At 39.2% G+C, this 111,458-nt stretch overlaps 8 protein-coding genes, 1 long non-coding RNA gene, 1 other non-coding gene and 1 pseudogene across 15 annotated transcripts; 6 read left to right on the top strand and 5 right to left on the bottom strand.

The window, feature by feature from the left end:
* Positions 1-2,999: 2,999 nt before the first annotated feature.
* LOC135608705 (indole-3-pyruvate monooxygenase YUCCA8-like) lies at positions 3,000-5,068 on the bottom strand. The gene is made up of 5 exons (XM_065101731.1): positions 4,622-5,068; positions 4,268-4,510; positions 3,874-4,122; positions 3,429-3,551; positions 3,000-3,220 (listed from the first exon to the last, which is right to left on the bottom strand). Exons 1-5 carry the CDS (start codon positions 5,066-5,068, stop codon positions 3,035-3,037), a joined length of 1,248 nt encoding a protein of 415 aa, XP_064957803.1. The 3' UTR covers positions 3,000-3,034.
* Positions 5,069-45,561: 40,493 nt separating this feature from the next.
* On the bottom strand, positions 45,562-56,480 carry LOC108952628 (uncharacterized). Of its 6 annotated transcripts, XR_010486010.1 has the most exons (7): positions 56,339-56,469; positions 55,030-55,987; positions 52,719-52,960; positions 52,463-52,532; positions 47,897-47,961; positions 46,707-46,817; positions 45,562-45,828 (listed from the first exon to the last, which is right to left on the bottom strand). It is a non-coding gene; the product is annotated as an uncharacterized LOC108952628 (long non-coding RNA). The 6 variants fall into 6 exon arrangements; XR_010486008.1 differs by lacking the exon at positions 47,897-47,961; XR_010486009.1 differs by lacking the exons at positions 46,707-46,817; positions 47,897-47,961 and having other exon boundaries at positions 56,381-56,480.
* Positions 56,481-56,891: 411 nt separating this feature from the next.
* On the top strand, positions 56,892-58,132 carry LOC103981724 (late embryogenesis abundant protein D-34). Its single transcript, XM_009398463.3, has 3 exons — positions 56,892-57,276; positions 57,357-57,689; positions 57,807-58,132. Exons 1-3 carry the CDS (start codon positions 56,929-56,931, stop codon positions 57,963-57,965), a joined length of 840 nt encoding a protein of 279 aa, XP_009396738.2. The 5' UTR covers positions 56,892-56,928; the 3' UTR covers positions 57,966-58,132.
* Positions 58,021-59,773, top strand: LOC135587051 (uncharacterized). The gene is made up of 4 exons (XM_065103921.1): positions 58,021-58,160; positions 58,700-58,776; positions 58,872-59,023; positions 59,123-59,773. Exons 1-4 carry the CDS (start codon positions 58,143-58,145, stop codon positions 59,260-59,262), a joined length of 387 nt encoding a protein of 128 aa, XP_064959993.1. The 5' UTR covers positions 58,021-58,142; the 3' UTR covers positions 59,263-59,773.
* On the top strand, positions 59,655-60,989 carry LOC135608704 (YTH domain-containing protein ECT3-like; annotated as a pseudogene).
* Positions 60,990-61,049: 60 nt separating this feature from the next.
* LOC135610018 (protein NDH-DEPENDENT CYCLIC ELECTRON FLOW 5-like) lies at positions 61,050-62,735 on the bottom strand. Its single transcript, XM_065103920.1, has 3 exons — positions 62,173-62,735; positions 61,614-62,102; positions 61,050-61,511 (listed from the first exon to the last, which is right to left on the bottom strand). Exons 1-3 carry the CDS (start codon positions 62,674-62,676, stop codon positions 61,317-61,319), a joined length of 1,188 nt encoding a protein of 395 aa, XP_064959992.1. The 5' UTR covers positions 62,677-62,735; the 3' UTR covers positions 61,050-61,316.
* A 272-nt stretch (positions 62,736-63,007) lies between these two features.
* LOC135610017 (BTB/POZ and MATH domain-containing protein 4-like) lies at positions 63,008-67,700 on the bottom strand. Its single transcript, XM_065103919.1, has 4 exons — positions 67,113-67,700; positions 65,799-66,144; positions 65,398-65,674; positions 63,008-63,482 (listed from the first exon to the last, which is right to left on the bottom strand). The coding sequence occupies exons 1-4, from the start codon at positions 67,493-67,495 to the stop codon at positions 63,289-63,291; spliced, it is 1,200 nt and encodes a 399-aa protein (XP_064959991.1). The 5' UTR covers positions 67,496-67,700; the 3' UTR covers positions 63,008-63,288.
* Positions 67,701-70,953: 3,253 nt separating this feature from the next.
* LOC135610016 (phosphoserine aminotransferase 1, chloroplastic-like) lies at positions 70,954-72,487 on the bottom strand. Its single transcript, XM_065103918.1, has one exon. The coding sequence runs from the start codon at positions 72,330-72,332 to the stop codon at positions 71,076-71,078; it is 1,257 nt and encodes a 418-aa protein (XP_064959990.1). The 5' UTR covers positions 72,333-72,487; the 3' UTR covers positions 70,954-71,075.
* A 7,099-nt stretch (positions 72,488-79,586) lies between these two features.
* On the top strand, positions 79,587-88,496 carry LOC135610015 (uncharacterized). The gene is made up of 10 exons (XM_065103917.1): positions 79,587-79,716; positions 80,816-81,077; positions 81,152-81,356; positions 84,288-84,378; positions 84,508-84,653; positions 84,790-85,033; positions 85,147-85,251; positions 85,779-85,961; positions 86,075-86,276; positions 86,525-88,496. The coding sequence occupies exons 2-10, from the start codon at positions 80,858-80,860 to the stop codon at positions 87,010-87,012; spliced, it is 1,884 nt and encodes a 627-aa protein (XP_064959989.1). The 5' UTR covers positions 79,587-79,716; positions 80,816-80,857; the 3' UTR covers positions 87,013-88,496.
* LOC103981459 (uncharacterized) lies at positions 87,752-88,240 on the top strand. The gene has a single exon (XM_009398197.3). It carries the CDS (start codon positions 87,752-87,754, stop codon positions 88,238-88,240), a length of 489 nt encoding a protein of 162 aa, XP_009396472.2.
* A 1,254-nt stretch (positions 88,497-89,750) lies between the features above and the next one.
* On the top strand, positions 89,751-89,906 carry LOC135611464 (U4 spliceosomal RNA). The gene has a single exon (XR_010486595.1). It is a non-coding gene; the product is annotated as a U4 spliceosomal RNA (small nuclear RNA).
* Positions 89,907-111,458: the final 21,552 nt, after the last annotated feature.

Genomic DNA, 111,458 nt, shown 5'->3' with positions numbered 1-111,458 from the left:
ATGAATATGAGAAGCAGCCTTGCGGTTTAGATCTTTGTTTATTGCAAGTGCAGGAAGGACAAGAAGGCCATTTTCTTCTCCCTCTGGGCGTAGTAGTAGGTGGGTGGCAATCATGTGGCAGATGGAATCAGATACGGCCTTTGTTTTCTGCTGCCCTTCGGTGTGGGAATTGATTGCCTGCACCGATGGGATGGAACAGCTCCACTCTCTCTCTTTCTCTCTCCAGTGCCTGTTCACGGGGACTGGCCCAGTGGTCAAAGAGTCCATTTGCGTGGTCTCTCTCTCTCTCTCACACACACACACAACACGGGGTCAGAGAAGCACGACGTTGACCCGTCGCTCTCGGCGTGCCTCAGCCTGCGGCGAATGACGACGCTTCGGAAGATAAAAGAAAGGGAAAAAGACACGGCGAAAGGGCCGCTGCGATCAAGTCACGCGCGCAGTGGGACCACCGTGGACGGCTCCGGAAACTGACACGGCAGCGCGAGCCCCACGAGCTTGGGCGTGACGTCATGGCCTCGCTGCCGCCGTCAGTCGGTCCGCCATCTCTCTCTCGCGGCCAAAAAGTGGGTTCGCATGCTTACGTCTCGTCCTAAGCCATCACGTATATACTCCGTTCGGGTGAGGAGGCTCCTCATTTTCCTCGCCGTCTCATGCACAAACTAATAGATCGAATCATGAGGTGTTGCATTCGTTTTCCTCACGCACAACATTCCTCTCACGGAGTTGCTGGGTTTATGCAACAAGAAGAAAAGACTCGGCACACACGCATGGTGAGATGACAGAGGGGAAGATGGGATATACGTACCTTGATCCAAGAGAGCGATGGACAGGACCACAGACGTGAAGGCTGTGATGATGAAGATATGATGGGAGCGAGCGTGCATGAAAAGGGGTGCGAGGGGCACGAATCTCAGCAGAGAGGAAGAAGGGGTGGCGTGCCCGCGGAAGCTACACCCTTGACCATACAGCAGCCTCCCGCAAACTCCAAAACCCTGCCGGGCGAGGGCTCCGGCCACTGGGTCATGCGGCAGGGCGTCACATGCCATTTGAGTACCATGCAAAAGAGTTCCACAGGGAAGATATGGAGAAAGGTAGAAGGAAGGAATGGTTCTGTCATTCCTCACATCGAGACCTGCCCTCTTACTTACGTCTTCTCCATTCTCACGTGAATCTCTCTCAGTGCTCTCTCTCTCTCTCCTTCTCTTCTCACATGAAGCGAAGCAAAGCAAAGGATCTAGCTGGCTAGAGATGGTACTGTGGGTTTGTCGATTATGACTGCACACTGTGCAACATATGAATAATGACAAATCTACTGTGTCCTTTTTCTCATGGAAACTCCATATTTCTGAAGCTTGGATATGTTAGATTCTAAGGTCCCGATAGGAAATGGTGCCCAGAGATTCTGGCAGTGTACAACCGAGGAGAAGCGTGACAATTCGTAAGGATTTAGGGTTTCTTTGCTGCATACTTCAACCCATCCGCATAAAAATGTGTGTCGAGAATGGCGTAACAGTCATTTGCCTCTCTACTCTCCAATGGCGTTGCGTACTAAGATTCTATTAGGATGACAACAAGGAGGAACTTTTAGTGTCGTCGTCGTGTGTGAATTGCCAAGAAAACAACGTCTTTGCTTAAACTAATGCTCCTTCGCCTATTTACATTGCACTCTATGGCCCATTTACATTGGAACTCTGCCCTTAAATAGTTTTGATCGTAACAAATGAGCTATGTTATGAGCATCATACTACAATGGATTGACACTGTAAACTTCCGCAATCGTAAGGAGCTGCCTTAATTTTTCTAGTGTGGAAAGTAAAAAACTAGAACAAGTTGGACGTAAGAAAATCAAAAGTACTTTTGGTTTTAGTTTTGACTAATGGTTTTGGAGAACGGTAATAGATTGAAATAGGAATGAACTACTCTAATCGTAAACGTAGGATTTGATGAGCGTATTATTATTAATTTGAGTTTAGATATTCTAAATCAAAGGTTTGTGGAGACAAAGAATTCCGCAACTATCAGGCCCAACCAAACCAAGCACGTCCATTTCTGCTTCGGATCAGATCTAAGAATGAATCTACAACTACAGATTCCAGCCGCAAGACAAATCTAGTCTCATCTTCCAGATAAAGAAAACGAGTGCTAGGCATAGACATTGGATCTGAAGCAGACTCATAATGAAGCTTGTCCGAGATCTATCCCTCTCCTCAATGACAACCTTGTCCGAGACGCATAATGAAGCTTAAGAAGATGCATCAGAACCTCAGCTTGTATGAGGCTTTGTTTTCCTTTTCAATGCCTGTCACCAATGCATGTCGAGACAGACAGCATCTCCGAGACGTGACTTGGCTTTCTTATCAACACTGTTGCTATTTCTTTGGTTCCCGTCATCATCCAAAAAAATGCCATGTTCCACCCAATCATTTACTCGTCACTGTGGCAATCATGTGATCATCATCGAGGGTCTATTGGTTTGGTCAGTGGGAGGGCCCCTCCGGACTACGCAACCGTGTACCAGAGGAACAGGGGTTAGGGAGCGGGTGGGGGCCCAGTACACTGTAGTAGCTGAGGGAGTCGAGACAAGGAAGACTCCTCAGAGGCAGCAGTGAGAGCCTCCTCCTCAGGGGGAAAACAATGCCGGAAAGCATTCCCAACGCAAACTGGGATTTCAGGAATTCTCTCTCTCTCTCTCTCTCTCTCTTTCTCTCTCCCCCAAGGTCAAGAAGAGAAAAAGACAGCACAAAATGCTAACAGAGAAGGGCCACCACGAGGAGACAGACGAGGGCAGCATTGACATCGACATGGAGGATAACTACTGCTCTCTTGTATCCTTCTCCAAGCGAGACAAAGAAGATCCTATGCAGAATTTGTCATGTACAGAGAGTCGGACAGCAGGTTTTAAGCTCTCATCTCTCTCTCTCTCTCTCTCTCTCTCTAGGGAGCCACAGCACCAAAACACCATGAAGGGCAGCCACCATGTGGCTTCCTTGCTCACGTGCAGTCGCATTGGTATCATCAGCAAGTGGTGGGCTTAGAGACCAACATCTTTGCTCTCTGAGAGGCGTGTCCATCTTGCAGATACATCGAGAGCAGTCTTGATGGCATCGACGCTGGCGCCAAGAAGACCTTTCCCTGAAAAGCCTACAAAGTAGATGCCCTTCTCTCCATTAGGGAACGAGTGCTCCGGCTTGCCTTCCGCTGTGAGAACACCAGCCTCCTACAAGGCGAAACAAACATTCGCATGAGACAGCAACACCATTTTTTCTCTGGGGAAAAGGCTACATTTAGATGACTTGTTCCGTGACAGTACAGTTCTTGTGCTCTTTCAAGTACGTCCATGGGAAAGATGTCCTTGGCTTCTTAAAGCACGACCAAAAAGATGAATCGAGTCGGGGTGGGGGGAGGGAGTGGAAAGAGGAGATTGCCTTGAGCCAGAGTGGGGCATTGCTCTTGTACCCCGTTGCGAACACCACCGCGTGGAACGCCATCTCTCCCCCGTCCACGAACTTGGCTCCGTTGCTTGTTAGTGACTCCACCTCTGATACTATCTGCCATTGTCAGCGAGAAGAGCAGCGATGTGCTATTAGAAATCACAGATGCGGCTACAGAAACACTTTACAGCGCGCGCACCGCACACACAGCGAGAGCTGTCTATAATTGCTATGTCAAAAACCAAATGAAATGATGACGCATTCCGATCCAAGGAGTAAGCGAGCTTCATCAAACGATGAACCACATGAAACGATGTGTGGTGAGATCGATGGCGAGCATTCGTGACGCTCGAACGATCCACGGGGGGAAGAAGAAAACGATAAGAAGAACAAGGAATTCCAAGAAGCGTCGATGTGGGTTTTTGGTGCATTCAAGTACCTTGATACGTTCGTCTTTGATGCGCGATAGGGCTCCCACATCCAGAACGGGGGTTTTGCCGGTTGTGTTCTTGAGCTCCAGAGGGCCAACCTTTGGCCTCTTCAGACCATACTTCTCAGTGTCTCCGATCATCATCTTGGCCATGATTAACAGGAACCTATCCACCACTTTGGTTGGCAACCATCTGAGCAGCTTCATCGCCACGCCAAACGTGGAGGTCCCCAACATCTCCCTCGGCAAAATGTGCACCTGCTTTCACAAGAAACACGTCAAATGTTGTTGAATCTCGATTCATCAGATGAACATGCATCGGAGACCACCGAAACAATCGAAGCAGTCGAATACAAATCCATCGCTCGCGGTTGCTCAAGAAACAGAGGAAAAACAAACGTACCCCACTTCGCACTGACATGAAGGGCATTGCTCCGTGCTCGCACAGGTCCACACATATCTCCATCCCGGAATTCCCACACCCCACGACCAATACCCTCTTCCCCTCATATTCCACCCCGCTCTTGTACTCGCTCGAGTGCAACAGGCTCCCCTCGAACCCCTCCGCTCCCTTGATCTCCGGCACCACCGGCTCTGCATTCTCCCCCGTCGCCACCACCAGCCATGGCGAAAGGAACTCCACCACCTCCGGCTCCCTCGGCTCTGTCAAGGTCTCGCTCGAGACCGACGACGTCGACCGGCTCGACTCCGAGAGCGAGTCGCTGGATCGAGACGGTGACAGGGCTTGCATGGGGACGTCGGAGAGGTCGCGGCGGATCGCCGTCACTCGCCAGAGGGAGACGGCTGGATCGAACCGGGCGTCCATCACGGTGCAACCGAAGAGCGGGCGGAGGGAGAAGTGGTGGGCGTAGGCGTGCAAGTATCCGAGGAAGTGGTCTTTGGAGGGGTAGGACGGGAAGTAGGCGGGGAAGGGGAGATGCGGGAGCTGGCAGAAGGGCTTGGGGAGGTGGAGGGTGAGGCGGTCGTACATGCGGTGGCTCCACAGGTCGGCGATACCGTCGGACCGCTCGAGTATAACCGAGGGCACGCAGAGGCGGCGGAGGGAAGCGGCGACGGCGAGGCCGGAGGGTCCGGCGCCGACGATAACAGGACCATGCACTATGGAGATCCTTGGCGTGGGGCTGCTCGGTGGATCCGTTGCGGGCAGAGGCGGCGGTTGCGGGGGGAGTGTCTCGGCGCTCATGACGACTCGACTCAGCTCACTGTTGCTCGTCACTTTTCGCTGCACTGTTTGCAGTGGAGAAAAGCCTTACCTTCCTTTCTTCCTTCCAACGTTATGAAACCAAAAGAGAACAAAACCCAGCACACTTTGACCTCGATGTTTACCTCCGCCTCCGTCGCCCTCTAAATTTAAGAACACTAAGCGTTGGAATTAAACCTGTTAAGTGTCATAAAAGATTAATTCCATCGAAAAGAAAGGTTTATTGAAAAAAATAAGAGATTAAAAAAATAGATTAAATGTTTATGAAAAGATAAATCAAATTGGTTATTGATTCTTGAAAGAATTTTTAAAAAGAATAATTCATTTTAAATATAATTAATTTAATATATCTTTGGGGATTATATAAACCCCATATATTGGGTCATGAAACAGATAGAGTTTCTAAAATTGTAAAAAGTTTTCTTTAGAGAAATATAGAAGATTGAAGTTTGTCCTACTCCTCCTTTATTTGGTAACTCTATCCCTTCTTCCTATCAAGATCAATATTTGGTATCAGAACATAAGTTAAGTTATAACATCTTCCTCAAGTACCAACCAACTCCAGATCCCCATATTGACAAAAAAGAATTATGATATATGGTGCATCCAAATGAAGGTTCTTTTAGGCTCCCAAGATGTATGAGTGTTTGTAGAAGATGAATTTATTAAACCAAGTCTAGTAGAAGAAGGAGCAATGAATGAAGAAGGAAGAAAACAACTCAAAGAAAGAAGAAAGAAGAAAGAAGAAAAAAAAAAGGCTCTGTTTATGATTTACCAAGGGTTTGATGATACAATGTTTGAGATCATCGCTCCAGCAAATACTTCAAAGGAGGCTTGGGAAATAATTCAAAAAAGCATTATGTGATGTTGATAAGGTAAAGAAACTTCATCTACAAGTTTTATGAGCCGAGTTTGAAAAATTATAACAAGGTACTTCTGAAACTATTTCTGATTACTTCTTAAAAATCATTTCTATTGTTCATCAAATGATATGAAATAGTGAACAAATAAGTGATCAAAGAGTAATAGAAAAAAAAATAGAGATCTCTAGATCTAAAATTTGATTTTATTGTTGTTACGATTGAAGAATCTAAAGATTTAGAAAAAATATCTTTAGAAAAACTTATGGGTTCCTTTAAGTTCATCAACAAAGGATTATAAAAAGAAGAAGAGGACGTGGACAAAAAGGAAGAGGAGGCAAAAATCAAACCAATCAAGAATCTCCAAATAATGAAGATGATGGAGAAAAGTCTAATAAAAAAAGTCGAGATTATGGTCGAGGACGTGGCCGAGGCGGTGGGCGTGATAGAAACTCTAAAAGGTCTAAAATATAATATTATATTTGTAAAAATATGGATATTACTCTTATGAATATTATTGTAATCATAACAATCAAGGTGATAAGACAAATTTTGTTAAGGAAAAAAAGAATAAAAATCAAGTTTTACTAATGAGTTATGATAATTTGAAAGATGATCGGTCTATGACATGATATTTAGATACAGGAGCCCCAAATCACATGTGTGGCATCAAAAAGCTATTTTCAGAAATGATACAAGTTATTCCGGGAACATTACATTTGGTGATTTGTCTCAAAGACCAGTAAGAGGCAACGATAAAATTCTCTTTGAACTTAATAATGGCAAAGAATTATGCATTTCATATGTTTATTATGTTTTTGATATTAAAAATAATATTCTAAGCTCGGGACAATTACTTGAAAAGTGTTATGATATTGAAATGAAAGATATGGCTCTCTCAATTCGTGATAAGAATAAAACATTGATATCACATGTGAAAATGACAAAGAATAAAATGTTTCCTCTATATTTAAATATTTTTTATTAATCAAATTATTTTAAAATTGATATTAAGGATATTTCTACACTATGACATCTTAGATATGCTCACTTAAATTTCGAGACTTTGAAACTTCTAAAGAAGTATAATATAATGATAGGAATACCAAAAATTGATTGTCTATCAAAATTATGTGAAGTATGTGTCATGAGTAAGCAAGAAAGAAAGCCTTTCAAAGTTAGAAGAACAAAAAGAGCATGACATCTACTTGATCTGGTGCACTCAGATGTTTATGACCCTATCAATCCAATATCATTTGGAGGAAACATGTATTTTCTTATATTCACTAATGATCATAGTGGCGAAACTTGGGTTTACATATTAAAAGAAAAAAAAGAAGTTTTAAGCATATTCAAAGAATTTAAGGATTTGGTTAAAAGACAAAGTTATTGTAAGAATAAATGTTTAAGAACAGATAGGGGTGGTGAATATATATCAAATGAATTTAAAAGTTTTTATAGAAATAATAGAATTCTACATCAATTCACCATGCCATACACACCTCAAAAAAATGATGTATCAGAAAGAAAAAAATAAGACTATCCTTAATATGGTCCGATGCATGTTAAAGAAATAAAAAATTCTTAAAGAATTTTGGGGAGATGCTGTTGCTTGTGCAGTTTATTTGCTTAACAGGTTAACAACAAAGTGAATTAGTAATATTACATCAAAAGAAGCATGGAGCTTACAAAAACTAAGAGTTGAACATTTGAGAATTTTTGGAAGTATTATTGCATTTACCAAGATACTAGAAGAAAAGAGAACAAAATTAGAAGGTAAAAGTCAGAAGTGCATTTTGCTAGATTATCCAGAGAATTCCAATGGTTATAAACTCTACAATCCTATCATAAATAAAGTTGTGATGTTAAGAGATGTTGAGTTTGATGAACAACAGATTTGAAACTGGAAAACTGATAAGCAGCATAAGAAAGCTATAGCTTCAAAAGAAGATATAATATAAGCAAGCACCGAAGTGGCTTTGCCAGAATCACCACCTAGATCAGCTAGGTCACATGATTCAAGAAGTCCAATTATAAGAAGGACAAGATCGATTCAGGAGCTATATGATGTGACTCGAAGGATTGATATTAACAATGATAAACTTTTTTTATTTTGTCTTTTTGCATGATATGATCCATTAACCTTCGAAGAAGCTTATAGATATGAAAAATGATGACAAGCTATGAATGAAGAGATTCATGTCATTAACAAAAATAATACATGGGAGCTTACTACACTTTTAGAAGACCACCAAGCTATTGGTGTTAAGTGGATCTTCAAAACAAAAATAAATACAAAAGGAGAGGTGGAGAAATAAAAAGCCAGATTGGTTGCAAAGGGATACAAACAATAATATACGATTAACTATGAAGAAGTATTTGCACCAATTACTCAACTGAAGATAGTAAGATTATTTATCTCTCTAGCAGTTCAAATAAAATGAAAAATTTCACAAATAGATGTCAAATCAGTATTTCTTAATAAAATTCTTGAAGAAGAGGTATATATTCAACAACCCCCTGGTTTTATTATTCAAGAAGACTAAGTATAAAAGTTAAAGGGAGCTCTTTATGGGCTTAAACTATTAAATCTCATATTTTGATAATGAAATATATTAATAGTATTTATCTGATCTACGTTTTGAGCGATGCAGGAAGCTTCGATCAAGAAGAGACAATTAAGGCAGGAAGAATCAAGTTGGACCGGAGTGGAACATGTAAGAAGATTGAACGTCTAGCTGGAGGATCGGTCGACGTATTGGCAGAAGGCTTTAGGCCATGGGTTTGGGCATTGGGCCAAGAAGAGCGAAAATTACGCTAAGGAAATCTGAGTTGCGGAGGTCAACTGATCGATTGGGTAATAAGCCACAAGAGAGGACGAGGCGTCGATGAACCAATGACATGTGAGACAACATTTGATTTAGCTTTGTAATAATTATCTAGATCGAAGTAAGTTTTAGGCGTTATTGGGTTGGAATTGGGCCAACTTAATTAGGGGTCAATTGGACTCAAGTTTGGGCTATGTTGGGCCAAGTGAAAAGCCCAAATAACGACCCAACAAGTGAAACCATCGATCGCACAGTCTCCGAGACTATGTTAAGTGGTGGTACTGCCAAACTGGGCAGTGGTACCGCCCAGACTCAATCTCTAAGACTGTTAGGTGGTGTTACCGCTAGACTGGGCGATGATACCGCCCAGTGTTAGTGCTGCAGGCGATAGTACCGCCCAGTGTTAGTGCTGCAGGCGGTGGTATCGCCCAGCATAAGCGGTGATATCGCCAATACCCCGAAAATTGAGGAGACACTTTTAGGCTCCAAGTTTGAATCCACTTGAGGCCTATAAATATCCCTCTCATCCTTAGTTAACATACACAAGCACAAAGAACTTAAAAGTGGGAAAACACTGTAGCAATTACTTGAGAGATCCCCTCCTCTAGTTCTAAAAGTTTAGAATTATGTTTCTGGAGGAGTGAGTGCTTGTAAAAAGTTGTCTCCTAAACCTGTGAAAATGATAAGAGGGGTGTAAAAGGGTAGTTGATCTTCGCTTGTTGAAAGAAGATCGTTAGTGGATGCCAATAGTCTCGACGGAAAAAGAATCGGGAGTGGATGTAGGTCACGATGACTGAATCACTATAAAACTCGGTTTGTATTTACTTTTTGTAATTTACCTTTACTGTAAATCGCCTTACTTGTTTTACTTTCTCATTACACTCTTCCATACGTTTTTAAGTTAAACTCACATTTTCGATATGAGCTTTTATCGAACAAAAGATTTTTGAACCGATGTCGTTTTTATCCGCTGCACTAATTCACCCTCTTAGTGCCGACTCGATCCTAATACTTGAAATCGGAGCCACATTTTTCTCATTTAGTTTAACACTCAAGAGAAATAGCTATTTTCGATTTTCAAGAGGGTTACTCTATCATTCGTCCTCCTATGTTCAATGGGATGGACTACACATATTGAAAAACTCGAATGAGAGTGTTTTTGATTTTTTTAGATTTCAATATATGAAATATCATTGAAAATGGTTTTCAAAAGTCTTCTAATCCAATAGATGAATGGAATGATTTGGAGAAGAAAACTTTTTTTTTAAATGCTAGGGCTATGAATGCTCTATTTTGTGCCTTAGACAAAAGTGAATTTAATCTTGTTTCTATTTGCGAAACCGTTTTTGATATTTAGCACACTCTTGAAACCATACACGAAGGCACTAATAGAGTAAAAGATTCTAAGATAAATCTTTTGATGCGTGATTTTGAATTATTTTATATAAAACCAAGTGAAACTATTGGAGACATGTACACCCATTTTACGGATGTCGTCAATGGTTTAAAAGCACTTAGTAAAAGTTTTTCAAATCTTAAACTTGTTAATAAAGTTTTACAATCTCTTTCTAAAAATTGGGATTCAAAAGTAATGGTAATATAAGAATCAAATGACTTGAACCATTTTCCGATTGAAGAACTTATCGGGTTTTTGGTGACCTATGAAATGATTTGTATTGAATATGAGAACTACCTTCCAAAGAACAAGAAGGATTAGGCTTAAAAAAACTTAAAAAATTTTTAAAACAAGAATTAAAGAACAAAAATGAGGTAACCAAAACCCCTTAACGACTTGGGACAAATCAAGGTGGCTTGGGACGAATCAAGTTCATTCGAAGATGAAGAACAAACTAACAAAGGCGAGGTGGCAAACTACGCCTTAACAACTTTCGACGATGAGGTAACCAAAACCCCTTTGCTTTATTTTGAAATTACTTGATGCATTTTATGAGTTATTTTTAAATTAGGTTAGAAAAATTATATATAAATTGTTAAAAAAATTGGAATCATGCAAATCCTTCTAGTAATTTTGAAAATAATCATGAAAATTATTTGTTTTATGATAAAGGAACAAAATATTAGAATTAAATCTAATGCTTAAGATAAATCCTATATATATTTTTAAGAATAAATAATGTGTGTCTTGATGATTTAATGATGCATAGTGATTTGAAATCATGCTTAATGAGTTTATATTTTCAAAATTATGCATGATAATTTTTGTAATCTTTGTCGTAATGAATGTTCTTTTTTGGTGTTAAACGTTGATGCATGTTTTTATTTGGCATAAAAAACTTGGGCATACATTTATTTTTCATATGAATTGAAATAAGTAAAAAAGAAATACATTTTAAAAATTTCTCTATTTATATCTTATCATTTTTTTTTCAACAAGAAAATGATAAATCTATGTATGTCATTTTGAATATCATGAAAGTAATTTTGATGATTTAATGATTTGATTGAGTTTTATCCATATCATGATCGATCTTAAATTCTTAGAATCAAAACTTAATAGTTTCTTTATATGAATTAAAATCCCTCACTTTTTATTCTCGAATGATTTCTTGTATTTTATTAAAGAGAATATTTTGAATCATGTCTTTTGGTATTCATATGATCTTATCTTTCATGATATGATTTTTACTATGCAAGTATATCTCATCACCAAACTTTTCTTATTAACCTTTATGTGATGATTTGAAAATTGATGTAAAGGGAAATGAATAATTGCTAGTGTATTGTTATTCCCCTCTTTTTGCCAATGACAAAGGGGGAGAAAAAATTGCTAGTGTGCACATCTCAAAAAAGAACCTAAATTTGCTAGCTAGCACAATTTAAGAAGAAGCAAATCATGCTAGCGTGCACCTCGCAAAAAGAAGCAAACTTGTTAGCTTGCTCATCTCAAAAGAGAAGCAAGAGGTACTATCTTGCAAAGAGAAGCAATGTTTGCTAAGTTACACATTTCAAAAAGATGCAAAAATATGTTATCTTGTACATTTCAAAAATTACTAGCTCAAGATACAAAATTTGGAAACTTGCACATTGCAAAAAGGAAGAAAAACTTGCTAACTTGTACACTTCAAAAAAATGCAAAAACAAGCTATCTTACACTTCTCAAAAGAGAAGAAAGAAACTCACTAGGTTGAATATTCTAAAGTGACGAAAAATTTGCTAAATAGCTAAGCTTTTATATCTCTAAAATTTGATAGTTATACTTTTTCTTTTTGTTGATGACAAAGGAGAAGAAGATATGATGACACGAGAATCATACATAGTAGGATGTAATATATTTTGATATTTTGATACCATGATGATTTAAAATATTTATGATGATGTATGTAAAACTTATGATAATAATACATGCAATGCAATGATATACATACAATGTGTTGCAAATATTCACGATTAAATTTGCTTTTGACTTGAATTCAATTTGAATTCAAGGTTTTATCAATATGACATATTGATAGGGGGAGTTAAGGTTAACTCCGTCATCAATTGGTTGTCATCATCAAAAAGAGGAAGATTGTTGAATCTCAAATTTTGATGATGAAACTAATTGATAGTGTTTATCTAATCTGCGTTTTGAGTGACATAGGAAGCTTCGATCGGGGAGAGACAATTAAGCAGGAAGAAATCATGTTGGGCCGGAGTGGAATATGTCAGAAGATTGGACGTCGAGCCGGAGAATCGATCGACATATCGACAACAGGCTTTGGGCCATAGGTTCGAGTATCGGGCCAAGAAGAGAAAAAATTATGTTAAGGAAATCGGAGTTACGGAGGTCAACTGATCGATTGGGCAATAGGCCGCAAGAGAGGACGATACGCCGAAGAATCAGATGAGGCATCGATGAACCAATGACATACCGAACAATATTTGATTTAGCTTTGTAATAATTATCTAGATCAAAGTAAGTTTTAGGCATACTTGGATTGGGATTAATCCAACTCAATTATGGGCCAATTGGGCTCAAGTTTGGTCTGTGTTGGGCCAAGTGAAAGGCTCAAATAGTGACCCAACAGGTGAAACTATCGGTGGTATAATCTCCGAGACTGTGTGAGGCGGTGGTACCGCCCAGACTCAATCTCCGAAACTGTCAGACGGTGGTACCGTCTAGTAGTAGGGTGTCAGGCGGTGGTACCGCCCAGTGTTAGTGCTGTTGGCGGTGGTACCGCTAGTACCCCGAAAATAAGGGATGAGACACTTTAAGGCTCCAAGTTTGAATCCACTTGAGGCTTATAAAAACCCCTCTCATCCCTAGTTAACATACATAAGCACAAAGAACTTAAAAGTGAGAAAACGTTGTAGCAATCACTTGGGAGATCCCCTCCTCTAGTTCTAAAAGTTTAGAATTCTATTTAGGGAGGAGTGAGTGCTTGTAAAAGGTTGTCTCCTAAACTTGTGAAAATGAGAAGAGAGGTGTAAAAGGATAGTTGATTTTTGCCTGTTGAAAGAAGATCGTCAGTGTATGTCGGTGGCCTCGACGAAAGAGAAATCGGGAGTGGATGTAAGTCACGATGACTGAACCACTATAAAACTCAGTTTGTATTTACTTCTTGCAATTTACCTTTACTGCAAACTGCCTTACTTGCTTTACTTTCTTATTACATTCTTTCGTACGTTTTCAAGTTAAACTCACATTTTCGATACAAGTTTTTATGGAACGAAAGATTTTTGAACCGATGTCATTTTTATCTACTGCATTAATTCACCCCCCCTCTCTTAGTGCCGACTCGATCCTAACATAAACAAGCCTCACGAGCATGGAATTCTCAAATATATGCTTATTTTATTAAAAATAATTTTTCTAAATGTCCATATGAACATGCTCTCTATACAAAATCTAACTCTAATAGAGATATCTTGTTTGTATGCCTGTACGTAGATGATTTAATATTTACGGCCAATAGTAGCACCATGATTAAAGACTTTAAGCACTCTATGAAAAAAGAATTTGAGATGACCGACTTGAGCTTAATGACTTATTTTTTCTGTATTTAAGTTATACAAGATAATGGAAAAAAATTTATCTCATAAGAAAATTATGCAAATGAGATTTTAAAGAAGTTTTCTATGGAAGATTGTCACCCTACAGATACACTTGTTGAATATGGCACCAAGTTGACCAAGAAAGGTGAATGTAAATATATTAAGCCAACTTACTATAAAAGTCTAATTGGATGTTTAAGGTATTTCATATACACTCGACCTGATATACTATTTGTAGTTGGTTTAATAAGTAGATATATGGAAGTTTCTAAGACATCTCATTTAAATATCGCCGATATACTTAAAAACCTCCCAAATTTAAAATATTTCAACAACTTCGAAAGAAACTTGACATGTTAGATGAAACAAGTTTATGAGGGAAGAATGTTAGAATTAAACATATTTAAGTGTTATAAAGAGATTAATTTCATCAAAAGAAAGATTCATTACATTAAGACGGAGATTAAAAAAAAAATAGATTAAATGTCTATAGAAAGATAAGTCAAATTGATTATTGATTCTTGAAAAGATTTCGAATCATATTTTGAATAAAATTAATGTAATATATCTTTGGTAGCTATATAAACCTCATATGTTGGGCCATGAAACAAATAAAATTTTTAAAATTATAAAATTTTTTATTATGAGAAATATAGAAGATTGAAGTTTGTCCTACTCTTTATTTGTTTGATAACTCTATCCCTTCTTCTTATCGTAACCAACACTTAACAGCAGCACAATCGAGAGAAGGCAACCATCAGCTAGAGACACAACACAATAGGTCGCCCTTGGACTCTTCCATTTCCATCGAAGAAGAAGCCAAACCAGGATTTTGTAGGCTAGCCTTCACCGAAGAAACCCAGACTCGGTCTCTTCGTGATCTTTCCCCTTCTTTTTTTTTTCTCCACCCTCGGTTTTGGTCAGTACTCGGTAGAGGGGGAGGCTTCATCACCTACGACTGTTATACTTGCTTCTCTCCTCCCTCTCCTCTCTCGCTCTCCCTCTCTGTCTTTTGAGCAGCTACGACGAGTAACCCTAGAAGAGAAAACAAAAAGCATATGGGGGAGGATACTATTCTGCTTTTGGTGGTGGAGGCCCAGAGGGGGACCCTTGCAAGATGTAGGCAGCGAGGAGAAAGGACGATGCACGTTGTACATAACTGTTTATACATGACCACGGCAGTCAGAGACCATTGATGTATATACAGTCTGCAACTTTTAGACATCTCAGGCTTTTTTTGTGTTTTTTTTTTTCTTTTGGGCCCTCCTCCCTTAAGATGAAAGGTCCCCCATGCTGTCAAATCTGAGGACGGGATGTTCCACATCCATTTTGGTATGCGGAATACTACACATGCTGGCTCTGAGGATTGTGATGTCATGCATGATGAACATTGTTTTCTGTGTTCATCTTTGCATGGGAACTGCACCGGAGGCGTCTGGTCGTCCGGTGTGTTTCCACCATACCACACCATATCTTTCCAAGCTTCCGCCCTCGGATCATTCTTGCATCACTCATATTTCCATCATGATTAGCTACGAAAGTATCTAATGCAATCGACCAAGTCATACCTTTAGTAAATGGTGCAATTGATTGCTCACACCCCTTTCCGGCAATATCCATAGCATCAGAAAAATTGCTGTGGATGAGCTTGTGAGTACATTGATAATTGCATGTATTATGGCCATAGGGAAAGTGTTTTGGGTGATCATGCCTCACAACATGCAAGCAAGCATTAAATTAGAAATGCATATATCTCGTAATCTATCTATCTATCTTTTCTGGTAGCCATATGCACCTACCCCAACTTAAAAGAGTAATCTATCTTGTTTTCTAATTTGGCTAGCACAGCAGTATCACAGCTACCTTCAACTAAAAGAGTCATAGATCTATCATGAATCATTCTGATTGCCCTTCTCTACTTTAAACAGTCCACATTAACTTTATACTTTGCTGGATCTATCATACCTTTTTCATTTCTCCTCTTCTTTTTATAAGCTGATAGGAATCCATGAACCTTGTTTTCACCTTCTTGTTGAATAATTTATACAACATCGTGAAAAATTCTGCTTTGAGGAACTTCATGCTAATGATTTTACCTACTAGTAGAATCTTATTTTTGCACTACCAACAATTTGATTAAAATAGATGGGCAGAAAATTTGAAAAAAAAAAATAACATAGCATAACAAATAGTCATTTGTTGTAAGTTCTTTGCCACTCGGTACAGGTTCAAGTAACCTCTCCAACACACCTAGAATTTTCCTTCTATTACAATAATAGCTAGTAAATGCCTATCTGTATATCTCTGGATAAAGGCAGCAGCTTAAGCTTGTCAATCTTGGAGGGAAAAAATATATATAGTTGGTAAATACATATATGTCAAAAAAACATGGATCAAAAAGGTAATCTATTATCTTCTTCATATGTGACCAAAGAAGGAAAAGACAGCCATGCAAACTTATCAAAGAAATTAAAAGTTCCTCATTCTATCTACTCATTTATAATTTGTATGAAAAAAGAGGATAGCAAACCACCACAAACCTTGAGCCACTGTGAGATTACTGAACTAAATGATGCAGAATACAAAAGTCGTGCACATCAGATCACTAGTTAGGAGCACATATGAGCAGATGTTTCTATGCAGTGTTAGAATGTGACTCTAAGTGTGCAGCATGGTGACAATGGCATGGCCACAAGACCTCAAATTCTAATCTCAGGTCCTTTTTATTGTGGTAATTCAGTGCCACCATCACTAGAAGATAAAAGAAAAGCTGATGGAGGTGGAGAAGAAAATGAAGCTAACGCAGCAATACTTACAGCCCCAATGAAGGTAGAGTGTGATGAGCCATCAAACAGAATAAAAGCAGACTTCCCGCAGATAACCCTTACAAGTTGGTTTGCAGGGAAAACAATGATTGCTTCATTGGCAGTCTTCCCCAATCCATATTGTTGCCTCAAAGAAGTTATATTCTCGACAGGGCCTTGGAACAAGTAAAACACATCATCCACAACAGCAAATAATCTGCAGACAGGGAAGAACAATGATCAACTAATGTTGTTGGTGACACCAAACAACACAAACAATATAAAGTCTAGCTCAGGCAAGGTTGTCAAAGATCTTGTTCCTCAAGTGTCAATTAGAAGCAGAAGAAATATTCCTTAACATCAGAGATTTAATATAGCTCAGGAAGTCAAAATATACAGAATACAGAGAATTCAATTTAACTGATGAATGAATGACTCTCATTTTTTCCCTTTAAAAAGAATTTTTTTTTCTGAAAAGGTCTTCATTCTAAAAAGCTAAGCAATAACTACATCTTTAGACAGAAGCTCCCTCAACTCCTGAGAGAGAGAGAGAGAGAGAGAGATAGAGAGAGAGAGAGAGACCTCATGGTCACCTTATTCACAGTAAATTTGCTTGTTTTGTCATTCAATGAAACAGTAACTCGAGACTCTCCCCAGACATGCTCGAGTCTCCAATGAACCTGATGTCTTCTGCCAACAAATTAAAGTCAGTGATGAATCTACCTATTTCAGGTACCTTCTGAACCACATTTGGACAGTCAGATCGAAACTCCGGATCATCTATCTCAGTATCTGAAGCAAAATTGAAGGCCCATCTGAGACCTATATCTTCAACTTCCTCTTCAATGTAGCATCCCCCAGTCCTTTTCTAAATGCTGAATAACGTAATGATCCCAATCCACACCTTTCTATTAGGAAATGCTACGGCATTTACATTGACTCTGTAATTTCCCTCTTCCAGTTTCATCCAATTCTCCATTCACCATTTATCTTCGTATATTCGTATAGAGTCTTTAACATAGGACATTATTCCATCTTCCGAGGATGCCCGGAAGAAATTGCGGTGACAGGGCAAATCTTGCTTTTTGCGTTTAATCCAATTCTCCATCAAACTAAAGGTTCCTTCATCTAATTTTAAAGAAAGGGACGAACAATCCACAACAAATAGATCAAAAGATCAACAAAGAAGAAGAAGAAGAAGAAGAAGAAGAAGAAGAAGAAGTAATATGTCGATGGAAGGTTTCAATCTTGATCTCTCATACCTTGGAAAAAGAGGGTCCTGCCTCTCGGACGTCTAGGCCATGGCCTTCCGCGCGGCCGCGAAGTGACCCATCAACCGGCCACCGCCCTCAACCACAAGCGACGGCCGGTCCCATCGGACCCTTGGCAACCGTCCGATCGAACACTGCCAACATCTTGGCCGTCAACCAGACCCAATCACGATCTTGATGAGCGTCGCCGGTCACTCTCGCTTTTATGCTTCTCCGTCGCGAGGAGCGCTTAAAAAAAGAACTGATGTTCCAGATTTGCACTCGCCCATAATGTATAATTACCACCATCAGTTCGGCAGAAAAGTTTGTCCTCTTCGAGGGTGCGGGGTATTTTAGTTATTTTAACGTAATAACGAAGTCAGTTCTTATGATACCGGACCCACGTCAGTTCTTATGGTACTCGAGAAGGCCTAGAAAATATCATGGCCGGGTCTGTCAATGGGCCAAACGGGCCGTCTATCGAAACAGGCATATTGGATACGCATAACCTATTTCCTCGGAAATTATCATGGGCTATATATATATATATATATAGTTATTCTTTTTCTGTAGAAAATAGTGGATATAATGATCTTAATATTCAACTTGATCAAGGAAGGCATCCAACATGTTTCCTTCTCATGTCCCACCAACACCCATTTCTCCACGGCTTGGTACGGAAGCAGACACATAAGGTGGCAAGCAGTCGCTTATGCTGCAAGAGGTTGACACCACCACACACATCAAAGAATGCATGCATGACCGGTCCACGCGACTGACTGATGTGCATCCCTGTTTCAAGATGTTGAGTGTGGTAAGACCACAAAACTGGCAGGAGGAGGGAGAGGGAGTGGTTGGGTACTGGACTCCGTGCATTTATTATCAGAGTACTGAGACAGCGCTTTGGAAGCCAGCAAACATGTAGCTGCATGCCTTTGCACCATTTGGTAGGATCTGTACAACCTTTACGATAGGCCATGCCAGATGAGGTGACCCTTTACGTAGCCCTCAATAAGCTTACTATTGGGTGGCAGAATATGAACCCTGCTCGACCTTTTCTCATGTATAGAGTGGCCCGTGTAGTCGTCTTCCTACGCAAGCCATCTCTCTAATCTATAGAATTCCCTACTTCGAAGCACGTACGTAAGAAGATCATTGAACTCCAAGATGCTGATTAAAAGGAAGCACGAATCCCACGGTGAGCAGGAGGAAGACGATGAGTTGGAGCTGCTGCGCGCCGTACAATAGCAGATGCGAACTCTTTGATATGGTTCGGCAGCACGGTGCGAGGCTCGGTATCCGTCGCAATCCTTGTGGATTTGCCGGTGCCTCTTCTCTGCACAGAGAGAGAGAGAGAGAGAGAGAGAGACCCCTCGTGGGGCTTAATAACTCGTAGAGAGAGAGAGAGAGCCCCCTCGTGGGGCGCAATAATTCGTTTACCCTTCTTTTCTTCTCTGTGTGTGCGCCATGTGACAGGTGGAGGTCCTGCGAGGAAGGGAGGACGCTCCACACGGGTGAAAGTTACAGCTCCTCCTTTCTTTCCTTCTTTCTTCTCTCTGTTCCTCGACGAGACGCCGTCCTCTTCCTCTCGCCCCTGCCACTTCCGCTGCTATGAAAAGTCTCAATGCTTGGACTGCACCGAAACATCATCGGATTCAACCCAGCTCGACACATCTCAAAAGAGTGTTTCAAGGCAGGCGCATGCGATCAGAAGACAAATGCGAGGATTTTGCGGGAAAAGCTTAATTCTATGGGAGCTGGGACACGATGATCCAATATCCATCACCTTGTCAAAGTCCAATCAAACAACTTAAAGACAAAATTATGCACATATTAATATACAAGATAAACAAATGAATTTAAAAGGTCGTGCGTGATGATGGCCAATTACTTTTCCTCTGGATTTTAAAGAGGATAGATATGATTTGGATCTTTCTTTTTGGGGCCTAATCGGCGTAGACAAGGCTTGACCTGAAAAGACCTTTTCCCAGCAGATTTGGTCCCACAACAACACGGTCACTGTCGTTTGGGAACGACCCCATCATGACCACTTAGAGATCAAATCCTCCTCCTTCCAACACCACTGGTTGCAGCTCCGAGAGCCAGCAAGACCATGGCATGTCATTAGATTATCCCATATTAAACCCCATGCAAGCAACAAAGCAAGCAAAGAAGCAGAGACAAGGGGCGGGGCAGTACAGCGTCAGTAACAGGAAAGCGCAGCAACAGAGGGTGTTATTTAGTAATCTCACCCCCCCCCCATTCCCCAAAGCTCTGTGCCTCTGCAGGTCCTCTCCCCAGATTGGAAAAGAACACCATCTCTGCCACCACCCTCCCCAACCCCTTGACATCCTCTCTCTCTCTCTCTCTCCTTCTCTGTCTCTGTCGCTGTCCCTGTGCTGCTGCGACGCAGAGCTCGGCAATGGGCGTTCTGCGCCACCTCCGGCTGTCTGCTTTCTTAGCCGTCTTCATCTTCGCGGCTGTTCTTGGTGAGAGTGCCGAGTGCTGACCCGTGCTAACCTTTCTAAATCGTAGCGTTGCTGTGAGGAGCTGCTTTTTACTCCGCTTAGCGATGGCTTCAGCATGGAAATGCCACCGTTTGGCATGCGTGATCGTACGCAAGATCTCTCCTTTCTTTCTTCCTTCCACCTAGGAGTCAATCCACTTACTTTTTGGCTGTGTTCAGCGACCAGCTCTTCTGATCTCCTTGTGGTCCAAGGTTTTCCATAAAAGAATCAGCCACTGACTGCTCCTTTTCTTCTTATTGCTTCCCAAAACGAAGAACAAATCACCAAAGCTAGCAACCATTCTTGCCCTTTTTCCTGCACAATCCCTCTTTTTATGCTCTCACCGCTCGTGTTATTTTTAGCTCCGCTAATCTGTCGGTGTCCTTCTGATGTCGATGTACAGGGAGCGCATTGGTGGGAATCGCGCAGGAAATGGGAGACGCAAGGCTTCGACCTCGGGAACGGGAGCGAGTGGTGGCTCGGAGGCTCCTCCTCGGCCTCGGGTCGTCGCCGCCGACATGCCGGGCTCGTTGCGGCCGCTGCTTCCCCTGTCGGCCGGTCCACGTGGCCATCCATCCTGGCCGGAACCTCCCGCTCGAGTACTACCCGGAGGCATGGCGATGCAAATGCGGCAACAACCTCTTCATGCCCTGAGACCAACGACAGAATCCCAGAAGGAGAAATGGAGAATGACAAAAAGCCATTGGCTTCCACCATTGATGAGTTCTCTGTAACATTTTGTGGACATCTAAGCGTACGCGATTCGAATCTGCCATGCTCGGCCTTCTTTGCGGCAATATATAGTTTTTTAGACGTTATAATGTTCCTTCGCCTATACTTAATATATATGTTACAGGTAAAAACGCTACGTTTTACGATGGACTGATTACGAGTCAGGTTTCTTCTCTCTCCACCGCACTGTCTCAAGACCTGGACATGAATCTCTTCCCTCGTAGTTCGGAGGTGGGTCGGGCTTAAGTCCCGATGATACCAAACTAAGAGGAGGTCTCTTTGTTTAACGAAGCCATGGCTGGTTGTGTTCAGTCTTTCATTTAAATATTATTTTTTCGAAAGAAAATAATAGGATATCAATGCATTTAGATTCGTGATGGAATAGATGCTTTGACGTGCGCCAAAGAATACGAGGGTGATGGGACCATGTGTTTCCCATCAGGTGATCCACCCCGCAGGTGGCGAGTGCAGCGCCTGCATGCGGTGCCGTGATATCCTCATTCCATGTTCTCATGCCTTGGACGTGGATGCTTATATACAGCAGTAGTCCTTATTCTGTACAATGATGACATTGGTAATCGATAAGAATCACATTGCATATATATATATATATATATATATATATATATATATATATATATATATATATATATATATATATATATATATATATATATATATATGGTATTTTTTATATTGTGCAGCGAGTGTTGGGCAAAATTCCACGGCTGTGTCGGTTGTCGACGTGCATCGCATTGGATTGCAGAGATTTCAGCACACGAATCGCAGTATCGGGTCAGATCGGATTCAATTATTGCACATCATGTCATGTTGGCCTCGTCCGCGTCTGCAGCACAGTGTCGGTAGGCGAGTACGGACGTGTCGCCGGACGGACAACCCTCACTGACGTGGGATCGTTTATGACACGCACCTTAATTGCTTCCTTCACTTTGACAATGCAGTCCGGTAGAAACAGTACACCGGCATTAGTGATCTCGACCTTCTTTCAATGCATATGCATCAGGCTAATGATCAATGAGCAAATAACATGATGTTATTAAGTGGTGTTTTCTGTTTACACAAAATCGACTGCTCAAAATAAAAGAAGAAGAAGAAGAAGACGACTAATAATGACACACTCTCGGCGGACAATAAAAGAAGAAGAAGAAGAAGAAGAAGAAGAAGAAGAAGAAGACAACTAATAATGACACTCTCGGCGGACAGATCCTTTCACCGTACGGAGCAGCTCCTGGAGATGCCTACGGTGGACCCCCAACGCCGCCTGCAGAACACCGAGATGTAGTCTAGTCAAGAAGATTGCATACGGTGGGTTTTATATACTAGCATTAATAAGATGAATAATTCATACTTAGTGCAGCTAATTTCTCTGTTACGCTTAATTTTCTTTATTTGTGTTATGATTTAATGGTGACAATTTAAATGGGCAGCTAACTTATATTTTTAGATCATGTTCCACCCGTGTATCTGTTAGACATAAAATACGAAGAAGATTATTTTTAAATTTGATACGAGGCTCTCTATTTATACACATTAGGAGGAAGGATTTTCATCAATCCTCATGTAGTTGAGAAAATTTTGGTTATTATCAAGGCTGTTATTAAGAAAAATCTTAACTACTATCATGCCCCCACAAGACGGTGCTCCTGTCAAGAATACCGATCTTGGACTGATATGAGAAAAATATTTTACGAGCGAGAGGTTTCGTGAGTAAGTACGCTAGTTGATCAGCTGTATGTACATGAGAAACACGTATTTGATGTCTTACAACTTATTCTCGTACAAAGTAAAAGTCGATGATTATGTGTTTAATGCATAAGTGAAATACTAGATTGGCGCATAGGTAAGTGGCTCCGACATTGTCACAATAGATTGTAGAAATAGAGGTGAAATAGATGTCAAGTTCGTTGAGTGGATTTGTAATCCAATTGAGTTCTGCATCAGCGGTTGCAATGGTACGGTATTCCGTTTCAGTTATAGATCGTGCAACTGTCTTTTGCTTCTTAGAACTCCAACTGATCGGATTAGCTTTAAGGGGAGTTATAACCGCTTTTGCATCCTGCATGTTTGTCTTTGATAATAGATCTTGAATATATCTTCTTTGTGATAGGAAAAGTCCCGAAGACATGTATGTTGCTTCCACTCCCAAAAAGTAGCTTAAGGGTCCTAGATCTTTGAGGGAGAAACGATATGCCAAATGCCTAAGGAATATCTTGATTTCTAGAGGATTGTTACCCATGACAATAATATCATTCACATATACCATAAGATATTTTGTATTACTACCATGGTGATGAAGAAATAGCGAGGTAGCTGACTTAGAGTTAATGAAGTCATTTGATAAAAAAAACGAGCCAAGTTCGGTATACCAGGCTCTTAGAGCTTGACGAAGTCCATAAATAGCTTTTTGTAGTTTACAAACATGCTTTGGATACTGAGAGTGGATGAAGCTAGGAGGTTGCTATATTAAGACATCTTCAGTTAGAATCCCCTGTAAAAATGCATTGTTAACATCAAGTTGTCGTAAATGCCAACCTTTTGAGATGGCCAAACTCAGAATAATTCGGATTGTTGTATGTTTAACAATGAGACTAAATGTTTCTGTGAAGTCAATACCAGGACGTTGATGAAACCCTTTGGCTACTAGACGCGCTTTATATCTGGCAACGTATCTATCTGGGTTTTGCTTAATTCAAAAGGTCCACTTACACCTGATGATATTTTGTATGGGATGTGAAGGTATAAGGGTCCATGCAGAATTATAGAGGAGAGCATCATATTCTTCACACATAGCTTTACGCCTAGTATGAAGATTTTTGAGTTTGAGTAATTGTGGTAGGTTTCCGATGAAGATTTTGTAATAGCATGTAGGTCATGGACTTGTCATGGTTTAAAGATACCACTTTTAGAGCATGTTGTCATTAGATATATAGGTTATGTTGTAAGTATGGGTGGTAGAGATGTATTGACAAAGATTGTAGGTACTTCAGTGTCACTGGTCCTAGAAGATAATAAAGGTAATGGTTGTGTTTCCAAGGACATTACTTCATCAACAGTAGGAGAGCCTTGTGAAGGAAGAAGGGCAATGAAGGAGGTGAGGAGCTACTGAACCAGGGGAAGAAGAGAGTGTGGATCTTGAGGAGAAGGATAGGAAAGTGTTGTGGGAGACTCTTGTGACCGGATTGGCAGTGTACTCCAATGATATGTGTAAATGGTGGCGTAGGGCACACAACAGGAGACTCCGGGTTTTGAAATGAAAAGGTAGACTCCACAAAAATAACAAGACGTGATATAAAGACTTTTTGAATTTAGGGTTCGTAGCATCGAAAGACATTATGTTCAAGAGAGTATCTGATAAAAATGCAAGGCTTAGATCTGGATGTTATCTTATGCAAGACATAAAGATGTAGCCATGAATAATATAAATAGCCAAACACTTTAAGTTTTTGAAGGTTTGAGGATTTATGAAATAGTTTTTCAAATGGTGATTCGTACTAGAGGATTGGAGTGAGTATATGATTAATGAGGTAGATGGCAGCTTGAAAGGCTGCAGTCCAAAATGTTGTTGGCATGTAGGCTTGATGTAGGAGTATTAGACCAGTTTCAACTATATGTTGATGTTTGTGTTTAGCAGAGCCAACAAGTTGAGGAGTATGTGGGGGTGACTTAAGGTGTTGTATATTACAAGTAGAGTGGTAGGATGTGAGGGCTTTATATTCACCGCCACCATCGGAGTAAACTGTTTTAATTGTATACTTAAAGAAGTTCTCGACCAACCTTCAAAGTTAAGATTATTGAAACTTCAGATTTATGGTGGAGAGGGTATAACCATGTGTACTTGGCGAAATAGTCTACGAAAATAACATAAAATCAGAACTTGTCAAAAGAAGTGATTGAGACAAGGCCCTAAACATCGGTATAAATAACTTCAAAAGGTTTAGAGCAAGATATGGAAGATATTCCAAAGGGGAATCTATGACTTTTATTACTTAAACAAGCATTATAATGAGTTATAATGCTACTGGTTTGAAGCATAGGAAGAAAATAACGAGAAAGTAATTTCTGTTGGATAGAGGATGAGAGATGATCAAGACGATGATGCCATACATCAGTTGGAGCTACGATCGAAGAGTAGGCAGTGGGTTGGGTGATTTGTGGAACTGATAGTCACTCGTAAATGTTGTCATTACTCTGGCCTCGGACCAAGGATACCCCCATGCTCAAATCCTTGACAAGAAAGAAGTTAGAAAAGAATTCAATTGAGGTATGATTCTATTTGTAGAATTGAAAAACAGAAATGATGTTTCATTTGATGTGGGGTGCACACAAAATATTATCGAGCGTAAACATAGTGCTATATGAATTAAGCATTGTGGAACCAGTATGAGTAATGGGGAGTCCGTTACCATCACTGACGATAATATCTCCGTTTCCGTCATATAGTTATTATGGAAGGATAAGTTTTGTAGATCAGAGGTGATGTGATAAGATGCGCCAGAGTCTACAATCTAATTTTGATGACCAGTAATCAGAGTCATTGTAAGATTTGCGTGAGGCTAATGTGACAAAACTGTCAATTCCCGGAATTCCGGGATCAAGCGGTTGTACCTCCTGACTGGGGCGGTTGCACCGCTTGGCAGAGCTCGAAGACTGAGCCTCTGGGCGGTGCCACCTCTGTCAGGGGCGGTTGCACCTCTCTGCCAGAGCTCGAAGACCGAGCTCAGGCGGTTGCACCTCCTGACTGGGGCGGTTGCACCGCTTGGCAGAGCTCGAAACTTGAGCTCAGGCAGTGCCACCTCTTGTCAGGAGAGGTTGCACCGCCCAGTCTCGCTCGGAGACTGAGCCCAGGCGGTTGCACCTCCTGGCTGGGGCGGTTGCACCGCCCAGTCTCCCTGGGAGACTTAGCCCAAGCGGTGCTACCTCCTGGCTTGGGCGGTTGCACCTCCCACAGCAACTAGGGTCCGAATGGGTTGATCCATTCGGCCCAATTTGGGGTTTTTCAGGGGCCCAATTGCCCCAAGATTAAGCTAATGGGATCACCTCCCATTTTTAACTTAATCATTAGTGCTAACTACGATAAATCCTAAGACAATTTCTGTAGCTTGCTCCGGTGCGTCAATCGCTTCTTCCGGCGAGTTTCCGGCGAACTTCCGTCGATCATCCGATGAACCCTCGGTGATGCTCCTGCGGACTTCCGGCAAACTCCTGGACTTGCGACGATCCACTTGGCGAGTTCCGACGAGCTTCTTTGGCAAGCTTCTGGACTTCTCGGATTTGTTCCCGCAGAACCTTCGACGACTGTCCGAACTTCCGTCGAGCTCTCGAACTCCCAACGTGATCATTGTCATGACTCCGGCGCAACTCCTACTGCATGTCTTACTTTCATCGTAGTTAATCCTGCACACTTATCTCAACACATAGATTAGACAACAAATGACAATTGACTTCATCATCAAAATCCGAGATTCAACAATCTCCCCCTTTTTGATGATGTCAATCAATTGATAATGGAGTTAACCTTAACTCCCCCTGTCTATATGCTATACTTGAGATAAGTCATTCTTGAATTTAAAACCTTATAAATTCAAGAGTCATATTGATAAGTTAAAATCATTTGAACTTATCAATATTCCCATCATGATTCCTATCATGATGTATCTCTTTGAAGATGATGTCAAGGCTTGACATTCATTTTCAAATTTTACATTACAAGTTTGAATGATGGTAAGAGTAGCAATTCATGTCTTTGTAAGATATCAACATGTAAAGCTGTGAAGTAAGATCATTACATGATGCACACATTTCTTATATTTTAGCAAGTGTTGCATTTCTATATATGGCATCTTTTCATATATCTCTTGATGATGCAGGCTTGGCATAATCATAGCATCAGTGTTTATAGCATCAATTTATATATTTCTCCCCCTTTGTCATCAACAAAAAGCATGGTAGAGGTGATACCAGGAGAACAATATAAGCAAGTTATCAAGCATATAAAGGAAGGCATGATAAGTATAATGCTTTGAATACTTCTTCTCCTTGTATGTTATAATTCTTTGTGCATGAAGGAGGAAAGTTATTTTATCAAATCCATTTCGAAAAAATATTTTTCATAAGAGTGTGTTTGATTTTTGTCATTCCAGCTGTTAAGCGAGTCCGAAAATGAGATGAATTCTTTTATGCATTCGGACAAGATTATGCTATAGTTTTTCAAAAATCAAAATATTTCAACACATGGCAATCAAGTGATTTGATCATTCAATAAAGTCCGAAAAGTAATTTTAACTAGTTTAAGTATTCGGACATATCAACATTCCTAATTCTCTTCTTATAAAATCAATTTATTCTTCACTTAGAGGTTTTGCAAAAATATCGGCTAGTTGATGTTTAGTATCAATGACAGTGACTTATCAACTGCATTGGTATATCACTTTTTCAAACTGTATTTATCATGGAAATCAAAGCACAAGGTTTTCAAAACTTTTAGTTTCAGTATAAAATCCGAGAAAACCATTTAGTTTATATTTACCACAGGGCATATATTTACCATGATAGATGTTTGCAACTCAAAATATATCAGGTAACGTTATCAAGGATCAAGTCAAAGCTCATCATGGTGAGTAACATAAAGGGTTTACAATAACAACAGATGATTGTGTTCATACAAGCTCATTCATGAGGTGGAAAATTAAAGTGCCTAAACAAGGAGTCAAATTGACGATGTATTTGCTACAGCTCAGATAGGATTTGATCTTGTCGTTGTTCAACCCGTTCTTGTCTTTGTTCGAATCGGTCCATCCGAATCCCAATATATTCGACAGGTGATGTATGAGTTTGCTCAAATGGATGTGTTTCCTCAAAGGGACAGATCGGAGGAGATTGGGTACCCCTAAATACTAGTGTTTCCGGTTCTGGCTCAGGTTGAGGGGGATCAGTTCTTCTTGGCATTCTAACCCAGTTACCGTTTCTATAAAAACATCTTAATCGGCGAAGTAGATTTTTATTAATTATGCTGAATCTATCTACTTTTATTACTTCTTCTTCCGGTGGTATTAGAATATCGTAGGCTTTCATTATTCTTGTTATTATACCACTATATGGGAGCATCATGTCTTTCTTAGATAGTTCTAACATGTTTTGTTGGATAAGATAACCAAGACAGATGTCATGTCCTTTCATGATCAAATACATAGTTCCTAATTCTAATTGGCTTACTTCATCATGATGGTATTGTTTAGGGAGAATGATGCTAGTTAGGATATGATGAAGTACCTTAGTGTTTAGAGGCAGTAAATGTTCACAACTTTTAGGAACAAATGCTAAGTTGGGATTGGCAAAAATTGTTCCTAGGGCTTCAACGTATGTTATTCCAACAGTTTCATCATCCCATGATCCTCTAAAGTAAAGTCCTCTACTTTTCATGGGAATGCCTATCATGTCGCAAATGAATCTATCCGTAATTGAGATGTGTTGTCCTAAGAGATAGGTGGACATTCTTTCTTCTTCATCTACTTGTATGTTGTTGTAAAATAATCTAACAAGTCTTGGATAGATGGGTTCGTTAATTTGCAAAATTGGAAGTAGATCTAAGTTTGCAAACCATTGGATTGTCTCTAAGTCTCTTAGTTCACTTAAATCTATGTATTTTCCCTTATTGACACTCCTAAGTTCAAAAGAGGAAAATTTTTCAGCATGGTATTTTGAATCGAAAAGGGTGGGATCAAAGTCTTCTATTAATCTCCTCTTTCCTTTGTCCTTTGAGGATCTTCTAGATCCCATAACTACTGCTGTTTAGAATAATAGTGATGAGCAAGGGTAAATGAATCAAAAAACAGAGTTTAAGGGCTTCTTAGAGAGTACCTTAGTGAGATCTTCAAGAGAGGGAAGGATTGTTGATGTTTTGCTTCGAAGAGGGGTATTTGGGATGCTAAGATGGGAGAAATGGGGATGGAGGAGGCTTGGAAGAGTAGAGGAGGGAAGGGAGTGAGTTGGGGTCGGTTTCACCGCCGGCCCTAGCTTGGGTTAAAAAGGGGCAGAGTTGCGGGCGGTTGCACCTCTGGCTGGAGCGGTGCAACCGCTTGCAACACGTGACAGCTGGAGGTGCTACCTCCAGCTGGGGCGGTGCCACCGCCTGCAGGCGGTGAGCACTTGTTCTGATCTGAGAGTTTTTCTTTCTTGAGGAGAATTTTCATTCAGAGCAATCAACTTTACGTACGTAAGAATTTTCATTTTAAGACAAGGACTTTTGCACGATCAAGATAGATTTTTAACGTGCATACTTTCAATGTCGTACGCATGTTTGTGATAGTTTCTTCAAGTTGGTAAGTCTTGCAAGTTCATGACAGACTTAGTCACTTCATGATACAGAGTTAGATTCGAAGGTTATGAAATTGATGGGTTCGAAAATCCAAGGGATATGTGAATTTGGGAATCATACGTTTCTAAAAGTCAAGTAAGGTTGTATCTAAGTTGCATTTGTGATTTTATAATCTCCGTCTGTAATTTAGGCTAGAGAGCATTGCGAGTTCCCTTTTGGGTTATGAATATCGAGAATTAAGGAGCAGAATATTATTTCTTGCTCCAGCCTAATAATTTTTATGTTTTTAATATTTTTACAGGAAGGGATAATTTTTAGGTACCCATTTGCTTTTGAGTGCCTCAAAGATAGATCTACATTGTTTATCATGTTGCATAGAGTTTATCATGGTTCCTTTAGGAACCCAAATCAATTTGTTTGGACTAATTTTCTTGAATGGACAATAATGCGTCTTGTGTCCAAATTTGCAACAAAAGTTGCATTTGTTTTGGTGTTGAACATGTAAGATGGGGTCTTTTATGAAGGTGGTTGGATTTTGGTGAGAACTTCTCACAAATCCAATTCCACTACTTTTTGGAACGTGACCCTTGTTTGCAAGGATCATGTTTAATGACTTGCTACCAACCTCGAATTTCTTCAAGGTGTCTTTAAGTAGCAAGTTTTCTTTTTGGAGAGTTTCTAGATCATGGCATTTGATGCATGGATCTAAACTATCATGATATTCAGTTTTTAACTTATCAAAATCACAAGTAAGGCTATCATGCTCCTTTTTTAGCAATTTATATTTTCTATTGATAATCTTGCATTCATCAAATAAGTCATGGAAGGCATTTAATAATTCATCGAAAGATAAATCTGCATCTAATAAATTTGTTACCTCCTCTCCGATGGCCATTAAGGCGTAATGAGCAACTTGCTCGGTGTTGGACTCCTTTTCTTCGGACGCGCTCGAATCATCCCATGTTGCTTTGAGCGCCTTCTTCTTTGTTGTTCTCTTTTTGACTTGGGGACAATCACTCTTGTAGTGTCCCGGCTTTTTGCACTCATAGCAAATAACTTGGTCCTTCTTGGGTTCAAGTTTATTTTTAGTGTCATTCTTAAACTTGTTTCTTTTAATGAATTTTTTAAATTTTCTTGTTAGAAGTGCCAAGTCATCGTCATAGTCCTCATCACTTGAGTTTTCTTTCAAGTGGTCTTCCAAAGTTCTAAGTGCCATATCCTTCCTGTTCTTTAGAAGGATGTCTTCTTGCTCTTTATGAGCTTTGCAAGTCATCTCGTAGGTCATTAATGACCCAATTAGTTCTTCAAGAGGGAAGTTGTTTAGATCTTTCGCCTCTTGAATAGTAGTGACTTTAGGATCCCAACTCTTAGGAAGGGATCTTAGAATCTTATTTACCAGCTCAAAATCCGAAAAACTTTTTCCGAGTCCTTTTAGACCGTTGACGACATCCGTGAAACGGGTAAACATGTCGCCAATAGTCTCACTCGGTTTCATCCGGAAAAGTTCGAAAGAGTGTAACAGAAGATTGATTTTTGACTCTTTCACTCTACTTGTGCCTTTATGAGTCACTTCGAGTGTGTGCCAAATATCAAATGCGGTTTCACAAATCGAAACACGATTAAACTCGTTTCTATCAAGTGCACAAAATAAGGCATTCATAGCCTTTGCATTTAGAGCGAAAGCTTTCTTCTCTAAATCATTCCAATCGATCATTGGAAGAGAAGACTTCGAAAAACCATTCTCGACAAGATTCCAAAGTTCAAAATCTATAGAAATAAGAAAGATCCTCATTCGGGTCTTCCAATAGGTGTAGTCTATCCCATTGAACATGGGTGGACGTGTAATAGAATGGCCCTCTTGGTTTCCGGCGTAAGCCATCTCTCTTGGGTTTTAATCCGTTTGAGAGTAACCCGGGCTCTGATACCAATTGTTAGGATCAAGAGCACTAAGAGGGGGGGGGGGGGGGGGTGAATTAGTGCAGCGGAAATTTTTCAGTGATTAAAACGAAAGTTGCGTTCGTTCGATAAAAATGATTTCGATGTGAAAGCCGATTCTAAGATTACTTTAACTTGAGATTAAGCGAGATGACGTTAAAGTAGATCTACGAAGGCAGTTTGCAGTTTATGATGGAAAGTAGAATACAAGCGCAAACTGAAATACGACGTTCATACGATAAAAGCCGATTTACGTCTAAACGCAGATTTGGAAAGTTCTGAACTTAGAAACTTGTTCGTAAGATCGCAGAAGGCAGTAAACAGTTATGATTGAAATCAAAACATAAACGTAAACTGAAATATGATGATCGTACGAAAAAGCCGATTTACGTCTAAACGTAGATTCGGAAAGTTCTGAACTTAGAAACTCATTCGTAAAATCGCAGAAGGCAGTAAGCTATTGAGAAGTTTGTAAAATGCTCAAAGGAAATGCAAACTGAGATTTAGAGTGGTTCGGTCAATCTTGACCTACTCCACTTTTGGCTTCCTCCACCGACGAGGTCACCGACGTCAACTAGAGGCCTTCCTTCAATAGGCGAAGGCCAACCACCCTTTTACAGATTCACTCCTTTTGACGGGCTTAGGAGACAACCCTTACAGAAGTTTTCTCTCCTCTCTTTACAACTCAAACTTTGAAGAACAGAAGGAGGAGAACTTTTGGCTTTTACAACAGTTTTGAGCTCTAAGAATCACAGAAAGATATCAAGATTTCGGGTGTAAGTTGCTTCCTTTCAGTGCTGAATGGGTGGGGTATTTATAGGCCCCAACCCAGTTCAAATTTGGAGCTCAAAACTGTCAATTCCCGGAATTCCGGGATCAGGCGGTTGCACCTCCTGACTGGGGCGGTTGCACCGCCTGGCAGAGCTCGAAGACTGAGCCTCTGGGCGGTGCCACCTCTGTCAGGGGCGGTTGCACCTCTCTGCCAGAGCTCGAAGATCGAGCTCAAGCGATTGCACCTCCTGACTGGGGCAGTTGCACCGCTTGGCAGAGCTCGAAACTTGAGCTCAAGCGGTGCCTGCCACCTCTTGTCAGGAGAGGTTGCACCGCCCAGTCTCGCTCGGAGACTGAGCCCAGGCGGTTGCACCTCCTGGCTGGGGCGGTTGCACCGCCCAGTCTCCCTGGGAGACTTAGCCCAAGCGGTGCTACCTCCTGGCTTGGGCGGTTGCACCTCCCACAGCAACCAGGGTCCGAATGGGTTAATCCATTCGGCCCAATTTGGGTTTTTCAGGAGCCCAATTGCCCCAAGATTAAGCTAATGGGATCACCTCCCATTTTTAACTTAATCATTAGTACTAACTACGATAAATCCTAAGACAATTTCTGCAGCTTGCTCCGGTGCGTCGATCGCTTCTTCCGGCGAGTTTCCGGCGAACTTCCGTCGATCATCCGATGAACCCTCGGTGATGCTCCTGCGGACTTCCGGCAAACTCCTGGACTTGCGACGATCCACTTGGCGAGTTCCGACGAGCTTCTTTGGCAAGCTTCTGGACTTCTCGGATTTGTTCCCGTAGAACCTCCGACGACTGTCCGAACTTCCGTCGAGCTCTCGAACTCCCAACGTAATCATTGTCATGACTCCGGCGCAACTCCTGCTGCATGTCTTACTTTCATCGTAGTTAATCCTGCGCACTTATCCCAACACATAGATTAGACAACAAATGACAATTGACTTCATCATCAAAATCCGAGATTCAACAAAGTTATCGATGATAGCTTTTATATTTTATAAATAATCGATAATAGTACTTCTCTCTTGTTTTATTTTCATGAGGCTAGCTTGGAGACTCAACATGCTGAGTATGTGAATGATTTGTTAAGATGGTTTGCAATTTGCACCGGGCTTCGACAATAGTGTTACATGAAGATATAAGTGGGGCAAGGGATCCAGCAACTGATGCTTGAATTGCTTGAAGGATTAGACAATCTTGACGCAACCATAGTTTGTCGTTTGAATTTGGTATTGGACTGTGTTCTTGGGATGTTGAGCATCGCTGGTGGACAACGAAGAGAGCGATCGACATATCCTAATATATCATAGCCAAATAGAATATTAGAAAATTGAGCACCCCATGATGTGTAATTGTCACCTTTGGATAACTTGGAGGGGATGAGAGTTACAGCATTGATAGAAATAAGGCCTTAGAGGAAAAAGTACTATGGATTCCAACGAAAATAATAACGGGAGCATTGACGAGGACATGTTGAGGATATATACAAATCCAAGGAAGAGTGGGGGTCTGCAACAATTAGGTGGGTTGCTGGCAGACGATTTCTTTGTTTGTTGGATGTGTTTAGCTCTTCGCAGGAGCTGAGGATCGATGGCGAAGAGCTGTTCTATACTGCTAAGAGTTGTGCTTGTGGCAGTGAACAACGAGGCATCGGTTCGCAATAGGTGACGAGAGCTGCGATCCGTGCAAATCACAACTCGATGAAGATGACAACTTTGGTGTTGTTCACAGGTTGGTTAATGTTGATGCAGATCACAAACAATGTTTAATGTCAATGCAGATCGACGCAGAATATAGGGGAAGGCTTCTTGATGAAGAACTGAGAAGGGGCACAGCGGCACAATGCCCTTTTGCTTCTTCTTACTGATCAAGATCAATAGCATCAAGATGTGTCCGATGGCCAACTGCAGAGTCAGGGGAAGAAGAGCGCTCGGAGCAGTGAGGAAGAAGGGGAAGAAGAGGAAGCTGTGGTGACGCAAGAAGAGGAAGCAGAGTTACCCTATCTGGGAAGCAGTGGCAGTGGTGGAGAAGGGGAACCCGTGGTGAAAGTGTCGCTACGGTGGAAGGAGATAGCGTGGCCGTCGTCTTTGTTGCCGAGGCGGTACACCGGGAACCCATGGTAGGAGACAGCGAAGGGGAGGGCGGACTACTTCTCCGATCGTTCTTTGCAGTCTGGAGGAGGCTGTCGAGTCTTAGGTCCTAAACGAAGACGACACGGACGATGCTCGCGAAGTCCGGCGTCGTGACCAGCGAGTTGCCTTGCTGCGACAGCTGCGACGGCGATGAACTTGATAGCAAGTAAGATTTTCTATGATAACAGTTAAGATTTTTCGAAAATCCTCCTCCTTATGTGTATAAATAGAGAGCACCATATCAAACATAGATATCATTTTTGTTTCATTCCTATTCTTAACACGGTATCAGTGCGTCTCTCTCGCAACCATCGTTGCCGATCCGATCTCCAGATCTGATTCTGCCAGACTTCCCCTGTTTCGCTGGTCTGCTCGGCGGCCTATTCTTTTCGCCGTCAACCAAATCGAAGCTTCATTCACTGCTGCCAGTATTCTCCTACCTAAGCCGGCTGCGTTCTTTGCGGCCGCCTGCTTTGTCAGATCTCCCATACCCTTCGTTCTTCCTTTTTCCCGAACCCACACTGACGAACTGGGGGGCAGGCAAAGAATGCAACGAACGCTTCTTTCCTACTTCCTCCTGTCTTCCCTCTTCTTCCTACTCCCAAATCACTGCAAAATCCCTTAATAGTGAATTCAACTGAGGAAGCATAGCCCATTCCTAAATTGCTGCAAAATCCTCACTCCCTTCCCCTTCCATTTCTCCCGTTCTCGTCGTTTCCTCTGCCTCTCTGAAGCAACATCAATTTAAAGCAACGAAGGCTACTCTGTTGTAGTCGCTTTCTTCCCTGCGTCTGCAGCACTTCCTCAACGACCAGTGGCCGTTTTCCTCCGCTGCAGTTCTGTGTCAGTCCACTCGCTGTAGCCCGCAGCAGCACTTGCTGCTGTCTACACGCTCTCTACCCAAGCGGGACGTCCTCACCGACCATGGAACGCATTCTTCCTCCGTTCCACACTCTCCTTGGTTCCTGCAGATCGTCGGCACGACGACCCCTTCTTCACGGCCATCCTCACTCTAGTGGTCACCTCCCGCCGCAGCTTTGTGATTGCTTCCCTGCCAGAGTCCATTGCCTCCCCTTGGGTTGCAGCCACAGCTTTATCTCAACAATCGCCACCTACCAGCCTTGTCAACGCCGCCTTCCCCCTGCCCTACATCCTCAACCGCAGCATCTCACAAACCTGCAAGCTACAGCCTTTCACAGAACTGCAAGCCGTAGCCTCTCTCACAGAACTGCAAACTGCAGCCTCTCACCGGGCTGCAATCTGCAACACGTTAAGCGATGATGGTGCCGCTACCGCTGCAGTCTAGCATGGATCTCATTGCTTGCTTACCATTAATGCCCAAGTAAAGACTTATCAAGATGCAGCATCACACGGCAAATACAAAAAGATCCTTTTTCTTGGAAAGTTCGCCAGTGATCAGTACAGGAGGCCTCCTCGCAGCAGAATAGAACTGCTTTTCCTGAAACCCACCTCAGTCAATTATAATCTGCGTAGACACTTTTCTTAATGACTGCCGTTGCTATAATAATAGTTCCTCCAAAGAAGAAGTATAACCCCCCCGCACTTAATCGTAGCAGTTTTCTCACTCATATAATCATTGCACACTACCATGTTGCCCCTTAGATTGATACATATGCTCAACATGTTCTGACGCTCTAGTTACTGCTCCCGCAGAAAATCACAGCACCTTTTCCTCTATAAGCCTTATTTTCATCAATGCTATAACTCTCATCTCTTTCAAGTTATTCAAATGTGGCAACTACGTATCCTGGCGTGCTCAATTTTCTAATATCTTATTTGATTATGATCTATTAGGCTACGTCGATGGATCTCTCCGTTGTCCACCAGCAATGCTCAACATTCCATTAGCACCTAATCCAGTATCAAATCCAGACCACAAACTATGGCTACGCCAAGATCACCTTATCCTTCAAGCAATTCAAGCTTCAATCGCTGGATCCCTTGCCCCACTCATATCTTCATATGACACTGTTATCAAAGCATGGTGCAAACTGCAAACCACCATGGCAAATCGTTCGCACACTTACCTGCTTAGTCTCCTATCTAGTCTCATGCAAGCAAAACAAGAGGGAAGTACTATTACTGACTATCTACAAAATATAAAAGTTATTATCGATAACTTGGCCTGATAGATCATAATATTAGTAATGAAGGATTCATTATCCACACACTTAACGACCTCAGGGATGAGTATAAGGAACCGACAGTAGCAATACGGGCATACGACTCACTAATGTCATTTAAAGAACTCTATAACAAGTTGACTAATTAAGAGATATATCTCAAACATGAGGACAAGTTGTCAGGACCATCCATCATAGCTCAAGTCAGTTAAAAATTCAAGAAGAAGAGCAATTAGTATAACAAAACCATCAACAAAGGTTTGACTAGCATAGCTCCTGAATACAACCATTAAGGCGGCTACTTTAATTATCCTCAACCTTGGCATCCTGATCACACAAATTAACAAAGAGTTGTTTGCCAATTGTGTAACAAAGTTGGCCACTCTACAAAAGTCTGTAGAACTCGACCAAGACTTTCTCCTCAATCGCATTGGCCTCACGCAAATCTTACAACTACTCCGACTACTGGTATTTAAAATTGGATTGTGGAGTCTGGCGCATTTCATCACATCACCTCTAATCTACAGAACTTGTTCATCCACAACAACTATGGCGGAAACAAAGATATCATTATCGGTGATGGTAATGGACTCCCCATTACTCATACTGGTTCCACAATACTTAATTCACATAGCACTATGTTTACGCTCGATAATGTTTTATGTGCACCCCACATCAAACGAAACCTCATTTTTGTTTCTCAATTCTACAATCAGAATCATACCTCAATTAAATTCTTTCCTAACTCCTTTCTTGTCAAGGATTTGAGCACGAGGGCATCCTTTGTCCGAGGCCAGAGTAAGGATAACATTTACGAGTGGCCGTCAATTCCATAAATCACCCAGCCCACTGCCTACTCTTCGGTCGTAGCTTCAACTGCTGTGTGGTATCGTCGTCTTGGTCATCCCTCATCCTCTATCCAACAAAAATTATTTTCTCGTTATTCTCTTCCTACGCTTCAAACTAGTAGTATTATAACTCAATGTGATGCTTGTTTAAGTAATAAAAGTCATCGACTCCCTTTTGGACTATCCTTCATTTCTTGCTCTAAACCTTTTGAAGTATTTATACTGATATTCGGGGCCCTACCCCAATCACTTCTTTTGACAAGTTCTGATTTTATGTTATTTTCGTAGACTATTTTACCAAGTACACATGGTTATACTCTCTCCACCATAAATCTGAAGTTTCAACAATCTTTACCAACTTTGGAAGGTTGGTCGAGAAATTCTTTTAGTCTACAATTAAAACAGTTTACTCCGATGGTGGTGGCGAATATTAAACTCTCACATCGTATCTCTCTGCTTGTGGTATACAACACCTTAAGTCACCTCCACATACTCCTCAACCTATTGGCTCTAATGAAAGCAAACATCGACATATAAGTTGAAACTGGTCTAACACTCATACATCAAGCCTCCATGCCAATAACATTTTGGACTGCAGCCTTTCAAGCTGTCATCTACCACATTAATCGTATGCTCACTCCAGTCCTCCAATACGAGTCACCATTTGAAAAACTATTTCATAAATCCCCAAACCTTTAAAAACTTAAAGTGTTTGATTGTTTATGTTATCCATGGCTCCGTCCCTATGCCTCACATAATTTAACATCAAAATCTAAGTCTTGTATTTTCATTGGGTATTCTATTAAATATAATGTCTTTTGATGAACCTCAAACTCAAAAAGTATTTACATCCCGTCATGTTATTTTTATAGAGACTACCTTTCTATTTCACAATCCTGAGTCTCCCACTGTGCGACCTACTCCAGCAAATATACATCACTGGAGTATACCTCCGATCCTGTCAACCGAGTCTCCCATAACACCATCCAGTCCTTCTCCTCGGGATTCACACTCTCTTCTTCTCCCGGTTCAACAGCTTCTCACCCCCTCCATTACTCCTCTCCCCTCTTCACAAGGTCTACTACCGAAGTAATGCTCTCAGAAATCCAACCACTACCTTTTTCCTCTCCTGGGACTAATGACATTGATGTACCTCAACCTGCCCCAACCCATGTCAGTGCCTCTCCACCGCCCATACCTACATCACACCCTATATGTCACGCTCCACAATAATCCATTACAAGATCCAATAACACATTTGAGGATACTAAGAAAATATTCAAGTCATTCACAACTATAATTCCATAATTCATAAAACCTATGTTGTTTAAATTCATATACCACATCACTCGTTGAATCATAAAAATCTGAAACCAACTCACTAAGACAAGAACCATCTCATAAATCCACAAGTATATGATTCTATACAATCACAAAAACCAATATTTACCACATGTTCATATCATTACAAAATTAACTAAATACTCTAAAATCCTAACATGAGAGATCCTTTAAACTTTTACAAAACTCATAAGTTTATATTTACCATCAACATTCCAATAGACACTAAGTGTACTTATACAATAAAAACATATCATCTACTAAAGGTTTGCCCAAAGTCTTCTAACTTTCCATAGCCTCAACCCAATTTAAACATTTTAGTGAGCGACAAGCTATCCTGAAAAATTTATATGGCAACGGGGTGAGGATATAGAGCTTAGCAAGTGACTAACATATCCATGATGAAAGAGGACAGTTTCAAACAAATAAGGTACCAAATACAAGGTAGGGATACAATAGTTCATAGATAGCCACTTATCGAATGCAGAATTACTATATCATTTCGTTCGAAGTATGTTTTGTTCATAATAATTGAGTAGAGATTAATTGGAGCAACTCACTGACATAAGGAGTATTTCGAGGCATAGTGTTTGAAATGTTATAGAACATATCAATTGCATATGAAGCATTTTGGAGCATATCAAGGGCGTATAAATGTTTCAGAATATATCAATGACATATGAAATATTTCGGAGTATATCAATGGCAGATGAAACATTTCGAAGCATATCAATGGTGGATGAAATATTTTGGAACATATCAATGACTTATGAAATGTTTCGGAGCATATCAATAACAAACGAAACATTTCAGAGTATATCAATAGCATAGGAAGCATTTCGGAGTATATCAATGGCATGGGAAGCATTTCAGAGCATATAAATAGTGTATGAAAAGTTTCAGATGCATAATAAAATATTTCGGTATATATCAAAGAACAAATACGAAACAGAAGCTCAAACGCCACATATGATGTTTCTCATATTTCATTCTTATCCAGAGCACATATAGAAGCACATAACGAAATCTCTGGACATCATGTCAAACAAATAGATGGTGAAGTAGGATCATAACATAATATGGTCCATCCATTTCTGAATAACCACCAAACATAATCTAGAGGATCATGGGCTCTAAGCACATACCCTTTACTATTTCTGGCAACATTTCATATTATCCCACAAATACTAGAGTACAAAAGGGTATTGTGAATAATAAATTGGGACATATCGGAAACACATGCGGAATAACGGACTGCATGTGCCTATATAAAACATTACGATACAAACATTAACTTTACATAAGATATTGGCTGAAATTAATTTCCAAAGAGATGAAATAAGAATAGATCGATTTTGATAGAATTTGAGAGGCACATTGCATGAATTATTTAAATAACCAATTATGCTCCAATTTATACAAATTAGATGTCATTCGAAAGTTGTATTAATCTACATTTAGATAAATCTAGTTTTGTATGAATTGAAATTCCAACATTGAGTTATCAACAGTTTAGTAACCAAAGGTCAGAGAACATTATCTCTATTTTGTAGAATTCATAGAGTTACTTTAAATAGATAATTTAATAGGTATTTATACTTTAAATCATTCAAATCAAATATTCACAAAAAGAAAGACCTATGAATCTATTTTCTGATAAATCATATTTTGTATAGATCAGAGTTTTAAATAGAGAGTTATAAGTACAAGAGTACTGAAAGGTCAAAAGCGATAGTCTTTGTCTTATAGATTTTATAGAGTCAATTGAAATAATAGTTTGGATAGGCAAATAGACTCCAAATTTATAATTCTAGGTGTCAAAAGAAAGAAGTATGACCCTATTTTTGGATAAATTTAGTTTTGCCTAAATCCAAAATCGATGCAAAAATTTATGGGTAGAATAATATAAAAAGGTCAAATCTTCAAAAAAATTTAGATTCACAGTTTTGTTCCCAAACGAAAGAAATATCATGTATGAAGCCAAAATCTTCTAAAATTTTTAGGATTAAGATGAAATCTAAGATCAAGAGTTCTGTAGAAAGGGGTTAGAATACTTGTTTTAAACAAATTTGAGTCCTAAAGGTGTGGAATTAATGCAAAATCTCAAGCCGAAGGCAAAGATTTTTCTTCCTCTACTTAAATTCATCTTCCTTCTCTTCTCAAACTTAGCATCTTAAGTTTACATTTAGTTTCTCCTTTAAAATATTTGATTTGGCTAATATAAGGATTTTAAGGTGACAAGCATGCATGAAAAAGCCTATATGTCATTTTTAGAATAAACATAGGTGGCACATTTCTTAGGTTAGCTAGTGACATATGTCCTACACTTTTTTTATTAAAATTTAATATGAATCTTTTACAAATCATATCTAATTTTTAATATCTATATTTAGATCCCTATAATACAAATAAGACCTTACAAAATTTTAAAAAATGAGGGGTGTTACATTCTCCCCTCCTTGAAAGAAAATTTTAGTCCTCTAAATTTGTCATACCTCCTTCGACGAAAAGATGAGATCAAGATTGCACCTGGATAGAGGCTATCAATGTCATTGAGTCTTGCTCTTTCTAAATAACATTCAAATTAAAATTTTCTTCTAATAACTTCCATTATTCTGCTAGCATTGGATCAGGCTCACTACATTTTCGCTACGCCACTCTGATTTGATATCCCTGATCAACCTTTTCATCTCACTTAATTAATCAAAAGTATATGAAGTAGGAGGACCAAAGGTCTTCATCATCATAGATTCCTAAAATGCATCAACGAAAATCTCCATCGATCACTATAGTTCACTATACCTCAATATATTTTACAAATCAAATATATCAAATATCTCAGAGATACTCAAACCATGCTCTGATATCACTTTGACATGCCACAATAATAATTCATTCCTAGATCCAATAACACATTTGAGGATACTAAGAAAACATTAAAGTCATTCACAACCATAACTCCATAATTTATAAAACCTGTGCAATTTAAATTCATATACCACATCATTCGATGAATTATAAAATCTGAAACCAACTCACCAAGGCAAGAACCATCTCATAAATCTACAAGTATGAGATTCTATACAATCACAAAAACTAATATTTATCAAATGTTCATATAATTACAAAATTAACTTAACACTCCAAAATCCTGATATGAGAAGTCCTTTAAACTTTTAAAACTCATAAGTTAATATTTACTATGAACATTCCATTAGACACTAAGTATACTTATACAATAAAAACATATCATCCATTAAAGGTTTGGCTAAAGTCTTCTAACTTTCCATAGCCTCAGCCAAATTTAAACATTTTAGTGAGCGACAGGTTATTCTGAAAAATTTATATAGCAACTGGGTGAGCATATAGAGCTCAGCAAGCGACTAACATATTCATGACGAAAGATGACAGTTTTAAACAAATAAGGTACCAAATACAAGGCAAGGATACAACAGTTCATAGATAGCCACTTATCGAATACAGAATTACGATGTCATTTCGTTCGAAGCATGTTTTGTTCATAACAATTGAGTAAAGATTAGTTGAAGCAAATCATTGATATAAGGAGCATTTTGAGACATATAAATGGCGTATGAAATGTTTCGGAACATATCAATTGCATATGAAGCATTTCAGAGCATATCAAAGGTGTATAAAATGTTTCAGAATATATCAATAGTATATGAAACATTTTGTAGTATATTAATGGGGAATGAAATATTTTCAAGCATATCAATGGCGGATGAAATATTTCCGAATATATCAATGGCACATTTCATTCTTATCCAGAGCACATATAGAAGCACATAACCAAATCTCTGGACATCATGTCAAACATATAGATGGTGATATGAGATCTTAACATAATATGGTCCATCCATTTTTGAATGACCACCAAACATAATCTAGAGGATCGTGGGCTCTAAGCACAAAATCTTTACCATTTCTGGCAAAAGTCCAAATAATCCCTTTACTATTTCTGGTAATATTTTATATTATCCCACAAACACTATAGTACAAAAGGGCATTGTGAATAATAAATTAGGATATATCGAAAACACATGCGGAAAAATGGACTGCATGTGCCTATATGAAACATTACGATACAAACATTAACTTTACATAATAGATTCAAGTGTAAAAATAATTGAAGGACAAGAGTATACAGGGATCCAAAACAATAATGTAAAGCTCAAATGATGTAAGTATGTTGGCTAAAATCAATTTCCAAATAAATGAAACAAGAATAGGCGGAATCGATCAAAGCTCAATTCTGATAGAATTTGAGAGGCACATTTCATGAATTATTTAGATAATCAATTATGCTCCAATTTATACAAACTAGATGTCATTCAAAATTTTTATCAATCTAAATTTAGATAAATCAAGTTTTGTAAGAATTGGAGATTCTAATATTTAGTTATCAACAGTTTAATAACTAAAGGTCAAAGAATATTTTCTCTATTTTATATAATTTATATAGTTGATTTGAACAGATGTTTCAATAGGCATTTACCAAATCATTCAAATCGGATATGCCTAGAAAGATCTCTAGTTTAGTTTATGATAAATCATATTTTGTATATATCAGAGTTTTAAATGGAGAGTTATAATCAACAGAGTATTGAAAGGTCAAAACCAATAGTCTTTATCTTATAGATTTCATAGGGTTAATTGAAATAACAGTTTAGATAGGCAAATAGACTCCAAATTTACCATTCTATTGTTAAAAGAAAGAAATATAAGTCTATTTTCAGATAAATTTAACTTTGCCTAAATCCAAAATCGGTGCAGAAAGTTATGGGTAAAACAATACAGAAAGGTCAAATCTTCAAAAAAAATTAGATTCACAATTTTATTCCCAAACGAAAGAAATATCATGTATAAAGCTAAAATCTTTCAAAATTTTCAGGATTAAGATGAAAGAGATCAAGAGTTCTGTAAGAAGGGGTAGAATACTTGTCTTAAACAAATTTGAGTCCCAAAGTTGTGGAATTGATGTAAAATCTCAAGCCAAGGCAAAGCTTTTTCTTCATCTACTTCAATTCATCTTCCTTCTCTTCTCAAACTTAAGCAGCAGCATCTTAAGTTTATATTTAGTTTCTCATTTAAAGCATTTAATTTTACTAATATAAGGATTCAAGGTGGCAAGCATACATGAAAGAAGTCTATGTGTCATTCTTAGAACAAACATAGGTGGCACCCTTCTTAAGTTAGCTAGTGACATGTGACTTACAATATTTTTTTGTTAAAATTTAATTTGAATCTTTTACAAATCATATCTAATTTTTAATATTTTATTTAGGTCCTTGTATTACAAATAAGATATTACAAAATTTTTAAAAATGAGGAGTGTTACACTCTCCCCTCCTTGAAAGAAAATTTTAGTTCTCTATATTTGTCATACCTCCTTCGATGAAAAGATAAGATCAAGATTGCACCTGGATAGAAGCTATCAATGTCATTGAGTCTTGCTCTTTCCAAATAACATTCAAATTAAAATTTTCTTCTAATAACTTCCATTATTCTACTAGTATTGTATCAGGCTCACTACGCTTTTGTTGTGCCACTCTGATTTGATATCCTCGATCAACCTTTTCATCTCACTTAATTAATCAAAAGTATATGAAGTCGGAAGACCAAAGGTCCTCGTCATCATAGATTCTTAAAATACATCAAAGAAAATTTTCATCAATCACTATAGTTCACTATACCTCAATATATTTTGCACATCAAACATATCAAATATCTTAGAGATCCTCAAACCATGCTCTGATACTACTCTATCATGCCACAAAAATAATCCATTCTAGGATCCAATCACACATTTGAGGATATTGAGAAAACATTTAAATCATTCACAACCATAATTTCATAATTCATAAACCCTGCGCAGTTTAAATTTATAAACCACATCACTCGATGAATTATAAAATCTGAAACCAACTCACTAAGATAAGAACCACCTCATAAATCCACAAGTATGAGATTCTATACAATCACAAAAACTAATATTACCACATGTTCATATCATTACAAAATTAACTTAACACTCTAAAATTCTAAAATGAGAGGTCCTTTAAACTTTTCCAAAACCTATAAGTTCATATTAACCATCAAAATTTCATTAGATAATAAGTGTACTTATACAACAAAAACATATCTACTACTAAAGGTTTGCCCAAAGTCTTCTAACTTTCCATAGCCTTAGCCCAAGTTAAATATTTTAATAAGCGACAAGTTATTCTGAAAATTTTATATAGCAATGAGATGAGCATATAGAGTTCAGTAAGCAACTAATATATCAATGACGAAAGAGAATAATTTTAAACAAATAAGGTATCAAATACAAGGCAGGGATATAATAGTTCATAGATAGCCACTTATCGAATGCAGAATTACGATGTCATTTCGTTCGAAGTATGTTTTATTCATAACAATTGAGTAAAAATTAGTTGGAGCAAATCATTGACGTAAGGAAAATTTTGAGGCATATAAATGGCGTACGAAATGTTACGGAGCATATCAATTGCATATAAAGCATTTCGAAGCATATCAAGGGCATATAAAATATTTCGGAACATATCAATGACATATGAAACATTTCAAAGTATATCAATTGCAGATGAAACATTTCAAAACATATCAATGGCGGATAAAATATTTCAGAATATATCAATGATGTCTGAAATATTTCATAGCATATCAATAACAAATAAAATATTTCGAAGTATATCAAATGATATAGAAAGCATTTCGGAGTATATCAATGGCATATGAAGCATTTCGGAGTATATCAATGGCATATGAAGCATTTCGGAGTATATCAATGGCATATGAAATGTTTCAGAAGCATAAGAAATATTTCAGTAAATATATAAACAAAAAAAAGAAACAGAAGCTCAACCGTCGCATATGACGTTGCACACATTTCATTCTTATCTATAGCACATATAGAAGCACATAACAAAATCTCTAGACATCACGTTAAACATATAGATGGTGAAGTGAGACCATAACATAATATGGTTCATCCATTTTTGAATGACCACTAAACATAATCTAGAGCATCGCGGGCTCCAAGCACATACCTTTTACCATTTCTGACAAAAGTCTAAATAATCCCTTTATCATTTCTGGCAATGTTTCATATTATCCCACAAACATTAGAGTACAAAAGAGCATTGTGAACAATAAATTGGGAGATATCAGAAACACATGTGGAACAGCAGACTGCATGTGCCTATACGAAACATTGTGATACAAACATAAACTTTACAGAATAGATTCAAGTATACAAATAATTGAAAGACAAGAGTATACAAAAATTTAAAATAATAATGTGAAGCTTAACTGAAGTAACGATGTTGGCTGAAATCAATTTCCAAATATATGAAACAAGAATAGGTGGAATCGATCAAAGCTTGATTCTGATAGAATTTGAGAGGCACATTGCATGAATTATTTGAATAATCAATTACACTCCAATTTATACAAAAGATGTCATTAAAAAGTTGTATCAATCTAAATTTAGATAAATCTAATTTTGTATGAATTGAAGATTCGAGTTATCAACAGTTTAGTACCCAAAGATCAGAGAACATTATCTCTATTTTACAGAATTCATAAAATTGATTTAAATAGATGTTTTAATAGGCATTTATGCTTCAAATCATTCAAATCAGATATGCATAAAAAGATCTATAAGTCTAATTTTTTATAAATCATATTTTGTATAGACCATAAGTCTAAATAGAGAGTTATAAGCATAAGAGTACTAAAAGGTCAAAACCGATAGTCTCTTTCTTATAGATTTTATAGGGTCAATTGAAATAATAGTTTAAATAGGCAAATAGACTCCAAATTTATAATTCTATATGTTAAAAGAAAGAAGTATGAGTCTATTTTCGGATAAATTTAGTTTTGTATAAATCAAAAATCGATGCAGAAAGTTATGGGTAGAATAATATAGAAAGGTCAAATCTTCAAAAAAATTTAGATTCACAGTTTTGTTCCCAAATGAAAGAAATATCATGTATGAAGTCAAAATCTTTCAAAATTTTCAAGATTAAGATGAAATTAGAGATCAAGAGTTCTGTAGAAAGGGGTTAGAATACTTGCCTTAAACAAATTTGAGTCTTAAAGGTGTGGAATTGATGCAAAATCTCAAGCCAAGGCAAAGCTTTTTCTTCCTCTACTTCAATTCATCTTCCTTCTCTTCTCAAACTTACACTGCAACATCTTAAGTTTACATTTAGTTTCTCCTTTAAAACATTTGATTTGGCTAATATAAGAATTTTAAGGTGGCAAACATGCATGAAAAAGCCTGTGTCATTCTTAGAACAAACATAGGTGACACCCTTCTTAGGTTAACTAGTGACATTTGTCCTACATTTTTTTATTAAAACTTAATATGAATATTTTATAAATCATATCTAATTTTTAATATTTATATTTCGATTCCTATATTACAAATAAGACCTTACCAAATTATCAAAAATGAGGGGTGTTACACTCTCCCCTCTTTGAAAAAAAATTTTAATCATCTAAATTTGTCATACCTCCTTCGACGAAAAAATGATATCAAGATTGCACCTGGATAGAGGCTATCAATGTCATTGAGTCTTGCTATTCCCAAATAACATTCAAATTAAAATTTTCTTCTAATAACTTCCATTGTTCTGCTAGTATTGAACTAGTCTTACTATGCTTCAATTATACCACTCTAATTTGATATCCCCGATCAACCCTTTCATCTCACTTAATTAATCAAAGGTCCTCATCATTATAAATTCCTGAAATGCATCGAAGAAAATTTCTATTGATATCTATAGTTCACTATACCTCAATATATTTTGCACATCAAACATATCAAATATCTCAGAGATCCTCAAACCATGCGTTGATACCACTCTGTCATGTCACAACAATAATCAATTCCAGGAGCCAATCATACATTTGAGGATACTGAGAAAACGTTCAAGTCATTCATAACCATGATTCTATAATTTATAAAACCTATGCAATTTAAATTCATATATCACATCACTCGATGAATCATAAAATTTAAAACCAACTCACCAAGACAAGAACCACCTCATAAATCCACAAGTATGAGATTTTATACAATCACAAAAACCAATATTTACCACATGTTTATATCATTATAAAATTAACTTAACACTCCAAAATACTAACATTAGAGATCCTTTAAACTTTTAAAAACTCATAAGTTTATATTTACCATCAACATTCCATTAGACACTAAGTGTACTTATACAACAAAAACATATCATCCACTAAAGGATTACCCAAAGTCTTCTAACTTTCCACAGCCTCAGCCCAATTTAAACATTTTAGTGAGCGACAAACTATCCTGAAAAATTTATATAGCAATGGGGTGAGCATATAGAGTTCAGCAAGCGACTAACATATCTATGATGAAAGATGATAGTTTCAAACAAGTAAGGTACCAAATACAAGGTAAGGATATAAGAGTTTATAGATAGCCATCTATCAATTGCATAATTATGATGTCATTTCATTTGAAGCATGTTTTATTCATAACTATTGAGTAGAGATTAGTTAGAGCAAATCATTGATGTAAGGAGCACTTCGAGGCATATCAATGACGTACGAAATATTACGAAGCATATCAATTGCATATGAAGCATTTCGAAGCATATCAAGGGCATTTAAAATGTTTTAAAATATATCAATGACATATAAAATATTTCAGAACATATCAATGACAGATGAAACATTTCGAAGCATATCAATGACGGATAAAATATTTCGGAACATATTAATGGCTTATGAAATATTTCGGAGCATATCAATAACAAATGAAACATTTCGAAGTATATCAATAATATAGGAAGCATTTCGGAGCATATTAATAGCATGAGAAGCATTTCAAAGCATATTAATAGTGTATGAAATGTTTTAGAAGAATAAGAAACATTTCGGTATATATCAAAGAACAAATACGAAACAGAAGCTCAAACGTCGCATATGATGTTGCACACATTTCATTCTTATCCAGAGCACATAACCAAATATCTAGACATCATGTCAAACACATAGATGGTGAAGTGGAATCATAACATTATATGATTCATTCATTTCTAAATGACCACCAAACATAATCTAGAGCATCACGGGCTCTAAGCACATACTCTTTATCATTTCTAGCAAAGGTCTAAATAATCATTTTACCATTTCTGGCAAAGTATCATATTATCCCACAAATACTAAAGTATAAAAGGATATTGTGAATAATTAATTGGGACATATCGGAAACACATGCAAAATAATAAACTGCATGTGCTTATACGAAACATTACGATACAAACATTAACTTTACATAATAGATTCAGATGTAAAAATAATTAAAAGACAATAGTATACATGGATCCAAAACAGTAATGTAAAGCTCAACTAATGTAAGGATGTTGGCTGAAATCAATTTCCAAAGAGAAAACAAGAATATATGGAATCCATCAAAGCTCGATTCTGATAAAATTTGAGAGGCACATTGCATGAATTATTTGGATTACCAATTATGCTTCAATTTATACAAATTTGATATCATTCGAAAGTTGTATTAATCTAGATTTAGATAAATTAAGTTTTGTATGAATTGAAGATTCTAACATTGAGTTATCAACAGTTTAGTAACCAAAGGTCAGAGAATATTATCTTTGTTTTATACAATTGATAGAGTTTGTTTGAATAGATGTTTCAATAGACATTTATGCTCTAAATCATTTAAATTAGATATATACAGAAAGATCTATTCAGATATACACATAAAGATATGAGTCTAGTTTATGATAAATCATATTTTGCATATATCAGAGTTTTTAACAATGTTATAATTAACAGAGTACTGAAAGGTCAAAACTGATAGTCTCTATCTTACAAATTTCATAGGGTTAATTAAAACAATAGTTTGGATAGGAAAATAGACTCCAAATTTACCATTTTAGATGTCAAAAAATTAGTTTTGCTTGAATCCAAAATCGATGCATAAAGTTATGGCTAGAACAATATAGAAAAGTCAAATCTTTGAAAAATTCCAGATTCACAGTTTTGTTCCTAAACAAAATAAATATCTTATATAAAGCTAATATCTTCCAAAATTTTCAAGATTAAGATGAAATCAGAGATCAAGAATTCTATAAGAAGGGGTTAGAATACTTATCTTAAACAAATTTAAGCCTCAGAAGTGTGGAATTGATACAAAATCTAAAGCCATGGCAAAATTTTTTCTTCCTCTACTTCAATTCCTCTTCCTTCTCTTCTTAAACTTACGCTGTAGCATCTTAAGTTTATATTTAGTTTCTCCTTTAAAGCATTTGATTTGGCTAATATAAGGATTTCAATATGGCAAGCATGTATGAAAGAAGCCTATGTGTCATTCTTAAAATAAACATAGGTGACAGCCTTCTTGGGTTAGCTAGTGACACATGTTCTACATTTTTTTTTTGTTAAAACTTAATATGAATCTTTTATAAATCATATCTAATTTTTAATATTTATATTTAGGTCTCGACATTACAAATAAGACTTTACAAAATTTTCAAAAATGAAGGGTGTTACACTATAGCCCCTGGACATCCAATGACAACACGCTCCAAAAATGGTATCGTTAAACTACGATAAATCTTTGACTTACATGTTATCACAAAATGCTCGTTAGAGAATAATGAATCTACCATAATTAATCAAGCCCAAAAATCTCCATACTAGCGTAAAACCATGTGTGAAGATATGATGCCCACCTCCATAATTCTACATGGACCCTTGTACCCTCTCATCTCACACAAAATATCATCGGGTGTAAGTGGGTCTTTCGAATTAAGCGAAACCCAAATAGATCTATTGCCAGATATAAAGCATATCTAGTGACTAAAGGGTTTCATCAATGTTCTGGTATTGACTTTACGGAGACATTTAGTCCCGTTGTTAAACCCACAACTATCTGACTTATTTTGAGTTTGGCCATCTCAAAATGCTGGCATTTACGACAACTCGATATTAACAATGTCTTTTTACATAAGACGCTAACTGATGATGTCTTCGTGCAGCAACCTCTTGGCTTCATCCACCCTCAGTATTCAATGCATGTTTGTAAACTACAAAAAGCTATTTGTGGACTTCGTCAAACTCCAAGAGCTTGGTACACTAAACTTGGCTCATTTTTTATATCAATTGGCTTCATCAACTCCAAGTTTGATACCTCACTATTTCTCCGTTATCAAAGTGGTAATACAATTTATCTCCTGGTATATGTGGATGCTATTATTATCATGGGCAATAATCCTATGGAAATCAAGGCATTCCTCAAGCATTTATCATATTGATTCTCTCTTAAAGATCTAGGAACCTTGAACTACTTTTTGGGAGTGAAAGCAACATACATATCTTCAGGACTCTTCCTATCATAAAGAAAGTATATTTAAGATCTATTATCAATTATGAACATGCAAGATGTAAAAGCAATTACAACCCCTCTGTCTACTGGCGAGTCACTCAAACTATGTAATGAAAGCCCTGCTACAGACCCAACTCAATACCGCCAAGTACTTGGCTTCTTACAGTAGTTATCTCTCACCCACCCGGATATCTTATTTGTAGTTAATAAATTATCACAATTCATGCATCGGTCGTCGCATTGGTCTGCAATTAAACGAATCTTACGATATCTTCATGGGACCCTCAATCATGGTCTCTTTTTTCACAAACACTCCCCCCTTCATCTCCATGCCTTTGTTGATGCTGATTGGATAGGAAACTTTGATGATAGAATATCCACATCGGGGTATATTATCTTTTTTGGAGCTAATATAATCAGTTGGAGTTCTAAGAAGTAAAAGATAATTGCACGATCTACAATTAAAGCTGAATACCGTGCTATTGCAACTGCTACTACAAAACTCAATTGGGTTATAAATCTACTCAAAGAACTTGACATCAACTCCACCTCTACTCCTATAATATATTGTGATAATGTTAGCGCCACGTACCTATGCGCCAATCCAGTATTACACTCACACATGAAACATATAACTATCGACTTTCACTTCGTACGAGAACAAGTTGTCAGATATCAACTACGTGTTTCTCACGTACATACAGTTGATCAACTATCAAACTCACTCACGAAGCCTCTGACCCGCAAACTATTTTCATCGCATCGGTCTAAGATCGACATCCTTGACAGGAGCACTATCTTACGGGAGCATGATAACAACTAAGATTTTCAAAGATAACAGTTGAGATTTCTCCAACTATATGAGGAAATATTGCTACTCTGTTGAGGAAAATCCTACTCTTTATGTATATAAATAGAGAGCACCATATCAAACACATATCATTTTTGTTTTATTCATATTCTTAATAGAATTGCCCTATGTTGAGCCGGTGTGGGCGGTGTTGGTGGACACATCAATGAAGGTGTTGACTTGATGGAATAGAAGGGGTGCCATAGCAGAGGAGGGAAGATTAGAGATGCTTTAGTCGAGGAGAAAGTGGCTATAGCTATGATACCATGTTAGACATAAAATACGAAGAAGATTGTTTTCAAGTTTGATACGAGGCTCCCTATTTATACACATTAGGAGGGAAGATTTTTCTCAACAGAACTCCGATATTTCCTCATGTAGTTAAGAAAATATTGACTATTATCAAGGCTATTATGAAGAAAAATCTTAACTGCTATGGCCAATATCTTTGAGTGTACATCAATCAAATATTGCATGTAGGAATGAGAAAATGTCTAAATCAATGTACATGCACCTTAATTAAGTAGCAACCAACGGATGAAGGACAGTTAGGGCTGTGAAATTAGATGTAATGCCAACTTGTGTTACCTGTTGGTGTCTCACTTTGGCCATTCGAATTAATCGTCTATGCTTCCATCTCGGCAGTCGGGACACACAGCTGTTGAAGAAATCAGAAAACCGGAAGCAATAAGTTTCTTCTTTGATGTATTTTACCTTTTTAAGTGAAGTGAAAATGAAAATTCACAATATTTCTGCGGATGAGAATGCTTAAAACAAAGCCTCTGCAGAGGTAGCTAATGGCATTTGTAGATCACTTTAAAGGGCATGCAATAAAAGGTAGTACCTGTGGCGGCCGTCTTATCCACCTGAAGAGTAGGGCGGAGGCTCGCTAGATCTGCGGAAGTAGGTTCATTCGTTATATTGTTTCCTCCCAAACCAATAAATGCCAGTTGTGGCGATAGATCGGTTATGGGGATCGGCAGTTCCCCCTCCAGCTTGTTGTGTGACAGGTCCAAGGTGTGAAGGTGTTTGCAGTTGGCTAAGGAAGCGAAGAACTCCCAGTCCTCCTTTGTCTTGGCTTCCAACCTGTTATCTCGTACGCTCAGGGATTGCAGATGCACTAGGTTGCCTATATCCCCAGGCACAGGTCCACTAAATTTGTTGTGTGCCAAAACAATCTCTCTAAGCATGCCAGCATGCGGAAGCGAGGCGGGAAGATGACCCTCAAAATTGTTGTTGTTTGCTTGAAGGACTTGGAGATGGACAAGCGTGTCGCCCATATCGGAAGGGAATGAACCCGAGAATTGGTTATGCCCCAGGTACAAGTGAGTGAGGGTCGAGAGGTGGAAGATGGAGGTCGGGATTGCACCTGTAAGGTTGTTGCGTGTCACGGACAAGTGCTGAAGGGCAGGGAGACTTGCTAGGCTGGAGGGCAGGGTGAACGTCAGTCGATTTTTACCAAGATCCAAGTGCGTGAGCGACGAGAGATTGCCCAGGGAAGGAGGGATTCTCCCGGCGAGATTGTTGTCATGGAGACTAAGGATCACGAGCTTGTGGAGTGCACCCATCTCCGCCGGGATTTCCCCAGTCAGCCTGTTCGAACCTAGACGGAGCGACTCGAGGTAGAGCAGATTACCGAGCTCCGGGGGGAGTTGGCCTTGCAGGTGGTTGTGGGAGAGGTTGAGGAACTGGAGGTAGGTCAGGTTGCCGATGGCAGGAGATATGGAGCCTGAGAGGCCAAGCTCGGATAGGTCAAGGACGGTCACCCTCCGGGGACCGTCGCACGATACGCCCCCCCACTGGCAGTAGTCATCATCGCCGCTCCACGAGGACAGGACATTGAAAGGATCCAAACGATCGCTGACGGAGAGGAGAACGGCGCGGTCGGTCGTTGCACCGGTGGCGCGAGCAGCTAGCCCCGAGAAAAGGTTTGCGAGGACGAGGAGCAGAAACGCAGTGCGAATTTGGCGCAAGGAGAACATCGGAATGGTGAAGAAAGAAGATCACGCCTCTTTGGGGTTTTCAAAGGAGATAAAAAGTCCTTTTAAAAGGCGGAAGAGAAGACGGTGCTCAAGGGGCACGGTCGTGATTGGATCGATCTTGTCAGCTACAATTCGATTCCATCTCATTCGGATAAGCATACAGATAACTGAACGATCTTACCCAAAATCTTAATAAAATTGTCAGTTTAATCAGATCATATTAACTTAAACCTATTAGAAATCATTCCATACGCTCAGTTCATCCATCTCCAACACAAGCATCCACTATGTCTTATGCATCCTTACTCTAATGGGTATTGACCATTCGACCATTTTAAAAAGTGTTTGCCACCCATTTAAAGTTTTGGGATTACTGAAAATCCAATAAAAAATCATTATTATAATTTCAAAACACGTCTCTGTTAGCCTAATGCTTAATCAATCTTTATGCCATACATATTCTTCTCTTTATATTTAGCTTTTAGCATATTATGACTACGTGATATGGCCAGGTTTTTTGGTCGAAGAAGCTTTTACAGCCCTCATCGAGATTTAGAAAGTGGCTACCAAACCGATGAATAGAATGGTTGAGGAGTGAAGAGAGAAGGATGTGCAAAGACCAACTTAATGTTGACCTACAATTCATGGGATATGTGATGTGCCATGAAGTCACGACGACGCCTTAGCTATTTGAACTACCATGCTAGACGTTCGAGTGCAAGAAATAAGAAACACTTGTATTCTCGTTGTTATACGAAGGACGGCTTAGGATCGAAAGAGAGTGATCCGTCTTCCGAAAATATTTTTGAGTTTGAGATGAAGAAAGATCGAGAGGGAATAATCCTATGTCGTTGAGGATTGAAAAACTTAAATTATACATGTTAAGTTTCGAGTTAAATTAATGCTCGACCTGATATATATTAATTCTAACCAATTTAGAGATTTGATTTAAATGAATGAGTAAAAAAACAAAATCGAATCAATCAAGTTATGATTTGACTGAATGAAGATGAACAACATTAACGAGACAGATACAAAATGAGTGAAGACTTGTAAGTAGTGACACGATCCCCGATGAGCGAGTATATTACTAATACAACGTAAAAACATATCATGATGTCTTTTTTCCATGCCATATATTTCAGAATGCTAAAAGCTCGTTCAAGATAGTACCTGTGAGGGCCGTTTAATTCAAGTGCCCTGGGGTTGTCGCCGGCGAACGAGGACGAGGGTGCAGATGAGGCCGGATGGAGAGGAGAGCGGGCGGGTCGTTGGTGCCTTGCACTCGCCTCCCGCCTTCATATGATGTAGAAGAAGATGGAATCCGTCGAAATGGTCTTGCGACGACTCCATCAAGAACAAAGAATGATCAACCACCCATGACTTTGAACATCGATGACAGTGATGAACTAACTATTTGGATAAAATAACAAGTATAAATAATGAAGAAAATTAGCATATATTTGGAATTCGAAGGCAGATTAATTTATGTACATCTATAGTTCTTCTCAAACACCATAATATTCATGTTTAATTTATTTTTTGTTTTTTATTTAATCCTATTCAAACACCTTAGTCCAAATAATCTTCTCTCTCTCTCTCTCTCTCTCTCTCTTTCGTGCCTGCGTAGCAGATCCAAGTCTCCCTACGACCCTCTTGCCATAAGATATAGCGGTTGACGAAGAGGCACCGTTTCTTACACGATAGGCAAACATAACGTGACATGCATATCCATGTCGTTGCTGATCGGTGTACTAGTTTTGGAAGAAACATACAACTATGATAGAACATTATAGAAAGGAGAAGTCTTTAGTCTTTCGACGTAACTTATGGACTTGTTTTTTGTGCTTCTTCATGACAACTCTAGCAAGATACACCCACTCGACCTTGTCAACACCACACACACAGAGAGAGAGAGAGAGAGAGAGAGAGAGAGAGAGAGAGAGAGAGAGAGAGAGAGAGAGAGAGAGAGTAGAAACAAGAGATATCCTTCGTTATTATTTCCAAGCAGCTCACAGAGATGGCTGGAGATGATGCTGTAGGATCCTAGAGAGCTCATCCTTTTCGGCGACAATCATCCATCGTTAATTTCTCCATCTTAATATCACCCGTTGAGAGATCTCAGATGCCACTGCACTACCCCCACATATACTGTTAGTCCAAGATATTACTAGCTATGAAGAAAGAGAAGGATAAAATGTCAGTACAATCATTTCTCCAATAGTAATAATAAGATATTATTAATCCAAGATCAAATCAATACAAGAAAACAAAAATCAAGATGAAAGTAAAAAGAAAAAACTATATTGAACTTATAGGTGTACTTAGACTTGAATTGATCTAGATGATATCTATTTGATCAAGACACTCTTATGTCAAAAAATCTATTTGATCAATTTATTTAAAAGATAAAAACAAAAGAATAATGATAAAAAATCTTTCAAAAATATACTTTTTAAATCTTAATCGGAGTATGGGCTACCTGCAAGTGAGATATCGCTTGAGAAGAAGAGGATGGACGCACCTCCATTGAGTCTACGGGGAGATGGAAGAGGACACAGATCCGCCATGCTTCTCTTGTTCTCGTCGCGCCTCTCTCTCTCTCTCCGTCTCTTTCGTTGATTAGATAGATGCTCGATGTGTGTCCTCCAGCAGTTGTAATATTACAGCCCGTTTATGTGGTGGAGCCCACGTTTCCTCCAATTAGGAAGATGAGTTGGCCGCAGCGAGCCTTGGTCATGACCAGAACCGACAAGCATCGATCGGACTGCTATCTCCGCTGCTGTAAATGTCGTGCTCGGTCTGATTCATCATCGATCGAGTTGCACGAAGAAAAATTCATCCCCCGAGAAGTCGTCGTCGCGCGAGCCCAACCTCACGCGACACGTGTATCTCCAACGTCGGACTTCCATGTCCGAGCCTCGCCACGTCTTCTGTTCGAGCGAAGCTGTCCCGTCTCCGTGAGCAACGCGTGACAACCCACGTGCCCACCTCCCCTTGTCCTACGCCCTCCTTATAAGCCCTGTAGAGAGCGACGAAACCTTCGTCGAGCTCGTAGGACCGACCTGCAACATGAGCCAGGAACAACCGAGGAGGACCGACCAAGGTTGGGGAGCAGGGTGTGACCAGCCCATAAAGTATGGCGACGTCTTTCCCGTGGCCGGGGACCTGGCCGGGCAGACCATCGCCCCCAGGGACGCGGCCATGATGCATGCGGCCGAGAACAGGGCCTTGGGACTCACCCCTAAGGGCGGCCCCGCTTCCGTCATGAAGTCCGCTGCCACGCGCAACGAGCAGCGCGGTCTCGTAGGCCACGACCAGTTCAGCCCCATCCCGGCCAACCAGGGCGTGTCCATCACCCAGACTGAGATCCCTGGCCTTCCCGGCCAGCGTCTCGTTACCGAGTTTGTCGCCGGCCAGGTACGTGCGAGCCGCCAAATCTAGCGGAAGGACTTTCTGATCAAGTTGGATTTCTTAATTGTTATTACTATGGACCGTAGGCTGTTGGCCAGTACGTGGTTGACGCCGAAAGTGGAGATGGTGGTGCCCCAGGCGGCAGGCGAGGCGTGGAACGGGGCCAGAGTCTCGGTGGAGTGTCTTCATGGACCGACAAGATGACGATCGGGGAGGCGCTAGAGGCGGCCGGAAGAGCAGCGGGGGACGAACCGATCGAGATGAGCGACGCGGCTGCGGTTGAGGCGGCAGAGTCAGCGGCAACAGGGCTCAACACTGTCTTGCGAGGCGGCATCGCGGCTGCCGCGCAGAGTGCTGCCACCCTCAACGCACGAATTACCCGTGACGAGGACAAGACCAAGCTGGGCGACGTCCTTCAGGTAACATCGATCATACTAGTACAAATCCGTCTTCTTTCTTTTTCGCAGAAGCAGCTAGCTGAGTTGCGGGGAACCATCGTCGTTGGCTTGAAGTCGTACTCCGGTTATGGTTGTCAGGACGCGGCCATGAGGCTGCCGGATGACAGAGAAGCGACGAGGGTGGACGCGGAGCGGGTGGTGAGGGCGGAGATGCGGAACAGTCCTGACGTCTGCGTTCGCCCCGGTGGTGTGGCAGATTCCATGGTATCGGCTGCGCGATTCAACCAAGAACCTTGATGCCTTCCCTTCTGCTCCATCTCGGCCTTTTGCTCCTCTGTTACCCGTGGAATAAGTTTTATGCGCCTTGTACCGAAATAAGCTTGTAGGACTCGTGTAATATCTACTATCGACTCGTAGACGAGACTTAAATAGCAGCTGTATGTGCTCTTTGCGGCCCTTTGTTCCGTCGTGGTAATGCCCCTGCAGCTGACCGTATCCTTCCGCCCCGGGGTTCGGGTTCTTTGGCGTTGCTTTCCTGAATGGTTCTTGACGTTGTTCTTGTCGGACCTCTTCGTTCTTGAGCCCCGATGCGATCAAATGAGTCATTTTCTTTATGTTGCTGTTGGTTTCGAGGGCGCTTGCGAGGGTTTATGCGGGCATTGCAGAACTCGAATGTGTGATCGATTTGGTTTTCGGATTCCGCTGTTCTTTAATCGGTTTGATGGTTACCCGGTCGAGGTTTTCGTGCTACCATTGTTTCCCTGCGTTAGTTGGTACCCGATGTGTTATACTGATGCTTCTTTTGATCCAATTTTTTGGTTTGCGAATGGGCTCATTAAAGTACAAATCTATAGTTCCTGTGTTTTCTTTCGTATTCCTCCGCCTTTGTGGAGAAGGATATATGGCTTGATCGGTCTTCCTTCGTGTCTTTTTCTTTGACTGCTCTGAGGTTTTGGTCTCGTCGATGTAATTATTGTAGAAATGTCGTCTTTTCTCGGATGGATACTGTCCTTAACTCGATTAAATGGCAGAAGCTTCAGCACTATTGCAGAAGCTATCTTTGGACTCTCCGCCGAAGACCCATGACGCTGTTGAGGCTACCGCACCGGTGATTTATCTTTTCTCTTACATTTGGTATCGTTTTTGTTCGTTTAACTGGGAGAGTAGTCAGTGTTAATCTTTTCTCGGTCTCTGATACAATAGCTTCTCGCCCAACAAGGATCAAGCAATCGAGAATCATCAAACATGGAGACCCCCTCAAACCGTTCACCGACACCACTTTGTGTCTGAGTTTGCGGATCCCAACATGTTTTACGTAGCCAGCGGTTATGCATCCCCAGCTTACTTGTATGGAGGTAGCAAATTTTATCGGGTGCTATTATCATGAGAGTTCCACAGTGCGCTAGTTTTCTCTTAGTATCAGCATTAGAAGTCTTATTGGAGTATGATTGTAGGTTACGATGGTTCTGTCAATGAGTGGGATCTGTACCAAGGATATGCATACACTCCTTATGGTACTTATCCTTTTAATGGATCATCAATTCCGGCCATGGCACATGATGGTCAACTCTATGGAGCACAGCAGGATCAGTAACCGGTTCCATTTTTCCAGCCAAATGCACCAACTCGTGCAACTCAGACACCAAGGCCACCTACTTGTCGAGGAGAAGTTTCTACCCCTGTTGCTGCTGATCAGCCTCCAGTTCCGGTGGATAGAGCCGAGAGAAACACCAATGGAATTTCTAACGGTGATGTAAACGAGAATGATGGACGAGGTACTCTGAGGTCGTCGGGTCACCAAAATCCATCACTTGTTCTCGATGCTTCGTATGGGAAGGGAGGGTTGCTGGGTGGGCTTCATTCTACTGGTTATCAAGACCCTCGATTCGGTCCCGGTCCTGATGGATCCAGGCCCTTATTCTCGAATGAGCAACACAGACCGCCTACAACTTTCTCTCTTTCGGCCGCAACAACGTGTGATTCCAAAACTTGTTCGGTGAGAAATCAGAATCAACAACACCTCGATTCTTTGAAAAGTTTGCTGTTTTTAATGACTGCTTTCCGTTGATCACCGACGTGTGTGCGCCTAGAATTTCTTGGGGATTTGGTGGTTCTAGTGACGATGACTATGCAGATGCAAAGTTGTTCGTCATTAAAGCCTACAGCGAGGATGATATTCACAAAAGCATCAAATATAATGTATGGGCCAGCACCGGATATGGAAACAAGAAGCTGGATGCTGGATATCAGGAAGCTCAGGGAAAAGCCGGCGGTTGTCCTGTCTTGTTGTTTTTCTCTGTGAGTATTGGTGCCGAGTCGTACGTTCGGTTAAAGAAAGTAGCGGTACCGAGTCTTGCTCTTAAATTTAGGTAAACACCAGTGGGCAATTTGTTGGTGTTGCCGAAATGGTCGGTCCGGTTGACTTCAACAAGACGGTGGAGTATTGGCAGCAGGACGACAAGTGGATCGATCGGCTGCTTCCCTGTCGAGTGGCACATTATTAAGGACGTTCCAAACAGCAGCATTCTGAAGCACATCACGCTGGAGAACAATGATAACAAACCAGTGACCAACAGTCGAGACGCTCAGGAGGTGAGAGCATTTGTATTGTGGGTGTGGTCGGGTACATCAAATACTTGGTTGTTTTCATCTTTTCTTTTTTGCTGTCTGTGTTGGCGATGCATGCAGGTGATGCTAGAGCAGGGCCTCCGAATGCTCAAGATTTTTAAGGAACACATGAACAACATGTGTGTTCTTGATGATTTCGACTTTTACGAGAAGCGTCAGAATTTAATGCAGGAGGAGACAAGGACTAAACAGCAGCTTCTTCGGAAACAGGCAAGTCTCTTGTTTTTGAAGAGATTTGACACCCAGCCTACCAGGCAGGCCTAGTGTAATTTACCGATGGTTCGGTCTCTCAGGTGTGGTGGAGTGAAAGAACTTGTCGTCGTGCCCATGCGGGGGATGAAAAGGGAGGTACCGATGGAAATCCCATGTTGCAGTCGGTTTCTGTTTCGCCGGATGAACCTGGAAATGGTGTTGCCAATGGCGTCGCAATCGTTTCTCGAGTCTGGCAGTGGTTACAGGTGAAGTGAAAGGTTTGGAAAGGCTGCAGGACCACATTTTGGGTAGGCATGGGGGCTTTAGATTAACAACTGTACCGCTAAGCGTTCCCTTCCGTAGCTAAAATTGGGAGTTGGATTTGGACCTCTGTCTGTCTATTTTTGGGTTCCCTGCGTCATTCTTACCTCTGAATTGGAAGCATGAGTGAGTTGCTACGATGGGCTAGATAGATTAACGACGGTTCACTGTGGTTCCATCTCAATCTTGTTGAATTGCTTCTACTGGTGAACATTGAAATATGGTTGTAAAGCATATATCTACAAGTCAAAGCTAGCGTAAGCATTTATAAAAGAAATAAGATGAGATTTTTGAGCCTTGAAGACAAGTTAAAAAAAAGCTCATCTTTACAGGTGAATAACCCCTTTCTTTCGGTGCTACATAGATGTGAACTCCACCCACTATCACCGACGTCGTTCACATTCGAAACCTGTAGGATCCCGAGTTCTCTTTTCCTTCCCTCCTGTCCTCTCCTTGCTTGACATGGAGGACAAATTTAACTTTAGATCCGTCGTTTCTTGTAGGGTTTTAGAGGTTTGGATTGTGCAAGTACTGTGCCCCTCGCCATGTGTCTCCGGGACCCAACACCAGAGGTGTCAGCTGGGCAGCTGGACCTATGCAGACGTATGCATATTTTCCGTACCATTCATGTTCTGATCCTGGACTCGACATGTACAACTCTTCAAATCCGCTCCTCCGTATCACAACCGAGTTCCGTCTTCCCTGAATCGTCACACACACACACACACATACGCAAATATAAAGATCAAGCTGCATCGAACTAAAATCTAACTGCACACTGTGGAGGAGGAGGTGATTACCCACCCTATCGATGATCGTGAACTGCCTTGGCGCACTGGTATAAATCCTGCTCATTTTCTCTGTCATGCGAGCGTAGTCATCTTCTTCTTCTCCCTCTGATTCTTCTGCGTCGCCACCTTCGTTTAGCTCTTTCTCCTCCTCCTCCTCCTCCTCCTCGCCTGTGTCTCCCCATCGGGGCAGCAGCCGTCGAAGCACATTCTGGGTCCATGGCTTCTTGGAGGTCGAGGGACTCCTCCTGCCCAAGTCTGGAGGATCCATGCTGAACCGCGACGATAATGGCTGCCTGCTTTGGTAGTTGGAGCCTTGTAACCCGACCGCGTATGCCGCGTCCGGCGTACTCACTTTCAAATGGCTGACGAAGGAGCCCGTCAACTGGAGAGGTGAGGACTTGGTGTTAGAGATGAGCAGCTCTGAACCAAGAAGGTCCTGATGGAGAGTGACCAGGCATCTGACTTCAGCCATGTCCACCGGAGAAACCGATACCAGCTCCACCTGAAGTTGCACATCTTTAGATGCATACCGTCGAATCCAACGACGACACCACGAATACCCGAATTCGTACCTGAATGGACTTCTCAGGACTTCCTCGAACGCTCTCAAGAGACCAAGAACTCGGGGACCATGGAATCGAGCCGTCGCCTCCGATCTCGAAATCCATGGACACTCCTCCTCGCACGACTGCAGCTCCATCGGCTCCCTCGGAGACCGTCGTATGCAGCACCTCGAACGTGGCACCGTGCCACATGTAGGGCTTGTACGAAGTGATCAGACCACAGGGCAGCATCAAGCTGGCCACGCTGCCGTTCACCAGCCCCATCTTGACGACGCAACTGTCGCCGATGGCTTCGAAGGTCACCCCATGCCCGCTGAACTCCGTCTCCAAGTAGTCCAAATTGATCGGTACGGAGATGCTCGAAGCCAAGGCGGCTGTCACGGAGATCTGTCTCTTGTGTCTGCGCCGAAGAGAAGCGAAGGGGAGATGCTGATGCAAGGTCCCGAGACGCTTCGGTGGACGCGCATGGAGGAGAGGAGACGAGCCAGGAAGGATGGCAGCGGCGCTTGCCATCGCAGGAGAGTGAGAGTGAGCCTCATCCACAAGTTTCACATCCTATATGGTGTCGAAGACCATTCGAGGTGGATAGCATGATTTGTGTCCTTTGTGGGTAGCAGCTGAATGCTCGCACAAATATCTATGTTTTGGGGCTTTACGGTTTTACGTACGTATCTTCAATCGTTGTATCGATTATATATGACAAACCAAATAGGAAATAATTCAAAGTGAAGCATAAACGCTGGGAAATAGCAGTAAAAGATCAAACACCCATTTTTGTGTGCAGTTCATATTTGTACAAAACGACTGGAGTGAAAAAATAAAAAAATAAAAATAAAAAACAATCTACTCCGAAAGATTTCTCTCTGCAAGAAGAGAAAGCATATGAAGAACAGAGGATTTAATACATCATACATAGCATTCACCACGCTGGGCTTGTATGCTAAAAAAAGTTTCTTGGATATGTTGCATCTTGTCAGACGATAAGCATGTTTTGCAAGTTTCATGCCTACAACAAACCTAGAATTCATGCCACTAATACTAATTACCAATGAACATCTAGTTAAGATACACCTGCTGGTTTCTCTGGTTTTGTTTCCTAGACATACACTACTGTCATTGCACGAATCAGTAATTGGTGTCCGTATCAGTCCGAGGCCTTATCCTACGGCCGCTAGAATCTTCGCCATCCGAAAGCTGACCCCAGTCACTCCGGCTTTTCTTGTATTCCTCCTCACAACCAGCAATTGTTGTTAGAAGTTCTGACTGCAGTGCTGGAGAATTGTCCTTGAGCTGCTCAAATCCACTTGAGCGCATCACAGCTGCATGTAAGGACAATAGTTAGTGAATAAAGGAGGCATTGATATGCAATTGAAAAATTCTTGGGAAGTAAATAAAAAAATATTATCTAAAACAGGGAGAAATAATTCAGAGGTTTGGATGATTTACTGAACACTTCCTAGCCATTCATTCAAATAACAATAATGTGCAGGAACATCTCGTACCAATCTACAAGAAAAAAAAAAATATTCTAATGAATGACCATGAAACAAGCAATTTACATCCCAAGATCACTTTCACCACTAACTTTTTACATCCCAAGATCACTTCACCACTAACTTGGTTCATACGTAAACATAGATCCCAACAGTGGCTAATCTTAGAGAGAGAGACTTGAATATATCACGATCATCAAACAAATTCCCAGAAATTTTGAGGCATCTAAAATCACACTCCAGTACTACCATAGACCATAACAAACAAACATTAGTTTGAACAGATCATCATGCAACAAATTCCTAGACATTTCAAGTATTCTCTTAGAAAATTCGAATGTGTTGCAACTAACATTAGTTTGAACAGATCATCATGCAACAAATTCCTAGACATTTCAAGTATTCTCTTAGAAAATTCGAATGTGTTGCAACTAGGTCCGACGAGAAAACTAGCTCATTAATTTGATGAAAAACTCCAATGTGGGATTAAATTTGCGTGCACAATATTTGTGCCTAATGTATTTTGTACAACAGTTTTATGGCTAAAAAAAACGTATCAGAAAACTTCCATTGAGATGCCAATACTCCTTTAAAAGTTTTAATTGCATCAAATTAAGAATCAAGGTTCATTTATTACTTAAAGTGAATACAAAACACTATTAGTTATAGTTAACCAAAATGACTTGAAAGTTCATCCAAAAAACAATATCAACTTTCAAATGAAGTAAATTTACTTGATGATCAGAGTAACTAAAGAGATATCTCTAATCATGAGCCTAAAAGAATATCAACTTTTAGAACAATATGATGCCATTAGAATGTGTCCAAAGCAAAGCAAGTATGGACCTAAAAGGCATATCGATGAAAAGGTGTAATACCTTGATTAGTCCCAGATCGAAGGTGAACTAAGATTAAGATTAACTTATAAGGGTTTGATGGGTATACTACTATTAACTTTAGCTTAGGTATTTTGACCTGTGTTTAGGCTCAACGAAATTGACAGACCAATTATCTAATCAAGCCGGATCGACATGGAGCCACCACCGAGCTAACTTTACAAAATTGCATAAAGGATAGATATCTAAAAGGAGGACTCTCAACAATCTAGATAATAATAAACAAGTGCAAAACTTGTGACAATTACCTTGTCCCAGGATGCATCAATATGAAAAGAATCACTTTGCTCTCAAAATCTAGTTGCACTAGACTTCTAAAAAAAAAAAACTCGAGAGATGCATTCACTCAGCAGAACCAAGAGACTAAAAAAAAATGTGCCCATCAAAAAGAAAATTATTTGGTCCTGGACAGGTATCATTCAGTTATGTCACGTCTGCTACCTAGAATATACAATTGTAGGTCACCTGGCAGAAAAAAAATCTAAAATTAAAATGTTGTGAATCTAAAATCCAAGAGGAATTACTAATCACTGGGACACATTTTGCAGAGGCAATATAATTAAATGTATCAAGTATTTATAGCCTTCACATTACATCGAAGAATCTGACTTACAAATCTCTTTAATTATTCAGCTTTCTGTAATTATAACATCACATGTATCATGATTCTACCCAAAATAATTATAATAATACTACACATTTCCATAATGAAATGGGCACAAGCTCACCTACAGAAAAATCTTAGTGAAGCATTCATAGGCAAGAAGAATGGAATTATTCAAGTCTCAAAAACCTCTTAGTTCAGCAGCAGTATATGGAAGACCAGGGAAGTAGAAGTTATATACCTGCAAGATTTTCTGCAGCAAATTTAAGACAAGAAGCTTTAAGTTCCATGGCATGATATTGATCAGCCAACGCAAGTGTGCTGGCAACCGAATTCACAGATATTTCCCTGCACAGATGAGCCTCACACAGAAGTCGAAGCCTTTCCAAGCAATACTTGTCAGCTGCAGCTAACAATTTTGCTACCAGTGTGTCCGACACAGAAGATTCAGGAAGGTAGGAAGTAACAAGTATGTCATCTTCTACAAGAGTGTCTCTGTAGATAAAATGCAGCATTGCCTATTTGGGAGGATATAAACAAGTCATAAGTGAACATAGATAGAAGGATTCAAATAAAACCATAGCTGTAGTCACGCACAAAATAACAGGAGAAAAGGGGTAGTAAAATAGTAAAAGTCCACACCTTGAAAACCTTCGGTACCATATCCGTAACAGCAATCTCATTCCTTTCATCATCTAATCCATCAAAAAACAAAGAATGAAATATTGGGGATCGAGCAGCCAGCACCAGCTTATGAGCATGAATTTTTTCTCCAGAAACATCAAAAACAACATCTGAACCTTCTTGTTTATCCAGAAGTGAACCAAAATGCATTCCGATATCAGATTCTGGAACATGTACAGAGTGCAGTCCAGGTGAATCCATCACAGACACAACAACTCCGACGGTACAATTGATCTTCAAGCAGTCATCCTTGAGGTAATCTGATGTTTCAAGTGCAGATCGTCTAAAGAAGCGTTTATAACCCCTGAAGATTGAATGACACAGAACAGAACTATCACATGGTTGTGTTTATCAGGATGAAAATATAAATAAGAGAATCTCAGGATAAGATAACATCAAGCCACAATGAAACTAATTTATCAGATAGAACTGTCTCCGCAACCTAACTAACTGAAAATAATAAAAAAATGCTGAATCTTAATTGCAGCAATCCATATTGTTCTTATTAAATAACATTGAAGAAATCAAAATCCAAATAACAAGGCTTAAAGAAAATGGAAAATCCTTCTTTGACTATAGCAAGATGCCAGAAGATAAGAAGCAAAGTAACTCTCTCTTCTCTCCACAGCAAGGACTTAATGCTTGTTAACCTATCCTTACGGGCCAAGACTTTGTCTCATTCATGTATCTATTTATATAACTGCATCTATATGGCATCATTGGTTCATCTAACTAGAGTTCATTCTGAATTCTGATCCAAAGCATAGGGTGGCACAATGCAATTGGGTTTTCGATTGCAAAGTAAAAAAGGGTCATAATGAGATGCAATGCAGTGTGAGCCAAAATTACATGTAAGAAGTCCGACCATAATGATCATGTCAAGCAAGTTATCGGTTCAATTACAACTGTTATAGGAGGAACACATCGGTAATATCCCTCATAATATATCCTGGTAAAAAGCATTATATAAAGCTATTTTTACTAAATCAGAAGGTACAACAGTAAATTAAAATGAAGAAGATGGAACGTTGTTAATAGCTTCGCATCGGCAAAAATGTTTAGCAAAGTTCAAACGATAAGACTTGGGACAGAATTCGACCGCACCCAAACCAAGAAGACAGCTATGGTAAGTATATAGTTCACAGAATCTACTCATTAATTACTACACATTCCAGGGACAGAAACAGCATCCAAGATATCAATAATATTTGGAAAGACAACTAATTGTAATGAAGAAGACAAAGAAAGGCGAAGACTTGGTACGATTGCTACCACATGCTCCCGCGGTACTTGAGGGTGTACGGCCCGCTCTCGAGCGACCGGTCGAAGTGGCTGTGGATCTTGTGTTTCCCCTTGCCGCTCTGATCCACGAGCGTCAGCTCGAAGAGCGCCCTCACGTCGGTCCCGTCGCTGGCGAGGGCGATGAACACGGACACGTAGGTGGAGTTGTCCTCGACGTTCTTCCCGTCGGGGTAGAAGTAGATCGCCCACTGGTACCCTCCGATGGTGAAGGTGTCGCTGGCGATGTGCTTGCCGACCCCCATGCCCTTGGCGAGCGAGTACCCCTGGATCACGAACTTGTGGGATCCGTTCACGGTCTCCGTCACCGACCGAGAGCTCGTCGGCGAAGCCGTCATCTCCTTCTCCGGCGTCATCGACCGGGGGCGGGGGGGCCTCCCGCTCGTTCAACGGCCGATAGCGAGGGACCTAGGGTTCCGCAGCGGCGACTGGCGGAGCACCGGGAGGAACCGATCGGGATTCGGGGATAAGGGGAGATCTCCGGCGACAGGGGTCGACTCGTCGGAGGGAGGAATTGGAAGGGGGGGGGTTAGGGTTACTGGCGCTCTCGAATTCTTGAGGTGGGAGCGGATATATAGCATCATTTTTATATTGTCGGAGAGACGGAAATATCAAAGAACACGAGATTAAAAAATAAACAGTTTTTTTTTTGTTTATTTTTAATAGAAACAGTTGTGAGTGCAAAATTAAAATAATTGGATAAAACGCGTTCAGATTGCTGTCAAAAGCTGTAATATTATTAAACCGGAAATGCTATTTTTTTTTCCTACACGTTTTTAGTTCGCTGTCCATTATAACTTAAAAATCAAAACTGCATAATGACAATAAAAAAAATAGGCTTTACAAAAAGAATTATATATCTTTGTTTTTTTTTTTTTTTTGGCATTCATCATAGTATATTTATTTATACACACGTCCTCTGGAATTTAAAAACTTATACATGTAGACATTGATTATTACTTAAAATTTAACTTATATCAATGCACTTTAAATTTTATAGTGATGATAAAAATATAAAACATATTTATATTTTGTATGTATTTTAAATTAAATAAATTATATTTAATGTCACTCTGTTACACAAATAACGTCTCAAAATTAGAGTGAAATAATAAAAATTATTTTAATTTTTTAAAAATAATCAACTTGCTAGAGGAATATTATACTTATATTTTTGGTGTATAATTTAATATTATACTTATAAAAAAATAGAAGTAATTATCAAAAGTAGTGAGTATTTTAAAACTAGTAAAGATAGTAGCATCCTTAGAAGATAAAGAAAAATACTTTGAATGTTCTTTTTTTTTTTTTAATGGATTCAAAGAATATGAGAGAAACTCTTTAAACGTACTCAATGATACTTATAACTTGATCTAATAGAGCGAAAAATTTAATTTCTTTCATGGATATTATTGATTTAAAATAATTTACTTTTAACATGCATGAATGAATGAATGAATACGAAGCAACAGGTAGAAATATAACGCTGGTTTAATCATCCCACTTACAATTCTCCACTATGTCAAAAAAAAGAAAGAATTTTACCATTCGATAAAGACAATAATTTCAACATATCACTGCATTTATTGGGTAACCACTAATTCTCCGTTGACTACATTTTCTTGCTGCCATCCTGTAAGTTCAGATACAAAAAGATTAATGCCTTTGAGTCACTCATATTATTGGACTTGGAAAGAACACAAGGGGAGAACCTCACCTGAATAGAATCGCCAGTGTGATTGATATCTTGGAACATAATATGAAACTTCAGTGCAGAAAGTAGGGTACCATTCACTGGACTGAATCTGATCATGTCTGATACTGTGCCAAGCTCTAAAGTTGGGTCTTTGTTCACAGCCAGCTGCATAAATATTTACATGAAATTTGTGGCAGCTAAACAAATAATCTAAAATTTTGATGGTCTACCGGAAACCAATCACAATGTCTAGATAGCTTTCATGGAGAAAGAAGGTCGACAAAATGGACCGATACATGTGACTTCAGCTAATGAATTGAAAATGCTGAGAATCCTAACTGAACATTGTTTATAAAAAAACATCACTGTTCATTGTGGAGAGTTGGAACCTACTGTCATATGTATGATACAAACATACAACATATCGTGTGATAACAAATATACAAGCAGTATTGGTTTCGGTCTGATCTAGTTTGTCGGATGAATCTGACCCAATTCAAGTCACATTACTGGTTACTTACTGGTTTTTAAACTTAAATCTGAATAACTTGAATTGGATCAGGTTACTTGCAGCTTAGTACAGAGGGATGTTAAGGACCAGAGGAAGACACTAAGCATAGGAATTGATTCCATGTCTAACAGACTATATCGTCCAATGCAGATACATATTTTCCAATAAAAAGGCCCACCGTAGCTAATTTAAGCAAGAGTCTAATATCTTAAGGCATGACAACATGCTTTAAAGAAAGAAAATATGAACAAAGCAATTATGGATTTTCTCTTTAAAGCATCCAGATAGGTAGAAGTTATATGTCAGCAATCCAACAAATCCAAAATAATAAGCAAACACATCTGATTTGATCAAACAAGAATCAAGAACATTCATGCCTCATAAACAAGATTCCTATGTTTGAGATATAAGATCCTTATTGACAAGAAGCTTTCTAGCAGAACAAGAGACAAATAGAAGCAAAAGCAAACACTTACAAGAAAGTTAGCAATTTTTCGCCAGAGTTCCTTCCCTTTTCGGTCATGACATCTACAAGGAATTATATAAGTGCACCAGTTAGACGAAATCAGTCAATTAGGATTGGTAATGTGAAGAGATATACAGGAATACCTAAGAAAACATTATCAGAGGTAACAAATTGCGTGACTGCTTTTAGTTTGGTAAGTTATGACTAGCTGGAAAAGATCCACATAGCCAAACCAAAATAATAGATGAAGCATTCTGGCATGTTGTTGCTGTCGTGTAGGGAATAAAAGTGCTGTTAATAAGGTAGAAGGCTGCCTAGTATCACTGAAATACTCAGTTAAAGAAGCTTTTTCTGTATCTTCATTGTGAAGATTGCGATGAACAGAAACACAGCTAGGATAGTATGCTGTTGTTTTCAGAAATTATCACAGTATGAAAAACTAAACCTTTATTGTACTCTATGCCGCATTCACCAGGTTAGGTTTATCGAATAACCCAAGGTTGGAATAGATGAAATAACATGACCTTATGGAAAACATATGAATATAATTTTGATAAAGATATGACAATTATTGCATCAGATTGGAAACAAGAAATGAATAAAAAATGCAATTATTTAGCGAAACTCGACAACAGCTGAATGGAAAGATAACGATTTGCAAATGTGATATTGCAAAGCCTCCGAACTAACAATATAATAAATAGACTGAAAGTTCAATACCGACAAGTACAGGTAGAAGGAAACATAACCGAGTCTCTTACAATCAAAATCCAAACAACATATATGCAAGGTCATGCCACGCACCTTGAGGTACTTTACAAATAAATATTATAAACAGCAAGAAACTCATTAGTTGAGAGCAGAAGCAATCTTTCTTAAGAAATGGTATGACGCAAAATTCTCCCATGAGAAAGACAATGGCATTGCCTATAATTTATCTTCCAATCTAGACAGGAAGAGACTAAGCAGACAGAAAGATCACCTGATTTGACAAACTGCAATGCCTTAAGCAATAATTTAGCAACGACAGAACTGAATAGCCGAATCATGACCTACACCTGCCTAAGCAATAATTTTGATCCAATTTCACAACTGATGTAATTATGTTGTTTCTGGAATTCAATCCATAGAAAAAAAAAAGTATGGAAGCAAACTAAGATTTGAATTTGATGCATCCGAAATTAGCCAACATTAAGACATTATGAACCATTCCTGGAAGACAAGAGCCTCTCTCATGACAAGCAAGACACTACGACATCTAATTCAAGGGTGTCTGGCTTGGAAATCCTTCATGAAAGCAACAAGCTTCCCCACTCCTGCCAATGGCATCGCATTGTAAATGGAAGCCCGAACGCCACCCACCGACCGATGTCCCTTAAGCTGAACCATTCCTTCCTTCGCAGCCTCCTCGATGAATTTCTTCTCGAGATCAGACTTCTGCAGCGTGAAAGGCACGTTCATCAACGACCGAACTGATTTCTCGACAGGGCACACGTAGAACCCGTCACTCCCATCAATAGAATCATAGAGAATTCCAGCCTTCTTGGTGTTATTCTTCTCCACCTCCACCAACCCACCCTGCTCCAGCAGATCCTCGAATACCAGACCACATATATAGATCGCAAAGCACGGTGGAGTGTTGTAGAGGGAAGCGCTGTCTGCATGGATCTTATAGTCCAGCATCACGGGCGTAATCGGCTGGGCGTTGCCGATAAGATCTTTCCGAACGATCACGATCGTGACGCCAGAGGGACCAACATTCTTCTGCGCCCCAGCATAGATGACACCGAATTTTGACACATCGACAGGTTTCGAGCAGAAGTTAGAAGACATATCAGCGACCAAGACCGCATCTTTGTTGCTCGGGGTGGGGTAATTCTTGAACTCCACCCCATGGATCGTCTCGTTGGCGCAGATGTGCAAATACTTTGCGTTGGGATTCTGCTCAAGCCCTTCGAAAGATGGGATCTTGGTATACTTATCAGATTTGCCCGACCAAATGAGATTAGCCTTGCAGAACTTCTGGGCCTCCTTGAAGGCCTTGTCGCCCCAAGACCCGGTGACGACGTAGTCCACGGCGTCCCCCGGTGCACAGAGGTTGAGTGGAACAGCGGCGAACTGGGTGGTGGCGCCGCCCTGGAGGAAGAGAACAGCATAGTCGTCGTCGGGGATGGCAAGCAAACGGCGGAGGTCAGACTCAGCCTTCTTGATGACGGCATCGAACTCCTTGCCGCGGTGACTCATCTCCATGATACTCATGCCCGAGCCACGGTAGTTGTAAAGCTCAGCCTGCGCCTTGAGGATAACGGACTCCGGCAGGGTGGCCGGCCCGGCGGCGAAGTTGAAGATCCGGTCGTTTGCGACGGAGATCGAGACGGGGGGAAGCCGGACGGCGGTGCAGGAGACGGTGGAGGGCTTTGGGCGGAGGGGCTGCTTGTGGGGGAGGAAGGACGGGGTTTTCGGGGACGGATGGAGGGGGTGTTGGAGGAGGAAAGACTGAGGGGAGGAGAGAGCAGCCATCGGAAGGAGCAAGAAGTGGGAAGGGGAGCAGGAAAAGAGAGGCCTTTACGGTGTCTAACAGTGGGGGTGGCGTTGGATTAAATAGGGGAACAAGGTGGCGGCGGCGGCGGTGGTGGTGGCAGAGGGAACGGATCTGGGCTGCATCCGTTGAACGCAATGACCAAAATGCCCTTCTGGTTGTTTATATTGTGCAATACACCCACGAGCCGAGTCAAAATTGGCTGTGGGGGGAGAAAATGGAGGAAAATTCCAAGCAAAGATGAAATTTTGCTTCTTTGATTGCTTCCGTCGACGGCGGCATTGACATTTATAGATTTAAACGAACGTGGATTCTTGATCTATCATCGTAAATCCATCACCATCATCTTCTTCTTCTTTTCAACCATATTTTACCGGAAAATATTCCGAATGCAACCGAGTTTCGTGGAGTGCAAACAAAGGGAGGAGAAAAAGAAGACAGGAAAATGAAGGAAATTGCGCATCCACCCACAGATTCTTAGTCTCCCTCCGAGGAACGTTTCACGAGAAGAAAAAGGTCACCCGACGTCTCCACTACGGCTTATCAGATATCAGAGACGTCTGCGGGAACAGTAAGATCGAAGCAATGGTGAGGGGATACCCAACCATCAACTGCCCAAAAACGAGAGAAATTAATTCTTGAATCCGATGTTAAAATATATCGAGAATCATCCCCTGACAAAGAGTACTGTGTTCTGCTCACAGCCAAGTCAGATGCACAAGGTTGCCAAAATCTTGCCTTGTTGAGATAAAGAGAGATGATTATGAAGAGCATCAGAACAAGTGTAATGGAACTGGACAATATATAAGCGTAGAATCTCACCCAGAACAGAGCAGAGTGTGATTCATTCCTCTGTAGGTTTTTAATATCCCACAAGCACACAAACACAAATAGCAGTGGGTTTTTGTTTCCCTTGTTAACATCCACATACAGCTTTTCCCTTATCGAAAGATCATGATGATTACTGACGGCAATGCTGCAACAGCTGCTTTCCTCGAGTAAATACACAAAAGGAAGGAGCAGTTGGCAAAGACTTCAAATTTCCTCGAACACGATTGAGTAGGAAAGAAAGTCTAGATCACATCATGCCACCCACAAACGAAGTGTCGAGCTATATCACACTTGTTTTCCTTGAAGCAAAAGGCTACTTGTATCACTGTAGACAAAGACGATGTCAAAGATCAATCTGATCATGATACAAAAAAACTACACAGCGATCTACAAGCCACACTAATCATTGTCCAGAAAAAGAATGAGATCTGACAGCAAGGTGATCGAGTTTATGGATAAATTTCTCCATAGAGACTGTTTCTTGTACAAGAGACAATTTATGAAATTGAAGGATGTGGAGTGAGATTTTGGATATCCTTTTTGCAAATCAATGAAATAGTTTGATTTTTGGAGTAAAAAAGGGATGAGATATGATGAAGCAAAAATCCCAGTGGGAAAGGACACAAGTTAGTGGTCTGTCATTCCTGCTTCAGAAAACAAATTTAATTCATCTTTCATACTTAGTGACACCAATTCTGTCCAGGAAAGCTGCTCACCGTTCGAACAGGAACGACAGGTATCAACTCCCACCATTCCTTCAGCCTTCCGTTTCCCTGTTCGTTGGACTTGTGCTTCGCAATCCCTGAGTTAGCTATAAAGCAGTACAGCAGTACCCCCATTAGTACAAACTTGACCGGGACTACCATCAGCAGAACTGCAACTCCAGTCATCACCCACATCACGGCATTGGCTTGCTGTCAATCATGTTAATTACTTAGACTGTGGTTAATGATATTACATGCAGCAAGTCAAATGATGAGGAAATCATAGTTTTGAAATTAGTACCTTCGGAGCCTTTCCAATTAGCAATGACCATATTCTCAATATGGTGATGTTCATCGTCTTAACGAGCGCGTGTAACTTATTCATACTTTGCTGAGCTGAAACAATGTTTCCATAGTTGTTTTGTCTGAAGAGCTGTGCAAAACAATTTCTTTGCACCTTTCCCCAATTCTGTTTCTTCTGGCCCAAAACATCATTCCAACTGTCAACATCAAGACCATGGCAATTGCATATCCAATCCACTCTCTGGTGGCAGAACCAAGAAAGATGATTATTGTGCAGATAGGGTAGCAATCAATCAGCAGAATCACTTTAAGAGAACTGAACATATAGCGAAACACAAACACATTTCATGACGATCTAAGAAACAAAATGTGTTAATCAGAATACTGAGAAACATAGGCTTACTTGTTTGTGAAGGCTAAAACCAGCACAAGTGCAGAGAGTGGAACGGTTGGTCTTTCCCATGACAGAACAACTTTTAACCAAGGCAGGACGTTTTTGAGTGTAACTCACCAGCTCCTGCGGAAAAGCCAACATAGTAATATTAACACCTCTGGAGCTCGGGTGTCAAACTCCGACTGATGAGAGCAGAAAACGACAGCTATTCATGTACAAATTTCCTCAGAAGGCGCACACCTAAGATGAGTATATATTTCAGCAAACGAAATTGTGAAGCAGCTTACAACTAGAATGAGAAGACTTTCACTTAATCCTTCCCCCACCACCTCTTCCACGGTAGCTGTTGCCATACTAACCTCCTTGGCTTCTTCCCTTACTTGACCAATAGTTTGTCTCCGGTGATGTTAAAGTGTCTGAATGATTACTTGTTTCTTCTTCAAATTGTTTTATGTTCTCAACAGTAGAGGCAATAGGAGAGGAAATGTTCAGACTCTTTAGCATGGAAGCTGCATTACATGGGCTTAAACTAGTTGTCTGCTTCATGGTATTCGCTAACTCTGCCAATACATAGTCCCCCCTAGGAAGGTCCTCATACAATGAGAAAATCAACAAATTAGCAGGAGCTGGCGGTGATATTCTTAGCAATTCTCTGGTTGCATGAACCCTTAAGATCCCCAAAATAGTTCTTGCAAGAAGCTCCCAAGCCTGCACAGGGGCTTTTATATCGAATTTTGATATAAAGCGGTGGAGCAAGATTACCTCCTTTATTAGAGTAAGCCAGTGATCACGTCTTGTAGAACTAGTCATCTCGGGTAACTCTAGCACCAGGGGCTCTGACCTGGAAAATTATAGTTGAAAGTATTTCAAGATTCTTATGGAAAAAAATCTCACTCGTTGTACTTTAAATCTGAGAGAGATGATTTTTTTTGTCTTATTATATGCACAATAATTTACAGTTCAGACTTACAACTCTGTAGACTCATATGTTATAGCTTTGTCAAACAAGGGAACACCCCATGGCCCAGTTGATGCTGCTTTGACTTGCTGAACTATATCAGCTCTTGAAAGATCAACTTTTAAGGCAGTCTCATATGACATTACTCCAGATGCCTCGAAGTAGAGGGACTGATTTGTAAGGGTGAGTCTACCTAGCAAAGAATAATAACCACCACTATAAATCAGGAATTCTAAAATAGTTCAACAATTTTGATACATCAAAATTTATCCAAAGAGGGTCGATGTATGCCATTGGATAGGTCCGCAAATCATTAGATTATATGAGAAACTATTAGAAGTCAACCTGGCCAACTTGTTGTCCCAATATGTCGCACCACTCTTTGTGTTCTAGCAGGACCCTCAACATGCAAAATGAACTCATCCTCAGAGAATTCAATGCCAGTTGGTGTCTCCTGTTTTTCCAAGTATTTGATGCACCTAAACAATCAAGAAAAAACTAAACATTTAAAAGATTAGTCTGCAGTTTTACACCTTGCAAAATAATAGACCATGAAGGTTATATTCCATGAAAGGTTCCTAAAATTTTTGATAAAAAATAAATTTGACAATATCACAAATTTGCATGCAGGTTAAATTCGGAGAAGACAAGATGAATGTTATTTAACTGCAGTCGATTTATTCTTAAAATGGCAATGTGCATTGCTGATGCAAACCATATGACCTTGATCACAATTAAGCCAGCAAAGGCCGAGAATGAAGTGAAGGAAATAAAACTCCACTTGACGACTCATCCTAGTTACAATACTGAAAAAACTACACTGCAGGCTTGATAGGAACCCTGAATGAGTGCAATTGAGAAAAATAGTGGTCACTCAGATGCATGGAATTGCAGCAATCTTCTTCTTTATTGAGCTCTTCATGGGCTATACTGGCTAGATAGGAACCCTGAATCAATGCAATTAAGGAAAATAGTGATCACTCAGATGCACAGAATCTGCAGAAAATCCTCTGTTTTGAGCTCTTCATAAACTTAAAACTCCTCTTCTAGATTATCCATCTGTACCTTGCTCATTGGACTAAACTAAACTCATTATCTGATCTCAATACAAAAGAATCCCCGGTCATGCGATCACTTTGAATAACAGAAATTAATCCTTTATTACCACACAAGAACTATGAACAAAAGCAGAACACCCTAGCTCAAAGTTAGTTGTGAACAACATCAGTGGAAGGAAGATTAAGTGTTTTTTTGAGGGAAGAGAACTATGACATTATATATGCATAAAACTCTGACCAGTATCTCTTATATATATGTCAATTCAAAAAACCGATAGATGATGGTCACAGCTACAATAACTAAATCAAGTTTTGAAATTAGCTCAAAAGAAATAATGACAAAAGATCTTTCTGGCCTAGCTAAAAATGTGTTTGACCAATACACTAGCTTTTGGAATTGCAATACCAATCTTGTTATAAACTGAGGCACGAATTCAACAAGTGCACTCTTTGTAGGAATTAGTCTAACTAAATCCTTAAGAATAATTTCCTTTGCATGTGCAAGTCTTTTTCTATGAATATAATCAACAAAAGCAGGTAAACCCTCATTGCATTCACCCACATGATTCCCAAATTCAAGAACCCAAAATGATCCTAAGGAGCATAAATATATACTTGTGAAAAAGTAAAAACACATGAGATAATACAACAAAGAGTACTCCAATAACTAACTATCATTTGTAAACAAGAAGCTTCAGACGTCAATAAAATTAACCGAGATGGATGAGATGAATTCCTACTTGTCCATTTTCTTGAGAAATGTATCATAAGCAGGAAAATGGAGCCGACTAGCAGTAGGTGCTGTAAGAGTTTCAAAAGTGAACCGTGCATTGACAACATCAGCAACCAAGGGAATTGAGGATGCCAACCATACAAACGCATCTTCCCCAACACTTGATTCTTCATTAACCTGTTATAAGACAAAAAAAAAAAAACCGGATTTTTGAGATGGTCCAGAGTACTCGAGGGCACATGCAAGTTCATGACTATTGAAGCAGTAACAGGCATGACAAATAAGCATCATATCTGAATAAAATAGGGGAATATCATCATGCATCTGCCCTGCGTTTCCTTTATGAGGTTTCCTTTTGTCCTCCTTTTCCTTTGCAATGCTCTCCTGGATGGGGAAGAGACAACATATTAACCCACTGGGGGCTCTAATGTTGAAACTAGAAACAAAGATCTTAATTTTTCATGCCCTATTAATTTGGTAACCACAGAGACTGTCAAGTTGATAAAATGTTATATTAAGGTAGTCAGGAATGAGTTTCAAACCGAAGAAAGCTCTGATTGGTTGAGCTGGGGCTCTCCCATGCTAGCATCATGTCGTAAGTGAATTGGCTAAAAGATCCATCCTTTATCCTATCCCCTACGTTAGGACAAATAGTTTCAATCGCCTTTGTGCAGCAGAACTCTACTAACCTCCTTGAGTAGTTATCTAACACTGGCTTCAAGCCTCTCTCAAAATCCTCCACCAGAGAATCAAGTGAAGTGTCCAATGTCCTGAAAGGTTCAGGTCATTCCTATCAGCCAAAGAGAATAATACGACATATTCATGTTTTAAGATATACAGACTGCCAGAAAAGACAGAGACAAAGAAAGAGATCTTGAACAACAACCAAATAGGAATCACTAATTGGAAATTCTTTCACAGAAAATGAGGACAATGATGTTCCCTGAAGAATGTCTGATACTTTTCTTTCAAATGTTAGAATTAGGAAACCATGCTGGAACCTTTTTTCTAATGTCATTTGAACTTCAAGTGACCATGCATAGGGCTTGCAGTCATGAAGAACAGATTTAAGATGTTTTTGTCTTTGATGTGTTACTCTACCACTGATCTCTATTACTCGTTTGTTCTAAATGTATGTGTCTGCTTTAAGATCTTCCATGCTCATGCAGGTAAAGCCTGATCCGTGCAAATACATCCAATTTGAATAGCTCAAGCCACCTAATTTTTCATCCTAATGCAACATGAAAGATCATAGACACAGCACCAGACCATTTACTTGATGCTAAGAGTAAAGAGGAGGGGAATTACTCTGCACATCTACAGAGCAGATCGTTGGCGATAGGAGACAGGTGCTTCCTCATCTCTCCCTTGCTCGGAAGCCCTATGGAGGGTCTTTCGGATCCCTGAGAACAGGCCGTTCCTCCCATTTGAGCTCCCATACTCATGACGTGGCTTACACAGGCGGATGCCACGTCTCCGGTCGTTTGGATCCAAATCCGCCGCATGGGTGGCTTTTACTGTCCTAATTGGATAGTGATCCGATGTTTGGCCCAAATAGGCTGTCTGTGCAAACGTCGGGTTTGCTTGCTGCGAAATGCGGGATCCACATTAATCGTGTATTTTATGTCAAACAAGGTCTGGCCACGTCATGTAACCAACGGTTTGATCCCGGCAGCGTTTTTGCAAAGATGCAACAAACGGGACCCACATGAGGATCTCCGCCTCGTCCAATCAATAGGCAGGTACACGGTGGGGTTAATGTTGACGAGCCTGCCAATAAATTTCTAAGTAAATTCAAAATTGCATCTAATAAGTCAGGTAATCAAATTAATTATATTCCGATGATTGAGCATACAGCAGTGCACGTATCATATATATATATATATATAACCGTGCACTTGACACCGCGGTGGAAGACAACGTCCTTAGGAGACATGGACAACCGCGCGAAGATCAACCAAACGGCCATATTTGCTGGCCTTAAATCTCGCCCTATCAGGCCCCTACCCCATCTCTGTCCACCGTTGCCCAAGAAGTCCCATTTAGATCTAACGGCTGGGAGTGATAAACTCGCGAGACCAAATCGATGAGTTGTAGGGGTAATTTTGGCATCACAAATGATTCGAACCCTAGCCACCACCCAAATCGCATCACCACGTCCAAATCTCAAGTACTTAAATTAGACAGTTCTTATCCATTAAAGTTGCTAAACTATACCATTTTTATTATGCATTAACGTAATAACCTCGCTTTTCTTACTCGTAATTCGTCTCAGGCGCGTCTATAATTGAAGCTTGGTGCTCTGAGTGGTCAGCTTTTGCGTGTCTCCTTTCCCTCTCCCTTTTTGTCTCTAAATGAGCTCCCGCTCCCTGTGACCCTTTGAGGTGACGATCTCATTCTTTCCTTATTACTTGTGATAAAGTATTTCTACTTCGCACTCGTTTGGTGTTTCTATCTTCATTCATTGCGTTCAAAGTTTGGTACGTCGGTGTCGGTGCTTTGGTTCCCGCATCGCTCTGGCATTGTTAATTTTTCTATCTTATAGAGGTGAAAGTTCGTGTTTTTAGGGTTTTTATGGGATCCGGATCGCGCCCTAGGTATCTAAATTGCGTTGTTCCGAGGAAAGATTGCCTTTTCACGTTTGCCTGGCCATTTCTTGTTATTTACCTGAAAGCTACTTGGAACATTTTTTTTTAATCTTGTATCATCTATTTCTTCGATTTAATTGTGTATTTTTGTTCTAAGAGAGCTTAAACGTCCACAAACAGAAGTCTCTGCTACAAGGATACTTGTGAAACTTAATCTGAGACACATCACCACTTTCCTCCTTGAACTACCTGCTTTCTCCCAAAAGATCTCCTTCGTTTTCTTATCGTTAACTAGAGTAATACGTTAGATCTCAAAGCACTTGAATAAGTATTGGTATGTGGTTTTTGTGAGTCTAGGTGTTGCCCTACGCCCCTGTTCTGTTTTCAAGGAAAGAATTTAGGATTTGTGCTTTTTCATTCAACAGAGAAAGGTGTGGAGAGGTATAACTTTTTTTGGATAGTTCATAATCCTTTTATCTTGTAACACTTTACCCACCTATCCTAATTTCTGTTGAATGATTGGCATCCGCTGTTATCTCTTGTACAAAGTGAAAATGCACCTTCATCTTTTGACCTGCTTGATTTAGCTGTCATCTTCGTTATCATTGTCCTACAGCATTGTCTACCTAATCTTTTAATGGGTTAAATACCATTTCTTGGTTTTAGTTTCAGTAAAATTTGCAAACGCAGCATTGCAGTAATCAGTATCAGAGATTAATGATTGATATCCATGTATACACATCCATTTCTGTGGTTAACTTTTGTTCTCTGCAATTCCTGGTTTTCTTTTGCTGAACTGAGTGTAGTACTCTTTCAAGTTAGTCTGAATTCCTTGCATCCTCTTGTTGTATCTTTTGCTTTGTCTTTATGTTCATTTCATGAATTATGATATCAGGTTTGTCGAAAGGACCTGAGAAGCTCATTGCTTTGTTTGAAGATGGCAACTATGCAGACACCAATGCTTGGGATTCTATTACTGTTGTGCTGGGCAGTAACCATACAAGCAAAGCATACAAAATACAAAGATCCCAACCAGCCAGTGGATGTTCGAGTCAGAGATCTAATGAAGCACATGACTCTCGCTGAAAAGATTGGTCAGATGACACAAATTGAGCGACAAATTGCCTCAGCTCAAGTCTTGAAAGACTACTTCATCGGTGATGTTTGTAATGTTATGGGAAGAGTATAAGAGATGTAGGCAGGATACATCTAAATTATATTTGTGTTGCAGGTAGCATTCTTAGTGGTGGGGGAAGTGTTCCTGCTCGTCACGCCTCTGCTAAGGTTTGGGTGAATATGATAAAAAAACTTCAGAAGGCATGTCTGTCGACACGCTTGGGAATTCCTATGATTTATGGGATTGATGCCATTCATGGTCACAATACTGCCTACAATGCAACTATATTTCCTCACAACATTGGTCTTGGAGCCACAAGGCAAGTATATAGTGACCTCTATTTGTGTAGTGATGTAAGTTTAAATTTCTTTGAAATATCGGTATTTTGTTTACTAGAAACTCAACTCTATGGACCTGGTGCATAAACTACTACTTGCTTTCTTAATTAACTGTTGGTTTGCCAAACAACAATATTGTCAATTAATTTGAGTTATTCATATCTTCCTATACTTTAATACTGTTAGGATCCCCTGAATTCTCTGAGTCCTAAACTAATGTAAAGAACATATTCTCTTGAGTTTTGTAGTTCTAGTAGAAGTCGGCTAAGGGTCTAGTTGAGATTTATTATTTTGATTATGAGTCCAAGTCCTAGTGGACTAAGGGGTGGAACTTTATATATAGGGATGTATCTGCTTCTTTTCGCTATCAAGGAAATACTTTTCAGCCTTTGGCAAACCCTAGGAGGTCGATCCCCTCGAAGTGATCTTATCCCTTTCTTCCCCTTCTTCTAAGGTAAAACCCTAAGAGTCTTACTATCTGGTATCAGAGTTAGCCATTGTACATGCAGTCACGAAGTAGAGACCCTACTTAATTGATCGGGGGTTTCAAATACGAACTGAACACAAAAGCCTAAAATATTTCCTGGAGCAAAAGATTTATTCTTTAGAGTAGCAGAAATAGGTCACCAAGCTACTGGGATTCAATTATGAGATTACTTATAAAAAGGGGAGTGAGAATTTAGTTGCAGATGTAATCACATGCCTTCCAGAACAAGCTGAATTAATAGCTATCTCTATTCCTATTTGCGAGACTTTAGAAATTATCAGGAGGGAATGGTCAGATGATCCTGAGATCCAGGATATTATTAGAAGACTAGAAGAAGCTTTGGGTTCTGTTCCAAGTTATAGCTGGGATTCGGTGGACTGACGGTATAAAGGCTGAATAGTTGTAGCACCACATTCTTCTTGCCAGGCGATAATACTGAAGGAGTTCCATTCATCACCAATTGCTAGTCATTTCGAATTTCTTCACACTTACAGATGAGTTCGATAACTTTTTTACTGGAAGGGAATAAAAAATTTATCAAGAAATTTGTTGCTGAATGTGATATTTGCTAGCGCTACAAAAGTGAGACAATAGCCTCCCTATTCTTGATGTTACTTGGACTGACATATCGATGGACTTCATTGACGGACTCCCACAATCATAAGGAAAAAGCACTATATTTGTAGTTGTGGATCGGTTTATGAAGTATGCTCATTTTTGTGCTTTACAACATCCTTATACTGTCGCAAGTGTTGCTCGTATTTTTGTTGAGAACATAGCTAAATTGCATGGGATTCCTCGTTCTATCGTTACTTTGTTAGTGACAGAGATAGGGTTTTTGTTAGCACCTTTTGGTCGGAGCTTTTTCGTTTACAGGATACTCAGCTAAATATGAGTATTGCTTATCATCCACAAACAGATGAGCAAACTGAAGTGGTAAACAGGTGCCTAGAAAATTATCTCAGATGCTTTACTAATGACAAGCCGAAAGAATGGACTAAATGGCTTTCCTGGACAAAATAGTGGTATAATACTTCCTACCATTTTTCTATTAAAATGACTCCATTTGAAGCAGTTTATAGTCGAACCCCACCTGCAATTACAAAATATGTACTCAGCTCCTCTAAAGTTGATCAAGTGGACAAGGAATTGCTTGATAGAGATAAGATTATTCAACTTTTAAGGGATAACCTCGCAGCCGCACAAGCAAGAATAAAATGGCAAGCTGATAAACACCTAAGTGAATGAGAATTTGTCATGGGTGATTGGGTTTTCCTTCGTCTTCAGCCCTACAAGCAAACTCCCATAAAGGTTCGGTATTCTATGAAACTGTCTCCTCAATTTTTTGGGCCTTATAAAGTATTTGAACGCATTGGACCAATTACCTACCATCTGGATTTGTCGGCTAGCTCCAAGATACACCCAGTTTTTCATGTTTCCTGCCTTAAAAAGAAGTAAGGTGAAGATGAGATAGTGTAACACCATTTGCCGGACATCTTTGCTGTTGGTGAAGTTTAAGTTCAATCGCAAGCCATACTTGATCGACGAGTTGTGATGCGTCGCAAACATCCTGTGACCGAAATGCTGGTGCAATAGGCCAACTTACTAAAGGAATATGTCGCTTGGGAGTCCTACAAGATGCTGAAAGAGAAGTTCTCAGAGTTTGATGCTGCTTAGCCTTGAGGACAAGACTGAATTGAAGGGGGGAGGAATGTTAGGATCCCCTTAATTCTCTGAGTCCTAAACTAATATAAAGAACAGATTCTCTTGAGTTTTGTAGTTCCAGTAAGAGTCAACTAGGCCTTCTAGTCGGCTAAGAGTCTAGTTGAGATTTGTTATTTTGATTAAGAGTCCAAGTCCTAGTGGATTAAGGGATGAAACTCTATAAATAGGGACATATCTGTTTCTTTTCGCTATCAAGGAAATACTTTTCAGCCTTTGGCAAACACTACGAGGTCGATCCCCGCGAAGTGATCTTATCCCTTTCTTCCCCTTCTTCTAAGGTAAAACCCTAAGGGTCTTACCAAGTACCAAGTACCAAAATCCTTCTTATAATTACTATTGGAATATATTGGAGTTATAAGTATTTCCCTTTTTTCAGAAGTTTAAGAAGGATTTAGGTTATACTGCTTTGCTGTATAGCATTCAGTGGCGTCAGTCAAGAGAAAGTATCACTCTAGCTTTTTCCAATCTTTCTCCATTCTCTTTTATTAGGTCTCCATTTTGTTGAGACTTGGTCCTGTCAGTCTCTTATTCTCCTCACCCTACATTGGATGACTGCCTTATGGTGCCTGTTAAGAGTCTCACTTTTTAATATTGTCTTCTACTGGTTTATGAGTGTCTTTTATGTAAAATCCATAGCAATTAGTCATACTGATCTCAGATTCCTGATCCTGGCATCATGCTCGCAAATTATTATCTGTAGGGATCCTGATCTTGTAAAGAGGATTGGTGCCGCAACAGCCCTTGAAGTCAGAGCAACAGGCATTCCTTACACTTTTGCGCCCTGTGTTGCAGTAAGCGACTCAACACCATAGGAACATTAGATTTGTGCATTTCTGGTGCTTCAGAATCCAAAGTTATAAGTTGGAACTGTAGAAGCATATCTTTTCCTGTCGTTTTGATATTCGTTGTTCCTAATTCAGGTCTGTAGAGATCCAAGGTGGGGCAGGTGCTACGAGAGCTATAGCGAGGATCACAAGGTTGTGCAGGAAATGACACAAATTATCCTTGGCTTACAGGGAGATGTCCCTGCGAACTACACAAAGGGCTTTCCTTATGTTGCCGGAAAGTAAGGTTCAAAATCCAACCAACAATAATATGTGTTAAGTCATGATAATACTAATATATCAAACCCACAAGTAACCTTATGTTCTCTAATGTTTTCCGTACATTCTTGTATGAATTATTTATAACATCTGTATCAGGAAAAATATAGCAGCTTGCGCCAAGCACTTTGTTGGTGATGGTGGAACACAAAAAGGAATTAACTCGAACAATACTATCATCAATCTCCATGGACTCCTTGGCATCCATATGCCTCCTTACTATAATTCCATTGCCAAGGGTGTGTCCTCGGTCATGGTTTCTTATTCAAGCTTGAATGGAATCAAAATGCATGCCAACCGTCATCTAATCACTGGCTTCCTCAAAAAGAAGCTTGGTTTTAAGGTTGAGTCTGAAAAGAGCTCACTAAAGTGGTTTTCTGTGCTTTTTATTTTCTACTTCACAATCTGTCACAACTCATTCTACCAGTTTTTATTTAATGTCCTTGTATTTTTCAGGGATTCGTGATTTCAGACTATCAAGGCATTGATTTTATCACCACTCCACCTGATGCAAATTACACATATTCTGTTCAAACATCAATAAATGCTGGAATCGATATGGTGAGCAGTCAATTGCCAAACTGTCATCACTAATTAATTGTCACTGATATATCTCGTTTTGAGTATCTAGTTTATAGTTTGTCATTTGGAAACATCAAAAGGACTGCGTAGTGCAGTGGCACTTCTGAATCATGTTCAACTAAATGCATGAGAATACAACGTCCAAATCTAGCATAGCAATAGCTGCAAAACAGGAGGGACTGCTGTTAGACATTAGAAAGCTTCCCTGTTGTTTATGCGTTACATATTTAGCTTTTACAAGACAAAAACCACCTACCAGAGACACAGAGGATATCAAGTACTGGTAGAGGGGGCTACAGCTGAGAAACTTGTAGCTCTTTTTAGGAGGTGTTCCGTGCTCACTTTCTCATCAAGCTTGATATTAGTAATTGCAGCATGGTTCTTGAGAATTTATATGTGGTTCTTCCATCATGTATTCCTAAAACGAGAGAATTGAAGATGAGCAAATCTCACAGTTTTTCACACTTGAGATCTTTCCTACATTACCTCCTTGGTGTGGTTTGCAGGTGATGGTTCCATTTGACTATCATGGGTTCATCAGTAATCTGACCACTCTTGTTAATGCCAAAGTCATCCCCATGAGCCGAATTAATGATGCTGTAAGAAGGATCTTGCGGGTAAAGTTTGTTATGGGTCTCTTTGAGAACCCACTGCCTGATAAAAGCTTAGTCGATCAACTCGGGAAAAAGGTAATTCTGCTGTATTTTGAAGTCTCTTTGCTTGTGATCAGCATATTCTAATTTAGCAAATCCAGTACAAGGTAAAATGCCTTCTCTCCTGACAACTCTTGGACTGCATACAGGAGCACAGGGAGTTGGCAAGGGAAGCCGTAAGGAGATCACTTGTGCTGTTGAAAAATGGAAAATCTGGTAAGAAGCCGTTGTTGCCCCTGCCCAAGAAAGCCGACAAAATCCTTGTCGCCGGAAGTCATGCTGATAACTTGGGCTTTCAATGTGGTGGGTGGACAATTGAGTGGCAAGGACGCAGTGGAAGAATCACTGCTGGTATGTCCAAACGCTCTTTGTTCTTCTGAGTTGTTGCAATATCAACATAAATGTTCTTGTATCATTCTTAATCTGCATGTTTATTTTTGAGCCAATGAAGGTCAAATAGTGAGCTATTAATTATGCTTCCACCAAGCTTGATACTAGATTTCTGAAACTAGAAATAAGATCTTGAAGTTGCTGTTTCGGATCAGCCTAAAGATGTTAATATGAAGCAACTAAAATGCTCATTCGAATGTTGTTCACAGGTACCACAATCCTGGATGCCATTAGATCCACAGCGGACCCAGCAACCAGTATCGTCTTCTCCGAGAACCCCGACGCTGACTTCGTCAAGAGCAACAACTTCTCCTATGCCATCGTCGTTGTCGGAGAACCACCCTACGCTGAAACAGCCGGAGACAGCCTCAACCTCACCATCGCTGAGCCTGGACCAAGCACAATCCGAGCGGTGTGCGGCCCCGTGAAGTGCGCAGTGGTCATCATCTCCGGCAGGCCTGTCGTGATCGAGCCATACGTGCCCTTGATGGACGCGCTTGTGGCCGCATGGCTGCCAGGCTCAGAAGGCCAAGGTGTGGCCGACGTCCTCTTCGGTGACTTCTGTTTCAGCGGAAAGCTTCCCCGCACTTGGTTCAAGTCCGTCGACCAGCTTCCCATGAACGTTGGCGACCGGCACTATGATCCCCTGTTCCCATTTGGATTTGGCTTGACAACGAAACCAAGGCCAGCAGTGTAGAGTTCTACGAGTTGCAGGGAAGAACCTAGCATCGATGCATTCTGGCAGCATTGTTGATGGAGATGTAATGTCATGGTCACAGTCAAGCCAACCACGTGGTTTCCACACGTGTGCAGTCCAGATTTGTCCGGGCAGCTCGCTTCACGGGACGCAAGATTTAGCCGCAAACTCCGTTATATACCGCAGCGCCACACATTTGTACCCACTACGTGGGGCCGCTGTTGCTTTCATGTTTCACGTGGAGCGAAGGGTGTAATCCCCGGAGTTGCTTGGGTTTCTCGTCTTCTTCCACGCGCCGCTCCATTTACATCCATTTCCCACCGTGTCACGTCGCTTGTCCCGCGGTGCAACATCAAGTCTACTAAATGACTCCATAGGCAGCGCCACAATTAGTTCTCTTTCTGCTGCAGCAACGGCCTAGGAGAAGTGCACGTGGACGAGTCTTTCTTCTGGGAGACGCTACCCATGCTGCTCCGCGGGAATATTATATTCCCTTGCGTTCGCCCCCGGTTACTATAACACGGCCAGTATTCCCGTCACGCTCCCTGCGCTTAATTCTTCTTCCGAGCGTTTCGGCTCGGCTGCTTCTCGTTCTCCATTTCCCCTACAGCGAGATAGCCGGAGGTACCTCGCCGGAAAGCGGCGGCCTCAAGCCCTCTCGACTGAGTTACGCTTGATTTGCACAAAGGTGATACCTTTATCTCGTCTGAGCCGTCTGATTGCGATCCGAGAGGGCGAGATGGCTCGCAAGCCTGTTCACCGGCCACTTCCCCCTCCGCCGGCGAAGCCCGCTTTATCCGCCATGGGCCGCCGGCCTCAGATGATGGCAAAGGAGCCAGCGAAGCGGCGAGCATCTCTAGCGGAGGTGGCCGGTGCCACGACGGCGGGGTTCGCAGCGCTCTGTTGCTGTTGCCCATGCGGCCTGGTGCACCTTCTCATCGTGGTGGTGCTGAAGCTGCCTTTGGGTCTCGTGCGGCGGGCGCTACGGCTGAGGAGGAATCGCTGGGCGGCGAGCACGAAGCCCAAAACCGGCCTTTGGAGGCCGGAAGCCGGCGTCTTTCGCGGCGACGACGATTTCAGTCTCTACCATGGGGTCCTTCTGGCAAGGTCCAGCTTCAATGAGACGTATCCGGCGGAGTCGCCATCGCCGGAGTTAGCGGAGCTGGAGAGGGAGATGTTGGCGAAGTTCCACGCCGCCGGCTTTTGGCGGAGCCTTTCGCAAAGATAATAAGCGAAAGGTAAAGGGGGAAGATTAAAAGATGGTCAAATGTGGGATCTTTGCCAACTATTCTGCCGTCACTGCGAGTCTCCGAAGTGGGGGATGACAGAAGTGGAATGAGTTCTCTGTTGTCTGCAAGAAAGACATGGACTTCCTTTTAAATGATTTCCATGTTGCTCTTGCAAGAAAGAGATGCGTGTATCTTCTTTGTGAATAATATATATATATATATATATATATATAACAAGACTCTGTTCTTGTGGAAGTTTAGTTCTGTGCTTGTGGGCATACTTGTTCTTCAGCTGGTGATTGTGCGTTTCGATTCTTAAACCGTCGATTTCAAAATTAATAATTTTAATTTTTAAACTTAGGAATGAATCGTCTAAAATTGATTTCGATTTGATTTGAAATCAGAAAATCGTTAGAGCAATTTAATTTTGATTTTAACTTGATTCGAATTTCATTCGAAGGGAACCATAATCAAACTTACTTCATGACACCTAAAATTATTTAAAATATATTATCTTATAAGTTTCGTTGGGTGTGTTTGAATAGAGTATAAATATTCTAAATAAAGTACTGAAAAATTATTTGCAAGAAAAATGGATGATATGACATCTGACAGTGACCAATGAGCAACTGATAATTTATGATGGCAATCTCTGGAACATGGAAGACATCAAACCATAGATTTTATGATTTCTCGTTGATTTAGGGAAACGGAAAGAGTTGACATGGGGTTGTGAGATGTTTTATATTTTTGTATATATTTTTAAATAAAAAATTATGTTTCTCACATCTCTTTCCATCGGGAAAGTAACGGATGTAATTATAATTATTAAAATTATATATTTTAATTGATTAAAAAAAATTAAATGATCGCACGATTTGACCGAGCAACCTTCCTACGTGTGGATACTAAATGAAATATATTGTTAACGATGATGACAATTATAATGCCCAATGGTTCAAACAATTTTCATATGTAAGGAGTATTTGATGAAATTATTTATCATCCACTAAATACCTCAAATACTCTGGTATTAATAAATAAATTATATTATAATTCTAGCCTAACTTGGGTATCCAATGGATACTCAACACTCTTGACCCTGTCTTACATGACACTTTGATCGAGTCATCCTTGTAATGAAATGACACTAAATCCAATTGACTTTGCAATGCGTAACACGTCATAAAACCAAGATGAACATTAACAATATATATAACATTCATAAATTATCCTTCTAAATAGTACATAGTGATTGATATTATTGTATGTGTATTAAGAGCCGTAATTATGATATACTGTGCGAGTCCAATCGTATGTTACAGTATAAGCTTCGCCATGACTTCTTCATAACAACCAGCTATCCCATCATATTCTTTTTCCTTATGTTATGTGTTATGCATGTAACAAATGTGATGATACGAATCAACTTAGTCCCACATCGACAGTAAAACAAGCTAACAAGAGATAACAGGTCTATAAAAGAAGAGACCTTGTAATGAGTACGATATCTTTGCGCTTGGGGCAATGTCGCAGCTAGTGAGGTTATAACCGAGGCGCGACAATTGCTGGTTGAAAACTATTTCCAAACCCCCTCTTCGGCATGGGTTTACCCCGGTGCCGTTGAGAATTTCTGGAAGGGCTCCCTCTAACCAGGGTTAAGCCCTACTAAATCTCTTTCTTAAATCTCTTACTTTTAACTTGTATTTACTCATTCTATTCCTTAATTGATCTAAATTGACGTAACATATCTTGGTTTACTATGTAGAAGTTCAATGTCCAGATATGGTCAAGTTAAAATTACATTAGTAGAGGGATAATCATCGTTAGAAGAGGTTAACCATTCTGCCACTATAATGATCTTGGGATCGGATGGTGTGGACACTAATGGGAGGCATCTCCCAACCTCGCACGATTTGTTACTGTCCACGTTGTAACTCGTTTTGATCTTACTATGTAGTAATCAATACATAATCGTGATCCTTTTTGGTTATTTTTTGATAACTTATATGAGACATGCAATAGTTCATTTTATTTCTAATAAATTTTTTGTTTGTTGTTTATGTTTTTGTAAAACTTAAAAACGTTGTGAACTGTGGCATGGCATAAAAGGAAATATCGAAATAACTCTATTTTTACATGTCACAAATTAATTTTTTTGTGAAGCCGACGATGGAGCAGTTGAGCGAGCCATGGGTGATCATGTAATATCATATGAGATCAAAGTATCAAGATATATTTATACAAAGGATATTCAATATAATAGATGTATGTATCTTTTAGTTTTATTCATGCTTTGTATAATTTATAGAATGCTTACCGTCTTTGCATGATAGTTTTATTTTAGTTGATTTTTGTGACTGTGTTAGTTTTATAAATGTAAAATGTGTACGATTATCACATAATGATAAAATTATTCAAAAATAAATAAATCAGACAATCATTCCAAGAGTTTTTTAGCTCATGCGGAGTGTCAGCCAACATAGTAACTTAAAGCTATCTAGGTGACACATGGTTAGATGAGTCTTTGTAGTATTATCTAGTGTTAGTTCGTTGTCTTGTTCCATAGTAGTGTCATACGGACACTTATGAGTACTTTTGATTATGATAGTCCATCTTAGATCCTTTATCATGTGATCGTTCAAAATTTACAAAGTTTATATTTATATTTATATTATCTATGAAGCATTTATTAAAATGTTTGTGTGATTCTAAGATAAATGATTTTTCTAACTTGCCTTCTCTTCTACAGGTCCTTAAGAGATGATAGAGGTTTCCAAAAGGTTGACCCTTTGCAAACGAACATACTACCTTACAACTTAGGTAAAACCAGTTAAATCTATGACAGATGATATCAGAGCATGACAAACACACTTAAAAATACTTTATATGCAAACGTGAGGGACCTAGTAAAGTTGTATTGTTGACGGTTAATACATACAATCATTTGAAAGTAACGGGTATAGAGATATAAGGAAAGAAGTCATTTAAAGAAGCAGACATCCGAGATTGACATCATAAATATAACTAACCCTTCACACAAGAGACACCACGAGAACAAGTGAGTTAGAAAGAGTGCATAGTGCATAAAGGTTGGGATGGTTGAGTTTAAGTTACAACTCAATGTTGGCAACCAAACTTAACGATGCTTAAGGAAAGCAGAACACTTAGTAATTGATGAGATTGTATAAGGAGAGATTGGATTGCTTGATATTTAAAAGAGTTGTGCAAAGCTTACAAAGGTGATGAGAATTATTACTCGAAGAATTCAATACTCATACAAGGGCTTATATATAGACGATAACTGTTCATGGTCATCCCAAGACAATCAAAATTCGATATTATCAAAGCATGAAAACTTTTTCTTCAGCATGGGAAAATTGCGTTTATATGAATGAGTAGTAAGCTTAGAGTTGACATAGAGATTGGACTCAACAAATGCCTAACCCATGGAATGGTGAGCACAAGAGCCACTATTTACTCAATACACATCCAGGAGCACAGCAACTTGGTTGGAACTAGTTAAAATACCTAAGCTGCATGAAGGAAGTCAAAATAGAATATGAAATATGGGGCGACAATATGAAGCTTTCCTTAGATAGAGGTCAAGGGCATGAACTCTTGTAAGGGCAAGAATAAGATCATATCATTCCATGATCTACTGTTTTGATGGGGCAAACTTATCTTGCATTGTGCCAAAGTTTCAAGGCATAGACACCTTATCTCGATGAAGCAATTGATAGAGAGATTAAGGCCACCCAACTTACAGAGGCAAAGTTGAGGGTTGAAAGGTCTTGACACAAGCTAAGAGGATGTAGAGACAGGTACTCTTAAAAAATATACCACAATGCTACCATTCGAGTTGTCGCAAAGGAATTTTTATATAATAGAGATTGTGATAGGGGTAGAAGCTCAGGATCTAAACAATAATACACAAATTTCAACAAAGTCAATAAATTTTGAGAGCTATTGTGCGATGGACTATTCTATGGTTGTGCTTGTTAGAAATGAGTCGGCACTAAGAGGGAGGGGGGGGAGGGGGAGGGGTTGGTGAATTAGTGTAGCGAATAAAAATACGTTAGTTCGAAAATCTTCTTAGGATAAAAATCGATTTCGATAAAGTGAGTTTAACTTGAAAGTGAACGGAAGAGTGTAATGTAAAAGTTAAGTAAAACATTTTGCAATAAATGTAAATAGCAAAGCATAAGTGAAAACCAGATTTTATAGTGGTTTGATCGTCATGACCTACATCCACTCCGTCGATTCATCTTCCATCGAGACCACCGGCATCCACTAACGATTTTCCTTCAAAAAGTAAAGATCAACTACCCTTACAACTCGATTCTCCTTTTGATAGGTTCATGAGAGAACCTTTATAACCCCCTTCACTCCTCTCTTAAACAAGACTAACACTTAAAATTTGAGAAGAGTTCACACAAGATTACAATAGCATTTTCTTTTCTCTTTGCTCTCAGTTGTGTAAGTTAACCAAGGATGAGAGGGGTATTTATAGGCTTCAAGTTGATTCAAACTTGGAGTCTAAAAGTATGTCATCCCGGGTTTCCTAGGTCCTGGTGGTACCACCACCTGTGTTAGGCGTTGCCTACAGTACTAACACTGGGCAGTACCACCGCCTGATAGTCTCAGAGACTAAGTCTAAGCGGTACCATCGCCTAGACCGATGGTACCACTGCTTGACACAGTCTCGGAGATTGTGCCACGACGGCTCCACTTGTTAAGTCACTGTTTGGGTCTTATACTTAGTCCAACACAGCCCAAACTTGGGCCCAATTGGCTCCTAATTGAGTTGGCCCAATTCTAACCTAAGTATGTGCTAACTACAAATTTTAAGGCATACATTAAGCTAAATAATCTGGTAAGTCTAGGTCTCTTCTAGTGAGCTTCCGACGATCTTCCGGTGAACTTCTGACGATCTCTCGGCAATGTTCCAGTAGACTCCTAGCAAGCTCTTGGACTTCACGATGATCTTCTTGGCGAGTTCAGACGAGCTTCTATAGTAAGCTCCTGGACTTCTCAGTCAATTTCGATAGAACTTCCGACGAACTCTCAAACTCCCAACGAAATCTCGTTCTTGAATCCAGGATTTCATTTTGCTTTATGCCTTGCTATCGTTGTTAATCCTGCATACTTAAAACCTACTTTGATCTAGACAATTATTATAAGGCTTAAATTAAATATTGTCCGGCATGTCATTGGTTCATCAACGCTTCATCCAATTCTTCGGCACATCGTCCTCTCTTGCGGCCTATTGCTTAATCGGACAGTTGACCTCTGCAGCTCTGATTTTCTTGGGACAATTTTCGCTCTTCTTGGCCTGATGCTCGAACCCATGGCCCAAAGCTTTTTGTTGATATGTCAACCGATCCTCCGGCTCGACGTCCAATCTTCTAACATGTTCCATTTTGACCCAACATGATTCTTTCTACCTTAATTGTCTCTCCCTGATCAAAGCTTCTTACATCACTCAAAACGCAAATCAAATAAGCACTATTAATTGGTTTCATCATAAAAATCCAAGATTTAACAATCTTCTCCTTTTTGATGATGATAACCAATTGATGACGGAGTTTAAACAAACTCTCCTTATCAATATGCCATATTGATATAGGCTCTGAAATCATAGTATTTCAACATTGCATGCAACGTGAGTATTGAAATAACTAATTTATCACATCATTGCATATATCATAAAATCATGCATAATCAAAATATCCAAGTACATCATCCCGATCATCATCATACTTTTTTCCCCTTCGTCATCAACAAAAAGGAGAAGTGTATCTATCAAGTTTTAGATATATGAAAGCCTAGCAATTTAGCAAATTTTTATGATTTTATAACATGTAAGCTAGTGAGTTCTTTCTTTTTTTGAGAAGTGCAAGTTAGCAAATTTTATATTATTTTAGAAAATATAAGCTAGCAATATTTGATATGTTCAAGAAAGCAACTTTTGGTTCTTGAAATATATAAGTTAGCAATCTTTGCTTCTCTTTTGAGATGAGCAAACTAGTATGTTTTTGCATCTTCTTAAAATATGGAAGCAAGCAAATTTTATCTTCCCCTTTGTCATTATCAAAAAGAAAAGAAGAATATAATTTTATAATTCTTTTTTCCTTTACAATAATTTTTAAATTATGACAAAGGTAGAGTATCAATTTTATTTCAATATGTTTGTGCATTATTATAGTTTCAAATTAAAACATGCATAATTTTAAAATCTTGCATATCATCTTTACTTTATGCATGATACTAAAAATAAATCATTCATCACTATGGACATATCATACATGATAGTCAAGCATTCATGATATATCATTTTGGGTATAACATTCATGATGCTAAGACATTAAAATTTTTAAGCATTTATCTTTTTATGCATTAAATCAATAATTTGATCATGATACCAAACATTCATCATTTATTTTCTCATGCATGATACTAAAGCATTCATGATACCAAACATTAAATCAACATTTTTAAGCATTTATCATTTTATGATTGTTGGTACCAAGCATTCATCAGTTCTCCTTTTGTCATCAAAAAGAAAAATCATTCATGCAAGTGTTTGAAAGCATGTCAAGTAAGTTTTACACCAATTTATCCAAGCTAGCAAAATTGAAAAGTTAAGCAAGAACTTTGCATGAAAAATGAGAAGCTAGCATTTTTGCTTAAGAGTTTTTTTGTTCTTCTTAGCAAGTTTCTTTCTTCCTTTGTCATAAAAAGATAAGAAGAAGAGGTTGAAGAGTAAGGGAGAAATTCATTCTCCAAAAAAATCAAGAACCAAATTCATGAAAAGATTTGAACCAAGTCAAATCCATAATAAATGAGTTTTATTGAATCAAGCTTTTATTTTAGCAAAGAGAAATGATTCATTAAAAGGATCAAGATGTCCATACAAAATCAAATCACTATTCTTGCAAATAGAAGGAAGAATGATTCAAAAGAATTAATTAAGTCATTAATATAAAAATCCATGAATCAAGGCTCTTCTTTTGCAAATAGAAAGATGATCTCGATTTAAAAAGAAAATCCAAGTTACGAATAACCGAGAAATCTGAAAAAGGAATTCATACATTTGGAAGATTTAGCATGCCTAATTCTCTTCTAATTAAATCAAAATGTTTCTCATTCAATTTTAAATCACCAAATCATCAAAATCACTTTTAAAGAGATTCATTAAAAGTAACATAAATAGATTCATTAATCTCTTTTTAAAAAATCAATAAAGTAAAGAAAAAAAAAATTTCAAGGAGAAAGCTTTTCTCATTTTTGGTGTTTCAATTCAAGTGATTTGATTTCTTATAAGCATGCTCAAGTTTTTTATGCCAAATCAAAACATACATCATCGTTTAAAACCAAAAGATAAAGACAAGATTCATAACAAAAATATTCCTGACCAAAAATATAACACATTAAACATAAGGCTTATTTAAACAAGAGATTTGATTTATTAGTTTAATTCCAATGATAATATATTTTTCTTTTTATGTGTTTCATTTTATGTGATTGATTTCATATAAGTAAGCTCAAGTTTTTTTTGTATGAAAATGATTCATCATGTTTAAAACCGAAAAAGTAACTTTCATTGTGACAAAGATCAATAAGCCATAAATCACAAAAAAATCATCATGTATAACTTTAAAATCTCATGCATAGCATAAAATCATCAAGGCACCACAACTTTTAATATTTTTATTATGCATCATTAAATCATTAAAATTAATTTTATCAAGCATAAAGCATTTTCAATAAAAAATCATTTTGTTTGTTGTAGTTATATATTTTTCTGTTTAGGTGAATCTAACTTTTCATGTCTTCCATACAAAAGCTATGCATCATCATTTATAATCATAAGGCAATATGAAAATCAACATAATACACACTATTGCTTCTTAAAAATATATATAAGATTAATCTTATTAGATATACAAGCATTAGATCTATCATTTTGTTCCATTTTCATAAAACATGTAATTATAATTATCATTTTCAAAATTAGCTAGAAAAAGAAAGGCATGATCCCCTTTTATTCATTTATTTAATATTTTTTTACTAATTATTTTAAAAATAATTTTAAAATAAACTAAAGGAGTTTTGTTTGAGTTTTTTATCTTATTGTAGAGAGTTACCAAAGCGAAGTTTGTCATTTCGTCTTCATCGGTTTGCTCCTCTTCTTCGGATGCACTCGTTTCATCCCAAGTTACTTTAAGTGCTCTCTTCTTCTTTGGCAACTTCTTTTTAAGTTTATTTTTATTATTTAATTTTTATTTAATGAACTTTTTAAGTTTTATAGTGAGAAGTTCAAGTTTATCATCACTTGAGCTTTCACTCGAGTGGTCTTCATTTGTTCTAAGTGTCAAATCATTCATGTTGTTTGGAATATTTTTCTCATGTTCGTTTTGTCCCATATAACTCATTTCATAGATCATTAAAGACCCGATAAGTTTTTCGAGAGGGAAAGTATTCAAATCCTTGGCCTCTTGAATGACCGTTACTTTAGGATCCCAAGTTTTAGAAAGAGATGGTAAAACTTTATTAACAAGTTCAAGATTTGCCAAGAACTTTTAAACCATTTACAACATATGTAAAACGGGTGTACATGTCAATAATGTTTTCGCATAGCTTCATTCAAAATAGTTCAAAATCATGCATCAAAAGATTTATCTTAGAATCTTTTACTATACTAGTGCCTTCGTGTGTGATTTCGAGTATGTGCCAAATATCAAAAGTTGTTTCGTAGGTAGAAACCAGATTGAATTCATTCTTGTCTAAGGTGCAAAATAAAACATTCATAGCTTTAGGATTTAAAGAAAAAGTCTTTCTCTCCAAATCATTCTAATCGTTTATTGGAAGAAAAGACATTTGAAAATTACTTTCGATAATATTCCATAAATTCAAATCTATTAAAAGCAAGAAAACTCTCATTTGAGTTTTCCAATAAGTGTAGTCTGTCCTATTAAACATGGGAGGACGAACGATAGAATAGCCCTCTTGAAAGCCGAAAAAAGTCATTTCTCTTGGGTGTTAAACTAAATGAGAAATCACGTGGCTCTAATACCAACTGTTAGGAATGAGTTGGCACTAAAAAGGGGGGGTGAATTAGTGTAGCGGATAAAAATACGTCAGTTCGAAAATCTTCATAGGATAAAAATCGATTTCGACAAAGTGAGTTTAATTTGAAAGCGAACAAAATAGTGTAATGTAAAAGTTAAGCAAGTAAGGTAGTTTGCACTAAATGTAAATAGCAAAGCATAAATGCAAACCAGATTTTATAGTGGTTCGGTCGTCGTGACCTACATCCACTACGCTGATTCCTCTTCCGTCGAGGCCACCGGTATCCACTAACAATCTTCCTTCAATGGGTGAAGATCAACTTACAACTCGATTCTTCTTTTAATAGGTTCAGGAGAGAATGTTTACAGCCCCCTTCACTCCTCTCTTAAATAAGACTAACACTTAGAATTTGAGAGGAGTTCACAAAAGATTATAACAATATTTTCTTTTCTTTTTGCTCTCAATTGTATGTAAGTTAACCAGGGATGAGAGGGGTATTTATAGGCTTCAAGTTGATTCAAACTTGAAGCCTAAAAGTGTGTCATCCCAGGTTTCCCGGGTGTTGGTAGTACCACCGCCTGTGCTAGGCGGTACCACCGCTTGTGTTGGACGATACCACCGCCTACAGCACTAACAGTAGGTGGTACCACCGACCAGTTGTTGAATCTCGGATTTTGATGATGAAGTCAGTTGTAAATTGTTTGATCTAATCTATATGTTGAGAAAAGTGTGCAGGATTAACTATGATAATGGTAAGACATAAAGCAGGTGTTGTGCCGGAGTCAAGATCGAGATCTCATTGAGAGTTTGAGAGTTCGTCGGAAGTCCGGACGTTCATTGGAAGTTCTACCGGATCTAACCAAAAAGTCCAGGAGATTTCTAAAGAAGCTCATCAGAACTCACCAAGAAGATCGTTGTAAAGTACAGGAGCTTGCCGGGAGTCCGCCGGAACATTGCCGAGAGTTCGTCGGATGTTCGCTGGAAGTTCGCTAGAAGCTCGTCGGAAGAGCAATTGACGCACCGAAAGAAGAAGTGTTATGATTACGTCTTGATTATCGTAGTTAGAGCGTAAATTAAATTAGGATTAGGAGGTAAAACCACTAACTTAATTAGGGGCCAATTGGGCACTTAACAGGGTAGAATTGGGTCGAAATAAGTAGCTCATTCAGTCCCTAAAAACATGACCGACGGTAGCACTGCCTAGGAAACAGAGTCCCAGGTTGTCTGGGCAGTAGTACCACCGACAATGAATGCTGCCAGTAGTGGTACTGCCCCTGTCAAGCAGTAGTACCGCCCAGTAATGATGATGGTACCGCCAGTACCCCGAAATCCGGGGATATGATACATTTTGGCTCCAATTTTGAAGTCATTGGGACCTATAAAAATCTCACCCTTTTTTACATGAAAGAGCACGAAAGTGTTAAACATCTTCTTGAATCTTTGGGTTATTTAGTGTTGTCAAAGTTAGAAAGAGTCCTCCCCTCCCTCTCTTAGCTTTGTAAACATCCAAGAAAGAGGAGTGAGGCTTGTAAGAGTTATCTCCTAAACCCGGGAAAAGGAGAAAGCGCGGTAAAAATGTGTTTGGTCTTCATCTATTGGAGGAAGGCCTTTAGTGGATACTGGTGATCTCGACAGAGGAGGAATCCGAAAGTAGATGTAAGTCACATTGACTGAACCACTCTAAATTTTGGTTTGCTTTCCATTTGTGTAATTTATATTACTGTAAATCTCCTTAATTTTCTCTTGCACTTTTACGAAAGCTTTCAAGTTTAATTTCTCTCTGAAACAGATTGAATCAAAATGATTTTCGTCGTAATCAGTTTTAATCGAAACAAAGACTTTTGAAATCGGGAAAGTTTTCCGCTGCACTAATTCACCCCCCCTCTTAGTGTCGATCTTGATCCTAACAGTTGGTATCATAGCAAGGTTCACTCTTATTTGGTTTTAAACCCAAGAGAGATGACATTTGTCGACAACCAAGAGGGTCATTAAATTACACGTTCGCCCATGTTTAATAGGACGGATTACACATATTGGAAGACTAGAATGAGGATCTTCCTAATTTCAATGGATTTCGAATTATGAAATATTGTAGAAAATGGGTTTCAAAAGTCCTCTCTTCCAATGAACGATTGGAATGAGTTGGAGAAGAAGACTTTCGCTTTAAACGCCTAGGTTATGAATCCCTTGTTTTGTGCTTTAGATAAAAATAAATTTAATCGTATGTCCATTTGTGAAACGATATTTGATATTTGGCACACACTTGAAGTGACTCATGAAGGCACTAGTAAAGTGAAGGAGTCAAAAATTAATCTTTTAGTGCATACTTATGAGTTGTTTTGAATGAAACCGAGTGAGACCATAAGAGACATGTACACCTGATTTATGGATGTCGTTAATGGTCTAAAAGGACTTGGTAAAGGTTTCTCATATTTTAAACTTGTTAATAAAATTTTAAGACCTCTTCCAAAGAGTTGTGACCCTAAAGTCATAGTCATTCAAGAGGCCAAAGACCTAAATAACTTTCCTCTTGAAAAATTAATCGAGTCACTAATGACCTATGAGATGACTTGTAATGCTCATGAAGAGCATGAGAACAACCTTTCAAAGAACAGGAAGGGCATTGCTCTCAGAACTCAAGAAGACCATTTGAAAGAAATTTCAAGTGATAAGGACTTTGATGAAGACTTAGCACTCTTAACAAAAAGGTTCAAAAAATTTATAAAAAGAAATAAATTCAAAAATGATACTAAAAATAAAATTGAACCTAAGAAAGAACAAGTGATATGCTATGAATGCAAGAAGCCGAGGCATTATAAGAGCGAATGTCCCCAAGCAAAAAAGAGACAACCAAAGAAGAAGAAGGCTCTTAAAGCAACATGGGATGACTCAAGCTCATCTGAAGAAGATGAGCTAACCAATACCGAGCAAGTTGCTCACTGTGCACTAATGGCTATTAGAGATGAGGTAACAAGTTCATTTGATATAAATTTATCATTTGATGAACTATTAAATACTTTTCATGATTTATTTGATGAATACAAATCAATTAGTAAAAAATATAAATTATTAAAAAAGGAGCATGATTCTCTTGTTAGTGATTACAATAGATTAAAAGTTGAGCACAATGATAGTTAGCTTCATGTACAAAATGTGATTAACTAAAAATACTTCAAAAGAAAAACTTGCTACTTAAAAAAACCTTAGAAAAGTTTGAGGTTGGTAGCAAATCCTTGAACATGATCCTTGCCAATAAGGGTCACGTTCATAGAAAAAGCGGAATCGGATTTGTGAGTAGCTCTCACCAAAATCCAACCACCTTTATTAAAGGCCCTACTTTACATATTTCACCTCGAAACAAATGTAACTTTTATTACAAATTTGGGCATATAGCTTATCATTGTCCATTTAAGAAATGTAGTCCACACAAATTGATTTGGGTTCCTAAAAGAACCTCAAATGACTCAATGCAATATGATAAGCTATGTAAATCGATTTTTGAGGCACTCAAGGTCAAATGGGTACCTAAAAATCATCCTTTTTTGTAGAAACATTTACCATCACAAGCTAGGAGTAAGAGATGGTACCTTGATAATAGATACTCAAGGCATATGATTAGAGATCCATCTAAATTCTCTAAGCTCACTAGCATAGACGAAGGATATGTCACCTTCAAAGATAACAACAATGGTAAAATCATTGGCAAAGGAACCATAGGTAATAAATCCACCTTTTATATTGAATATGTGTTGTTAGTTGATGGCTTAAAGCACCTTTTGAGCATTAGCAAATTGTGTGACAAAGGATACATCATTAGATTTGAATCAAATGCTTGCATTATTGAAAAACCATACAAAAACATATCTATGATTGCTCTAAAATAAAATAATGTATACACTATCCACATTAATGATCTTTATAATGAAATATATTTTTCGATTTTGAATGACGATGCTTGGCTTTGGCATAGGAGGTTAGGTCATGTAAGTATGAAATTAATCTCTCAAATTTCATCTAAAGAACTTGTGAGAGAAACTCCTCACATCAAGTTCAACAAAGACAATGTGTGTGATGTATGTTAACTAGGAAAGCAAATAAAAACTAGTTTCAAACCAAAGAATCAAATAAGCACCTCTAGGCAATTGTAATTAATTTATATGGACTTATTCGGACCAATTGCTACATTAAGCCTAGGAGGTAGCAAATACGCATTTGTCATCATGGATGATTACAGTAGATACACATGGACTTACTTTTTGGCACACAAAAGTGATTGCTTTAGGTATTTTTCTAAGTTTTGTAAACTTGTCCAAAATGAAAAGGGTTTTATGATTTCATCAATTCGGAGTGATCACGGTGGTGAATTTCAAAACCGTGATTTCCAAAAATTTTGTGAATCTAATGGATACAAGCACAAAAGCCCTCTACTCCAAGAAATTCTCAATAAAATGGAGTAGTAGAAAGAAAAAATAGAAACTTACAAGAAATGGCTAGAACTATATTAAACGAACATAGCCTACCCAAATATTTTTGGGTCGAAGCCATAAATATGGCATGCTATATCATGAATAGAGTTCTAGTAAGACCCTTACTTGCCAAAACTCCTTATGAGTTGTGGAACAATAAAAAACCCAATGTTTCATATTTTAAAGTTTTTGGGTGTAATTGTTTTATCTTGAATGAAAAAGATGCTTTAGGAAAATTTGATGTAAAATTCGATGAAAGGATTTTTCTTGGCTATTCTTCTATTTTTAAGTCATTTTGTATCTTTAATAAAAGAACTTTAATTATAGAAGAGTCTATTCATGTTGTTTTCGATGAATTTTTCGAAGTCAAGAAAAATGATTTTGATGATGATGTTAATTTTGATGCTTTGAATTTAAATGAAACCCCTTCTCCATCTAGCAACTTGGATGCATCTTCTTCCGAAGAATCCTTACCCAAGGAATGGAAGTATATATATGCTCATCCTAAGGAGCTAATCATAGGAGATATATCAAAAGGGGTTCGAACTCGTTCTTCTCTTAAGAATTTTCGTGCCAACGCCGCTTTTCTCTCCCATATTGAACCAAAATGCATTGATGAGGCATTGAAAGATTATTCATGGGTTATCACAATGGAAGAAGAGTTGAATCAATTTTAAAGAAATGAGGTGTGGAAGCTTGTTCCTAGGCCAAATAACCATTTAGTTATTGGTACTAAATGGGTCTTTAGAAACAAGCAAAATGAATTTGGTATCCTGGTTCAAAACAAGGCTAGATTAGTGACCAAGGGTTTCAACCAAAAAGAATGTATCGATTATGAATAAACCTTGGCTCCTGTGGCACGATTAGAAGCCATAAGGATGCTCCTTGCCTATGCTAGTAGTAATAATTTTTAGTTATTTCAAATGGATGTTAAAAGTACTTTTCTTAATGACTTTATTTCTGAAGAAGTTTATGTTGAACAACCTCCTGGATTTGAAAATGATAATCTCCCTAATAATGTGTTTAAATTGACTAAAGCTCTCTATGGATTGAAACAAGCCCCAAGGGCTTGATATGAGAGATTTGGCTCATTTCTTATCGAAAATAATTTCTCTAAAGGCAAGGTCGATACTACATTGTTTATCAAAAATTTTAAAAATAATTTTCTTATTGTTTAAATTTATGTTGATGATATTATTTTTGGTTTCACGAATGAATCTCTATGTGAATCATCTGCTAAAAGTATGAGTCTTGAATTTGAAATGAGTTTGATAGGGGAATTAACTTTCTTTTTAGACTTACAAATCAAACAATTATGTAATGGTATTTCTCTTAGTCAAACAAAATATGCTTTAGGTTTGCTAAAAAAAGTTTAATATGGATAGCTCAAAGGCTATCAATACTCCCATGAGTACCTCCACTAAGTTAGATATTGATGAAGGTGGAGAAAGCTTTGATCAAAAAGCTTATAGGGGTGTGATAGGAAGTTTACTATACCTCACCATAAATAAACTAGATATCATATTTAGTGTAGGACTTTGTGTTAGGTTTCAATCTAATCCTAAGATATCTAATATTAAAGTAGTTAAGAGAATTCTTAGATATCTTAAAGGTACCACTAATCTAGGATTATGGTATCCAAAATCTGAGAACTTTGAACTAATTGCTTATACTAACATGGATTTTGTTGGATGTAGATTAGATAGAAAAAGCACATCCGGATCATGTCAATTTTTAGGACACGCACTTATTTCTTGGTCTTCCAAGAAACAAAACTCGATTACATTATCTACAACCGAAGCTAAGTACATTGTAGCTAGTGCATATTGTGCACAAATTATGTGGATGAAAAATACTTTAGAGGATTATAAGATTCATTTTAAAAACATTCCAATAAAATGTGATAACGCAAGTGCAATATGTTTAACAAAAAATCTCATTCAATACTCTAGAACTAAACATATTGATATTATGCATCACTTTATATGAGATCATGTCAATAATCATGATGTAATCTTAGAGTTTATTGATACAAAACATCAATTAGCCGATATTTTTACAAAGCCTTTCAGTGAAGAACAATTTGATTTTATTAGAAGAGAATTAGGAATGTTAATTTGTCTGAATGCATGAATTTGTTAAAATTTATTTTCAAACTTTCTTGATTCTTTGTATGCGCAATGAGTCATATGCATTTTCCCATATAAGTTTCATATGATGTTTGAATACGAATCTTCTCCTCTTATGATGCGAATTTTACATGATGATGTAAATAAGGTTGTGTGCTTCATGACAATAAAATGCTTACTTAGATGTTATAACTCTTACTTTGATGTCAAAACTCTGTGCCGAAATTTTTATAATGTTGTGATCTCTTTATCATACAAATGATGCATAATTGGATTCTTAATATTGTGAACTTTTGAATGCTATAATGCAATAATAATGATATTTCATGCAAAGAGCGATGAAAGGCTATGCCGAAATATTTTATCATGCATAAAGTAATTATGCATTTAAATATCTTGATGTTTGATAAATGAAAGTCATTGACAAATGCATCTCTCACGGATTTCACTCTTATGAATTTTCAATGAGAAATGGATTTGATGTAATGCTCTTTTCACTATAAAGTTTTATTCATGAATTCTCCTTCATGTGATACTCCTCTCTCATGAATTCTTCCTTATTCTTCTAATGAAATATAAATTTTATTAATTCCAATGGATATCTTAATCCTTGAAAGATGAATTTACGTGTGTGATAATTATTTGCAAGATTGGGGATTTGATTTCATATGGATATGTCGATCCTTTTTATAAATCCCTTCTCTTTGTCAAAATGAAAGCATATTTTAACGAAAACTTATTTTTCGTTTTTGACTTGATTCAAATCATTTTACAAATTTAGTTCTTAATGGATTCCCTCCTTACATTCTGATAAGACCCTAAAGGTCTTATCGTCGCTCTGATACCAAATGATAAGACCCTAAAGTCTTATCGTGGAAGAAAGGGAAGAAATGGGGATGATAATGATCGCTTCGAGGGGATCGGCCCTCCTTGATCGCTTCGAGGGGATCGGCCCTCCTTGATCACTTCGAGGGGATCAGCCTCCTAGGGTTTGTCCAAAGATAGAATAGTATTTTTCATAGATTACTGAAAAGAAGCAGTTACATCCCTATTTATAGAGTTCCACCCAAAGTCCATCAGGACTTGAACTCTAATAATAAATAAATATTAAATAAACCTCTACTTGACTCTAACTGAACCAAACCGACTCAATAAATAACTGGACTAAACAGACTCAATAAACATTATTCAAAAGCTCAGAAAAAGGGTCCTAACAGTTCCTCCCTCTTCAAATCAGCCTTATCCTCAAGGCTGAGCAGCATCAATCTCTGGGAGCTTCTCTTTCAGCACTTTAGCCATAGACTATCTGTAACGCATCACAACCCGTTGATCAAGTAAGTATGATCTCCACTTTTTGATAGTGTAAGCAATAAGTCGATCTTTCAATGTAGCAATCGTTGCATGAAACTTCTGGCCCTGTATAATCAATTTTATCTTTGAACCTTTGCTATCACAAGTGAAAATTCGTCCATCAACGATCTTTACTTCGAATCTGTCATAGTCTTCAATGTGGTGGGCCAATCGGTCAATAGTCTCACTGTCCATAAAATTGTTAGTGCTACCAGTATCAATCAAAACTATAACAGGCTGATGTTCTAGAGTTTCGCCAACTTCCATAGTTTGCGGGTTATAGTAGTCGGCTAATGCATGCATTGTATATATGGTAGGTCCAACATCATTATTAGAATTTATACCTTCATGATCAAAGTCCATATTCTTAGCTTTCGGTTCCTCTCCAATTGGTTCAATCATCAGAAGTTGCCCTTGTTTACATCGGTGCTCCATACTCCATTTTTCATCATAATACAAACCCCTTGCTGATCTTTCCTTGCTAATTTTTTTCTCATGTAGATTTGCAAATGAGATCGCAGCTACCATAGTACGGGGTTGACGAGCCTTAACTTCACAACGGATCTCTGGAATAAGCCCTTCAATAAATGTATCCAGAAGTTGTCGGTTCGACCAATCTCTAGCTTGATTTGATAATGTTTGAAACCTACTCTGATATTCTAACACTGTAGAAGTTTGATGAATTTTGGTGAGCTGGCAATCAACATTCTCATATTCGGATGGGCCAAAGCGAACAAGAAGCCCTCTTTTGAACTGCTCCCATGAAGGAACTCCGTGGAAAGTTTCATACCAATCGTACCACTGGAGTGCATCTCCCTCGAGCTGGATTGAGGCCACTTCTATCTTGGATTCTTCTGGGGTTCTGTGAAAATGGAAAAAAATTTCTGCCTTAGAGATCCAATTGGTCGGATCTCCATCTTTCCATCTCGGAAATTCCATCTTCATGTGTGAGCAATTTGTGTCACAATCTTGGGGCCCTTTTCCTGTATTTTCAGATCTTTGCAACGTAGAACTTGAGTCCCCATTTTGTTGAAATTTGCTGAGGCTCTCCAGTAGGCTCTTTTTGAAATCATTAAGTGTTTCTTGCAGTCGGTTCTCAATTCTGATTTCCAATGCTTCCATTTGTGCTTTCACCGAGTTATCAGTGGCCATTGCGTAAGACTGCAAATCTGTAATCTCAACTCCTGTTTTTGGTGTCGGTCAAGGGCATCAATACTGTCGATGCGAAGTTGCCGAGGAGGTGGATGCTAAGGGCAGTGCTGTGATCGCTGCGTTGGAGGAAGAGTAGCTGCCCTGTTTCTATCGCTACGTGAGGTGAGAGTGCCGGGGTTGGAAGACGACTGCGTTGATGTGGTTGCAGTTGCTGCGACCCAAGGGGTGATCGCCGAGCAACAGGGTTGAGGCAAGGCAGCGTACTTGCTGCAGTTGCTGCGTTCACTGTTGGAGGGCGACTGCTGCAGAACGAGGGGTTGGTCGTGGCCGGGAGCGACGACGGTGGTTACAATCGGCGACTGCAGCAGTAGAGGGTGCCACTATTTTTGTTGCTGCATACTCTATTTTTGTCGCACCACCGAAGGAGTTGGCCGGAAGGATCACGAGCAGTAGAGGAGAAGGCTGCGATGACTGGCAGCAGCGGTGGTCGCTGGCCGGAGCGCAACGTTGGCGGTGGAGAAGGAGGCAGCGAGGGTGCAACAGAGGAAGCTCTATTTCTGCAACTGTTGCAACGAGGGCTGCGGCAACCGGCGGCTGCGGCTGCGACCCAAGGGGGGGCACAGCGAGGGTTGCGGCTGGGAGGCGGGCGGTGGTGATAGAGCGATCGAGAAGCAGCGGCGACGGTGGAGAAAAAGGCAGCGAGCGTCATCGCTGGCCGGGAAGTTGCGATGCTGGAGATGGGAAACAGGGTGCTCTATTTCTATCGCACCACAGCCGGAGCCGCTGGCGATGCTGGCAACGGCGGTGCGGCGGTGATCGTACGGCCGAGAAGCAGTGGCAGCGGTGGTCGCCGACCAGGAAGCAGCGCCGACAGTGGAGGAGAAGGGAAGCAGGGGTGGTTGCGCCGAGAAGCCTTCTTGGTTGAGAAGGAACAGCGTGCGTGGCTGCTGGCTTCGCACTCACAAATTTTTTTTTTTTTAAATGACGAACTACAGCGAGAACGTCGAGGATCGCCGCTCTGATACCAAATGATAAGACCCTAAAGTCTTATCGTAGGCTCTGATACCAAAATGATAAGACCCTAAAGTCTTATCGTAGGCTCTGATACCAAATGATAAGACCCTAAAGGTCTTATCGTCGCTCTGATACCAAATGATAAGACCCTAAAGTCTTATCGTGGAAGAAAGGGAAGAAATGGGGATGATAATGATCGCTTCGAGGGGATCGGCCTCCTTGATCGCTTCGAGGGGATCAGCCCTCCTTGATCGCTTCGAGGGGATCGGCCCTCCTTGATCACTTCGAGGGGATCGGCCTCCTAGGGTTTGTCCAAAGACAGAATAGTATTTTTCATAGATTACTAAAAAGAAGCAGTTACATCCCTATTTATAGAGTTCCACCCAAAGTCTATCAGGACTTTAACTCTAATAATAAATAAATATTAAATAAACCTCTACTTGACTCTAACTGAACCAAACCGACTCAATAAATAACTGGACTAAACAGACTCAATAAACATTATTCAAAAGCTCAGAAAAAGGGTCCTAACACATTCTTTCCTCTTTTTTTATGTAAAATTGTGATAACAAAGGGGGAGAAGTTGATGGAATCTATCGCTTTAATTTTGATAATATTTAATGATAAGAACTTTTGAGTGTGAAACTTACTTTATTTTTTTTTTTTACCACACTTGCATTGTTGAATTGTTCTCCTTTTAGTTGATGATAAAGGGGGAGAAATAATACCAAAATATAGTAAACTGATGACAAATATATGCAATGTATTTCATCGTATATACTTAGAAATGTTTGCTTAATAAAATAATAAGATATCTAGAGTTTAACTTGCTATTTTACAATTGATATTTTGCTATAGAATGATGAATTACTATCTTTGTCATCTTTCATATTTGAAATATCGTATTTAAAAATGGATGTCATGCCTTAACATCATTTTGATAAATACTTGGCATTGTATTTTGAGAATGTTAGATCATGATAGGAATCATGATGTGAATGTTGATAAGTTTAATTAACTTATCTTAACAGTTTGTTTTTTGAATTCAAAGGCTATGAATTCAAGAATGTATTTTCTCAAGTATGGCATATAGATAAGAAGAGTTAAAGTTAACTCCATCATCAATTGATTGTTATCATAAAAAAGGGGAAGATTGTTGAATCTTGAATTTTGATGATGAAGTCAATTGTAAATTATTTGTGTTAGGATCAAGAGCACTAAGAGGGAAAACTTTCAACGATTAAAACTGCGTTTGTACGATAAGAGCGATTTCGGTAGAAAAGTCGATTCGTAAATCACTTTAACTTGTGATCAAGCAAGATGCAGTTAATGCGAATCTATGAAGGCAGTTTGCAGTTATGATGGAAATCAGAATGTAAGCGTAAACTAAAATATGATGTTCGTACGATAAAACTGATTTACGTCTAAACGTCAATTCGGAAAATACTAAACTTTGAAACATGATCGTAAATGCGCAGAAGACAGTAAGCTATTGATGAGGTTTGCAGTAAAGATAATATGCTCAAAGTAAATACAAACCGAGATTTAGAGTGGTTCGATCAATCTTGACCTACATCCAATTTTGGCTTCCTCCACCGACGAGGTCACCGACGTCCACTAGAGGCCTTCCTTCAAGGCGAAGGCCAACCACCCTTTTACAGTTTCACTCCTTTTGACGGGCTTAGGAGATAACCCTTACAAACTTTTCTCTCCTCTCTTGAAAGATCAAAACTTGGAAGAAAAGAGGGAGGAGAACTTCTAGACTTTACAACACTTTTGAGCTCTAAAATCACAGAGTAAGATCAAGCTTTCGGTGCCTTTGGATTGCCCTTTCATTGCTGAAAGAGTGGGGTATTTATAGGCCCCAACCCAATTTGAATTTCGAGCTCAAAACTGTCATCTCCCGGAATTTCAGGGTCTGGCGGTTGCACCGCCTGGCAGAGCTCGAAGACTAAGCCTCTCGACGGTGCCACCTCCTGTCAGGGGTGGTTGCACCTCTGTCAGAGGCGATTGCACCGCCCAACCAGAGCTCGGAGACTGAGCCTTGGGCGGTGCCACCGCTGACCCAGGCGGTGCAACCTCTGGCCAAGAAATATGGGTCCGAATGGGCTGATCCATTCGGCCCAATTTGGGTCTATCAAGGGCCCAATTGCCCCAAGATTAAGTTAATGGGATCACCTCCCATTTCTAATTTAATCATCATGCTAACTACGAATTTCTTAAGACATTTACTACAACTTGCTCCGGTGCGTCAATCACTTCTTCCGGCGAGTTTCCGGCGAACATCCGACGAACCTTCGGCGATGCTCCGGCGGACTTTCGGCAAACTCCTGGACTTGTGATGATCCACTTGGTGAGTTCCAACGAGCTTCTTTGGCAAGCTCCTAGACTTCTCGGATTTGTTCCCGCAGAACCTCCGACGATCGTCCGGACTTCCGTCGAACTCTCGAACTCCCAACGTGATCATAGTCTTAACTCCGACGCAACTCCTACTGCATATCTTACTTTCATCGTAGTTAATCCTGCACATGTAAAACAAAACTTCGATCGAGATAATTAATCCTAAGCAATTAACCAAGTTATCCGGCATGTCATTGGTCCCTCGACGCTTCGTTCGATTCTTCGGCGCATCGTCCTCTCCTGCGACCTATTGCCCAATCGGCCAGTTGACTCCGCAACTCCGATATCCTTGGCACAATACCCGCTCTTCTTGGCCCGAGTCCACGACCCGAAGCCTTCTGTCGATACGTCGACCGATCCACCGGCCCGACGTCCAATCTTCTGACATGTTCCTCCGGCACAACATGATTTTTCCTGCTTTAATTGTCTCATCCTGATCGGAGCATCCTGCATCACTCAAAACGCAGATTAAAACATAAACACATATCAAGTGGTTTCATCATCAAAATACGAGATTCAACATTCTCCCACTTTTTTATGATGACAACTACTTGATGACGGAGTTATCCTTAACTCACGGAGTTTAAACAAACTCCCCCTATCAATATGCCATATTGATAGAACTTTGAATTCAAACTGAATTCAAGTCATTGCAATATTCATCATGAATACTTGCAACACGTCATCATGAACTTATGCATAAACTTATGCATAACATCAACTTCTCCCCCTTTGTCATAAAAAAAAAAGAGAAGTCCAACTATTCTTGTGTTTGGAATATAAGTTTAACTCATTGCATGAAAAACAGAATATCAAGTTTTATCATCATGCAGTTTTGAAGCTAGAAAATTTAGCAAGTGTTACATCATGCTTAGAACATTCAAGCTATCAAGTTTTAGATATGCAAGTTGTACAACATACAAGATAGCAAATTCAAAGATATGCAAGTTGGCATATTTGCTTTTCTTTGCGATAGGTAAGATAGCATTTTTGCTTTTAGAAATATACAAGTTAGCAATCTTTACTTCTCTTTTGATATGAGCAATTTCTTGCTTCCTTTGTAAAGTTTGAGGTAGCAATTTTGCTTCCGTCGCAAAGTGCAAGTTAGCATGTTTTGCATCTTGAGATAGGCAAGATAGCACATTTTTGTATTTTCTTGGTGATGTTCAAGATAGCAATTTCTTCTCTTTTGAGAAGTACAATTTTTGCTTTCTTCTTGAATTGTGCAAGCTAACTATCTCCCCCTTTGTCATTGTCAAAGAGAAGGGAAGACCCTTTATGTCAATTTCTAAATCATGACAAATGTGAGTAATCATTCTTATTTCAAAATTCCATAATTGAGATAAACCTTGAATTCAAATTAAGGTAATTTTAATCATCATTTACATCATATGCAATACATCACATACATCATAATAAAAAGCATAAGTATTGCATGTATCATTTTAGCAACAAATCATAGCATTTCATCACATGACAAGATATCAGCAAGTAAAATTACGATGCAAGTTATTGATATCTTAACATGATTCAAACATTTCAAGTATTTAGCAATCATAGCATTTCATCTATTTCTAATTCAAATATAGCACACATAGTATCAATTCATATTTTTCTCCCCCTTTGTCATC

The sequence above is a fragment of the Musa acuminata genome, chromosome BXJ2-4, assembly GCF_036884655.1.
Source record: "Musa acuminata AAA Group cultivar baxijiao chromosome BXJ2-4, Cavendish_Baxijiao_AAA, whole genome shotgun sequence".
Taxonomy (NCBI): Eukaryota; Viridiplantae; Streptophyta; class Magnoliopsida; order Zingiberales; family Musaceae; genus Musa; species Musa acuminata.
Note: the sequence above shows the minus strand (reverse complement) of the source record. Positions and strands in the feature narration are given on the sequence as shown.

Coding starts and splice junctions, on each gene's coding strand:
- LOC135608705 (XM_065101731.1), bottom strand. CDS start 5,068: ATGAGCGCCGAGACACTCCCCCCGCAACCGCCGCCTCTGCCCGCAACG. Junction 4,123..4,267: donor TCATGTCAGTGCGAAGTGGG/GTACGTTTGTTT, acceptor TTGTGAAAGCAG/GTGCACATTTTGCCGAGGGA. Junction 3,221..3,428: donor ATGCCCCACTCTGGCTCAAG/GCAATCTCCTCT, acceptor TTCGCCTTGTAG/GAGGCTGGTGTTCTCACAGC.
- LOC103981724 (XM_009398463.3), top strand. CDS start 56,929: ATGAGCCAGGAACAACCGAGGAGGACCGACCAAGGTTGGGGAGCAGGG. Junction 57,277..57,356: donor CCGAGTTTGTCGCCGGCCAG/GTACGTGCGAGC, acceptor TATGGACCGTAG/GCTGTTGGCCAGTACGTGGT. Junction 57,690..57,806: donor AGCTGGGCGACGTCCTTCAG/GTAACATCGATC, acceptor TATGGTTGTCAG/GACGCGGCCATGAGGCTGCC.
- LOC135587051 (XM_065103921.1), top strand. Junction 58,777..58,871: donor CTGTTGAGGCTACCGCACCG/GTGATTTATCTT, acceptor CTGATACAATAG/CTTCTCGCCCAACAAGGATC. Junction 59,024..59,122: donor CCCAGCTTACTTGTATGGAG/GTAGCAAATTTT, acceptor GTATGATTGTAG/GTTACGATGGTTCTGTCAAT.
- LOC135610018 (XM_065103920.1), bottom strand. CDS start 62,676: ATGGCAAGCGCCGCTGCCATCCTTCCTGGCTCGTCTCCTCTCCTCCAT. Junction 62,103..62,172: donor GTCCTGAGAAGTCCATTCAG/GTACGAATTCGG, acceptor GTGCAACTTCAG/GTGGAGCTGGTATCGGTTTC. Junction 61,512..61,613: donor AGTTCACGATCATCGATAGG/GTGGGTAATCAC, acceptor GTGACGATTCAG/GGAAGACGGAACTCGGTTGT.
- LOC135610017 (XM_065103919.1), bottom strand. CDS start 67,495: ATGACGCCGGAGAAGGAGATGACGGCTTCGCCGACGAGCTCTCGGTCG. Junction 66,145..67,112: donor AAGTACCGCGGGAGCATGTG/GTAGCAATCGTA, acceptor TTCAATCTTCAG/GGGTTATAAACGCTTCTTTA. Junction 65,675..65,798: donor TGGTACCGAAGGTTTTCAAG/GTGTGGACTTTT, acceptor CCTCCCAAATAG/GCAATGCTGCATTTTATCTA.
- LOC135610016 (XM_065103918.1), bottom strand. CDS start 72,332: ATGGCTGCTCTCTCCTCCCCTCAGTCTTTCCTCCTCCAACACCCCCTC.
- LOC135610015 (XM_065103917.1), top strand. CDS start 80,858: ATGGCAACTATGCAGACACCAATGCTTGGGATTCTATTACTGTTGTGC. Junction 84,379..84,507: donor CTTTTGCGCCCTGTGTTGCA/GTAAGCGACTCA, acceptor TTCCTAATTCAG/GTCTGTAGAGATCCAAGGTG. Junction 84,654..84,789: donor TTTCCTTATGTTGCCGGAAA/GTAAGGTTCAAA, acceptor CATCTGTATCAG/GAAAAATATAGCAGCTTGCG.
- LOC103981459 (XM_009398197.3), top strand. CDS start 87,752: ATGGCTCGCAAGCCTGTTCACCGGCCACTTCCCCCTCCGCCGGCGAAG.